The sequence below is a fragment of the Eubalaena glacialis genome, chromosome 17, assembly GCF_028564815.1.
Source record: "Eubalaena glacialis isolate mEubGla1 chromosome 17, mEubGla1.1.hap2.+ XY, whole genome shotgun sequence".
NCBI classification, from domain to species: Eukaryota; Metazoa; Chordata; class Mammalia; order Artiodactyla; family Balaenidae; genus Eubalaena; species Eubalaena glacialis.
This window is the reverse complement of record NC_083732.1, coordinates 60,605,563-60,741,311: the sequence shown is the minus strand read 5'-3', so window position 1 is coordinate 60,741,311 and position 135,749 is coordinate 60,605,563. Positions and strand designations below refer to the sequence as shown.

The 135,749-nt window shown below is 36.3% G+C and overlaps 2 protein-coding genes across 4 annotated transcripts; one reads left to right on the top strand and one right to left on the bottom strand.

Annotated features, from left to right (window-relative positions):
* Positions 1-14,140: 14,140 nt before the first annotated feature.
* ENY2 (ENY2 transcription and export complex 2 subunit) lies at positions 14,141-23,598 on the bottom strand. 2 transcript variants are annotated; one of them, XM_061171790.1, is made up of 5 exons: positions 23,513-23,598; positions 21,947-22,023; positions 18,326-18,396; positions 16,947-17,021; positions 14,141-14,390 (listed from the first exon to the last, which is right to left on the bottom strand). In XM_061171790.1, the coding sequence occupies exons 2-5, from the start codon at positions 22,012-22,014 to the stop codon at positions 14,314-14,316; spliced, it is 291 nt and encodes a 96-aa protein (XP_061027773.1). In that variant the 5' UTR covers positions 22,015-22,023; positions 23,513-23,598; the 3' UTR covers positions 14,141-14,313. The 2 variants fall into 2 exon arrangements, with proteins under 2 accessions (XP_061027773.1, XP_061027772.1); XM_061171789.1 differs by having other exon boundaries at positions 14,143-14,390; positions 23,441-23,598.
* A 210-nt stretch (positions 23,599-23,808) lies between these two features.
* Positions 23,809-104,144, top strand: NUDCD1 (NudC domain containing 1). Of its 2 annotated transcripts, XM_061171459.1 has the most exons (10): positions 23,809-24,022; positions 35,148-35,302; positions 51,255-51,440; positions 55,084-55,264; positions 57,445-57,627; positions 61,300-61,504; positions 64,656-64,800; positions 69,255-69,380; positions 101,319-101,478; positions 103,493-104,144. In XM_061171459.1, exons 1-10 carry the CDS (start codon positions 23,905-23,907, stop codon positions 103,783-103,785), a joined length of 1,752 nt encoding a protein of 583 aa, XP_061027442.1. In that variant the 5' UTR covers positions 23,809-23,904; the 3' UTR covers positions 103,786-104,144. The 2 variants fall into 2 exon arrangements, with proteins under 2 accessions (XP_061027442.1, XP_061027443.1); XM_061171460.1 differs by lacking the exon at positions 69,255-69,380.
* Positions 104,145-135,749: the final 31,605 nt, after the last annotated feature.

The window sequence follows — 135,749 nt, the reverse complement described above, 5'->3', positions numbered from 1 at the left end:
TGGACATCTGGGAGAAGAGCATTCTAGGCAACTGGGAGAACAAATGCCAATGAGTGACGAGGGAGTGTGTCTGGTGTGTAAGGGGCAGGAAAACCAGAGTGGCCGGAGTGGCCAGAACAAGCTAGGTGCTATAAGATGTGAGGTCAGAGAAGTAATGAGAAGAGGGGCAGGTCATGGAGGATCACGGATTTGACTCTGAGTGAGATGGGAATTCACTGTAGAATACTGAGCTGAAATGTGACATGCTTTAACTTACGGTTTCAAAGAAACACCAACTGCTATTTTGTTGCACTGGGGCAAGGGCAAATGCAGCAAGATCAATTAAATGGCTAGTGCAAATAATCTAGGCAAGAATAATGGTCACTTGGACCAGGATGGGAACAGTGTTGGTAGTGGGAAGTGGTCAGGTTATGGATATATTTGAGAGCTGAGTTAACAGGATTTGCTGACAAGGAGTATGGAGGGTAAGAGGAAAAAAAGGAGTCAAACATGACTGCAAGAGTTTGGGCCTCAACACACAGAAGTACAGGGGCTGTTAACTGCAGGGGAAGAATGTTGAAGGGGTGGGTTTGGGTGAGTGTATCAAGAGCTCATTTTGGACATATCAAGTTTAAGACCTATTAGACATCAAGTGAGATGTAAAATAGCAAGTTTGGTTTTGAATTTGAAGTTCAGGGGGAAATCCAGGTTGGAGATGTCAATTTGAGAATGATGAGCACACATTTTTAAAACAGTGAGACCAAATGCTATCCCCTAGAGAGTAGAATATAGATGGAAACATGAAAACATCAGAAGCCTGAGCCTTGGGAAACTCCAATATTTAATAATGGGAAAGATGAGGAAAAACAAGCAAAGCTGACTGAGGAGGAGTGATCAAAGAGGCAGCAGAAAAATCACGTGAGAGTATTGTGGGAAGCCAAGTAGAGAAGTATTTTAAGGAGGAAGAAGTAATAACCATCAATTGTTCCTGCCATGTCAAGCAAGAAGAGCACGGAGGATACCTTTGGATTGAACAATGTGGAGCTTATTGGAAACTGATAAGAGTGGTTTTAGTAAAGTGGTGGGGGTGAAATCCTGATTGGAGTGGATTCCTGAAAGAATAGGGATAATTGGGGATTGTTTTAGAGTCTGCCTGCCAAGATAAGCTAGAAGAGTTGGAGAATCAATAGCCCAGGGAAAAATAAAGTCACTGCAGGGAGCCAAGGGTGGTGGTCTTGAATTGAAGTGCTATCAATGAGAATGGTAGCATTTTTCTCCCAGCTACTTGAAATGTGCAGGCACAAGCAAGTGAGTAGGCAGCTTTGGGAAAGCTAGTGGCTTTACTCACTAGACTTTAAAATCGCTTTCCTATACTAAGATGACACTGTCAGCAGCAGCATTCTCAGATAAAAAGTCAGGAAACTAGAAAGATGTTAAGGGGTAAAGAGGCTCTAAAACCTATTGATAGAATAAACCTTTGTTCTCGAGCAAGCCTGTGGGTTTGGGTTTGGTTTTTGCTGCCTTGGGAATTTTTGTGTCCATTGTTTGAAGTAGGCAGTTGTTACTTGGGGGTGGGGGGGGCACTCTTATTTCTCCCTTTTTTATATCATCCCAATTTCTCCTTTGTGGAATGATCTCTTCCCCATTAGATATAGTCTGTTGAGTCAAGGTGTGTGTGTGTGGTGTTGGGGGAGGTGACCCAGAGTAGGCCAATCAGATTCTCCCTGGAACTTGAATCTCAAGCAGAGGAACAGGGAGAGCGTGAATGCTGGAGTTTGTTTATTGCCTTGGAAGTGACCTGACCAGATTGGTCACACAAGCACTGTTTCAGAGGTTCTTTCCTTGCAGTCCTAGAAAATGCCTTAGTTCCTGCCTGTTTTCCACATTTTGATTTGCCAGGTTTCCCAGTGATAATGTAAGTTTTAGATATTCTTCCTATAAATTTCCATAGTTCTATAGTTTGCCAGTCAGTTACGGTTGTTTGCAACCCCCCAAAATTCTAATTAAGAAAACATTTTTATCAGTAAATCATGCTTTTAGAGGGAGGGAGGGGAGGTTTTGTATTCTCTTCTCTTTATTTCTCTTATTTTCATATTTCGTTATTTGGCAGGATGGAAAAGATCTGACATTATAACCACTATGCAATATTTGATTAAAAGGCATGTAAAAGAAGAACTCTAGATGGTTGTAGCAAGCAGTACAAGTACCTTTTTCTTGAACAAATTTTGGAAAAATATAGCATTAGTAATCGTGAATGAGCCACATTGGTACCTAGCTACATGGACTGATAGTAGAAATTAGCCCTGTATCGTGGCTCAAAAGTTTCTTGTGCATGCTTATTATTTTTTATTATATATGAGTTGAAAGAAACAAATAACCTTTTTACAAGTATAACTTGTTTAAAAGCCCTGGAAAATGAGACAGACCATTTTGAAAAATGTAACACTGGGTAAAATGACTTAATAAGGTAGCAATGTTCTCAGAGGGCTGAATCACTTGGTAATTCTTCTTTTTTCCAAAACCCTACATAAATTTACATATGGAAGCTATATTGACCCCCAGTTTTTTTTAGGCACAAAGTTATTAAGCCTCCCTTCCTCAAATAACTATCTACATGGTAGGATAATCCTAGCTGAGAAAACTTTTTCTAGTAGAGAACTGAGAACAAGTCAACCTCCTTTGAGCCTTTGCCAAAGGGTAATAAACAAATGCTTCAAAGTAGACAAAAAGCTGTTAATCTTGACTTTATATTATGAAACATTACACAGTATTTCCTGATCAAGTAAGTGCTGATGGTTTGTAATTTGTCGCTATTGCCCTCTTTCCTCTCTTTTAAAATAAATGGCAAATAAGGTTGAGTGAGAAAAAAAACACTGGGAAGGAACAAAAATCCAGTGTAACTGGTGATAGCAAATTGGGGGGAAGGTAGCGCGAGATGAGTTTGGAGAGAGAGGCAGGGGCAAATCAGAAAAGCTTTTAGGACTCAAGTAAGGAGTTGTCCAACTTTAAGTGGAGGTGGGTGACTTGATTGATTCATGTTTCAGAAAATGCACTGTAGCTGCTACATGTTAAGGGATTAAATTAGAGACAAGAATGGAAATAAGATCAGTTTAGGATGCTATTGTGGTGGTCTAGACTAGAGATAGTGAAGATGGAACTAGAATGGCAGTGTTGGAATTGTTAAAAAATGGGCAGATTCCTGGATATGGGTTGGAGATAGCACTGCTATTAACTTTTGGAATGGATCCACAGGGTAAGGGAAGCCTGGGATGCTCTAGGTTTTGGGTGTTAATGCCTGGTGGATGGTGGAAAGGCTGGAGGAGGTTCTGTTTTGGGGTAGAAGGTCCATACTCCTGATTTGCCCAACTTGAGCTCAAGGTGCCAATGAGGAGAAGGGTTGCTTAGAGGCTAAGCGCACGGGTTTGGGAGGCAGAGTGCCTGGGCTCCATTCTTCACTCTGCCACTCAGTAGCCGGGAAGCCTTGGACAAGCTATTGAACATCTCTATGCCTCAGGGTTTTTTATGTAAAATGAGAATAACAGAACTTACCTGATAGTGTTGTTTTGAGAAGTAAATGACTTCGTAAGTGTAAAATGTTTAGAATAGTCCCTAGCATATGGTAAGCTCTCAACAAATGCTAACTATTCTTACAAACCAAGTGTAAATGTCAAGTAAGTGAACAAATGTGGGAGTTATTCATCAGCATATAGATGGAATTTAAAAACACAAAAATGGCTGAGATCCCTGAGGGCAGATGTTCATGAACTTAGATGGGAAAAAACTACAGCTGTATTTTCACTTTCCTCTAAGTGAAAATTTCCATTCCCTTTAATTATTAAGGTAGACGACAAACCACAGTATTGTTATTCAGTGTCTGCAACATCAGTATCACCCAAGGAAAGCATAGATATTTCCATATGATATTACAGTTGTTGGAGGTATCTTAAAACATCATTTATGCTCATCGCTACTTAAGGGAATTATTAGACCCACAATAAGACCACACATGACTACACTCTTCCTGTCTCAGACACTTGTGCATTAGTTAATGTGATGGTACACAAAGGCTACAGTGGTGTTATTTTTTAATAGACTATTTTTAGAGTAGTTTTAAGTTCACAAAATAAAATGAAAGGTACAGAAATTTCCCATATACCCACTGCCCCTCCATATGCAAAGCCTCCCCCGTTATCAACATTCCCCATCAGAGTGGTACATTTGTTACAATTGATGAATCTACATTGATACATTATCACCTGAAGTCCATAGTTCAGGGTTCACTCTTGTACATTCTATGGGTTTGGACAAATTTATAATGACATGTATACACCACTAAAGTTTCATACAGAGTAGTTTCACTGCTCTAAAAGTCCTCTGTACTCCTATTCATCCCTCCCTCCCCCAAATCCGTGACAACCACTGATCTTTTTACTGTCTCTATAGTTTTGCCGTTTCCAGAGTATCATTTAGTTTGAATCATACAGTATTCAGTCTTTTCAGATTGGTTTCTCTCACTTAGTAATATGGATTTAAGTTTCTTCTATGTCTTTTCATGGCTTGATAGCTCATTTCTTTTGAGCACCGAATAATCTTCTGTTGTCTGGATGTACCATGGTTTATTTATCCATTCACCTACTGAAGGACATCATGGTTGCTTCCAAGTTTTGGCAGTTATGAATAAAGTTGCTGTAAACATTGTGTGCAGATTTTTAAAAATAAATAAATAAATTAATTAACTTATTTATTTATTTTTGACTGTGTTGGGTCTTCGTTGCTGTGCGTGGGCTTTCTCTAGTTGCGGCGAGCGGGGGCTACTCTTCGTTGCGGTGCGCGGGCTTCTCATTGCGGTGGCTTCTCTTGTTGCGGAGCACGGGCTCTAGGCGTGCGGGTTTCAGTAGTTGTGGCTCATGGGCTCTAGAGCACAGGCTCAGTAGTTGTGGCGCACGGGCTTAGTTGCTCCGCGGCATGTGGGATCTTCCCCGACCAGGGATCGAACCCGTGTTCCCTGCATCGGCAGGCGGATTCTTAACCACTGCACCACCAGGGAAGACCTTGTGTGCAGATTTTTATGAGAATATAATTTTCTTCTCCTTGGGTAAATACCAAGGAGTGTGATTGCTGGATCATGTGGTAAGAGTATGTTTAGTTTTGTAAGAAACCATCAAACTATCTTCCAAAGTGGCTGTACCATTTTGCATTCCTACCAGGAATGAGTGAAGGTTCCTGTTGCTCCACACCTTCCCCAGCATTTGGTATTGTCAGTGTTCTGGATTTTGGCTATTCTAATAGGTATGTAATGGTATGTCATTATTGTCTTAATCTGCATTTCCCTGATGACACATGATGTAGAACATCTTTTCATATGTTATTTGCCATCTATAGATCTTCTCTGGTGGGGTGTCTGTTAAGGTTTTTGGCCATTTTAAAATCAGGTTGTTTGTTTTCTTATTGCAGAATTTTAGGGGTTCCCTGTATATTTTGGATTATAATCCTTTATTGGAAATATTTTTTGCAAATATTTTCTCCCAGTCTGTGGCTTAACTTTTCATTCTCTTGACCCTGTCTTTTGCAGGGCAGAAATTTTAAATTTGAATGAAGTCCAGTTTATCGATTAGTTCTTTTATGGTTTGTGCCAACACAGTGTTCTTATTTTTAAAAATTCTTGCAAACAGCAGGCTTTTTCATGCAAGAAAATCTCAAGACAAAGAGCTAGGATACTCCCAAAACTTGGATTTGCCATTTAACAAACTTCTTTTCTCTAACATCCTATAAACTAAAGAGAGACTTTAGTTCAACCATGTGCACTGAAAATGTTCAAGTTGGTTTTTGGACTGGAACAGAAGAGAAATTGTTGGAAGAGGTCAATGAATCAAGAATATGACCATTGGTTGACCCTCAAGATGGACCCAAGCAATCAGAGGCTCCTCACCCCTACCCCTGTCCTTGGAATATATATTCTGCCCACTGTTCCCACAGTGGGAGCCGTTTTCAAGGATGCAGCCTTGAGAAGTAAGGTGTTGTGGAGACCATCTGGACTGAATATGTGACTGAACCCCGTAAAGGCCTCCATATACACTTAAAAAAAGGGGGTGGGGGGAGGCAGGTGCAGAAATCTACTTGTCTTGAAGCCGCCCAAGATAAGGCTCACATGTAAGTTCCCTTATTTATTAAACCTTCCACCTACCAATTTGGAGTCATCTGCCTCTTTCTTCAGTCTCTCCTTGCCCTCCGTGTATGGGGGCCAGTTTCAAATTTCACCTGGTTAGCTCCCAAGGTTTCAAACCAACAGAAATCTAGGAAAGGTTCTAATGTCAAATGTTTTGATACATTGTAGAATTATGGAACTATCCTAACATTTTGAAACAAGCAATGGAGGAATTAACAGCCTCACCATTCCCCTTGAGTATGCACCTGGAAGAAGAATTCTTATTTTGTGGGTTTCTTTGGAAACTATCAAGGCTGTTGACATGTTGGAAATGGTGAAAAGTTGTTTTATTGCTCTATTTTTTAAAAATTATTTTTCCAAACAAAACTTCAACTGGAAAAAAAGCATTATACTCCTTACATGACTGGTCCCAGCAATGCTTGGTAATATATCTGGTATTGCTACCTTAATGGAATAGGAAGCACCTCATGATGTCATCACTTCTTGTTTTTTTACACAGACATGCACCAGGAATTAAGACTTTTCTTCTAATCTTGGGAGAAGCTTTGCCAACCATCATAGAAGTCATCAACATTATCCTCTGATAATTCCTCTGAATCATTGCATTTTTAAAAGTGTCAATAAGAGGACCGGGTTAGGAAGTCCATCTTTACCAAATAGTTCACTGGCTTTCCCAGAGAACGAGACCTAAGTGCTTGTTTGAATGAAAGACAGTTGCTTTAGTTTTTCTGAAAGAAAAGAAATTCCACACTCAATACCTTGAAAAGAATGATCTATCCTTGTGCTGACTCACCTGGCAGTTATTTTTTCATCATATGAATGAGATAAAGCATTCATTTCAAGCCCATTATGGTTTCTACTTTAAAATAAAAAATTGTAAGCTCTCTAGGATTAGCAGCTGATTGGGAAGACCCGAACAGAGACTGACATCCTTTCCAAACTTTGAAGTGCTGGAGAAGGTGCTTTACCCTGAGATGGCTATCAATTTTTCTAAAAAAAGAAATCTATGGACACCTAGGAACTACTGAGGACTCCTTCAGAAGTTACTTCTATCTTGATGGTATTAAAGCTGAACCACAGATCTATAACCCTTTTCTTCCTGATATAAACTCTATCAAAGATTTTGTCCTAGCTTATGACCTTTGATCTTAGAACCAAGTCTTTAGAGTTAAACACAAAAAGCCTTTGAGAATTCTGGTGTTCTTTGAGACAAGATTTTTGGCCTTGTAAAGTAAGGTAAAGAAGCTTTAACTCCATTTGCAAAAAAATATATATCTTAACCAATCAAGAGTTTCAATACTTGCAACCATTAAAAGAAAAAATTGAAATTGATGGAATGTCCCACATACCATGTATAGATGATGTATATATGTTGTCCTGTTGAATACCATCTCACAATTTAATGTTCTTATACAAGTTAATAAATAACTTGAAGAAGCCTTTACACTGATATTTTAAAATAATAAGACATGAAGCTTACCTGTTTGAAATACATTGCCTTATTTTTGCATTAATAAAGAGGAATATCATGCATTTATTTGGAAATATAATTATATTTTAGTATAGTTTTCCTGCATAATTCTAAGAATTTTACTTTGTGCATTTAAATATATTAGTCTGGGAGAGGATTCATAGGCTTCACTTTACTGCTAAAGTAACACAAAAACAGCTAAGAATCCTTGATTTAGGGAGAGAGTGCAGGTAGAGAAAAAACTAAATCACGTGATTAGGATTTGAGGCACTCTAACAATTAGAGGTCTAGCCGAAGTCAGCAAACAAGACAGAAGGCAGCTGTGAGTTAGGTGGAAAGTCAGATAGTTTTGTAGCCCAGAAATCAAGGAAAGAATGTGTCTGAGGAAGGAGAGTGGTCACTTGTTACAGTGCTGCCAAGAGGTTGATTAAGGTAGTAAGTCTCTCTTGACCTTGACATGAATAGTTTCACTGGAATGTAATTTCCATGAGTGAATGAGTGGCAGGTGAAGAAGTGGAGACAGTACCTAGAGACAACTCAGTGATGCCGCCTTCCTTGCTTTGAATGGGAGCAGAGAAATGGGGCGGTTCCTTGAGGGAGATCTGTGATCAAGACATGGTTTTTATGAAAGAGGGACACTACTGCGCTAAGTGTGCTGCTAGAGAGAAACTTCTGATGGAAGAGGGGGACAACCACAGGAGGGCAATCATTGAGAGAGAGAAGCACAGAGCACAGGCAGAGGAAAGGCTGGATGTGTGGGTACAGATTCAGGAAGGCTGGTAGTTTTGGTGATGGCGTGATGCTGGGTTCTTGTCTGATTGCAGCTGTCCCTTGATAAAGCATAAGGCAGTGTTGCTAGTACAGGGGAGGAGTGTGAAATAAGCATTTCAGGGGAGTGGGAAAATGTATATATTCAATTCTAGAAAAGCGTAGGAGAGTTCTTAAGCAGTGAAAAGTGTTCATTGAGATTTGTGATCATTTCTTCTTTTCAAAATTTTACTTTGAAAAATTTCAAACCTATCTGAAATAAGCATTTACATCCTCTTCTGTTAGATTGACATGTTCTTTCTCTCTCTCCATATTATATATATATACATTTCTGTTGTTGAACCATTGGAGAGTTAGTTACAATGTGACACTTCACCCCTAAATGCTTCACCATGGAACAAGGTCATTCTACTTGAATACAAATGTAACATTCAGGAATTTTAACAGTGCCACAGTTCATGTTTAAAATTCTCCAATTGCCCTAATAATGTTCTTAATAGTTGTTTTATTTATTTATTTACACATTGCTTTAAATACTAATGTATCTTCATTCTCCTTTAACATAGAATGGTTCCTGACCTTTGTGTCTTTTTTTTTTTTTTTTTTAGTCTTTCATTCTTTCTTGACATTAATGTTTTCGAAAAGTTCATGCCAGTTGTTTTTGAGAATGTTGTTATTTTAGAGTGGAACTTACAGAAGGGTTGTGTGATTTTCCTCAACAGAGTTCAGGTGATCAGGTGCATGGCAGTGAGGAAGCGCTCAGGGTAACTTTAAGCACGACTGTGTGTGCGATTAGAAAAAAAGAGAGAAGTTCAGGGTAATTGTATAGGAGTTCTAATGATAAACCATCAAATCTAAGCGGGTAAGGAGGGAAGAGAGAACATGAAGGGAGTGATGGATAATAATGATAAAGGGGTCATTAACTGATGAGGTCTCTACAAAGTCTCTGTAAAGTGAAAGAATTGTATCAGAAACATAGGAAATGCAGCTGATCAGTGAAAGCCTCAGTGCTTTTTCATGAAATACGTCTGCTGAAAGCCCGATGTTTATGGATGGGGTAAAATATGGGAGATAGATTCCATACACAAAACTGTTTTATGAGCACCATTACAAGGAGAAAAGTACAGCATATATATAAGGACTTAAAAGTCCTTTACCATAACTTTGACTTTATGTCACACCTCCGAAGAGGAGTGCCCATAATTCCCATACTTTATTATACTCCCAGCATCCCTAGCGGAAAGATTTTATTGATAGGCAACTGCACGTAGAACATTTAAGTGACTAATGAAGTCTTTAAGCACAATAGTGGTAGAACTGAGAAGACCAGAGCACTCACTTACATACTGTACTAGCCACACTGAACACTCCCCAAATCACACGATGTGTATCACTACCTAAATCACCCACAGTCACACAGGCTGTGGTTTAATGGACATCTCTATTTCAATTACTCTATTTAGTGCCTCTTACCCTGCCAAAGCCCAACTTTGATATAACTAGCTGCCTAGGAAGGATAAATTCTCAAAGTTGTGCCCTCCACAAATAATTTTAGAATACGAAGGTATAAAGTAAATGAAAGGCATTTATTATCACTTAATTCTGGTGATCCCAGGCACAAAGCCAAAGCATTTATAGATGTGGTAAGTACCAGCTGCTGTACTCAAAACTATTTTATGAGCAACATTGCACCATGAGTGCAGATTCTGTCTGCCTTCATTTGTTGGCTTTCTTCACCACTGTCATCATAAGCCAACGTTCATTGAATGTCCACAGGGTTTGGAACTATATAATGCTCTATTTATGTACATATGTGTATTTTTTAACAAAGTTACATAGTAAGAAAAAGGAAAATATGAATATTATTACCTTTTAAAAGGGCTTTCTGAGAGAGGAGCATAATGACAGGGAAAATATACTGGAAATTATTTTATTTATTAAGAATGTACATACTGTGCTTCTTTTTTGATAAAATAGCTGAAATAGAATCATTTCAGTTGTGGTGTATGCTATTTAAATCAATTTGCTGCCTGAATTACTAAATTGGCTTCAGAAAATGATCCCAGTAAAATAATATCTACATTATTATTATTCTTATCCCAGTAAAATAATGTCTCAGTGTAGCTTCATCTTAATTTATACCAGAAGCACATTCTGAGGTCCTCATATTAAGCCTTAATTCAATTACACTTTCATCTTGAAAAAGCTGACTGGCCTGGATTTGGGCCTGTTGAAATGAGAACACATTTCAGTGAGCCCCAGAGAGGATCAAAATACAGGCTTCAAATGCCCCCTGGTGGTTGTTAAGCAGAATAACCAAATATAATTCGAAGTCTGGAATAAACAGGTTTTCCCTATTGCCGTTTATTTATTAATTCATTTAAAAGAACATATCAAGAATTTACTCTGTTTCACACCGAAGATCAAAAGATAAGTGGGATACAGTTTGTGTCATAGTAAAACGAGGGTAAAAAGATAATTTCAACTCACCCTGCTAAGTGCCATTATAGTGATTTTTTTTTCTATTCTGATCAAGTTATGCTGGTCTTTATTTTTGTAGGTATTCTCATGGCAATTAATATTATTTATAAATTCCTGAAAAATAAAAGCAGCTATTTTCCATACAAGTGTAATTCATGTATCTAAATAAATCTAGAAGACACATAGTAAATAATTACATATTTCTAGTTTTTCCTAGGAGTAACGTGAATCCATATTGCTTTTTCTGATTACCCAGATTGCTTTTTATAATTATCCTACTAGTAATATTTACAGTTTTAAAAATTATTTTCATTCTTTCCAGGTCAGCATTATCAGATCTATTGAGCAGACGAGGAAACTGAGGCAGAAGAGTCAGCCTTCCCTGATAATTCAGTATAGTAGATAAGACCACAATTCAAATTGTCTGATTGCACCTCTTAGTTTTCTTGGAAGATTCATCCAGTGACTTTTGTGTGGTTTCTAATGGTAAGTATGAGGGGTTTTTATGGAGTCACTGAGTAACATGAGATAGCCATTTACAAGAAGGGTTAAAACACACACGCACACATTGGATCATTTCCAACATCAGCTACTGAGCAGCTGTCACAATTCTCTTGAGTTGGATGGAGTCTTTTTTCAAGTTATGAAATGTCCCATATCCAATTACCAATCCCCAGAAAACCCAGGCCCTGGCTTTGCACTGCGCAACCAAATGATACACTTGTGATGCCAGAGCAAAGCGATTACATAAATAATTTACTTGAGTCTTCTTTAATCCTATACAAGAGAAGCTTATGGTAATCCTAATTAGTATTTTACTCACCCAGCACAGTCATGTAACAGTAATCTTCTATTGAATTTCCAACATTGAGCACAAAAGGGTGCAAGATTTTTAAAGAATGTGTTCCTAGTTTACATAAATCAATGATGTGAGTCAAAATATACACAAAGTTGGTTTATTTGAAAGGCATCAGTGTTCTAGATGCAAACTATAAGATACTTTCTAAGATGTCAAAAAAACCCTAGAGGTGGTAGGGGAGTTCTCAGCATTATCATTTTAAATCTAGGCTCTTTAGTATCTTGAACAGCTATTACATATTTTCGATTCAGCTATTTTTGTTCCATTTCAAAATATTTTCATAACAACTTGTTTTCCATTTTCTCATATTTGCTTTTGAGCTATTAAAAGTTATTTCTATGAGCAATTTTTGATTCGCTTTCAGATACAGTACTATGAAATAAAAACTACTCATTTTTAACATTTATGTACCATTTAAGATTGTTTCCTTTTTGATAATCGGTAGCAGAATGGTGAATATAACTGTCATTACTTTGGATCATTGCTTTATAAGAGATGAGGTGAAACAAAAAATTCTTTGGGGTAGTTTTATGATTTTTGTGTATCTTGGACTCAAAATTTACATAATTAAGTCCAGTTGGTTCAATGACTACACTTAAACTATAAATTCATCAGAAATATAAAGTTGTATCTCTAGAACATGAACCAAAAATTAACATAAAGGCTTTCCTCAGCTACACTCAATTGTTACCTTCTTTGGTGCTCCTATAATGTTCATTCACTAGTCCATTCATATATTAATTCCTTTGTCCATTCATCCACAAATGAGTATCATACAAAGTAAAAATTAAAGTCATGTTTCCTTCCCTCCAGGAGATGCATGCTGAAGTTGGAAAACCAGTGTTGAAGTTAGGCACAGGTGCTTCTTACAGAAAAACAATGGTGGGGAACCTAAACCAGAGCAAGAAACGTCAGAATGTTTCGGCAATGACACAAGCTGAATTTTGAAGGGCAAGTAGGAATGCTGTAAGTAGAAAGGCTTTCCAGGTTGGTGGATTTTCCAATGTATTAGAGATGTAACAACTTGGTACTTTTGGGGACTCTTTAACCAGAGAAATAAGTAAATGGCAGATCAAGAAGGGCCTAGGTGCTACAGTGGAGCTTGAATTTTACCTTGCAAACTAGGAAGTTATTGAGAAATTTCAAGTAGGGGAATAAAATGACCAGGCTTGAATTTTAGTAAGGTCACTTAGGCAATAATGTGGAAGATATATTGGAGGAAACACGGAGCAACTGGAGTGAGGAAATATTAAGAGCCGACTGAAGTAATCTGGGCTTGAACTAAGAGGGCCTAAATTAAGCAGGCAGGGGGACAATTTACAGTCTTGCTACACTCAAAATGGTCTTGATCAGCAGCACGAGCATGTTTGAGAAGCTTGCCTGAAATACAGCATCTTGTGCCATATCCCTTACCTTCAGAATCAGTATTTTAACAAGCTCCTCAGGTAATCTGTATTTCTGGGAGGCACCACACGGTAGGGGCAGTTACTGGAGGAAAAAGAAAATCACTCTTAGGTGTGGTCAGTTTGAGGTGTTTATGGAACATTCAAGGAAGCTGATCCATAGCAGTTGAGTGTATGGATCTGGAGGCTGGGTTGGAGATGCAATTTAACATTTATCAACCTGTTAGTATTTGAAGCCATGGTCCGACCCAACTTTCCTGGTATCTGCCCAGGAAATGATATCATTAGGCAGAGGGCCCGGAGGGAGCACTAAGAAACACCATTATTTAAAGTTCCATACAGCAAAAGGTATCCACAAGAAACAGAAGGAGCTTCCAGTGGTAGGTATAAACAACGTGAGCAGTGGGGAGAGTTCCAAGTGGCCGGATGGTCAACATTCTCATTTTCCAGCAGAGGTCACATAAGAATAGACAAAAGTCCATGGATTTGGCAATCTTGATGTCAGAGTAAAGCTATGGGTGGAGATTATTTCCCATTAAGTTCTTTCTTGACCTTAGTAAGTGGGGATGCAATTTAGTTTCTGCTTTCAAAGTTCAGATGAGTAGAGTATGTGAGAGGAGCTTGGTATGGAGCCAGTTTGCAAATGTTCTCTCTTCCAATAAGATGGCAAATTCTTTGAGGAATAAGGAAGGCACATAGAGATGAGTAAGACCCGGTCCTAACCCTCAGCGTTTATAACAAATAAGAAATAAGATATCTGTAGTACAAGGTGGGACATATATTATAAAATATTATAGGAATTCAAAAGAGGCATACACTACATCCAAACAATCAGAAGAGGCTGCTTACCTCTCCTCAACTGTTATTACAGAGATCTGCTTACTTAACATTTACATACTTAACACTTAAACTATATTCACTGCTTGACTTTTTCTCTTAACAAATCTGATGAATTATTAATAAAGTCCCAGTTATTCCAAAATCCAAGGAAACTTCAAACTCATTCATGAGATATTTATTAAAATAACACATTTAGGGAAAAAAATCAATACAATTGTATACATCATTACTGAAAACTGTATACCATCATACAAAAAAGGATTTTATTTTGGGAAATCAATTCCTAATTTATGGCAAGTTTTACTTTCAGAAATAAAACCACAAAACAACACAATCTAATTCAATCTTAAAGGCTGGCATGCTGAGCAAGGAATGTTCTTATTCTTTGTAGGAGCTCCTTCTTTACACTGTCAGGTACCAGGGCTGAAATATAAAAATAAAAATGTAAGAGTAAAGAAGATCCCAATTAATATATGTCAATTTGAGATTTGGTATTTTATTCAGGACTACCAACAAAATAATATCATAAGTAACCCTTATGCTTCGATAAAAAAATAAAGACATTTGAGAAAATAAAGTATATTTGCAATTCATTATTTGAATGAATTATCCAATACCTAAAAATATATTGCACATGTGAAAATTCTTTAAACTAGGAATAGAAAAGGCCTTTTTAAAACAGAGGCTGTAGAAGATTGATGAATTTGATTCAAATGCAACAACTTAATAAGCTTGGTCAAAATCACCATAAAAACAAAAACTGAGAAAACACTGCTAATCTCTCTACTACACAATTTCTTCAATTTGATATGAAAAAGATCAGCAAGCTTACAGAAAAATGAGCAAAGGAGATGAAGAAAAGGAGAGGCATATAGTTCTTGAATGTAAAAGGAGTTTAACCTCACAACAGAAATGAAAATTAAAACCACATTCAGATAGCATGTTTTACCAATGAGATTGGCTAAAATCCAAAGGTCAATAATGTATGTATTGGCAAGACTGAGGGAAAACTGGCCCTCTCATATTAGCTGGTGGGAGAATAAATTGACAAAACGTTTTGGGGAAGGTAATTTGGCAATACTGTATTGAAATAAATGCATATACTTGAATCAGCAAAGATGCAAAAGCTTTAACAGTACCTGTATTTGTTATAGGTTTATTTTTAAAATTTTGAACCATGTAACTGTATTATCTACTCAGAATATTAAACTAAAAATAGGAAAATGGGAGTTCTCTGGTGGCCTAGTGGCTAGGATCCCAGGCTTTCACTGTTGTGTGGCCCGGGTTCAATCCCTGGTTGGGAAATGGAGATCCTGCAAGCCATGTGGCATGGCAAAAAAAAAAAAAAAAAATAAGGAAAAATGCCCTGCTCTTTGAAATTTAAATTAATATTAAATGTCAATAAATAAATCTACACTATTTTCCCCCTTTTTGGCTACTAAAAATGACAATAGGGAATTAACTATACAGATACTCCTCTTTATAAATTTACTGTAACCCTGCCTAGAAATAAAGACTACATAATTAATTCAAGTCCACTGGAAATGTGATCACTATGTATGTTAAATATACTTTTAATCAAAATTATGGTGATGGAGAACAGATCAGCTGCCTTGGGGTTACAGATGTGGTGTGACTATGAAGGAACAGCTTGAGGGAGTTTTTTAGAGTGAATCTATACATGTGTATAAAGTTCATAGAACTGACACTAAAAAAGGGTCAGTTTTACTGTATGTTAATTTAAAAAATAAAAACAAATACTTCTCTTGACAATAAAAAGAACACTATGAAAATAAAAGAAAAGATTTATTTTTACTTCTCTTTTCTTTTTTGCTCATTCTCTAGCAAGGGAGCTACAAGGGATTGAAATGTCCAACACCCAAGTATTGAAGGAGAAGCAGAGGATAATTTCTACCCTGTTAACAGATTAAGTTCTTAAATGTTAACAGATTAAGCATAAATTACAGAAGAAAAGTAGAAGAAGAAATTATAGAAATTTATTTTAAAACATAAATCCATGGGGAGAACAATAAATACTGCTTTTTCCCCCTCCTTTTTCTGAGACATGATTGACCAAAAAAGTCATGTTTAGCTGTAAACAGCCCTACAAAGATGGCTGGAAAGGACCATGAGATGTTGTAGCTCCTTCCACATGGTAGCAGTTCAGGGGACTAGTATTCCCTAGTAATAATTTTAAAATCATTTACTTTTCACACTTAAATTCTTTTTACTATTTCTGTGTGAGGAAACAACTAACGGGTCATCTAATTTACCTGCTTCCACTTATAATACAACTCTCCCTCCCCCCACTGACTTCCTCAAATGAAATGATGAAAATAATCTCGTTACACTTAATTATATGATGTAATTCCTGACTTAATATTTATTACATATAAATATTTTGTTAATAGTTAATATACTACTTCCTCTCTTTCCTTTGGCTTCTCTAAACAAGGTATTAAAGGGAGAAATCAAGAAGGTAGTTGAAGTGTGAGTCTTAAATATGAATTACCCTGACCATGAAGTTATGGAGCTACCAAATTCTTAATTAGACATTCAAGAAGACATTTTTGCTTATTTTTAATAAGGAAAGAGAGCAATGACTCAGGGGCTGGTGTAAAACTCTGAATTATTAAATATCAGGCTAAAGTTTACAAATCCTAGCTTCAGGTAATATTTGCCTCTACAAAATCCTGTATTTTAAAAATGATCTAACAACCACATCAATTTACATTTGTGTACTGTTTTAACAGTGCAAAAACATTTTACACCTCTTACTTGTTTGTTACTCAAGACCATGCACAAAAGTTGGTGAGGCAACTATAACTCTTCCCAAAGAGGAGATGCAAGTACCCACATAATTTTGGAAAGGGTGCTTTTCCTTGTAAAAAGAAAGAAAAGCTGCACCAGCAAAAAAGAAAAAAAAAAATCATGTCTTAGCCCACATTTCCTTTCACACAATTTGTATTCATTCCTTACCTCTGCCTTTTGGTGTGATTTCAGCCACCAAGTCATCAACAGTAACGTGTTCTAGTCCTTTTTCTTTAATTACCTCTTATGCAAAAGCAAAAAACAAATCATATCATTTAAAATCATTATCTGTAAGAAAGATTTTCATAGAGGAAGGGTTAAGATCATGTTTTTAGAGTACAGACTGGTCTTTTAAAAAAAAAAAAAGGACACTTTTTTTCTTTTCTAATGAAGGTTTTAGTTCAACCTTAAACACAGTATGCATTCACCAGATCGAAAACATAAAACAAATAATTATAACACTTAGAATGAATCTGAACTGTAAATTCAAATCTAATATTTGTAAAAAACTGGAAATTTACAACTGCACAGATCTTATTTCACGATAATCATATCAGCTCTTGAATGTATGGAGGGGAAAAAACTGTAATTTAAGTCTAACTTGTAATTTCACAGCCCCAAATTAAAATACAGAACAACTCCTTTCTCTTCTCTAGGCTGGGCCAAAAGAAGGAGAAAGGAGTTTACACTTATTGGACCCCTATTATGTGCTGGGTGCTTTGCATCATTTAATATTCACGATAATCTGACAGGCTGGGCATTTTTCCCACTTCAGAGGTGAGGCAAGTGAGGCTTAAAGATTAAATAACTCATTCAAACACGACTTGAAATCCAGCTCTAGTCTTACCAGTGAAGGTCTGTATGACCTCAGAGTCTATGCTTTTATTAATTTGGCACATTGCCTTCTTCCGGTTAATGATACAGTTTCTATTATCATTTGTAGAAACCAATACGAGAATTCATTATAAATATCCAGAATTCCAGCATACCAAAAGCTGAGCCAGAAAGGAAGGAGGCTCATCTTAGTGACACGTGTAATTTATCTAATGGCATAATCATCAATACCTAATTGCAATTTAACAAGCTCCCATTTTATAATTTTAAAAATACATGTAATTTTCTAAGAGCTTTTATAGATGATCTTTTCAAAAATAACACTGTTAAAGATAGGAGATATAATTCCTGTAAGTCTGCCAACCATAAAGTGCTCAATGTGTTAAGAAAAACAGACTAGGAATAATTAATGTTTCACTTTGAGTAGGCACAGCAAAAAAAGGTGGGATTCCATATTCCATGCCAGAGGAAATCTTGCCTCACTTGTTTTAAGAGAAACACAAAGAAAATTTCTAAAAATTAAGGAATAGGTCTACATATTATCACTGAGAGGAGGTAATCTATTACCACAAGATTCAATTTTCTATTTGTTTAAAATTATGCTCGAGCACTCAATATATCTTAAAATACTGACTATAATTTTTCTAATGAATTCCAAACCAACACAGTTGACAGCAATGGAATTAGCTTATCTTCTAAATGAAACAGATTACCTTTACAGTGTGCCTTCAACTGATCCTTCCAGCCACATTCAATTAATTTAGCTCTCAGCAACTCTTTGAGGCTGTTGAAAAAGAAGTGTTTCCAAATTAAACTACAACAGTGTACAATATCTTAGATAGGAATGTTTGAAGCAAAGCTTAAGCTGTTCAGTTAAAAATCCCACCTTCCAGTTGTAAAACTTTAACCATGGCCTAATCTTGGTTCTACCACTAAAAAGTTCTTTGATCTTATGCAAGTCATTTAAATGCTGGGCCTCATGTTCGTCATCAGTAAAATTCAATGAAGTGGATGGGGTACAATTCTTCTTAAGAAAACCTACTCTCTGGCCTTCTCACACACTTTCTACTTCCCTCCACCAACAGGAATATTGTGGGTTTTGTACAACTTCAGAAGGGTATTAGTTGAGTTTGAAGCAGCTGTACTTTTGAAATCTTCAAACTCCAAAATCCATTCTTTAACTACAAATTCTTACCCATTAGCTCTCTTACTGCCCCGTTATATCTCTAACCTCATAGACTTGCCCCTCCCTTTTTCTCCTTATCCTTCTAAATTACACATTAACTATGGTATTTCATTAATTCTAAGACTGTGTTTTCCCACATTCTAACAATTCAGTAATTGGCATGCCTATCATAATTTAATTGGCAGTATTTTCTTTATTCTTAAAGGTTAAAAAAATATTGGTGTGTATTACAACTAATGGCATCATGGGTGCAATAAAATATTTTATCCTTTTGCAATACCTAGTCTTATAAAACCTCAATCTTCAACCTAAATCACCTCATTTCTCAGCTTAAACATGTCAAGTCCCAAACCAAACTGCTTCTTTTTCAATATTCCTAACATCCACTATGTGACATTTCCATCTAGATGTTTAAGTCATTTAATCGTAACAGGGACAAAACCCAACTCTTGCTTCTCTTCCATCTCAAGCTGTTCTCCTTGTCAGACTGGCAACTCCATTCTTCCGGATCCTCAGGCTAGAAACCTTGGCAGCATCCTTCACTCAGCAGTTTTGATAACACTAACGTCCAATCCATAAGCACATCCTATTGGTTCCAGTTTTAAAATATATACCTGAAATCCAAATGTTTCTCACCACCTCTGCCATTACTACCTAGTTGAAGCCACCATCTTCTCTTGACTGGACTGTTGCCAAAGCCTCCTAACTCGTCCCCCTACTACTTCCCTTGTACACGTCCTTCTCCTCTCACTGCTCAAAACCCTCCAGTGGCTTCCCAATTTACTCAGAATACAATTTCAAGTCTTTACTACAACCTAAATGACCCTGCATGGTCTGCCCCCTCCGAAGCAATGCCTCTGACTTTACTATTTCTCTCCTTCACCCAGCTGAGTCAGTCTTATTAGTTTCCATGGGTTCCTCAAAATGCCAGGCAAGGGAACTCCCTCGCTGTCCAGTGGTTAGGACTTGGCGCTTTCACTGCTGGAGCCTCGGTTCCATCCCTGGTTGGGGAACTAAGGTCCCACAAGGCACACAAGGAAAAAAAAATGCCAGGAAAGCTCCTGTGTCAGGACCATGGCTCTTAGGAGTCCCCTCACTCCCTCATATCCTTTTGATCTCAGTGAAGCCTACTTTTTTTTTCTTATCCAAAATAACACACCTGATTATTCTCTGCTTTATTTTTCCTCTAGAACTCATCACCATCTGACATATTACACACTTATTTTCTGTCTCCTCCCATTAGAATGTAAGCTGTGTAAAAGAGCAGGCTTCATTTTGTTCACTACTGTATCTCCAGCACCTTAACAGGACATGGCATATGGTAGAAACTCAGTAACTTTAAGCTGCATGAATGAAAACAGATAAAAAAACAGTAATACCTAATACCCTACACCCATTATTGGCAATACTATCCTCTCAGTTTCCCAAGGCACTGTTCTAGAGGCTTTCTTCTTCCTCATTCCTCAAGTCAAGGGTTGTTGATTTTACTTTTAAAAAAAAAACCCTGTAAGTTCTCCTTTCCATTTTTGCTGTTTTCCACTTTTAACCTATTATCTTCTGCAATTTATCTCTAGCCCTTCAAGTCTATCCTCCATACTGCCAAAATAACATTCCTAAAGTGCAAATATGATCTAGTCAGTCCCTTTCTTAGAATTTTTTAATGACTCCCACCACCCAAGGATAAAGTCAACAACAGATGTTTTTGCAAACTACCACCTATTTTCCTGCCATTTCTTTGACAGTAAAAACACTCCACAACTCTCGGTGTAAGAAATTCGGGTAGGGCTCTAGCAATGGAAATGTGACCTAGGCAACGCTGATTATGAATGGCCTATTACCTAAGTAGGATGGTAATCTAGCTAGGTCCTTTGCTGAAACTACTAGGGGAACGGTAGTCTCAGCTGGAGAGATGTAAATTTTGAACTGCTAATTTCTGCCACCTTGTGGGTAGTGCCTTCTTGAGAATGAAGCCAACAGAGAGGAAAGCAGAGATGAGAGACAGAAAGACAGATATATTCTTGGCAACAATTTTTGAGTGCCTGGACCCAGTGGTGCCTGAAGCACCTTCAAGCCCTAGACTTTTAGTTACACGATCTTATATAGAAATTGGCTGAGCCAGTTACTGAGTTCAGTTTCTTATCATTGTTAATGGAAAGATTTCTGATTATACAAAAGCCACATTTCTCCTGTCCACTGTCTTTCACATTTTAACTGCACAGTTCCCCAGAATATTATCATATTGTAACAAATCTCTTTGACTTTGCATATTCGGTTCCATCTGCCTAGACTGTGCTTTCTCCTTTACCGGGATGGGGAACTGCTAATCCTTCTTACCCAGCTGAAGTACCACTTCTACTATTCTGTGAGAGCTTTACTGATTACCTTAATCCCCAGGTAGAACTGAGAGATCCCTCTTGTTCCTTATATATATTTCTCTCATACAATTTATCACCCTGCTCCTGGAAGCCTTTTTTGATTCCTTAGACTCTCCTCTGTACTTCCAAACCTGTTCATTCTTCAAATATTTACTTGGCCAATTATGTGCTAGGCATGATGCTCGGTATACAGTAGTATTTCTGCTGTCAAGGAACTCAGATTCTATTGATACAAACTAGCAAAGGAGGTGATTATAATACAAAATGATTAAATACTATGATAGAACAAGGTATTTGGAAGTTAACAGATTTCTAGAAGAGATGATACTTAAATTAAGATCTGCTAATGAGCTAGAATTAGTTAAAGATGGGGGAAGGAAGAAGAATGTTTCAGAGAGTAGGAATAGCACACATTGCTCTGAGGTTAAGAGAGCTTGGTAACTGAAACTGGTTCCATCATGTTGTCTCCCTGTTAAAAAGTGGGTAACATTTTATCTTCAATTGTAGTTATCTGGGTATGTATTTTTCTTCTCCATTAGATTAGACATTTTTTGAGAGAGAGTCATTTCCTGTTCATCTTTGTACATGATCCACTTCCAAGTCTTGCAATATTGAACAGACCTCAGCATTTTTAACAGATGTTAGGAATTGCTTTTGATAATCTCAATTTTCTGTAATTATTTCCACTGACATCAGTTTTGTTACTTTTTAGATTCTTATAACTGCAATTTAAAGATGTTAAATGTAATTAATTAACACAATCGATTACTTACCGTTCTCTTTCTCCAGTTTCTATCAACTTTTGGTTAATTGCTGCTCTCATCTGTGCATCTTTGTTCATCTTGCTAACCTGAACATCAACATGTATTTTCAGATATAGAACACTTACAAAGCATTTTCTTCTAAATCCTCTCAGGCACCTCAACACATTTAACATTCTGCCTATCAACTGAAGGGGTGATAAATTTCAACAATGTGTTAACAAGGTCCTTACTCTCAATATTATTTACTGCATCCCAAGAAGTCATGATCATGACTTTACAATTTTCTTCCCCCATGTACCCTTTATTAATGAGTCTTTGGATAATGACAATTACTGTAACATTTATTAAACACTTATGTGCCTGGAACTGAGCTAACGCATTGAGTTTTTAATCTCATTTAATTCCCAGATCTTATTCTTTTATGCAAGTACTATTAACATAGTTTGTATTTTACAGATGAGGAAACTGAGGCACCGAGATAGAAAAGTGGTGAAGGCAGGACTTGAACTCAGGTACTGTGACCCCAGAAGCCGCAAAATACTTTAACCGCACATAATAACTGACTGCTAACCATTTCTGCATCTTAATTAACTGTATTCAAAATTTGGGGGAAGCTATATAACCTAAATATCAATAGAAGATTAAGCACAGTTTGTGAAAAATGAAATTCCTGGGTAAGGATCTTAAGTGCTTTACTTTACTTTCCACTAGTATGTACCCAGAATTACAACTGCCAAACTAGCTGTAAGTATGTGTGTGTGTATATGCTCTTTGTCAAAGCTTGCTGGTTGGGTTAAGGAGAAAACAAATCTCAAATTAATTCCTAACTTAGAAAATTCTCAGTTTTCAGTAAAAACAGACAACCAAAACGGTGTAAAAAGGACGGGGAGGATAAGCTGTAAAACTTGGAATAAGCTAACGTTACTCCACTTATCTGTCACCAACTTGAGACTACTTTTGTTGTCCCCCACCTCGCCGCCTCTATGAAAACTCAAGACTGGCAGTGAGTTTTCAGAGTTGATTTTTTTTTTTTTTTTTGTAATGGAACAGGAAAAAGGAGAGGTTGAGAAAGGACTAGGATATGTTTGCTTTTGCAGTCGGAGGCTAACATTTTCAAAATAATACTAAGGTCTAGTCCGTACCATTAGCAGAATACTGAACTTGATCTTGCCTTGGCCCCCAAAATACGGAGAGTGACCTTGGACAAGTCAGTTCTTAAAGGCCTCAGTTTTCTCACTGGTAAAACAAGGGCGCTAGGGGATCCCTCCCAGTTCAGACAGTCTTTGGGAAAACAGAATAGGGCGGAGACAGCGGGAGAGGCGGGAGGGGAGGAGCCAGAAAACAAAGCGAGGACTGGCTTCAGGCCAACTCCGGTAGCACGCCCTGTCGGAGAGCCCTACAGGCCCGCGAGCGCGGGTCGGGGAAGCTAACGAAAGACAGCACATCGAAAGGAGCCTGGGCTGGGCCCGGGTCCCGGCCCTGAGGACCACGGGCATAGCTCACCACCATCACCGCGGGCGAGGGCCGTCCCTTCCCAGCGACGAAATGACCCTTGCGCTGACGACCGTTACCTACCACACTCTTCGGCTGCCCGGACCTAGACCCTCAGTAGCTCGGGCACCTAAGCACACAGAAAGCTAGCACACGCATTTCCGGGGCGGGGTCTCGCCACCCTGCCTATAATGTGAGAATTTAACCAGCGCGGGCCGCCTCCTGGTCGCTCAGCCCTCTGGGTAAGAGAGTCCAGATCCTGCTGTCGCACGGGCATTAAGTTCCCCCAAAACTACATATCCCAGCATGCAACAGAGCCAACTTCCCCGTGGGCACTACATTTCCCAGGAGGCACGCTACGCCGCAGTGTTTTCTGGGATGGGAACCACGCCGCCTCCCAGCCACGGTGATACGCTTGAAGCGCGGACCTTTCAACCCGAACTTTATTAATTCTCACGCTAGGCCCCTGGAAGGCGATGGAGGTGGCCGCTAATTGCTCCCTGCGGGTGAAGAGACCTCTGTTGGATCCCCGCTTCGAGGGTTATAAGCTCTCCCTCGAGCCGCTGCCCTGTTACCAGCTGGAGCTTGACGCAGGTGGGTAGCGGCGGTGCCCCCTAGCACTCTGTTCCTTTCTCCTTTTGGCTTCCGAAACTCGACGCTTCCCGCATTTTCTTCTTTTCTGACTCCGGCTAACCAGGCGACCGTGGCCTTCCTCACGGCCTGCCCGGCAGGGGTGGACCAGAGTGGCTGCCTCTGGAGAATGATGCCCATCCCCGACCCCCGAGGGAGCCGCCTTCGAGTGGCTCTGCCGTAGCGGGACCCTGGGCCGGCCCTAGGCTCCGCTGCCCGTGCTCCGAGGTCCTGCATGCGGGTGCTTTCTGGGCTCCGCCCGCCTGTCGGTCCTGGCCTGGCCCCTGCTGCGGAGAGAGCTCAGGGCAGGCTTTCTTCCTGGAGCATCCTCTGTAAACGTGTGCGTTGAGAAGTCACACCTCTTTGGAGGACCTTCTGCTTCTGTTTCCTCTGGCCGAGACCCAGTTCTTAGAAGAGAAACTCCATTGCAGTTAGGAGCGTTTTCAATTACCTACGGGCCATCAGATTAAGGACTCTATCGTAGATTACATCTCGAGAAAAATTTGAGGAAAAGTTGGTTTAGTACTCACATTTCTACTACTTGTTTATCTCTAGGTGGCGGGAATATTCATCCTTGTTTTTACAAGGTAAAGAATGGCATTTTTGTTAATGATAAAGAGCTCAAAGATTGCATTTTTAATACACAGCCCTGCTGATTCTGATGCATGTTGTCAGTGGATCACACTTTGAGAAATAATCTAGAGTTAATAAGTTTTATGGAATCAAATAAGTTTATTCATTTAATATATAAATTATATAAGTTCAGAAATCTCTATTGAGAGCCTGTTTTATGTTACATGCTGATACAATCAAGATGAATATGACACAGCCAGCAACATAAAAATGCTGTTGTCTAGTTAGGAAAAAAAGTGTAAGATAATTGTAGGACAGTAAGGCAGTGATAGGGATATGTACAAAACATATTGATAATGTTTCAGTATCGTTCCCAAACCAGCCTGGGACATCTGGGAAAGCTTCCAAAAGGAGTTGATATCTAAGTTGAGCTTTAAAGAATAGATAGGAGTTGATCAGGGTAAGAGAAAATGAGCTTGATGTTTCTTTTCATTCCCTTCCTTTCTCTCTCCCACCCAATATAAATGAATGATACCACCATGTTAGTTAGCCTTGCATTAAAAAAACACCCCAAAACTCAGTGGCTCAAAACAGTAACCAGTTGTTATTGCTTACAAGTCTACAGGTCAGCTAGGTGGTTCTAGTCATGACTGTGCTTTCTCATATGTTTGGGGTTTCTCTGGCTGTAGGCTGGTTTAAGATGATTTCAGATGGTCTCTTATCCTTCAGCAGGCTGGCACAGGGTTATTCCAAGAGTCTTGTCTTGAAGAGTTTTTCAAGCTCTGATTGCAGTAAGTGTGCTATTGTCCCGTTGGCCAAAGCAAGTCGTATAATCAAGCTTAGAGTCAATATGGGAAGCTCAAACCAAAGGGCATAATAGATCCAGGGAAGCATAAAAAATTGGGACTCCTAGTGCAGGTTGACATAATTGCTCACGCGAGAGTCATCTTTGGTGTATTTCTTCTCTTTTGTCCCCTATTGTTTCTCAGCAAATCTAGTCAACTCAAAATCTTGACTTCTCCATGCCTCTACCCTTGTCCAATTCCTTGTCTCTTACCTGAACTATAGTACCTTCCTGACTAGGCTTCCTGCCTTCGATTTTGGGCTCCTTCATTCCATTCTTTGGAAGGCAGTACTTAGAATTTTTTATCGATAACTCTACATTTGTTTGATATCTGTTTCCTCCACTAGACTGAGCTCCATGGATACAGTGGTGTTTCTCTTGTGCTTGGCATAGTGGGTACTCAATACATTGAGTGAATGAAGAAGAGAGGTTGTTGTTGAGGTCATTCCATTCATGGGAAGCATGAGCAAAGGGAAAAAATTAGATTGTGTGCAGGGCACTATTGCTGCATTGCCTGAGCAAAAAATCTACTGGGAAAATGAGAGGACTTAGGTGAGGGCACGTTTTGTCTTTTGGACTTTATCCTGTGAGTCAGTGTTTCCCAGGCTTTTCCGTGGGCAATTACAATAAAAATAAAGCTCAGCTGTCATAGATTTACCAACTTTTTAATTTGCTAAGTGCAGGTGTTTCTTAAGAACTATCACGTACTCACCGACCCTTTCATAAACAAAAGGATATTTTGACACCAAAAAAGCAGGAAGCAGAATCTCACAATAAATAGTCCTCTTAATTGAATACATTAACTTTATGAAAAACTAAGTTGTTCTTTTTCGCCCCTCATTTCACCAGTGTTGGTCTTAGATTCTGTTTGCGATGCACAAGTGGAGGTGATGAGGTGCCATTTAGGGTTTTAAGTGTGGAAGGGAAGTGGCCAGTTTGGGGATTGAATAGTTCACTCCTAGGCTCTGTGGAGATTGAGTTTGGAAGATGAGGGGAATGGAGATGGGGAGACCAGTTTGGAGGCTTCGCAATAGTTCATATGAGGAGCTTTCATTAAGAATTAATTACTTGAGGAGGATGATGAAGAAGAGGTTAATTCTTTTAAAAACTGCCACTTCTAGAGATATTGTGAGGTGTGATTGAGCTACTCCTCCTGACAGTTTGATTTCTTTTATAACCAACCTAAGGGGTTCATGTTAATTCAGCAGACGGTTGGCGGGCACCTGTGGAGTGTGAAGCTTCCCAGTTGGGATGTGAGAATGAAGATGTGGTGTCTGGTCTCAAATTGCTTGGAGCTTTGAGTTTTATTCTCTTGTCTTAAATGTTATTAAATTGTTCTGAAACCCCCTATGCTACATAAACAGTAAATGTCACTTTGTCTTTTTCTTTCCAAAGAACTAAGCAAAAAAACCTTTTGTATAAAATTGTAACTGCCCTTTGAGCCAGCAGTTCCACTTCTGGAATTTATCTTATATTTTTTCCCTGGACTCTTCATTAAGTAAATGTATATATCTTCCTCCTATATTTCACCTAGCTAAGTCATACTCTCTTCTTTCATCTTGGTTTACATGTTACTTACTCAGATTTCTTTCTTGACTATCTAGTAAAAATCTATACTATAGAATCTATACAAATTAGAATCTGTACTTTTGCACAGTACCTGATTCTTCATGGACTTTATCACACTTTAGCATCTGGTGTCTGTTTTCTCTGCTAAGACTGCTAGTTCTGTATTGAGGGTCCTGTATCCGTCTTTTTCAGTGTTTCATCTCTGGAGCTGCAGCATGACTGATGAATAGTAGAAGATTTTATGTCACACACAACCTAAACAGCTTTATTGAGCTATAACAATAATCTATACATATTTAAGTGTATAGTTTGATAAGTTTTGACATGTGTTCATATACACTCATGAAGTCATCACCACAATCAAGATATTAAACTTAGCTACCATCCCCAAAAGTTCCCTTGTGCCTTTCTGTAACTGGCCCTCTGTTCCTCCCTCTCCCCTCTCAGTCCCTAAGCAACAACTGCTCTGTCACTGTAGATTCGTTTGTATTTTCTAAAGTTTTATATACATAGAATTACACAGTATGTACTTTTTTGTCTGGCTTCTCTTACTCAGCATAATCACTTTGAATTTATTCTTGTTGCATGAGAGAGAGATTTTGAAATCTCTGGCTATAATTGTGGATTTTTCTCTTCTTCCTTGCAGTTCTGTCAGTTTTTGCTTCATATATTTTATGTTGCATAAACATTATTGATTATTATGTTCTCTTGATAAATTGACCACTTTATCATTATGAAATAACCTTTATATCCTTGGTGATAGTCTGCCCTGAATTCTCCTGTTTGATAGTAAAGTAGTCACTTTGGCTTTCTTCTAATTAATGTTATCATAGTGTGTGTGTATATATATATATAGATATATATATCTATATATATATATCTATATATATATTTTCCATTCTTTTACTTTTAACCTATTTGTGTCTTAGTATTTAACATGCATTTCTTTCTTTTTTTAAAATTTATTTTATTGAAGTATAGTTGATTACAATGTTGTGTTGATAACATACATTTCTTTTTGGCAAAAATAGTTGGGTCTTTTTTATTCAAACTGGTAATCTTTATCTTATGATTAGACTGTTTACATTTAATGTGTTTATTGATTTTGTTAGGTTTGGGTCTTTCATCTTGCTATTGGTAGTCTGTTGGTCCCATTTAGTCTTTGGGAAGATGGAAATTTCCTGCTTTTCTGTCTTCTTCTGGATTGAGTATTTTTAAGAATCCATTTTTATCACATTTGTTGGCTTATTAGCTATAGCTCTTTGTTTTGTTATTTTAGGGTTTATAGTATACATCTTTAAATTATTACATGGTGCATTCAAATGATATTGTACTATTTCATGTGTAGTATAAGAACTTTACAAAAGTATACTTCCGTTTCTCTCCTTTATGCTATTGTTGTCGTGCATTTTACTTTTACATATTACTCTAAACTTGTAATACATTGTTATTTTTGTTTAAATAGGTAATTATCTCTTAAAGAGATGTAAAAAGTAGAGAAAAAATCTTATATATTTACATTTCTGGTGCTCTTCATTCCTTTATGTAGATCCATATTTTTATCTGTATAATTTTCCTCCGCCTGAAGGACTTTTAATATTTCTTACAGTGTGGGTCTTCTGGTGATGAAATATTTCAGCTTTTGTATGTCTGAAAACATTTTTATTTTGCCTTGATTTTCAAAAGATTTTTGCTATGTGCAGAATTCTAGGTTAACAGTTTTTTGCTTTCAGTACTTTAAAGATGTTACCCCTTGTCTTAATACTTGCATTGTTTCTGATGAGAAATTGTATGTTAGCCTATCTTTGTTCTTTTATACATAATATCTTTTTCTTCTCTGGCTGCTTTTAAGACTTTTCTCTTTCATATTGGTTTAGAGCGGTTTGATTATGTTGTGTGTTGATGTGGTTTTCCTCATGATTCTTGTGCTTGGGGTTTGTTGAACTTCCTAGATCCATGGGTTTATAGTTTTCATCAAGTTTGGAAAGTTTTCAGCCATTATTTCTTCCAGTTTTTTTTTTTTTTTTTTTCTTCTCTGTTTTCTCCTTTGAGGAATCTAGTTACCCATTTTTAGATTACTGGAAGTTAACCTCAGCTCATCAATGTTCTTTTTATTTTTATTTTTTTCTGTTTTTTTTTTTTTTTTTTAATCTTTCTTTGGGTTTTTTTGTTTGTTTTTTTGGCCCTGCCTCATGGCATGCAGGATCTTAGTTCCCCAACCAGAGATTGAACCTGTGCCCCCTGCAGTGAAAGCATGGGAGTCTTAACCACTGGACCACCAGGGGAGTCCCTTAAATCTGTTTTATTTTGGATAGTTTCTATTTTCATGCCTTTAATTTCACTAATCTTTTTTTTGCAATGTCTATTCTGTCATTAATCCCATCTAGTGTATTTTTCATCTTAGATATTGTACTTTTCATCTCTAGAAGTTTGATTTAAATGATTTTTAATACCTTTCATGTCTCTGGTTGTCATTTTGAACATTTGGAATGTACTTTAATAAATATTTTAGTTTTTTTAATTTAATGTTTAATTTAATTTTAATGTTTATGTTTTAAAACATTTTAATGTTTTGTTCTGCTAATTACAACTTCTGTGTCAGTTATGTGTTGGCTTCTGTCGATTGGGTATTCTCATTGTGGGTTTTGTTTTCTTTCCTCTTTGCATGCCTGGTAATCTTTGGATGCAAAAAGTTGTGAATTTTACCCTATTGGGTATACGACATTTTTGTATCCTTATAAATCTTCTTGAACTTTGTTCTGTGATGCAGTTGAGTTACTTGGATTAATTAGATTAATTCCACTGGGTCTTGCTTTTATGATTTTTTAGCCTTGTCTGGAGCAATGCTCAGTCTATGGCTGATTATTCCTCAGCACTGAGACAAGACTTTTCTGTGTACTCTGCCTATGAATTCGGAGTTTTCTCTGGTCTGCCTAGTGGGAACAGTGACAGCTCCCAGCCTTGTGTGAGTACCCAACACTGTTCCCTCTAATCCGTTCAGATGGTTCTTTCCCTGGTCTGGGGTAGTTTCCTCAAACATATGCCATTAATTCTCTGCTGAATATTTGAGAGAGACCCTCTGCAGATCTCTGGAGCTCTCTCTCTCTATGGCTCTCTCTTCTCTGGTACTCTGTCCGATGAACTGTAGCTGTCTTGGTCTCCCCAGACTTTCAGCTCAGATTCCTCAACCCAGGGAGTTGGTCAGGTTCTACCTCACTTTCCCCTCTTTGTGCTGTGGGCTGGAAACTCACTCATGGCACAAAGCCGGGGCAGTAGTAGAGCTCACCTCATTTGTTTCTCATCTCTTAACGATCACTGTCCTTTGTTGCCTGTTGTCTTGTGTCTTGAAAATTATTGTTTCATGTAATTTTGTCTGGTTCATTTTATTTTGTCTTACTGGTTGTTTCTGAGGGAGGGATAAATCTGATTACTATTATTCCATCTTGGCTGCTCAATACATATTTTTAAGGGAAAAATAATTTCTATAGAGTAGTAGAGCTAGAAACAAAATTAAAATGGGTTAATGGGGGTAATGAGAAAATGGGAGTGTAGACTGTTTTTTAGAGTAGTTTGAGAAGTACAGGGTAGGAGAGAGCTCTGCTTTGAGTGCAGAGCAAAGAAGAGGAAATCTTTTTCATGTGTTTTGAGAGTGGGGAAGTTTTCAGCATATTTAAGTGGAGGAGAAGGGGCCAGTGGAGAGGAGATAACCTGAGGAAAGGCCTAGAAGAGGCAGGAGAGAATGGAATCATAAACAGCTGTGTGAGAATTAGCCTTGGAAGGGAGAAGAGGAACCGGGAGATTAACACTTACTCTTCTTCTTAGGTGTCACATAGCAAATACTTCACATAATTTAAACTTGTCAATAATTTCATAGGATAAGTATTATTAACTTTTATTACAAGTGAGGAATCAGGGTAGAAAGTTAGGTAACTTAACCTTAGCCATCAGTGGCTAACCTGACCCTAAAGCTCGTGCTTTTTCTAATGCACTTTGTGGTCTCTGGGCTGTTTCTTCAGGGCAGGGAGAATAAAAGCTGGCGAAGGTTTAGGCTATAATTGGAATAAAGGGAGAGAAGAGCCATGTAACTTATTTATGTAAGTTTACTACAAAATTCATGCCTACTCTTCTGGAGGAAAATTTGGGGAAGAGAAGAAGATCAATGTGTTATGGTGCAGAAGCATTGTATAGAAGAGGAGTGGGAGCAATGCTGCTAATTCTAGCCCTGCCTTGTTCTGTACATTTTGCTTCAGAACTAGTTATACAAACCTGTACTCTTGCTTTTTTACATCTTTATATGCAAAGAGCAAACTCAGTAACTAGGTGAACAGAAGACTTAACTGATCATTTTTAGAAGATAAATGGTCTAAGAATTGACCTTTGTGAGTTAACGTTCTTTGCCCCTTCCCCTCCTTTTAAAAAAATACTGTGCTTATGAAAGTATTAGATTGAATCATATTCAGTTGGTGTCAAAAGAGTTGAATATTGACAATTTCATGTGGTTCAACCTAATTGTGTATTTTGAAAGGACAAGAAGCAGTAATTGTGACCATTGTTAGCACCATTAGGACAGGGATCATGTCTGTTTTATTTACCAGTATTTGCCCAATGCCAAGCACCATGTCTGGCACGTAGTAGACATTCAATACATAATTTGTGAATGAAAAACTATAGGTTTTTGAGGTTCCATGCATGTTTTATAAGAAATTTAGGTAAAGATTAAGGGAGATTCCCTTCTTGTTAGGCCCTAAGTTCTTTTTCATAGAATAAGAGAGAAGGCTTTTTCAGCAAAGCTGTTTTATTTCTAATACAAAATAATGTTAACTAATAAAATATTTTACTACAATGGCTTCTTAGCCCTCTGTTAAAGAGGTTCCTCTTCTTCAATCATTTCAAAGATCAAGCTGGATTGGAGACTCCCTGCTGTCCACCCCTCCCTTAGGCTTTACAAAAGAGCCCCATCAGTGGTTAAGCTCTGTCACATTCTGGACATTGCTTTTCTCCTTTCATTTTTCTCTGCCTGCCCTTTTATACTCAAGTTGATTGACATGGTAAATGCAATAACTTTTCCTTTCTCATTTGGGGCCAGAGAGGTGGCCTTTTTCTGAGCACTGTCAGCTTTTGCAAAATAGCAAGTATGTAATGTGCCCTTCATTTGTGTCCTAATAACCTACATAAATTAATCTTGTCAGAATGCAGCACCCTAAGACTTAAGACTATTTCCTGGTTTCCTAATAATGGTTTTCCAGAATCAATACAGTTACAGACGAGGTGTTGTACCAAGACAAAGGGCTAAGAAGTCTCTGGCTTGTTCAGGTTTGCTCAGGGATCTTTGGCACAAATATGAAGAAAATGTATTTGTTGTATCATTGCCTAATATTACTGCTTTGGACCATTCTGTTACCACGTACACTTCCTGCAGTATCGCGTTTAATCCACACAGTGGTGCTAGAAAAACAAGAATTAATGATTGTTTCCTTTCTAATCAGTGAATATGTATTTTTAACTTCCTTATAAAATAAACACTTCCTTGAGTCATGTAATAATTTCCTCAGCCTCTATCAAATCCATCACAAAGTTATAATGATTTAACCTCTGATAGGTCTCCAGATTTCAACCATCCTTTACCTGGATGGCTGCAGTAGCTTCCTGGTGGATCTTCCTGGGTTTACTTTGCTTTGCTCTGGTCTGTTTTCCATAGGTAGTTATAAATAACCTTTTTTTTTTTTTAATATATATATATATATATATTTTTATTTTTGGCTGCATTGGCTCCTCGTTGCTGCACGCGGGCTTTCTTTAGTTGCGGCAAGCGGGGGCTACTCTTCATTGCGGCGTGTGGGCTTCTCATTGCAGTGGCTTCTCTTGTTGCAGATCATGGGCTCTAGGCACGCGGGCTTCAGTAGTTGTGGCACGCAGGCTCAGTAGTTGTGGCTCGCGGACTCTAGAGCACAGGCTCAGTAGTTGTGGCGTGTGGGCTTAGTTGCTCCGCGGCATGTGGGATCTTCCTGGATCAGGGCTCGAACCCGTGTCCCCTGCACTGGCAGGCGGATTCTTAACCACTGCGCCACCAGGGAAGTCCCTATAAGTAACCTTTTATACATTCGAATCTGGACTTTACTCTCCCGCTTAAAAGTTCTTAAATGAGCTCTTATTACATTGAGTTTACCAACAAAGATAAATAAAGGCAAGGCCTTTTGTGGTCCAGCTTCTGCCCAGTTCTCTAACTTTATTCATCTGTTGCCTTTCCTTGTGCAGTTCTCCTTGTTGCTCTGTATTTCAGCCAGTCTGGCTGACTTTTAGTTTTTTGAACACAAGTGTTTCCTTCTACTTCCGCCTGCTCTCATTTTGCCTGTGATAAGTAGTTTGTGTGTGTGTGTGTGTGTGTGTGTGTGTATAGGGATGTTTCTTAAGTTAACTCTACCTTGTCCTTTGTAGCTTGGCTCAAATTTTTTAAAGTCTTCTTTAATCTCCCCAAGTAGATCAGCTTCCAGTGTTATTTGTTCTCACAGTATCCAATAATTTTTCTTTATAACATTTATTACAGTTTAATTATATATTTATTTATTTGACTAACGTCCATTTCTCCACTGGATCATAAGTGTTACGAAGGTAGATTCTGTGCTCTTTTCTCATCATTGTATCATTTGTGCCTATTAAGATATTTGCTGAATAAATGTAAGTCAGCCAGGACTCAAGGCAGGTAATAGAAGTACGAACAGGTGAGCATTTGGGGAAAAAAGATGAAATACTTGCAATCAGAATACAGTAAGGTGAGTTTCATAATTAAGGTAAAATATTGGCCCAGCGTAGTCTACTTATGTATTTCCTGTTGGAGCAGAAATTAATTCTAGGTCACTGGCAGCCCTGAACTATAAGTTTCTCTCTACATAGAAGGGAAGGAGGAGTGGGAGGCAGAGATCACGCTTGGCAGATTTAAAATTACAGAAGCAGGACTTCCCTGGTGGCGCAGTGGTTAAGAATCTGCCGGGGTTCGAGCCCTGGTCTGGGAAGATCCCACATGCCACGGAGCACTAAGCCCGTGCGCCACGACTACTGAGCCCGCGTGCCACAACTACTGAGGCCTGCGTGCCTAGAGCCTGAGCTCTGCAACAAGAGAAGCCACCGCAGTGAGAAGCCCGTGCACCACCACGAAGAGTAGCCCCCGCTCGCCACAACTAGAGAAGGCCCATGCGCAGCAATGAAGACCCAACGCAGCCAAAAAATAAAAAAATAAAAATAAAAAAAGGAAACATAAAATTATGGAAGCAGCTAAGGGAGTAGATCTTAAAAGTTCTTATAACAAGAAGAACAGTTGTAACTATGAGGTGATGGATGTGTTAAGTAAACTTATTTTGATAATCATTTTACAATAAATTCATATATCAAATCATTATGTTGTGTACCTTAAACTTATACAATATCATATGCCAATTACATCTCAATAAAGCTGGAAAAAAGTAAAATAGAGTTATGGAAGCTTCCAATGCCCTAGTGGAAAAAACACTGTTCTTTAAATAGGAAACCTTGTTTCTGTTCCAGATATGATCACTGTTTTATTCGGTACTCTTGGGAGAGGTGTGGTATAGCATTAGAGAAGTCACCATTTGCACTTACATTTATTTCCATAATTATTTTATGGGATAATAAAAACATTCTCTTTATTTCTTAATGTGTGGTAAAAAATGAACGAGGTGATAGAGGTAGAGCATTTTAAAAAGCACACACTTTATAAAGTGTACTTAATATTTGCCCAGAAAACAGGAAATCTTTCAATTTTATGATTTCTCTGTTCTTTTTATTTATAATTACAAGGAAGAGGTACCTAAAAGAAAAGAGTGTGGTATGAAGAGCTCTATCTCCTCTGGCCACTGTATTCTGAGTTCTGTAAGGGCAGGGGCCTTGTCTGTTATACTCACTGTTTATCCTCTGCACACAGTGCCTAGTAGGGGCCCAGAAATTGTTTTTGAAATGAAAAATTTAGTGAATTGTCCTGAAGGCCTTGGTAATTAGTGTTCTGTGATTTTTTTGCCTTGTTGGCATTCTGCAGAAAAGAACAATCTGAGGCAGAACTCTTGATGTTTGTTTATTTTTCTTATATTTCAGCTGTGGCAGAAGTAAAACTTCGAGATGATCAGTATACACTGGAACACATGCATGCTTTTGGAATGTATAATTACCTACACTGTGATTCATGGTATCAAGACAGTGTCTACTACGTTGATAACCTTGGAAGAATTATGAATTTAACAGTGATGCTGGTAAGAAAAAAATTTGTACTACTAGGATTTTCCAATAAGTTTGTTACTTAATTTTCTCTTTTCATCTAATGTCTAGAGAATTGAGGTACACATACCTTTAATATATGGAATCCTATCATCAGTTTATGTAAGGCTTCATTTTGTTTAATTCAATTTTAATTTTTCCCCTTATTCCTGTTACTTAAATTTACTTATTCCCCTCCACTCTTACCAACAGGCAACTACTCTGATGTGTTTTATATCTCAATATTGATGTAACTGCTTTTTCTATGTGAGTAGTTAATCCTGACTATGACAGTGGATTTATCTGTTTTTTCCTTTTAGTTAATTTTTGCTTTATGTATTTTTAAGTATGTTAATTGGGTGCAGACATTTTATCAATAGGATTGTTTTGTCTGCTATGCAACGTCCTTTTAGCATTATAAAATATCCCTCTTTATCTCTGGGCTCTGGAAATAATTTGTCTTGAAGTCTTCTGATATTAATATAGCTGTCCTGGCTTTTTTTTGTTGTTTAATTAGTATTTGTCTTTTTCTTTCCTTTTTCTTTGAGTTTGTCACTGTTGTTATTTTTAAAGTGTGTCTCTTGTAAAGAACATATAGTTGGGTCTTGGTTTTTATCCAGAATGACAATCTTTGTCCTTTAATTGGCTTAGTACATTTATATTTAATGTAATTACTGATATGGTTGGGTTTACGTTACCGTTTGCTAATTCTTTCCATTTTGTCCCATCTGCTCTTTGTTCCTTTGTGTCTCTCTTCCTACCTGTTTTTTTAATTCATCACAGTTTTTCTTTTTAAAAATTTTTTTTCTTAAAATTCCACTTAATTTTCTCTTTTGGCTTTTTATTTAAACCTGTTTGTATTATTATTATTTTTAATGGTTAATGTAGAGATTGTAGTACTCATCCTTAATTTATCCTACTTTGCCTCTAATTAATGTTATTCCACTTTTAAAAAATGTAAAAATCTTATGATATTATAATTCCTTTTACTTCCTTTTCCATCCTCTGAGCTATTGTCATACATTTTATACTTCTTCATATGTTGTAAGCTCCACAATACATTGTTAATGTATTTGCTTTAAGTAATCAGTGGTTTGTCAATAGCTTCCTGACTACTCACTGCTCCTTCCAGCTTTCCTTTGTGTTGCATCTACAGAATAATCTATCCAGTTTCCTTGTTTAGTCTTATCACTTCTCATTTAAATTCCTTAAATATTTCCTTTATGACAAAATCCACACTTTTTCATATGTAATTTTAGAATAGGTAATGCATTCATGTGATTTAAAAAACAAGAAATTTAAAAAGGTGTTTAGTAAAGTCTCTCTGACCCCAGTTTTATCTGTCCTGTGTTCAGTACCCCTTTTCCCTCCGTAACTTCTTTTTATTAGTTTCTTGTATATTCTTCCAGAGGTGGGGTTTTTTGTGTGTGTGTGTTTGTTTGATTTTGATTTTCCTGGCAAGTATAAGCATAAAGTGATATATTTGTTTAAAAAATACAAACTCCTCACCTTGGCAAATGCAGCTTATAACGCCCTTTTCTCCAGCCTTGTCTTTCACCACTTTGTACACTACATTCTAACAATACTAAACTCTTGCAGTTAGTGAAACGTGCCCTGTATCCTTTTCCCTCCAGCCCTTTTCCCACATAATTTACTCTACCTGAAACATTCTCTCTTACTTGTGTGTCGGGCTGCTTCCCAGTCTTAACTTGAGTTTCAGCTAACCATTTCATCTAGGAAGCTTGCCCTGACGTCCTCCCTTTGTTCCCCCAGGGATATTCAAACCATTGGCTCTCAGATCTGCATGGACTTTGAATTCCTGCTAGGCCAGGGGTTGGCAAACTTCTTCTGCACGGGGCCAGATAATAAATGTTATAGGGTTTATGGACCAGACAGTCTTATGTCACAGCTGCTCAGTTTTGCTGTAGTAATGTGAAAACAGCAATTCACAATATGTAAACAATGAGTGTGGCTGTGTTCCAATAAAACTTTATTTGCAAAAACAACATGCTAATTTGGCTCATGGGCTATTGTTTGCCAACACTTGGTCTAGGCTGTGGGTCTTTCTTTTATTTCTATAATCCTAGTAGCCAGCAGAAGGCTTAATCAGTATGTTTATACAATGGATAACAGTTGTTTAAAGCTTGTTCTTAGTCTTTGGAGTTGCCTTTACATTCTTGATAGGATCTTTTTATTCTTCAGGTACAAGTATGAGTCTGGTTTGTTGAGATAATTTTACTGAATGAGAAAGATTTATTTTTCTTCAACAAACATTTATTGAATACTGCTGCATGCTTTGTAGCCACACACACAAATAAATTGATAACGTCACAGCGGAAGTAAGGATAGGATGCAGAAGTAGTATGGAGGAGGAAATAGTTTACTACTATGCATGGCTAGGAGAAGGATGCGGATAGGGTCACATTTTAGAGCCAGATGCTTGGTTTTATCAGTTCACTCATTGATAATCATGATTTGGGATACTAATTCCAACTTAAATCAAAAGATTGGAAATCTAGAATTAAAGTTCATGATTGCATTTGAAATACTGTAGATAAGCAGTGTGGACTGGTCAGTATATTTTTCTTCTATTGCAAAGTTTCCATAGGAAATAAAATAATTTTATTTTATCTTATTTTATTTATTTATTTTTTTTGAGGAGACTATTTACAGCTTTCTTTTTTTTTAATTTTTGAATTTTATTTTATTTATTTTTTTATACAGCAGGTTCTTATTACTCATCAGTTTTATACACATCAGTGTATACATGTCAGTCCCAATCGCCCAATTCATCACACCCCCACCCCCACCCCCCCACGGCTTTCCCCCCTTGGTGTCCATACGTTTGTTCTCTACATCTGTGTCTCAACTTCTGCCCTGCAAACCAGTTCATCTGTACCATTTTTCTAGGTTCCACATATGTGCGTTAATATACGATATTTGTTTTTCTCTTTCTGACTTGCTTCACTCTGTATGACAGTCTCTAGATCCATCCACGTCTCAACAAATGACCCAGTTTTGTTCCTTTTTATGGCTGAGTAATATTCCATTGTATATATATGTACCACATCTTCTTCATCCATTTGTCTGTCGATGGGCATTTAGGTTGCTGGCATTACCTGGCTATTGTAAATAGTGCTGCAGTGAACATTGGGGTGCATGTGTCTTTTTGAATTATGCTTTTCTCAGGGTATATGCCCAGTAGTGGGATTGCTGGATCACATGGTAATTCTATATTTAGTTTTTTAAGGAACCTCCATACTGTTCTCCATAGTGGCTGTATCAATTTACATTCCCACCAGCAGTGCAAGTGGGTTCCCTTTTCTCCACACCCTCTCCAGCATTTGTTGTTTGTAGATTTTCTGATGATGCCCATTCTAACTGGTGTGAGGTGATACCTCATTGTAGTTTTGATTTGCATTTCTCTAATAATTAATGATGTTGAGCAGCTTTTCATGTGCTTCTTGGCCATCTGTATGTCTTCTTTGGAGAAATGTCTATTTAGGTCTTCTGCCCATTTTTGGATTGGGTTGTTTGTTTCTTTAATATTGAGCTGCATGAGCTGTTTATGTATTTTGGAGATTAATCTTTTGTCCGTTGATTCGTTTGCAAATATTTTCTCCCATTCTGAGGGTTGTCTTTTCGTCTTGTTTATGGTTTCCTTTGCTGTGCAAAAGTTTTGAAGTTTCATTAGGTCCCATTTGTTTATTTTTATTTTTATTTCCATTACTCTAGGAGGTGGATCAAAAAAGATCTTGCTGTGAATTATGTCAAAGAGTGTTCTTCCTATGTTTTCCTGTAAGAGTTTTATAGTGTCCGGTCTTATATTTAGGTCTCTGATCGATTTTGAGTTTATTTTTGTGTATGGTGTTAGGGAGTGTCCTAATTTCATTCTTTTACATGTAGCTGTCCAGTTTTCCCAGCACCACTTATTGAAGAGACTGTCTTTTCTCCCTTGTATATCCTTGCCTCCTTTGTCATAGATTAGTTGACCATAGGTGCGTGGGTTTATCTCTGGGCTTTCTATCTTGTTCCATTGATCTACGTTTCTACTTTTGTGCCAGTACCATATTGTCTTGATTACTGTAGCTTTGTAGTATAGTCTGAAGTCAGGGAGTCTGATTCCTCCAGCTCCGTTTTTTTCCCTCAAGACTGCTTTGGCTATTCGGTGTCTTTTGTGTCTCCATACAAATTTTAAGATTATTTGTTCTAGTTCCGTAAAAAATGCCATTGGTAATTTGATAGGGATTGCATTGGATCTGTAGATTGCTTTGGGTAGTATAGTCATTTTCACAATATTGATTCTTCCAATCCAGGAACATGGTATATCTCTCCATCTGTTGGTATCATCTTTAATTTCTTTCATCAGTGTCTTATACTCTTCTGCATACAGGTCTTCTGTCTCCCTAGGTAAGTTTATTCCTAGGTATTTTATTCTTTTTGTTGCAATGGTAAATGGGAGTGTTTCCTTAATTTCTCTTTCAGGTTTTTCATCATTAGTGTATAGGAATGCAAGAGATTTCTGTGCCTTAATTTTGTATCCTTCAACTTTACCAAATTCATTGATTAGCTCTAGTAGTTTTCTGGTGGCATCTTTAGGATTCTCTATATGTAGTATCATGTCATCTGCAAACAGTGACAGTTTTACTTCTTCTTTTCCAATTTTATTCCTTTTATTTCTTTTTCTTCTCTGATTGCCATGGCTAGGACTTCCAAAACTATGTTGAATAATAGAGGTGAGAGTGGACATCCTTGTCTTGTTCTTGATCTTAGAGGAAACGCTTTCAGTTTTTCACCATTGAGAATGATGTTTGCTGTGGGTTTGTCGTATATGGCCTTTATTATGTTGAGGCAGGTTCCCTCTATGCCCACTTTCTGGAGAGTTTTTATCATAAATGGGTATTGAATTTTGTCAAAAGCTTTTTCTGCATCTATTGAGATGATCATATGGTTTTTCTTCTTCAATTTGTTGATATGCTGTATCACATTGATTGATTTGCGTATATTGAAGAATCCTTGCATCCCTGGGATAAATCCCACTTGATCATGGTGTATGATCCTTTTAATGTGTTGTTGCATTCTGTTTGCTAGTCTTTTGTTGAGGATTTTTGCATCTATATTCATCAGTGACATTGGTCTGTAAGTTTCTTTTTTTGTAGTATCTTTGTCTGGTTTTGGTATCAGGGTGATGGTGGCCTCATAGAATGTGTTTGGGAGTGTTCCTTCCTCTGCAATTTTTTGGAAGAGTTTGAGAAGGATGGGTGTTAGCTCTTCTCTAAATGTTTGATAGAATTCACCTGTGAAGCCATTGTTTGTTGGAAGATTTTTAATCACAGTTCCAATTTCATTACTTGTGATTGGTCTGTTCATATTTTCTATTTCTTCCTGGTTCAGTCTTGGAAGGTTATACCTTTCTAAGAATTTGTCCATTTCTTCCAGGTTGTCCATTTTATTGTCATAGAGTTGCTTGTAGTAGTCTCTTAGGATGCTTTGTATTTCTGCGGTGTCTGTTGTAACTTCTCCTTTTTCATTTCTAATCTTATTGATTTGAGTCCTCTCCCTCTTTTTCTTGATGAGTCTGGCTAATGGTTTATCAATTTTGTTTATCGTCTCAAAGAACCAGCTTTTAGTTTTATTGATCTTTGCTATTGTTTTCTTTGTTTCTATTTCATTTATTTCCGCTCTGATCTTTATGATTTCTTTCCTTCTGCTAACTTTGGGTTTTGTTTGTTCGTCTTTCCCTAGTTCCTTTAGGTGTAAGGTTAGATTGTTCATCTGAGATTTTTCTTGTTTCTTGAGGTAGGCTTGTATAGGTATAAACTTCCCTCTTAGAACTGCTTTTGCTGCATCCCATGGGTTTTGGATCGTCGTGTTTTCATTGTCATTTGTCTCTAGGTGTTTTTTGATTTCCTCTTTGATTTCTTCAGTCATCTCTTGGTTATTTAATAACGTATTGTTTAGCCTCCATGTCTTTGTGTTTTTTACCTTTTTTTCACTGTAATTCATTTCTAATCTCATAGTGTTGTTGTCAGAAAAGATGCTTGATATGATTTCAATTTTCTTAAATTTACTGAGGCTTGATTTGTGAACCAAGATGTGATCTATCCTGGAGAATGTTCTGTGCGCCCTTGAGAAGAAAGTGTAATCTGCTGTTTTTGGATGGAATGTCCTATAAATATCAATTAAATCTATGTGGTCTATTGTGTCATTTAAAGCTTCTGTTTCCTTATTTATTTTCATTCTGGATGATCTGTCCATTGGTGTAAGTGAGGTGTTAAAGTCCCCCACTATTATTGTGTTACTGTCGATTTCCTCTTTTATAGCTGTTAGCAGTTGCCTTAGGTATTGAGGTGCTCCTATGTTGGGTGCATGTATATTTATAATTGTTATATCTTCTTCTTGGATTGATCCCTTAATCATTAAGTAGTGTCCTTCCTTGTCTCTTGTAACATTCTTTATTTTAAAGTCTATTTTATCTGATACGAGTATTGCTACTCCAGCTTTCTTTTGATTTCCATTTGCATGGAATATCTTTTTCTATCCCCTCACTTTCAGTCTGTATGTGTCCCTAGGTCTGAAGTGGGTCTCTTGTAGACAGCATATATATGGGTCTTGTTTTTGTATCCATTCAGCAAGCCTGTGTTTTTTGGTTGGAGCATTTAATCCATTCACGTTTAAAGTAATTATCGGTATGTATGTTCCTATGACCATTTTCTTAATTGTTTTGGGTTTGTTTTTGTAGGTCCTTTTCTTCTCTTGTGTTTCCCACTTAGAGAAGTTCCTTTAGCATTTGTTGTAGAGCTGGTTTGGTGGTGCTGAATTCTCTTAGCTTTTGCTTGTCTGTAAAGCTTTTGATTTCTCCATTGAATCTGAATGAGATTCTTGCTGGGTAGAGTAATCTTGGTTGTAGTTTCTTCCCTTTCATCACTTTATCATGCCACTCCCTTCTGGCTTGTAGAGTTTCTGCTGAGAAATCAGCTGTTAACCTTATGGGAGTTCCCTTGTATGTTATTTGTCGTTTTCCCCTTGCTGCTTTCAGTAATTTTTCTTTGCCTTTAATTTTTGCCAATTTGATTACTATGTGTCTTGGCGTGTTTCTCCTTGGGTTTATCCTGTATGGGACTCTCTGCGCTTCCTGGACTTGGGTGGCTATTTCCTTTCCTATGTTAGGGAAGTTTTCGACTATAATCTCTTCAAATATTTTCTGTGGTCCTTTCTCTTTCTCTTCTCCTTCTGGGACCTCTATAATGCGAATGTTATTGCATTTAATGTTGTCCCAGAGGTCTCTTAGGCTGTCTTCATTTCCTTTCATTCTTTTTTCTTTATTCTGTTCTGCAGCAGTGAATTCCACCATTCTGTCTTCCAGGTCACTTATCCGTTCTTCTGCCTCAGTTACTCTGCTATTGATTCCTTCTAGTGTAGTTTTCGTTTCAGTTATTGTATTGTTCATCTCTGTTTGTTTGTTCTTTAATTCTTCTAGGTCTTTGTTAAACATTTCTTGCATGTTCTCTATCTTTGCCTCCATTCCTTTTCCGAGGTCCTGGATCATCTTCACTATCATTATTCTGAATTCTTTTTCTGGAAGGTTGCCTATCTCCACTTCATTTAGTTGTTTTTCTGGGGTTTTATCTTGTTCCTTCATCTGGTACATAGCTCTCTGCCTTTTTATCTTGTCTATCTTTCTGTGAATGTGGTTTTTGTTCCACAGGCTGCAGGATTATAGTTCTTCTTGCTTCTGCTGTCTGCCCTCTGGTGGGTGAGGCTATCTCAAAATAATTTTATTTGATAGCTTACTTGACATGAATCAGAGCAAAGACTAATATGTCTTTGATTCCTTTTCCTGTCCTATTTTCTAGCTTCTGTGGACACCTTAGAATAATTTGTTATAGTTCCTTATTTGGTTTAGTCTCTCTTTGCCTGTCTGTTGACTCATTAAAGACACTATATACACATACACTCTATATACACTATATACTGGATAGTGTATGCACACAGCCAGATGCCCTACAGACATACATGTGTGCTATATTGCCCATACATGATCATACACATCCATACTCTGCATATGCATAGTTAGCATTTTATTGTGTCTTTTAAATTTAAGGGCTTTTACTTTTTTTTTAAGATTCTGTTATATTTTGTTTAGAAAGACAAATCTAAAATCTGGATATTCTTTAAGAATATTGACTTATGGAACCTAACTCAGTCACATAGTCTAATTTAATACTATTCATTCGACATTCAAAATGTTTATTGAATACCTGCTATATGTTATGCATTATTGTAGGCACTGGGAATGCTGCAGTATACAAAGTAAAGTCTCTTCCAGTTTATTAATTTACAGTAGAATATGAACAGCTTCCTCCCTCTCTTCCCCAGTTTGAACTTGACATTGAAATAACAACCTCTTTTGTATGTTTGTACATGTTCAAAACAATGTACATCTTCCTAAATACAGTGTACATTTAAATTTGTTTAGTTTCCTGGTAAAATTGGAAAGTTTTTTTTTTTTTTCCTCTTAGAATGCAATAAGGAAACCATAATTTAGTATGCATGACTTCTGGGAAAGTTTCTACAAGGTGCATTCTTTCCTAGTTCTCAGTTGTCATTCTCATCCCTGAATTCTTTTAGCACTTCACATGTATTCTCTTTTTAGCCATTGGATTACAAAGTCCTTGAATTATTTAGTCGAAAAGACATAATACACACTCTAAAAATAGTTTATTAGATCCTCTATCGAAAAGACCTACCATATACCTATATATACCTTGTTTTTTTCCCCAACTGTTAAGTGACAACTGTATGTTTGAGTGAGAATCCCCTGACCTGAATGTTAGTTTTTGTAAGTTATATCTCCTGGGCTGGCAGGTGTCCTCAGAGAGGAGTCCTCTGGTTTCTTGTCTGAGAAGTATTAAGGCCTGATTGTGGCTTTCTGGGATCCAAAGGAAAGAAAAGAGTTTGTAGTCTCATCTTTTAATATGTGGGCATTTGCTGATTCCTCTGTTTTCTTTCAGTGGTGTCCTTTACCCCTGTACTTAGCTAAGCCTGATGGCCAGTCAGTTTAGTTAAAACTTTCATTAGAGAAATCTCCAGGTTTTTGCTAGAGTGGGTAGTTTTTTTTGTTGGGGAGAATTGGCTTTTTTTTTTTTTTTTTTTTTACCCAAGAACATGGTATGTCCTTTCATTTATTTAGATCTTCTTTTATGTCCTTAAGTAAGATTTTTATAGTTTTCCCTTGATCTTATGCTTATTAAGTTTATTCTTGAATATTTTATGGTTTCTGCCTCTCATTAATAGAATATAGTTTTTTCTGTTTTCTTTCCTAGATGCTTATTGATAAATACTGTTTGTTGTATAAGCAGTCACCTTATTTGACAATTCAGTAATTTTTACCTACTCCCATTTAGGTTTTCAAAGTACATAGACAGTTCCATCCTTAGCAAAAGGAAATGGTTTTATCTCTCCTTTTCTAGTATTTATGAAAGTAGAAATAACATTCCTGTTTCATTTCATTTTTGTCTTATTGATATTAGTAGATAGAACCTCTGAGACAATGCTGAATAATAATGTGGACTGCAAGTATCCCTGTTTAGCTTTTGATTTTAATTGTAATGGCTTTTAAATTTACTTAAGAGAATACTTGTTGTCAGTTTTAGATAAATAGCTTTTATTGTTCTAAAGTTGCTTCTTTGAGTTTCTGTTTCTATTTAATGTTTTTATTATGCCTGCTGAATTTTATTGCATGCCTTTTCAGAACCCACCTATTGTTAATGATTGTGTGCCTTTTATTAATTTATCAGTGTAGTGAATTAAATTGATACATTGTAGTTTTAAAATTCCTTAATTTTGTAATTCCTTAAGTTCCTGGAATAAATTATTTTTGGTTAGAGTGTGTTATTTTGATACATTATTGGTTTCTATTTGCTGACATTTGTAATATTTGTATTTGTTTTCACAAGTTATATTGGTTTTTGATTTTGATTTTGTTGATATCTGTCAGATTTTGATTAAAGTTTTGCTGGCTTCCTTGAATTGGAGAGCTTTCTGGAACTGGAATAGTTTCAGATTGGAATAATCTGTTATTATTTTTCTGATCAGCAACAAAGGAAATTGACTTGCTCTTTGAACTGTGTTGGGGGCAGGTGGAGAGTATTGGCTGCTAGATACTCATTGACTTTTTTAAAAGCAGAAAACAGTTCTAATATACATTTTATTGTCTGATTTTTTTTTTTTTTTTTTGAGTCAAAGGCACACATGCACAAATCCCAGAGAGGTTCTTTTCTTGTGACTGATTTACAAAAATGGCCATCCATGTTAATCTGGGCTAAACACTATTGTGGTCAAGATGAAGGCTATATAGGGCCCAAGAAAGGAAATCCACAAGTTGCTTGACCGTTAGATTTTGTCAGGAGCCAGCAGGTGGCAGCAGTTCAACACACAGGTTTATAGAGGCATTATACTTCTGAGTCAGTCTAACTTGTGGTTTACTATTGTTAATTTTAGAGAAATGTCAATTGGGAGGAAGTACAGTTAGCAAGTAGAATATTCCTTAGGAAAGAAAAAAAATTGTGTTTTAAAATTTGGTTCTTTATTATTTTGTCTTTATGATATTAGGGCTTATTTTAAAGTAATGCATTCTGTTTCTTAATATTTAGGGGATTAATTCTGTCCTAATTTATTTTTCCGTTTATCTGAAAAACTCATGTTTTTGCTACTAAAGAAGAGCGTCATCTTGTGATGCCTCTTTAAATTGCATGTAAAGATCGAGAGGAGAGTTACTGGATTCCATTTGAAGCACGCATTTGTGAGGTTGCTTGTTAGTCCAGCTCAGTTGCATGCCAGTATGTTCTTATCTAGACCTGAATCTAGCTTATTTTCTACAGCTGAATTTATTAATAGGGAGCCAGTAATTTACCTGGTTAAAGAAAAACAAGTGGAGTAAGTTCTTGGAACTGTGTGTGCTTAATGCATTATTGACAGCTTTGTGGTACATAAAGACGTTACTCAGTCAAATTGCAATTAATTTAAAACACCCTTCCTTAAAGCTTTAGTTAAAAAAAAAAAAAAAAGAGTGGGGGCAGAAGAAGGAAAAAGGAAGACTTTTTTTTTTCTTCCAAATAAAGTTAATAGTTATTAGTGATAAAAGCCTTTCTCCAGAAGAAGATCACTCCCTTTTAAAAGGGCAAATTTTTAAATGTCAATGTCTAATAATACTAGTAAATGGCATCCTTATTTAATTTAGCTTGACCAGTTTTTTAAACTTGAGTAGTGTTTTCTGTAAATGTACATGTATTAGAAAAATGCTTTGTTAGTTCAGAGCTTGTCTCCTTGTAGCTGTAACTAAGAGATCCCCAAATGGTTTTGAGACGTTTTCATAAATATGTACAGTTTATGAAAACAGTACTTATTTACTGTTTAGTGTCATTTATATACAATATGTGGACATTGAGATTTTTGTATTATGTTTTGTTGACTCAGGAATCTAATTAAAATACTGCGTAATATATTAGCCTGAAAGAAAAACTGAATATGGTAGTTTCATTCATATTAGGGTTTTTTTTTTTTTGGCAGGGTGGGGAGTTATTCTGTAAGTTGCATTGAGTTCTGGGGTATCATTTGTTTAGAAAAACTTGAGAAGTGGTTTCTTCTCAAGAAAGTGTGGAATATAGGAAAGACCAACTTTCGGAGTGTGGTCAACCAAGATTTGAATATTGGCTCTGCCATTTTCTAGCAGTGGAATTCCAGGCAAATTATTTAATCTTTTTGAACAGAGTTCTTTATCTTCTTAAAGTGGGATAATAATTTCAACTTCATAGGGTTTGGAAATAATTAAATGAGATGGCAAAAAGTCAAAGCACTTATTTAATACAATACTGTACATTGTAGTCATTCAATAAGTGCTCCGTTTATCAATGAAATTTTAATTCTTTTGCAATTCACCTGTGAAATGTTAGAATGATTTTCAACAGCTTTGAACATAGTTACGTTAATTTATTTTTTGACTGGAGGAAGAAAATGATTGGGTGGGACCAGGACATTATAGATGCTAATTACATAAAGCTTTATTATTAGGACACTGTAAAACTGTTAATGAAGGTTATTCAGAAATAATTTAGTACTCTAATTTACACAAGAAAATATTTTATTGGTACAGTCCATTTAAAATTAAAATGTACTCTGATAATTAGGTTTCAAAAATCAGGAACATTTAGGTTCTTTCACATAGACTATCATATAACTTTGAGATACTGTATGTTTTTTTTTGCATTTTAGTTTAATTAATTTTGGCTTCACATTTATAAACTTGAATATCTTAATCATTCTACTAGATATTGTACTCATTTATCTGATAATTAGATGCCTAGCAATCTCAGTTATGTGGAACCTTGTATTTAAAAGAAGATGGCTTAAAACCACCTTTATAATTGAATATGAAATGAAGAATAGTGGCTTCCTAACAATGCTTCCCTAGATTAGACATAGTGAAGAGCATATAGTGGAAGAGACCACTAGAAACTTTTACTTTGAAACAACTATTCTGAGGAAGAAGTTCCATTTTATTTTATCTTATTCACATCCTTTAATTATGTATATCACAGGTAAATTATTCAATATAAAAAAAAAAAAGTCAAGCAATGTATTTGAAGCAGTAATGGAAAGTTCTTCTTTACCCCCAATCTCCCTTACCACCAGTTGCACTTTGATCTCATTTTCCTAATAGTAAATGCTATTAACAGAATAGCACGTGTCTGTCTACAGCTTACTCTGTGCCGTCATATCACAGTGTTTGTTTCAACATACATGGATTTATACATATTCTGCATCTTTTTTCCCAGTTATTATCTTGGTGATCTTTTTGATGTATTGTAAATCTACTTCAGTATATTTAACAGTTATTTGGTATTCCAAAGGATGATTATTCCACAGTTAACCATTCCTCTGCCAATGCTCTCCAGACAAAGATGCCAGGTACACATCTATAGTTGAACATATTGGATTTATTACTTTTTGCAGCAGAGGAGAATGCATACCATGCAGAACCATAGGGTATCTCAGAAGATGTTAGAAAGGACTTATTGTAGGATTGAGCTTATATTAGCTGATTTTGGGGGAGGATTTAAGAAACTGGGGCTTTGCTCTGGATTGGATACTGTTAGGAAACTGGATAATTCCATGATGGATATCTTAGTAAGTCTTATCCAGAAGGAGGGAAGAAGACTGGGCCAAGGCTCAAGCTGTGGTTAGTAATATTGGCATGGATTAGGGTCCTGTTTGTAGCTTTGACAATGTTCCTGTTTTATCTGTGTTCAGATGCCATTACAGGGTGATGCTGTTTTTGTCTTGTTCTGTTATGGTGATAGAGGTCACACAGTGGCCTTGTCTGATGATGATGTTCTGTGGAATTGTTTATGTTCATCAGGAGAACATAGCTGTTAGTGTCACCAGCTCATAGCAAAACCAAGGCCTAGCTGGTACTACCAGGCTAGCACTGGGATGTCAAGGGCTGCTATTTTCTTACTCACTGTTGATAAACAGCTAGGTTGTATCTTAGTTTTTATTGACACAGTTTTTCATTTTCATCGTTAAAATAAACATTCTTGTTATATGGATCTTAGTGTACATGTGCAAGTATTCTTATAATATAAATTCCTAGAAGTGGAATTATATTAAATGGTATATAATGCATCATAAAATTTGATTTATAATCATTGCTGAAAGCCTATACTTATTTCTATTCCCACCAACAGGGCACCTTAGCCAAGAATAGACATTAACAGTCTGAGTTTTTTTTTTTTTCTGGCTAATAGAGATATCTTATTATTTTAATCATATATTTTTTTTACTAGTGAGTTTCAGCATTTTGCTCGTTTTTTTTTTTTAAACCATAGTTTTCCTGTTCGTATTCTTTTCCCATTAAAAAAATTTTTAATAACCTTGTCTTTCTTGTTGAGTTTTAAGGGTACTTTGTATGTTATAGATATTAGTACTGCTTTATATTTGTGGCAAGTATTTCTCTCCCTACCTCCTACATGTCTTTTATTTACATAGGAAGGCTTTCTCCACCTTGAGATTATTAAAACATTATTAATCTTCTAACACAGTTATTTTACTTTTCCCTTAAGACATTTATTTTATTAATCTATCTGGAGTAAGGAATATTTTTGTGTAATTTTTTTCCTAAAGATCCCTAGTGTTCCACTATCATTTGTTGACTAGTCCGTTTCCTTCACAATAATTGGAAATACCGCATGATGTTCTAAATGCCTACGTAGACATCAGCCTGCAGTAAAATTTCTCTTACTTGCCCTTCACTTAACTAACTGGATTAACTGATATTCTCTATTCTCTTTGAATAACATACTGACTGAAGACCACGGTAAGCTTAATGTTTATTGCCAGTAGGCTACTCAGTACTATGCTGTTACAATTCTGTTTCTGTTAGTTGAGCTTTACATCACTAATACCCAGATTTTGTCATTCTAAAAACTTCATGCCAGCTGTGTTTGTCGTTGCATTTTCATTATTTAATGCAATATTATGTAAATCAGTAAAATATGAGTACAAAAAGAAGGAAAGTTGCTGTTTTAAAGAAAATTGCATGCTTTAGAAAGAAACAGTGGGTCACTAAAAAACTTGAGGCTAATAAGGACACAGTTTACTTAAATTTTTTTAATATGTACATATATTGATCTAAACAGTTCTAGGAGCAGGGAATGAAATACATGAATCAAGGATTATTTTTGTACTGCAGGAAAACCTGCTAACTAAAAACTAAAACAACAATAAAAAATTAATTGAGGGCTTCCCTGGTGGCGCAGTGGTTAAGAATCTGCCTGCCAATGCAGGGGACACGGGTTCAAGCCCTGGTGCGAGAAGATCCCACATGCTGCAGAGCAACTAAGCTCGTGCACCACAACTACTGAGCCTGCACTCTAGAACCCGAGAGCCACAACTACTGAAGCCTGTGCACCTAGAGCCCATGCTCCACAACAAGAGAAGCCACCGCAACAAAGAGTGGCTCCCGCTCACCGCAGCTAGAGAAAGCCTGCACGCAGCAACGAAGACCCAACGCAGCCGAAAATAAAATAAATAAAATGAATAAATTTAAAAAAAATTAATTGAATTGAATACAGTTTGGTGTATGAGAGGAAGTTTATTTTCTCAGTTGTAGCCCTTTTTATATGTTTTCTTGTAAAACATTTTAATGATGTGTAATCCATATCTTACAACTTTATATTGTAAGGACATATACACAATAAAAATGTGTCAACAAAAACCCAAGTTGTTATTAGCATAATACAGCATTCTCATACCGCAGGAATGTCTGTGTAGGCGTTTAGAACATGATGCAGTATTTCCAATTAGTTAAAAATACTGATCATTAATTTTAAACTTGCGAAGAATGAAGACTAGATTACTGCATTGTATTAGTTATCTGCCATATTGCTATGTAACAACTTACTTCAGAGCTTAGTGACTTGAAACAAATGTTTGTCATCTCACAGTTTCAGTGAGAAATCAGAGTGGCTTAGCTGGGTGGTTCTGTTCCAGGGTTTCTCAAGAGAATGTAGCCAAGGTGTCAGCCAAGACTGCAGTGATCTGAAGGCTTTACTAGGGCTAAAGTGTACACTCCCAAAATGATTCACTCACAGGGTGCTGGTTTTTGTCAGGAGCCCTCACTTCCTCCTCATGTGTGTCTGCCATGTGCACTCCAAGAGAAAGCAAGATAGAAGATGTAAAGTCTTTTATGACCGAGTCCGAGAAGTCACGTACCGTCACTTTTATTTCTTAGAAGTGAGTCAGTGGGACAGCTCACACTGAAAGGCAGGGGAATTAGGCACCTACTCTTGAAGAGTAGCGTAACCAGTGCACTGAAGATATTTATTCTGTGTGTGTATGGGTCACGGAGAGGGAGGGATTCATTTATAATGTTTGGCTTCTTTTTAGGACACTGCCTTAGGAAAACCACGAGAGGTGTTTCGACTTCCTACAGATTTGATAGCATATGACAATCGCCTTTGCGCATCCATCCATTTCACATCTTCTACTTGGGTTACCTTGTCAGATGGAACTGGAAGATTGTATCTCATTGGAACGGGTGAACGTGGAAATAGTGCTTCTGAAAAATGGGAGGTGAGTTGTTTTTTTGTTTTGTTTAGACTTAGCAAAGTCTGGAAAGTATATGCAAATTAGATCTTAATGATTTTGAAATAACACTTTTTTAGGGATAGTTTACATGTGACCTCTTGATTTTTATAATATATAATGTTTTGGATATCTTTTTAAGTTGAATTATAAAATGTATACCTTTTACGAAACTGATATATTAGCTATTCCTGTTTTGATCTGGGGTGCGTGCAGTTGTCAAGAATTGCATTTGTTTTTCAGCAAATACCTATTGAGTGCTTTATAAGTGTAAAGCACTAAGTACACTAAGCAATGATGTTGCCACCTTCTTCTTCTTGAAGAGTTGGCCAGAAAATTGCATTGTCATGTCTTTTCTCCTCTACTCTTGTTTTATTTGCTAGTATGTTTAAGGGCCCAGCACACTGCTGCACCACTCTGCTAACTGTCTGGTATGTTTAAACTGGTCAAATAGTAACTTTACCAGAGTATTCCCGACTTAGAAAAATATACTGTAGCATAAATAACTATAGTTACGTAGCAGTCTCCAAGATATCATTTTTACTTCAGTTTTTTAAAAACAATGTAACAGACTTAAATCTGAGGGGCAGGTGTTAGGATTTTAATAGTAATAAATATGGAATTATTTTTTCTAGAGCCACAGTTTTTGAAGGTAGAAAAGTATGACACTGAGTTGTGCTAATAAGTATAATGTGATATTGCTACTGTCTAAATCTCAGCAGGTGGCCTTTCGTTCTGGGTAGCTAAAGCGATATGAATTTAATATTTTACAACTTATAAAATATTTTTATCAGACCAACAGATGCCTACAAAGACCAGGCTTTAATTATTTGAGAAAAACCAAGAAGGCCTTAGTGGTTTACCTTTCTTACTAAGTTATACCAAATGCTGTACTACCAAATTGTAGTATGTTCAAAAAACTAAACAAAAAACATAGTAAATTATCAGAAGAACAATAGCCTGTTTATAGGGGGACTTTGTAGTCACAGTTTCAAATAGTTATTGGACATTGTGACGTTTTCTGTTCTGGCGTCCAGTAATAACTTTTTTTTTTTTTTTTTTTTTTTTTGCTGAGGCGATGTGGTATATAGCACAGCTACCTGAAATAGTTGGAAGGAATTTGGAAAATGATGGGCAGGAGAGATATGAATGAGAATTTATCTGTTATCAAGCCATGTGGATTCTGTTGGTTTTCAGTAGTAAGAAGCACACTGACCTTGTTCACCTTCAGATTAAAAATAACACCACATATTCCACCAGAAGGAAATTCATATGGGTTTATATTTCATTTGGTTTCTGCTGTGTATATCTCCTTGGTACATATTAGGCCTTCAATAATATTTTTTAAATGAATTAAAAATTTAAATTTACTCCACATCCTCTTCAGTATTTGTACTGTCATAATGAAATCAGCACTCTCTGGGGAGGTGGGGGGAGTGGGAAAGGGATGGGACTTGGGCATTACTGAGGTGGGAGGAATACTGTGGGATATTGGTCACTTTGAGAGAAATAACTCAGTAGAGTTTCGAGACTTTGGGGGAATTGGTGTAAGAGAGGAGGCTAAAGGTGAGCATGATGGGGGCATGGTAGGGCCTAAGGGGGCCCAGCAAGCGTGGTGGTGATGACTCGCATGTAGAAAGAGAAATAAAAGAAGGCAAGGAAGACTGCCTGTTTCCAAATGTGTGGCCTCTAATGTGTTGGGGGTGCTATACATCAACAATATCACAGTTGATTTGCTAGGTTTGTTCAGAAGACTGGAAACTTCAGCCTAAGAATTTTTAAGAGTCCAGACATCTACTCCTCTGGTCTCATTTCAGTCCCTTTCACTCACATGAGAGAGAAAGAAAAGGAAACAGTAAACTGGCTACTTGTGCTTGGCAAAACTTTCCATTTTTCCTTCCTACGGTTTATTTCTTCTTGTCCCCCAAACAAAAGCAGAACCCAGTCAACCAACTAAAAAACCGTGTCTGTCATCTCTGTTTTGGGTATTTGAGGTTGTTTTTTTTTTTTTCCCCTGCTTATGGAAGACTTTAGAATGGATTTCAGAGCTCTACTATTCGAATAATTTTGGCGGAGTTGCTCAAACACAAAGAGAAAATGATGACATTAAAGCACACTTTTCTTTTTCTTTTATTTTTTATTGAAGTATAGTTAACTTACAATGTTTTGTTAGTTTCTGGTATACAGCAAAGTGATTCAGTTTTACATATATGTATTCCTTTTCGTATTCTTTTCCATTATAGTTTATTACAAGATACTGAATATGTTCCCTATGCTATACAGTAGGATCTTGTGGTTTATCTGTTTTATATATAGTAGTTTGTATCTGCTAATCCCAAACTCCTGATTTATCCCTCTTCCCCTTTGGAAGCCGTAAGTTTGTTTTCTATGTCTGAGTCTGTTTCTGTTTTGTAAGTAAGTTCATTTGTATCATATTTTAGATTCCGCATATAAGTGATATCATAATATTTGTCTTTCTCTGTCTGACTTACTTCACTTAGTATGATATTCTCTAGGTCCATCCATGTTGCTGCAGATGGCATTATTTCATTCTTTTTTATGGCTGAGTAGTATTCCATTGTATATATACCACATCTTCTTTATCCATTCATCTGTCAATAGACATTTAGATTGCTTCCATGTCTTGGCTGTTGTAAACAGTGCTGCTGTGAACATTGGGGTAAAGCACATTTTTCTTTATAAGGCTTTCAGGTAGGAGCTGATATGAGGGGATTCCAGATAATGGGTTTAAAAAGAATAAAAAAGCTAATTTTTGTCTCTCAGTTAGATTAGTATTCAGCTATTTATTTTTTCATTTATTTGAAAAGCTTGTTTAGAAATTAGTCTTAAAACCTCTCCTATTTGGTATTTAATAAAAATATAATTGTCTTTTAGATTATGTGTTTGTCTTATAAAAAGAATTTGATAAGATTTTGTGTGTCTTTGCATAATGTTTTGATTTGCTTTTTAAAAAGAAACTTCAGTATTTAAATAGAGTTGGTGGAATTATACCTTTTAAATGTAAGTGGGCGCTTTTGTTTTTGAAGAATAAAAAAGTTTTTGTGATTTGTTCTCTAATTCCTTTGACTCTTACCTTTGTAAATTTCCAGAAAACAAAGAAAAACAAACCAAACCAAAAACAAAAGGAAAAAAAGCATACACACACGCATTCACAAACACACATGAACAGTATTCAGAAACTAAGAGGAAGAAAGCAGAAATAAATCAGAGATGAGACAGAAAGAGATGCAGTAATGCATATTGACTTGCTCATGTCCTGTACAGAACATTCTTTTCACTTGACAATTCTTTTCTAGAAGATTGCTTTTAATTCCCTTTCTCCTTTAGATGCTGTTTGGATGCCCTGTTGTTTTCTTTGTTTTTAAGCCAAGAGTACTGATCAGTTTTCTCTGTTAAACAATTAGATATTTTCCAAAAGTTCTTTCTTCAAGCAATATGATTTAAACTTGTAAGCTTTATTTAAGGGCACTTTTCATTTTTGTATCCTTGTAGTAAATATGGATAGTATCCGAGTTATTTGTTGGATTGTCAGAATTCTGTGTATTTCCTCTGTGCCATATACATTCATGTAATACATTTTTGTGAGTGTCATCTTTTTTCTTTTTTGTAGATTATGTTTAATGAAGAGCTTGGAAATCCTTTTATCATAATTCACAGTATCTCATTGCTGAAAGCTGAAGAACATTCGATAGCTACCCTGCTTCTTCGAATAGAGAAAGAGGAATTGGATATGAAAGGAAGTGGTTTCTATGTTTCCTTGGAGTGGGTCACTATTAATAAGAAAAATAAAGGTAAAACATAACAAAAATCTGATCTCTCTGTAGTGGTTGCCATAATTTAGTAGGTTTTGAAATACAAAGCAGTTCCTGTAAATGCTATATGCTTTTTCTTAGGCACTGTGTTATGATTCTGGTACCTGCCACCCAGTGGAATGAATATTTATAGATAGTTTCTCCTTAGGTATGGGTTATAAAAAAATAGTAATGTGCTTCCATAGTCAGATGTGCCTTTTTGTGTAAAAGGAGGCACTATTACATACTTTTGGAATAATTTAAGTGTATATTTTTAATATATACAAAAGTATATGTTAATATGTGTGTGTGTATATATATATATACACATATATACACACACACACATATACACACAAGATTTGTTCTTCGAAATATTTAATGTAATTTGTTTTTTCTTCCCAGTGTTGTAGTTTTATCTCTGGAGGAACACAGTAGCTGAAAACTTTAGATTACGTGTTGGAAAGTTTCTGTAAAGGGCTAGATGGTAACCATTTGACTTATATCATAACTACTCAACTATGATGTTGTGGTGCAAGAGCAGCCATAGATGAATGCGTAAATGAATGAGTACGGCTGTATTCTGGTGTTTATGGAAACTGACATTTGAATTTTATATAATTTTTACATGTATTTAAATATTCTTTTGATTTTTTGTGAACGATTTAAAAATATAAAATTCATTCTTTGGCTCACAACTTTCTTTTCTTAATATCTCAGTTCCTCTTGTCCCTGAATTACTAATATAATTGTGTTACTTTTTATTTTCCTTGAACATTACAGAGCAGTGTTATATTTCTAAACTCTTTTGAGTGGAACATTTGATAAGTTATATTTTATGGTCAAGTAAGTTTGAAAATGTGGGCATATGATATCCCCATTTCACATTAAGCATATTCAAGTTTCTAGAAATTTTGAGTAGAAAAAATTTAATTTTGACCCAGCATTTCCCAACCCATTTAGCCATGGAATAATTCACTTGAGACCTACTGTTTTCCATCCCACACATGTTGGGAAAAACCATCCTATAAAATATACAGTGTCTAAGTTTGGGTCTTTAGAGGCAGCTAGAACTCTCTGCTGTGCATGTACCTGTGCAGGAAAAATAGGAGTTTTTATTTCATTCATGAAATGAAAAGTCTATTGCTAAATATGTATGAAGTGAATGTGTGAATGTAGGTGAGGATTTAGAGAAAAAACACTGACAGATGTTTTAGAACAGATTGTATTATTATGTATGTATATGTGTTATTATGTGTAACTCATGACATTGAGTTATGATTTTTGACTACTCATTGTGAAGCACTACCCACTGTAATAAAAATTTGTTACCCACAGTAACAATAAAGTAAAGGTATGGACTCAACTGAAATGTTTGGGTACTTTTTAAAGCAAAAAACAAAAACAAAAACAAAAAACCCTTATTTTCATAGGATAAATTCAGTTAATTTACCAGAAACTTTCAGAATACAGTTAATTGTTCATATCTTAAAAATTCTAAGTATAATTATTTATATTTGATTATAGTAGGCAGATAGATCTATATCTGAATGTGTATAAAAATCATTTCTACCATAAACATATTTCGTTTTAAGAAAACCCCTTATCAGTAGCTAGAATGGGAAGAAAATAGTCCACACCACACTTTTTCTGGTATCATCAGTTTGTAGCTTTTTTCAGAAGACACTTATCATATACTGGCTGAGAAAGTAGACAGGCTGTAGTCGAGGAACGGGTAGATTTTTCAGAGGTTGATGTTTCAGGTAAGTCAGTCACTTTTATGATTTAGAGCACTGCTCTCCAATAGAAATTTTTCCGAAATGGACGTGTTTATATGTGAGCCACTCAGTGTGATAGCAGCTAGCCATGTGTGGCGTTTGAGCACTTGAAGTGTGGCTAGTGTGACTGAGGAATTGAATTTCAAATTTTACTTAATTTTAATTAAATAGCTACTCTGGCCAGTGGCTACCACATTGGACACTACAATCTAGAACATATTTCATCAGACCCAGTATTTTTTTTTATCCTTTTTAAAAAAGGTACCTAATAGTGTGCTTTTTAATAGTACATTTAAAATATTTAGTTTAAATTAGAATTAATATACAAATATATTGAAATATTTTTATTATATAGTTTTTATTTGTAATTTTTTTGTTCTAAAATGCTTTATTTTCTTACAGATAAAAAAAAATATGAAATTACTAAGCGTAATATTCTCCATGGAAAGTCAGTGCCCCATTATGCCGCTATTGAGCCCGATGGGAATGGTCTAATGATTGTCTCTTACAAGTCCTTTACATTTGTTCAAGTTGGTCAAAATCTTGAAGAAAGTAAGGATGAAGACATGTCAGAGAAAATAAAAGGTAATTTTACTTCGAATATCCATAGAGCTCCTGTGTAAAATATATCTGATTTGTCCTCCCAGCTAGGTTATGAGTTTTACCAGGTCAAGATAGGTGCTTAATTTTTCTTTATTTTCCTTTATATTTCCCAGAATGGTCTTTTATAAAATATACCACCTAAGTAGTGTGAACTGTTCAATTTAATACTTTTGTAATTACCAAAAATGTTTTTAAAACCTATATATTATCTTACCTGATTAGATATTTAATAAATACTTATTGAATGAATAAACAAATGCTAATGTCTACTTGTTGGTGTTTGAAAATCCAGCATATTAGTATTGTCAATAATAATTTTTAAAAATAAGCTAACCTCTGTTCATTATAGGTGTCCTAATTACATGTTCTTATCTTTCATACTAAACTGAAAGAAGGTTCCTTGGGGGTAGAATCACTGACTAAGTTTTCTCAGTGTTGAATTCATTCATGAATGCATGAGTGAATGAATGAAGGTAATGTTTTAGAATGAAAAGAGTGAAAAGGTCTTTCAGGAGAAATTTATATTTGTATACAAAGAGTACATATTCTTTAAAAGTATTCAAGAGAACATTTTTCTATAATCATTACTGTTTATATTTCTGGTATTTATAACCAGGGACTAGTATATTTTACTTAACAGAGATTTTCACAATATTTAACAATTATATATATTACTCTTTGAATCTACCCTTTTTATTACTTTAACAACTTAATTATTTAAAATAAAAATTAGTTTCACTATTTTTATAAGTATATATTTATATACTTTTATAGTTTAAAAAATGAATCCTTTGAAAAGTATTTAAAAATACTTATAAATACTTTTCAAATACTTAATTTATGTTATAATATTTGAATATGTAATAAATGTTTGAAAAATATTTTCTCCAGGTTTATAAACATGTACACCTCCAATTATAAGGGTTGTGCTTGGTAGCGTTTTATTTAGCATCTTGTGATGTTTTTATGTAAGATCCCTTTCTGAATAAATTCTACTATTTTGTCTTAATTATAATGTTAAACTCTCCTAAAGCTTAGCCAGAGCAGCTATCCATATCTCTAGACCACATGCCCTTTAGAACTCCTCTGGTGAGCGGTTGTGGAAGAATGAAAGACTGCCTTAATCCTTAGAACCAGTCTGCCTAGTAGCTAGGACCATGTGGTTCCAAGACAGATTTGCAGGCTAGTTGGGACACATCATGTGTTTAAATCACTAGCCACTAGTCCAGTGTTTCTTTTGTTGACATCTCACACTATATTTTGAATTCCTCCTGAATTCGTTTTTCTCTTTTAGTGTAATCCACAAGTCCCTTCCATTTTTCTGTTTCCTTTCTAATAAATAGCCCTTTCTTGTACCCACTTTCTCTTGGGAAATTTCTTCTGTATTTATTTTATCATTGGACTTTCACAATAAGAAAGGAAAATTGTTCTAATTTTTAAAAATTATGCATAGTTTGTTAATTAGTATGCTTTCTTTTAAGCACTCTTTTGAGTATGTATACTGGTTTCATTTTCTATAAACTTCAAGAAGACTGATATTATCTATTACCTATTTGGTATTGTCATGATATTATAAATAATGATATTTTCTTTGAAAGACCTAATACAATCTCTAGAGATATAGAAAGGTACTCAGAACAACCAACAATGGAAAATATTATTTAGGTGTTTGTATAGTTTTGGTGGAGAGGGGAGTAAGAAAATTCTGGCTTTCTCTTTAGTCTATGTCCATGGCCTTAATTTATACTAAAAGCTCATGTGATTTTGCAGGTTCCTCCCATCCCCATATCTGGCAGAAATTATATATTGCATGATTATTATGTATAAACTGCCTTGTTAATGTTTGTGGAAGACGAGGGATGAGTAAAACATTTCTTACCTTAGAGAGCTTGTAGTATGTCTTTTAAGCTATATTTCAAGCTTTTTCAGTACGTTTTTTATTAAAAGTACTTCTAAAGGCAAAATATAGAGGATCTGAGACTTAAAGGAATGTGATGCAAGTTAGATATTACCCCGAAGTAACAATTTTATCCTAAAAATTCATGCTTTTTTTTTTTTAATTTTAATTTATTTTATTTTTGGCTGCGTTGGGTCTTCTGTTGCTGAGCGTGGGCTCTTCTTTAGTTGTGGCGAGCAAGGGCCACTCCTCTTTGCGGTGTGCGGGCTTCTCATTGCGGTGGCTTCTCCCGTTGCGGAGCATGGGCTCCAGGCGCGTGAGCTTCAGCAGTTGTGGCTCGCAGGCTCCAGAGTGCAGGCTCAGCAGTTGTGGTGCATGGGCCCAGTTGCTCTGCGGCATGTGGGATCCTCCCGGACCAGGGCTCGAACTTGTGTCCCCTGCATTGGCAGGGGGATTCTTAACTGCTGTGCCACCAGGGAAGCCCGCATGTTTTATATTTGTTTCTATATTATCATATTTGTTAAAAGAAAAATTTTAATATCAGATAAAAGTGACCCTTCCAGGAGACATACCATGCTTATGCTATATCTTTCAGCATATCAAGTACCCCCCCAAGTTTTAACATAAAACCACACGAAAATAAAAAGAATAATAACCCACATTTAGTGAGAGTTTATAATATATTTAGCTAACGGAATTGATATTAAATGTTTTACATGCATTAACTCATTTAAATGTCACCAGTCGGTCCTAAGAGGAGTGTAATATTCTGTTACACTATTTTACAGATTAGGAAAATGAGGATTAGAGGTATAGTTGTGTATCAGAATTATTAAATGGTTGAACCAGGAGTCAGACCGTGGACTAGCCAACTCTGGAGCACTAGTTCCTAACAGCTCTGTTATATTCCTTTCTGATGAGTGGATAGACAGATTAATGTTTATGGATGCCATTAAGCAAATATTTATTCATTTTGCATTTAAGCCCTATTTTCCTACTTCCGTGGTGATGGTATGATGGGTCTAAAAGTGTTTCTTTAGTAGATAGCTTTTTAGGAGACAAGCTGAGGAGATAGAGAAGGTGATGAAGGGAGGATTCTTTTATTGGGAACTTAGACAAAATATACTGACAGCCCTTGAATTTGCTATGAAATTGCTTTCATGTTGTGAATGAGGTAGAATAGCCAATACCTTTATAAGGAAAATATCTTTTATTTTTGTGTGGACATGTATCCCACCAAATAACAGTAGTCTCCTGTATCACAGAGTTACTATATTGCCCCAGCATTGGCAAATCAAGGCTGTGGTGAAAGTTTCAGACAGGAGTTTATGACATATTTGGTATTCTTTTGAACTCGGAATCCACTGTGTGTGTGTGTGTGTGTGTGTGTGTGTGTGCGCGCGCGTGTGTGCGTGTGCGTGCGTGTGTGCGTGTGCGTGTATAAGAGGAAGAGGGAGAAGTAGGGAAGTAGGGATACTGAGAGGCAGGGAGAGAAGGAATGGGGATGAAAGAGTTGCTATGATTTGTACTTTATGAATGTGTATCTCTTGGAGCATGAGGTAATCCTGGAACAGGAAAATGTCAAGTAAATTGCTACAACTCTTTGAGTGAAAATTCCCCATGGAGATCTCTGTGTGTTTGTTCATAATTATTTTTTTGTGAGACGATCACTAGAAAATATGCTAAGATAGGTGTTCTTTTGTATGATCTAGTCTCAGATTTTTTAATTACATAATGCATTTTTCTTTTCCTAAAAGAACCTCTGTATTACTGGCAACAAACTGAAGATGATTTGACAGTAACAGTATCGCTTCCAGAAGACTGTACTAAGGAAGACATTCAAATACAGTTTTTGCCTGATCATGTCAACGTTGTGCTGAAGGGTCAGAGGTTTTTGGAAGGAAATCTCTATTCATCTATTGATCATGAAAGCAGTACATGGATAATTAAAGAGAATAATAGGTATTTTTATAGTTTTATTTATATTTAAAATTTTATTTTTTATTATTTCACTTTTTTCTTCTTTTCTTTTTATACTTTCTGCAGTGGTTACATCATAGGGGAATACTACAATAGGTCCATCAGTATTGCTGATTATTTTTCTTAAGATAGATTAAAAATGGAATTACTGTAGTTAAGATTAAAGATACTATTATAGTTATTGTTTACATTATACTGCAGTGCTTTTCATTACCAGCTCTGGATACAATAATAATAATAATAACAGAAACAATAGTAATAATAATAGGTGAAAGTGGTCATTTATTTAAATTTGTGGTTTTTAAACTTTTTAATAGAAATAATTTTTTTCTATTAACTTTAATTTGCCAATTAGTGGAATGCTACTCTGCAATAAAAAGCAGTGAACTACTGATAGACGTAACATGAATGAACCTCAAAAACGTTACGTGGACTGAAAGAAGCCAGAGACAAAAAGTATGCCCTGTGCAATTACACATAAGTGAAGTTCTAGAACTGGCAGAACTAATCTATGGTGATACAAATCAGAACCGTGGTTACCTCTAGAGTGCAGGAGGATTGACTGGAAAAATGCACAAGGGAACTTCCTGGATGTTTCAGTATCTTTATTGGGTTATACGGGTGTATGCATTTGTCAAACAATGAATTCTACACTTAAAATCTATGACTTTCATCTGTAAATTACACCTCAGTAAAAAGAATATGTAAATAAAAGGTAAACAAAGGTTGTGCCTTATAAGACTATAATCCTCTGTCCCAACTACCATTCCTCTTTGTAAATCTGTTGTTCCAGATACTTCATTCCCTAATCATTTGGATTAATAAAATTAGTCTCTTTCATTTTAGATCAAGTCTTAGTAATTATTGAATTCAGTGATAGTTAATGAATGGTATTAGGCACTTAATTTTTTAAATGGTCAAATTTTGTCAGAAGTGGGTTAAAATTAGATATTTTTATTAAATATAATTCTTGGTTAGTGGTATTTTACCCATCCATGTGAGTCTTGATGTGACTCTGAATTCTGCGAGTCTAAGAAATACATATCTAGTTCAAAATTGTTTTTAAATTAATCAGATACCCTGAAATCATTTTATTAATGGAGAAATTTGGTGACTTCGTTATACTTTTTAATGTATTATTTTAAAAACTCAATATCTGAAAGGTTCTTTCAAAAATATTTTATATTTCCATGTATTCTATTTAAATATATCTTACTAGTGTGTGTGAGAGATGAGGATAGCATTTTTAAATTGGCAAACCAGCTGGAACATACTGCTAAATATAAGTCATCAAGCAGTAACCCAGCCAAGGTTTAGGAGAAGAGCTGGACCTTATGCAAATAGTTTCAGCATTTAACACATGGATATAGACCAGTATTCTTTTTTCATTAAATTTGAGGTGCTTGATTACTATTTTATGTTACAAAAGATAATTACAGTGCTGTGTAGGTGGTATCATTGGTTTAAAAACACATGATATTTTTGTACTTGATTATATTATTCATCTCATTTTCAGTAGTTAATGTTCCTTCTAGTTTTGGAAGGATTTGTTAACTAATCTGTAGTTCATTATGTATGGGGCTATGTGTTCCTTTTTGCTTGGATGGTAGGATGTGATTCTAGTTTTAAAATGTAGAAATGCATTTGTGCTAAAAGAGTAACATTGACTAGATATGCCAATTTAATGATGGTTCATAAATTCTTTATAACTAAAACTGTTTGAACTCTAACTTCTTTAGGTAGCAACTGACTAAGAACAGTATTTATGCATTCTGGTCACTAGGTACAAGTTCTTTAATAGTTATTTACATATATTTTTTCAGAGAGGCAGAATAGTGCAGTAGTGAAGAACATGGACTTGGAGCCAGACTGCTTTACTAGCTTGTGACCTTGGCAAGTTACTTAACCTCTCAGTGCTTTCTTTTCTTACTTGTAAAATGGAGATGATAATAGTACTTACTTTATTTGTTTGTGATGAGCAATAAATGAGTTAAAACATGTAAAGTGCTTAAGATAGCACCTAGCTTACGGTAAGCATTAGGTAAGTATAAGCTGCTGTCATTATTTTTATTATCATCATTATTATCTTCATCATCATTCAAGATTAGCTTTCTCCTTAGAAAATGTAACTAAATCTGGGCATTATTGACCATGGTGGTAGTTTTTAATGCTAATGATAGGAACTTATTACATAAGAAAGATATTATTTTGTATAGTCTCTTAAAATATAAGAAGTTTTAGAAAATTTTAAGGTACTGTAATTAATTCATGAGATAGTGATAATAGCCTTGAAAAAGAATATCTGATAAGTTTGCATGTTCTATTTGATAATTACGATAATAGTTACTATCGTGTTCTTGCAATTGTTTCCTTGCAATTGTGTTCCAGGGCATGGGTTAGTATGGCCCACGTGTACCAGAGATGGCACATGGAAAAGGTTGCTTTGCTGTGAAACAGCTACCACCAACACCACTTTTCTCTGTATTATAGCAACAGCCAGCTTACCTGGATTTCCTTTCCTATTCAAGAGGCACATGGGCAACTCCCTATCCCATGTCCACAGTCTGCCCTGACTCAGCTCTCTCTCCCTTTTCTGCTGCATCAGTCCTTAATCTTAGTGTTCCCCGATGGGTCCTTTTTTATTGATTTAACTAACCTTCCTGATATTTAGGTTAATAATATATTATGGCTACTAGTTTGTGATAATGAAGGTAATTGTTGGCTCCACACACAAAGAGGTACCTTTAGTTATAGGCCCTTTCCAGTTAACTTTATGTGCCCACCCCCACCCCCATTCCCCAGTGAAATAGCTCATAGATTCATGCTGCTTGCATTTTTCTATTACTGAAGATTGGTAACACACAGCACACCTGAACTGCAGCAGTACTTTCTGAGTGGTCTTACTCTTTCCAATCACTCCGGTGGTACCTTCTTGTCTATTAAATCTATATTGTTTACGCTTGGATGATAGGTTTTCCATCATATGCAGAATGAAAATGAACATGATTTTTGGTAAAACATCCTCTGGACATCAGAGGGGTAATTTCTGTGGAAGATTCTTCTGTTTGGTATTGGTTGTATAATTTGTATAGTTGCTTAATGTAACATTACTTTTCTCATCTTAAACTTCTAGCTTGGAGATTTCCTTGATTAAGAAGAATGAAGGACTGACATGGCCAGAGCTAGTGGTCGGTGATAAACAAGGAGAATTTATTAGAGACTCAGCCCAATGTGCTGCAATAGCTGAACGTTTGATGCATTTGACCTCTGATGAACTGGTAAGCAACTGCAAGAGCAGTGTGACTTCCCAAGGATCCAGAAGTATGTTATGTGAGGATTATACCATGTTTTTCAAACATTATTTTGCTTTTCCTAATGTAAGAGACAGATTAGGTGTTACTGACCAGTGTTTGAATATGGCTTAAAATTCTAATATTTATTCCTTATACTGTGTGATATGTGTGTGGGCATGTTGTACATATAGGGTGGGTGTGCATGTATGGTTATATGTATATATGTCTCTCTCAATATATGTACAGAGAGAGAAAAAAAGAGATACATAGTTGACACTTGAACAGTGCAGTGGTTAGGGGACCAACCCTCGTGCACTTAGAAATCCAAGTGTAACTTTACAGTTGGTCCCCTGTATCTACTGCTCCACATCCTCAGATTCAGCCATTGGGTATTATATATTTCTGTAGTATGTATTTTAAGTGGACCTTTCCAGTTCAAACCCATGTTGTTCAAGTGTCCACTCTATCTCTGTGTATATCTATATTCTCTTTTAGAAGAATTGACTGACCAAAGCTGACAGGGACAAAAATTATGATTTTACCCCCTACCTTGCTAATAATCTATGTGTAGTCATTGAAATTTTCTGGGTGCTCTTAGAATATCACAAGGGGTGTTTGTGTGTGTGTGTGTGTGTGTGTGTGTGTGTGTGTGTGTGTGTACATATAAAACATACAACTATGAGATTTCTGTTGAGTATGTTCCTACTCCGATAACATTTAAGATAATGTTAAGAATTTGAACAAATACAGCAATACACCAGAACTTCAGTTATGTTCCTTTACCAAAACATATCAGCAAATTTAAAATGTCTGATTTATTGCCATCTGGAATTATAGCAATGAGGAAGATTATATAAAGAAGTATTTATACTGTAAGGTTAGTTGCATCCTAAGGTAGAAAGGAAAGATTAGAATATTGAAAGTAAATGTCTCTGACAAAAGAAAACATGACCAAAATGGAGAAACCAAGTTTCACATTTTCTAGCATAATGGAAAATTTCAAGAATCACTGGAATTCGTATGTATGACTATAGAACTTCGATTTCATAGCCCTCTTGTTACAAGCCATGCAGACTGCATTGCTCTATGTTCATTCAATATTCAGCAACTATTTATTGTGATAAGGCTCTGGGGATATAATTATAGTGATAGTAGTGGGGATTTGTTTTGAGATTGTAGATAATTGCTACTAACTGTCTTTTAAACTTGATGATTTCAAATGAATATTCATATATATGAGTAAGTTATTTATGCCTAAACACTAGTGTGTTTGTTACTTTTAAAATAAAAAACAGAATCTTGTCATCTCTAACTGAAGGCAGTTTTGTGTTTTTCAGATCTTTATACTTTTTCTTGCCTTACTGCATTGATTAGAACCTCTAATCCACTGTAAAATAGGAATGGTGAATAGTGAAAGCAAATATTCTTGCCTTATTCATGATCTTGGGGAAAAGACTGAATTTTCACTATTAAGTATGATGGATTCTTTTTATCACTTTGAGGAAATTTCCTTCTATTCCTAGTATGCTAAGAGTATTTATCATGATGGTCATGATGTATTATTCTTTTTTACATATCACTGGTTTGGTTTACTAATATGTTATTGAAGAGTTTTACGTTTATGTTTGTGAGCAATATTGGGGCCTATAGTTTTTGTTTTGTTTTGTCTTTTTACTGTCTTTATCTACTTTTGGTATCTGGGTAATGCTGAGTTCATAAAATGAGTAGGGAAGTGTTGCTATCTTCTATTTCTGGAAGAGATTGTGTAGACTTGGCATTATATCTTCTTTAATGTTTGATAGACGTTGCCAGTGAAACTATCTGGACTGGAGTTTTCTTTTTTGAAGGTTTTAAACCATGAATTTAATTTCTTTAATAGTTACAGGATTATTTGGGGCATCTATTTCTATTGACTTTATTTTTCATTTTTTTTCAGTTTCCAATTTCATTCATTTCTATTATTACATTTATTTCTCTCTTTTGCTTGCTTTAGATTTATTTTGCTCTTTTTTGAAGGTGAAAGCTTAGATGATTGATTTTTGACCTTTCTCCTTTTCTAATGAAAGCATGTAATGCTATACACTTCCTTCTAAATACTACATTAGCTGCATCCCCAAAATTTTCTGCCTGTTTTCTTAATACCATTACTGATTGATTTGATTTGATGCTGGATTTCAGTTTTTTGCATGGCTGGTTTATTCTTTGTTTGTTCTTACTCCTAGGGCGGAACTTTTCATGAATCTCAACTGAAAGTCTGGAATGTTTACCAGGGTTTCTCCTCCTGTGTGGGCCTTGATCTCTAATTTTTGTCTCCCAAGCACTTTGATAATTATCAAAACTCAGCTTTTTAGCCCCTTATCCTCTGCTTCCCACTTGTCTTTTTCAGCTCAGCTTGAAATAGCAGATAACTCTAGGAAAGCAGCATAGTCTTGGGTTCTCCTTGCTATTCCTTTTTCTCTGTAATCTTGTCCTGTTAAGCACTGGCTGCTTTGATAGTCCTTAGCTTTTAATTTTTGCCCTCCCATCTCTAACATATGGATAATTGAAAGGAGAAGGGAGGGAGGAGTGGGGAGGGTGCTTTCTTTTCTGCTGGATGTATATATCTTCTTGAGACACTGTGACAAAATGGCCCCAGCTAATTGCTGGCATTACCTTCTCAGCCAGCCACTGCAACCAGAATTGTTTCATTGATACTTAGAAAGGAGAAGACAACCACAGCTAGCTGGCTCCATATCCCAGCTGGAAAATGGACAGATTTGATAATGTCTGTAACTTCCAGACATTTAGTTTCACAGACTCTCTGGTCCTTTCATTAGGTTCTCAGTAACATGACTGCATTTTGGCAAACTAGTTGTGTGGACATTTTATCAGTTGTTATAGAATTGTATTTCTGTTATATGCATGTGAATGTATAATTTATCATTTAAGTGATCCTTTTTTACTCTTTGAGGGATATAAGACCAAACAGTGATTTTTGCATTCAAACAGTGAACATATTAAAATTACTTTAACGATTCCATTTATCTCTACTTTTGGCATATTTTTAACTATACCTCTGTGTTTTTGTTTGGGTAGATATTTGTGTGTGTGTTTAGTGGTTCTAGAGTTTATAGTATACATCTTCACCTTATCACCATCTATCCTCAAACTATATCACTTAACTCATAACTTAAGAACTTTACAGTATATTTCCATTCCATCCTTTGTATTATTTTTGTCATTTTATTTCTATGTTATAAACTTCATGATATGTTATTATTTTAACTTTAGTCAGTCAGTTTTCTTTTAAAGAGATTAAAAATGCAGGGTGAAAAAGCCTTATATTGATCCAAATATTTGTCATTTCCTCTTTTTTACATTTCTTTGTGTTGATTCAGATTGCCATCTGGTGTCATTTTTTTCCTGGCTGAAGAACTTCTTTTGTCATTTCTTGCAATGTAGTTCTGCTGGATAAATTCTTTCAGCTTTTGTTTGTCTGCAGAAATACATGTCTTCCTCGTCTGCAAAAATACATGTCTTCCTTCTTCTAAAGCTATTTTTGTTAAGGGTGTAAGTCAGTGCTGACAGGGTTTTTTTCCCTTTCAGAACTTCAAATATACTCCATTGTTTTCTGGCTTGTGTAGTTTCTGATGAGAAGTCAGCTGTCGTTTGTAATTTTGTTCCTCTGTCAGTAATGTGATTTTTCCCTCCTGTAACCACTTTTAAGATTTTCTCTTTATTACTTAGAGAATAATTTCATTTTTCTCATTTTCAGCAATTTCATTGTAATGTGACTTGCTGTGTTTTTTTTTTTCTTAATGTTTGCTATGCTTGGGGTTCTTTGACCTTCTTTAATCTGTAGGATTATAGTTTTCATCAAATTTGAAAAAAAATTGCCATTATTTCTGCAAAATTTTTTCCATTCTTCTTGCATTCTTCCAAATACTCATATGTTAGACCATTTGATATTGTTCCACAGGTCACTAGGGTTCTCATCTTTTGTGTGTGTTTTTATTTTTTGTCTTCTCTGTGCTTCCTTTTTAGATAGACTCTATTACTATTTTAGATAGACTGTTACATTTTAGATAGACTCCAACTCACTGGTTGTCTTTTCTTCTGCAATGTCTAATCAGCTGTCAATCCCATCTAATATTGTGTTTTCCATTTCAGATATTGTATTTTCATATCTAGAATTTCAGTTTAATTCTTTTTTATATCTTTCATATTTCTCAATGTGTTTGTTTTTCTTTACATCTCTGAGTATATAGAACAAGTTTATAATACCTGTTTTCATATCTTTTTCTGCTGATTCCATCATTCTATCTTTTTTGTGTCTGTTTTTAAGTTTTTATTGGTCATGAGTCTGAAATTTAATATTTAATTATTGCTGTAATCTTAACATCGTTGAGTATGAAGAAATTCATTCTCTTGTTGTTATTTATTTTCTTTTATGGTCTAAGAATCCAAATCCAGATAAAGGTAAACCTCCTTGTAATGCTCAAGAGTTAGAAGAATGTGATATTTTCTTTGAAGAGAGCTCCAGTTTATGCAGATTTGATGGCAGTACATTAAAAACTACTCATGTGGTAAGTTCTTGATAATGATATTTCTAAAAATTCGTGAATAAATAAAAGTTATTAGATGAGATGATAATTGATTGACTAAATACTATTTTGCAAAGACAGCTTGATTGTCAGTTACTGGCTGTGACGTAAATTTCTTCACTCCCTAAAGTAGCCATCTTTTTATACCATCATCCCTAATTAAACAATGTTGTATGTTTGGCACTACTGCATATTGATATCTTTCTGTGGGCTTTTTTTCTGTGCAGTTTTTCTATGTGTAGTTGTGCCTGTAATATATAACAACTTAATATCTAACTTTCCGCTCACTCACTGTCCTTTCCTAACTTTTTTTGGATACTTAACATTTTTTTAACTAATGGCTGGGTATTACAATACTCAAAGGTGTTATAAAAATGAGCATTTCTTTGATTGTACCTATGTAGACAAATGAGGTGGGATGGCATAAGACCAGTGGGTATAAAGAGGTGTCATTCAAGCTTGTATCAAAATTACTTACTCTTATGATTAATTTCTGCATCTCCTTTGCTCTCCTATAACTAACTAACTCCAATAATTTCTACAAAGCACAGAGATGACATTTTGCTTACCACAGTGTACCTAACACCCACCAAAGGTTCTGATTCTGATAACTGCTTAAAAACATATTTTTAGACTGATCTCTTGGTGACAGTCATAGAAATAAAAATTGTTTCAGGTGCATCTTGGATCTCAAGAAATTTGCATATACTTTTATGTTTCCCTTTGTCAATCACTCCTCTAACTGAAGAGTAAACAAAGTTCTTGGTCATATTATTTTAAGCAATCTGGGCATTGATCCAAAGCCCAGATGATCAAAGTCATTAGATTTTTTTAGGCATTTTGCTTCTTAGATATTGTTTAGTTCTGACATAATCCCACAGATAACTCCCTTAATTGTGAGTGAAGAGCCATTACACAATTACTCTTACCGCCTTGGGTTAGATTTTAGAAAATCATTCTTAAGTGTGTCTGATGAAAGACTCTTCAATCTGACTAACTGTAGATTATTTATTCTTGAAGAATCTGGCCTTTCTTCCTAAAGTTATAGTCTTAGGAGCTATAACTTTTAGGTAGTTTCCTGCCTAACTTTTATAGAGAAGACACCTGATCTTAGATGCCGTAAAATGTTATTGTTTAAGCTTAGCTTCTCTGAGAATTTCAGTTCCTTTTAGTATAGCACTACTAAGTAGTATTGATCAAGTGGTTTAATGTTGGTCACTGAGAGGCGTCTAGTTAATGGTACTTCTCTTTATTTGCTATGTTTAAGCATACTAAAAATTAAAACCAAGGAGTAACAGAAGGGGGCCAAAATAAAACATTTATTATTTACAAATTAGGGTACAAAAGCCCCATCTGCTGACTAAATCCTAGAATTTAGTAAATTTAACCTTAGTCACAGGCAGTGCCAAACCAGATCTGGCTGACCCTGGTGGAGTGGTGGAAACATCTTATTCTCTGAGGCTCCTTAGAGGAAGAAGTTGATACTTCTTATATACTTATATAAATATATACTCTCTTATATTTTTCTAAGCTTTGTTGAAGTTCTCACTTTGTTCATTCTTCTCCCAAGCTCAGTGGGCATCTTTATGACCATTATTTTGAACTCTTTATCAGTTAAATCACTTATCTCTGTTTCATTAACGTCTCTTTCTGAGGTTTTATCTTATTGCTTCCTTTGAAAGATATTCCTCTGTTTCTTCATTTTCCTTGACTTGCTGTGTTGGTTTCTATCCGTTAAATAAAATAGCTATCTCTCCCAGTTAAAGACGTGGTCTTATATAGGAGATGAACCTTATTGTTCAACTCTGCCCCTAGTTCTTAGCTGCCTCTCAGACTTTGTGATTGTCCAAGCAGCTTTTTTTTTTTGGCTGCCAGTAGTTGAGGGTGTGCCAAGACCTGTTAGTGTCCCAAAACGGACGATCTCAGTCAGCACCTGAATTCAGGCTGGTTGGAAGCCAGACCCTCAGGCATCAGGTTTTGAAGTACACAAATATGTACAGTCCCGTGGGATCGCAAACATAAGTCAGTCCCACTGTCCACCAGAGCCAGATGATCTAGAGGTATACCCTGGGTGACAGTCGCAAAAATTGGGGCACCAGATGAGTATGCAAGCTCCTTCCCTGGAGATACCAGTGACTTAGAGTCAGGCAGAGGGAATGTGCAAAGATGGCAATCACTGGCCTCTGTCCACAGAGATCAGCACCTCAGTAGGCCTCTAGGTATGTGTCACACCAGAAGCCTACCACTACTCTGAAGCTTTAGGACAAGCAGAGGGGGTTTTTTCACAGAAAGACTGGGGGTGTGTTTCGGTCTGCCATCTCTGTTGAGCCCTGTAGTGGTAGTCAGCCAGGAACTGTCTCTAATTGCTATAGTCCCATGGCACCAGGAATGCAAGCCCTACTGGCTACCAGAACCAGGCAATCTGTGAGCATCCCCTGGGCAGAAGCCACAAAAACCAGAGCACCAGATGTGAAAACTGGGGCACTAGATGTGTGTACAAGGTTCCCTCTGGGAGATTACTGGTGCTCTGAAGTGAGGCAGAGGAAGAGTGCAAAAGATGGCACGCACTTCCTCTCCCTGAAGTATATTTCAGTAGGCTCCTAGATGTGTGTTGAATTAGATGCTTGCCCCTCCTTCATGGGAGGAGGTGAGTTCGGTATCTTTCTATATTGCTATCTTGAGCCAGTATCTCAACTGAGTTAAATTTGAGGCCAAAGTTTCTTTTTATAATGATAAGCACTTTGATTTTTCTATCATTAGTCATTTTTTATGAATATAGGCAAAGATTCAGTGAAGTAAAAATGCATAAACATTGATGTTTGGGAATAAGTGGAATGGTAATAACTGGAACAACAATTAAGTACTAAGTCCATCTTCTTTCTGAAGACAGATTTGGGGACTTCCCTGGAGGTCCAATGAAGGGGGCGCAGGTTCAATCCCTGGTCGGGGAACTAAGATCCCACATGCTGTGCGGTGCGGCCAAAAAAATAATAATAATTAAAAAAGTAAAAATAAAAAAGACAGATTTGGTAGGTCAGTGTATTGTATGAAAGTCAAGGTCTGTCTGGTCAAATGTAGCTTGTTCAAAAATAGTTTCTTGGTGTACCTAAGAGGATACCAGTTGGCATGTCATTGGGGAAGGGAATGAAGGAGGCTCCAATATTGTGGATATTCAGTGGTACATCCATTTTAGGCATCAGATAGTACTATATGGGTAATTTGTACTCCTTTCTGCAATGTTTACTTCAGATTTATCTTCTTGATTTCATTTGTCATGACTTTGGACAATTGGAAATTACCTGTACATGGAAAGGTCAGTATATGTCCTTAATTTAGAAGAAAAAAAAAAATACTGTAACAAAAAGGTCAGAACTCTATATTGTAAATGACAGATTTTCCAAAATATAAAATTCCCTGAAAGAAATATAAATTAGGGTTAGAATTTGGCATTTGGAAAGTAAAATGTTAAATGAATATATGTAGCAGCAGAATAAAAGAGAAATATTAAATTTCAGAAGCGAAGAAGAAAAGTAATAAGATGTGATCACTGAGGTGTAAAGCTCAAATCAGAATTTAGATACAGTTGAAGATGAATTATTTTTGCTTTTATCTAGAGCTGTGTTATCCAAAATATTAGTCACTAGCCACATAGCTTTTGAGCACTTGAAATGTGGCTAGTTTGTTTGAGATGTGCTGTAAGTGTAAAATACACAACCAGATTTTGAAAACTTAGCATGAAAAAAAGAATGTGAAATATATTATTAATAATGACTTTTATATGAATGTTCATGTTGAAATGATAATTGGTTATGTTTGGTTAAGTAAAATACATTTATTAAAATGAATACATCCCATTTCTCTTTACTTTTTAATGTGGCTGCTAGAAAACTTAAAATTATGTATTTGCCTTGCATTTTATTACTTCCAGACAACACTGATCTATAGAGATCAAATTAAATATAGCCTTGAACAATCAAAAGATGATAGGATGTTTTTAAAAAATTACAGTGAATTTTGCAGATCAGGTGGTATTCGTCATTTACTGCTTAAAACATGAGAATGAAACAGCTGAAAAGAATATTTGGACTTATAAACTCACTGAGACAGTAAGCAGAGGAAGTACAAACAGGAAATAATTCTTTTAGGTTAATGTCACTAAGAAAGGTAGTAGAAATGGCATGTATTCAGTATACTAATTCTTTCAAAAAGATATTAAGAATAGGATCAGAGTTTATAGAGGAAGGAAGTACATTTAGAAAGTATCTAAATCAGTGGTTCTCAAGCTTTTAAGCTCCTTGAGGTACTGAATTTATAATTTACTTGATTATATCAATTTGACTATATTAGAAATGAAGCTATGTAATCATTTCCCTGCCTTCATGCTCAGAGTAGGTACATATCTCTGTAACAGTGCCTGAAAGTGGGAGGAGACAAATCCTAGTGCTAGTTGTTACTATGGGATGGACCTGAGGCTCACCATTAGGTTGGTGAGGAGGTATTCTCTTCTGGAAGAGTTAGAAACAACCAAAGCACCATTCAGGCAGCTGTCTATGAACCATCTTCCCTGGAAGCAGTCTGCACCCCTCTCCCCAAGTCTTCCTAATTACCAGGCAGTAAAATAGAGGACCATTTGTTGCCTGATTGGCCATACAATTTGGTCAGCATATTTGCTACCAGTACCCACAGACTTAACCTCAAATTGTATAAATTGAACCATAAGGCCCTCATATTTTTTCTTTAAGAGAGCCATGTCTCTATCAGCATCCCATCTTTATCTCCAAAATCGCAGTGCGTTTGAGATTTTTAACTTTCCCATAAACTAGCAAGTTAGCCTACCATAGTTTCATAGATGCTGGTAAAAGACATGAGACTCTTGGGTCAGAAACAAAGGACAGTTTATTACTGACAGCAGTAATATTAGCTAGAGTATCAACATTTGGACCAATTCCCAGTGCCCCAATTCCCACAGTGTAATATGGAGATGACCAGAAAGCTTGGCTGACCTTGCTCAGGAGAGAGAGATTATGTTCATGCTACTGGACAGTAAAAAAAGCCTGCCTTTTGCTCTGGAGGGAGACAGTTTACCTTTCACAGTTGTTTGCTCTAAAAACACCTTGAAGTAGTAGTCTAGAACACATTAGTGCCTCTGCTAGAATGATGTGCAGAAATGAAAGAGTCCTTAGGATAATTGTCTCCCTGCAAGTTAATGTTCAGGTATCACAGTAATACTGGTGTCATAATGAGTGTGATTCAACTGAAAGCACTTCAGTTTCTTTCAGGGTTATGAGAATATAATGGATAATGTCAATTATTTGTTGCCACTGGTTATTATTGACATTACCTGTGATGGGCCTATTTGAAGTAGTCTTCAATTCCATTTTTACCTTCTGTTCTCTGAAAGGAAAGATAATTTTATTTGCATATCACATATTTCTTGATTCTTAAAGTTTCTACACAGTTATCAAGCCCTCAATCCACTAGAATTTAGCCTTTCCCTTGAGATATCAATGAGATTGTTACTTGACTGACAGAATTTTTTCTTAGAATATGAGTTCATATATACTGAGCATCTCTACAGGAAGAAACTCTTCCTAGAAGTTTTTGTTTTAGATAGAATATTTAATAAACTTTCATCTAGAATCTTAAAGGACAAGGATATTTTCAGAAACTATCCTAAGTGACAATCCCAGTTGGAAGACCTTTTATCAGACAACCTATGGCTCTTTTCTTTCTTTATTCAGCAGCCTTTTTCCCAGGACGATTGCCCCTCACACACCAGATAAGGGAAATTCCCTTATCTGGGAATTTATAGATACTTGACAGTAATTTATTATTGTCAATTTATAGATACTTGACAATAAATGTAGTTTGTTTGTTATTATGGACAATAAGCCTAACACAGGAATACAATTAGCCTGATTTGTGACAAGGATAATACTACAATATAGTGGGGGAAAAGATGGTCAAAATAAATGGCTCTTAGTCTGTTAGATATCCATAGGAAAAATAATTTATTGACATTTACATCACACCATATGCAAAAATCAATTATAGATGGATTGCATGTCTAAACATGAAACAGTAAATTAATAAAGCATATAGAGGAAAACAGACATTTTTGCGGCATTGGAGCAGGTAGAGATTATTTGAACAGGGCATATAAAACACTAACTGTAAAAAAAAGATGTTCAGTTGGATCAAAATTAAAAACATTAAAAACATCTGTTTATCAAAAGATGCCATTATGAGAGTGAAAAAGGAAACTTGCAGTGAGGAGAAGATATTTGTAATACACGTGTTTGACAAATGGTTCATATCTGGAACAGGGTCAGTAACTGTACTGGTTACCTACAGCCACCTGATTGGTAAAAAAGTTTTATTGGAACACAGCCATAGACATTTATTTGTATATTGTCTGTGGCTTCTTATATACTACATCAAGAGAGTTGAATAGTTTTAACAGAGACCATATGGCCTTTAGGCCTGAAATATTTACCATCTGGCCCTTTGAGTAAAAGTTTGCTGATCCCTTGTTTAGACAGTACTATACTGGCTTGATTCTGTAGCTATGGTAGTGAGTCTTGATTTCAGATAGGGTTAGTCTTGATCTTTGTTTTTATTTTCCTAAATTGGTTTTGTTTTTGTAAAAACTTTACAATCAGCTTTTCAATTTGTACAAAAACATCTGCTGGGATTGTCATTGGGATTGTGTTTAATTTGTAGGTCAACTTGAGGAGAATTGATATCTTAATAATATTGAGTTGTGTCATTCATGAACATTGTATGTCTCTTGTTTATTTAGGTTTCCCTTAATGTTTCCTAGCAATATTTTGAAGCTTTTAGTGTTAAGTTTAACACCAGTATTTCGTATTTTGGAAGCTATTGTAATTAGTATATTTTTTTAAGTTCCAATTTGTTTTGTCTTTTACATAGAAATAAGGTTGAGTGACTTTATATTGTAACTTATAAATTCTCTTTTTCCAGTGCTTTTTTGTAGATACGTCAATATGTTTATGTACAGGATAATGCCTGTGAATTAAGATAGTTAACATTTCTTTTCAGTCAGTACACCTTTTATTTCTTTGTCTTGTCTTATTGTACTAGGTAGGACATCAGATGCAGCGTTGAATTTCATTGATGGGAGCAGAAATCCTTGTCTTATTCCTAGTCTTAGGAAGAAGGATTGAGTGGTTTACCATCAAATATGATGTTAATTCTAGGGTTTACATATGTTAGGTTGAGGAACTCACTTATAGTCTAGTCTGCTGAGATTTTTATCTTTTTAATCATGAATGTGTGTTGAATTTAAGTGCTTTCTTGGGCATTTGCTTGATTATATGGATTTTCTTCTTTATTCTGTTAATATGTTCAGTTTTATCATTTAATTAAAAAATTGTAACATGAGCATTATTTTAAGGATTTTTCTTTCTATATTCATAAGGGATATTAATCTACGGTATTCCTGTAATTTCTTCTTTAGATAACAGTAATGCTGTCCTCATAATATGAATTGAGAGGTTTATTTTCTGAAAGAGTTTGTATAGGGTAGGTATTATTTGCTCCTTAAATGTTTGGTAAAATTTATCACTGAAATTACCTGTGCCTGGAGTTTTTTTGTGGGAAGGGTTTTAATTACGAATTTAGCTTTGTTAGTAGATACAGAGCCATTCCAATTTTCTCTTCTTTAGCTTGTGTTGATTGTTGTTGACCTTCAAGATACTAATCCATTCCATCCAAGTTGTTGAATTATTGCAGAAGTCCTCCAAAATACTCTCTCATTGTCTTTTTAATGTTTGTAGGATTGTAGTAATGGCCCCTCTATTTACTAATTATGGGTTTAATTTACTCCTCTTTTTCTAGTTTCTTAGGTGGAAACATAGGTAATTGATTTGTAGCACCTCTCCTCTGATAAATGCATTTAGAGCTATAAATTTCCATCAAAGTATCACTTAACCTTCATTCCATATATTTCATTTTATTTCAGCTTAACATATTTTCTACTATCCTTTGAGATTTCTTCTTTGACCCATGCTTATTTATAAGGTGGTGTTTTAATTTCCAACTATGTAGGGATTTTTGTGATATGTGTGTGTGTGTGTGTGTATACAGGTTTATTTTTTTTTAAACTGATTTCTCACTTTACTTCATTGTGGTTAGGGATAACCAGTCTTTTAAAATTTATGCAAAATTGTTTATAGCCTAGTACGTACACGGTCTCTGTAGGTATTTTTTCCATATATACTTGAAAATATGTACATGCTGTGGTTGGGTGACCTCAATTTGTGTTAGGTCAAGTTGTATTAGGTTCAATAGCTGAGGTGGTTTTTTTTTTTAATTTTTATTTTATATTGGTGTATAGTTGATTTTCAGTGTTTTGTGTTAGTTTTAGGTGCACAGCAAAATGATTCAGTTACACATATACATGTGTCTATTCTTTTTCAAATTCTTTTCCCATTTAGGTTATTATAGAATATTGAGTAGAGTTCCCTGTGCTATACAGTAGGTCCTTGTTGGTTATCTATTTTAAATATAGTAGTGTGTATATGTTAATCCCAAACTCCCAATTTATCCCTCCCCTCCACCTTTCCCCTTTGGTAACCATAAGTTTGTTTTCTAAGTCTGTGGGTCTGTTTCTGTTTTGTAAATAAGTTCACTTGTATCATTTTTTTTAGATTCCACATATAAGTGATATCATATGATATTTGTCTTTCTGTGTCTGACTTACTTCACTTAGTGTGATAATCCCCAGGTCCATCCATGTTGCTGCAAATGGCATTTCATTCTTTTTAATGGGTGAGTAATATTCCGTTGTGTATACATACCACATTTTCTTTATCCATTCATCTGTCAGTGGACATTTAGGTTGCTTCCATATCTTGGCTATTGTAAACAACACTGCAATGAACATTAGGGTGCATGTATCCTTTCGAACCATGGTTTTCTCTGGATATACCCAGGAAAGTGGGATTGCTGGATCATACGGTAGCTCTATTTTTAGTTTTTTAAGGAACCTCCATACTGTTCTTCATAGTGGCTATACCAACTTACATTCCCACCAACAGTGTAGGAGGGCTCTCTTTTCTCCACACCCTCTACAGCATTTATTATTTGTAGACTTTTTGATGATGGCCATTCTGACTGGTGTGAGGTGGTACCTCATTGTAGTTTGATTTGTATTTCTCTAATAACTAGTGATGTTGAGCGTCTTTTCATGTGCCTCTTAGCCATCTGGATGTCTTCTTTTTTTCTTTTTCTTTTTTGGCTGCACCGCATGGCTTGTGGGATCTTAGTTTCCTGACCACAGATTGAACCCAGGCCCCCAGCAGTGGAAGTGCCAAGTCCTAACCACTGTACCACCAGGGAATTCTCTGTATGTCTTCTTTGGAGAAATGTCTATTTAGATCTTCTGCCCATTTTTTGATTGGGTTGTTTGTTTTTTTGATATTGAGCCACATGAGCTGTTTGTAAATTTTGGAGATTAATCCCTTGTCGGTTGCATCGTTTGCAAATAGTTTCTTCCATTCTCTGGGCTGTCTTTTCGTTTTGTTTATGGTTTCCTTTGCTGTGCAAAAGTTTTTGAGTTTAATTAGGTCCCATTTGTTTATTTTTGTTTTTATTTCCATTACTCTAGGAGATGTATCGAAAAAGATATTGCTGCAGTTTATGTCAAAGAGTGTTCTGCCTATGTTTTCCTCTAAGAGTTTGATAGTATCCAGTCTTACATTTAGGTCTTCAATCCATTTTGAGTTTATTTTTGTGTATGGTGTTAAAGAATGTTCTGATTTCATTCTTTTACATGTAGCTGTCCTGTTTTCCCAGCACCACTTATTGAAGAGACTGTCTTTTCTTCATTGTATATTCTTGTCTCGTTTGTTGTCGATTAATTGACCATAGGTGCGTGTGTTTATTTCTGGGTTTTCTGTCTTGTTCCATTGATCTATATTTCTGTTTTTGTGCCAGTACCATTACTGTTTTGATGACTGTACCTTTGTAGTGTAGTCTGAAGTCAGGGAGCCTGATTCCTCCAGCTCCGTTTTTCTTTCTCAAGATTGCTTTGGCTACTCGGGGTCGTTTGTGTCTCCGTACAAATTTTAAGATTTTTTTTTGTTCTAGTTCTGTGAAAAATGCCATTGGTAATTTGGTAGGATTGCATTGAATCTGTAGATTGCCTTGGGTGATATAGCCATTTTGACAATATTGATTCTTCCAATCCAAGACATGGTATATCTTTCCATCTGTTTGTGTCATCTTCAGTTTCTTTCATCAGTGTCATAGTTTTCTGAGCTGTGGCCTTTTCTTTTCTACCTAGAGAAGTTCCTTTAGCATTTGTTGCAAAGCTGGTCTGGTGGTGCTGACTTCTGTTAGCTTTTGCTTGTTTGTAAAGCTTTTGATGTCTCTATCAAATCTGAATGAGAGCCTTGCTGGGTAGAGTATTCTTGGTTGTATGTTCTTCCCTTTCATCATTTTATTGTGGCACTCCCTTCTGGCCTGCAGAGTTTCTGCTGAGAAATCAGCTGATAACCTTATGGGAGTTCTCTTGTACATTATTTGTTGCTTTTCCCTTGTTGCTTTTAATTTTTTTTCTTTGTCTTTAATTTTTGTCAGTTTATTATGTGTCTCAGTATGTTCCTCCTTGGGTTTATCCTGCCTGGGACTCTCTGTGCTTCCTGGACTTGGGTGACTGTTTCCTTTCCCATGTTAGTGAAGTTTCCAGATATTATGTCTTCAAATATTTTCTCAGGTTCTTTTTCTCTCTTCTCCTTTTGGGACCCCTATAATGCAAATGTTTGTGAGTTTCATGTTGTCCCATAGTTCTGTTAGACTGTCCTCAATTTTTCTTTACTCTGGTCTGTGGCAGTGATTTCCACTGTTCCGTCTTCAAGCTCGCATATCCGTTCTTCTGCCTCATTTATTCTGCTACAGATTACTTCTATTGTATTTTTAATTTCAGTTATTGTATTGTTCATCTCTGTTCTTTATATTTTCTAGCTCTTTGGTAAACATTTCTTGTATCTTCTTGGTCTATGCCTCCATTCTTTTTCTGATATCTTGAATCATCTTTACTGTCATTATTCTGAATTCTTTTTTGGGTAGATTGACTGTCTCCACTTCACTTAGTTGTTCTTCTGGGGTTTTATCTTGTTCCTTTGTCTGGGACATATTCCTCTGCTGTCTCATTTTATCTAACTTCCTGTGATTGTGGTTTCCATTCTTTAGGCTGCAGGGTTATAGTTCTTCTTGCTTCTGCTGTCTGCCCCCATCTCGTTGTGCCTTCTTCTTTGTCTTTGGATGTAGGATATCGTTTTTGGTAGGTTCCAATGGTTTTTTTGTTGATGGTTGTTCAGCAGTTAGTTATCTTGGTGTTTTTGCGAGAGGAGGTGAGCTTACATCCTTCTACTCTGCCATCTTATCTCCACCCAACATTTGACACTCTTGAGCCTCTGAATTCACAGGGGCAGGTGGTCCTCATGGTTGCCGCCGAGTCAGCAGAGTTTGCGGCTGCAGCTCTGCCTCCTCTCAATTAGTTGAATTTTTAATATCCCTTTTGTCTTTCTCTCTACTTATTACAGTTTCCAGGTGAGGAGGGTTACAATCTTCAACTGTAATTGTGAATTTTAAAGTTTCTCCTTTTAATTTTTAGTCTTGTCAGTCTTAATTCAAGTATTTTGAAGCTGTGTAATATTAGGAGCATACACATTTAAGATATTTTTTTGTTCTCTAGATGAACTGACCCTTCTGTCATTATGAAATGCCTGTTTTTATCTCTGGCTAATACTCCTTGTCATGAAACCTACTCTGTTTGATACTAGTGTAACCACAACAGCTTTCTTGTGATTAGTATTTATATTAAATTTTTTCCATCCTTAACCTGCAACATGTGTCTTAATGTTTAAAACATGTTTATTAGTTATCTGTTGCTATATAACCAGTTATCCCAAAACTTAGTGATTTAAAACAGAAACATTTATTATCTCATACTTTTGTGGGTCGGGAATTTGAAAGGCATTTAGCTTGGTGGTTTGGGTTCAGGATATTTCTTAAGGTTGTACTCAAGGTGTTGTCCTGGGCTGTAGTCATCTGAAGCTTGACAGGGGCTTCAGGATCCACTTACAAGCTCACTCACGTGGTTGTTGGGAGGAAACCTCAGCTTCTAACCATGTGAGCCCCTTCATAAGGTTGCTCATGACATGGCAACTGCCTTCCCTTAGAGTGAGTGATCTGAGGAGGGTTGTGGGGAGAACAGAAGTGACCAAGATGGAAATTGTAATGTTTTCTATAACTAGATCTTGGTAGTGATATACTGTTATTTCTGCTATATTCTGTTGGTCACACAGACCCACCCTAGTACATTGTGAGTGGGGAAGACATAAGGCTGTGAATAAAAGAAGGCAGGGATCAACGGGTGCCACTTTGGTAGCTGGCTATCATAGCCACTGATACGGGCACTGGGGACACTGGCATATCCATTGTTCCCAATGATTTGTGGCCTTCTCACATGCAAAATAGGTACCCTGCAAAGGTCTCTTAAAGTCATATTCTAACATAGCATTCACTCAAAGGCAAGTATATCATCACCTAAATCTTGTCCAGGTGTAGATGAGGATCCTTTAAGGACAGCTCCTTGGGTACAGTTGCTCTTGATCTGTAGCCCTGTGAACTAAAAGACTAGTTATCTGCACCAGTATATCCAATATAACATGATGGAATAAGCATAGGATTATCACGGTACACATTTCTGTACAAAAAGGGGGAACATGGAAGGTACACAGGGGTGACAGGTCCAAAGCAATTCCAAAATCTAGCCAGGCAAAATGTTGGAAGTTTCTCAAGTAAGACTCAACCCTACTCTTATTTGGAAGTGTTTCTCCCTGGCTCTTGGTTCTTTCTTCTGCCCTCTGGGCTCTTGATTCCACCCTTTAGGTCATCTTTCCTTATTCCTGAGAGATTACAGGCATACCTCGTTTTATTGTGCTTTACTTTATTGCACTTTGCAGATATTGCAGTTTTTACAAATTGAAGGTTTATGGCAACCCTGTGTTGAGAAGTATCCTCTAGTTGACTCTTGGCTCTTTTTTTCGTAACATGCTTAATTGAGGTGGTATTTTAGAACTGACAACTTAAGATTCAGCATCTGAATTCCTCAGTTTTGATATGCATATGACTCTGGCCAGGGCAGTAACTATTCCTGGGTGAAGATTGGTGGTTGGGAAGAAGATGGTAGCTATAGAAATTGGCACCTGGATTGAGCTTCCAACAGCACTGTACAAGCTACCACTATAGTATAAATCTAACCATGGCTGGTGTTCCAAAAAGCCTATATTTGTCAATACAAGCATACCTCATTTTATTATGCTTTGCTTTGTTGTACTTCTCAGATATTGCATTTTTTTTGTTTTTGTTTTTTACAAATTGTAGGTTTGTCACAACCCTGTGTCAAGCAAGTCTATCAGCAACTTTTTTCCAACAGCATTTGCTCACCTTGTGTTTCTTTGTCACATTTTGGTGATTCTCACAGTATTTCAAATTTTTCATTATTATATTTGTTATGGTGATGTGTGATCAGTGATCTTTAAAGTTAGCATTGTAATTGTTTTGGGGCACCACAAACCATGCCCATATCAGATGGCAAACTTAAGAGATAAAGGTGTGTGTTCTTATTGCTCTACTGATTAGCAGATTAGTGATTACTGTTCCCCCATCTCTCCCTCTGCTTGGGCCTCCCTATTCTCTGAGACACAATAATATTGAAATTAGGCCAATTAATAACCCTACAGTAGCCTCTAAGTGTTCAAGTGAAAGGAAGAATTGCATGTCTATCACTTTAAATCAAAAGCTAGAAATGATTAAGCTAAGTAAGACAGGCATGTCAAAAGCCAGGATAAGCTAAAAGCTAGGCCTCTTGTGCCAGTTAGCCAAGTTGTGAATGCAACGAAAAAGTTCTTGAAGGAAATTAAAAGTACTACTCCAGTGAACACATGAATGGAAGGAAACAGTCTAATTACATGGAGAAAGTTTTAGTGGTCTGGATAGAAGATCATACCAGCGACAGCATTCCCTTAAACCAAAGCCTAATCCAAAGCAAGGCCCTACTTTTCTTCAATTCCATAAAGGCTGAGAAAGACGAGGAAGCTGCAGAAGAAAAGTTTGAAACTAGTAGAGATTAGTTCATTAGGTTTAAGGAAAGAAGCCGTCTCCATAACATAAAAATGCAAGGTGAAGAAGCAAGTGCTGATGTAGAAGCTGCAGCAAGTTATCCAGCTAAACAACATTACACAACAGATTTTCAATGTAGGTGAAACAGCCTTATATGGGAAGAAGATAGCTAGAGAGTAGTCAATGCCTGGCTTCAAAGGATAGGCTGACTCTCTTGTTAGGGCTAATGCAGATGGTGACTTTAAGTTGAAGCCAGTGCTTATTTACCATTCCCAAAATTCTAGGGCCCTTGAGAATTATGCTAGATCTCTTCTGGCTGTAAATGAAGCAACAAAGCCTGGATGACAACACGTCTGTGTACAGCTTGGTTTACTGAATATTTTAAGCCCACTGTTGAGACCTACTGCTCATTGACACTGTACCTGGTCACTTAAGAGCTCCAGTTGAGATGCATGATGAGGTTTATGTTGTTTTCATGCCTGTTAACATAACATCCATTCTGCAGCCTGTGGATCAATGAGTTGTTTCGACTTTCAAGTCTTATTTAAGAAATACACTTTGTAAGGCTGTAGCTGCCATGGATAGTGATTGCTCTGATGGATCTGGGCAAAGTAAATTGAAAACCTTCTAGAAAGAATGCATCATTCTAGATGCCATTAAAAACATCATTATTTATGGGAAGAGATCAAAATATGAACATTAACAGGAGTTTAGAAGAAGTTGATTTCAACCCTCATGGATAACTTTGAGGGGTTTAAGAATTCAGTGGAGGAAGTCACTGCAGATATGGTGGAAACAGCAAGAGAACTGGAATTAGAAGTGGAGCCTGAAGATGTAACTGAATTACTGCAATCTCATGATAAAACTTTTATGGATGACAAGTCACTTACTCCTGGTGAAGATGCTGTCAAGACTGCTGAAATGGCAACAAAGGATGTAGAATATTACTTAAACTTAGTTGATAAAGCAGTGGCAGGGTTTAAGAGGATCGATTCCAATTTTGAAGGAAGTTCTATAGGTAAACTGCTGTCAAACAGCACTACATGCTACAGAGAAATCAGTCGTCCATGAAAGGAAGAGTCAATTTTTGGCCAACCCAATATTTTTTAATGTAGGTACATTTATTTTTTCAGACACAGTGTTACTGTGTGCTTAATAGACTGTAGTATAGTGTAGACATAACTTTTATATTCATTGGGAAACCAAAAAACTCGCTTTATTGTGATATTCACTATATTGCAGTGGTCTGAAACTGAACCTGCAATGTTTTCAAGGTAGGCTTATACGTGTTTGCACTTGAATAGTTTTCTCAGCCTGTGTTATGGGCTGAATTGTATACCCGCCAAATTCATATGTTGGAATCCTAGCCCCTAGTCCTATCCTAACCTTGAGAATGTGACTATATTTGGAGATAAGACCTTTAAAAGATAATTAAGTTAAAATGAGGCCATTATGGTGGGTCCTAATCCAGTACGGTTGGTGTCTTTGTTAGTAGAGGAGATTAGGTCACAGACACACATAGGAAGGACCATGTGAAGATAAAGGGAGAGGAGAGCCATCTATAAGCCAAGGAGAGAAGCTTCAGAAGAAACCAACCATGCTAACACCTTGATCTCAGACTTCTAGCCTCCAGAAGTGTGAAAAAATAAACTTCTGTTGTTTAAGCCACCCAGTCTGTGGTACTTTGTTATGGCAACACTAGCAAAGTAATATAGCCTACATCCTGGAACTTGTAGAAATTGCAAGTGTGGGGGTGGGGGATGGGAATCTGAGGACCACTTTTCATTTTGTGCTGTGTCCATTTCAGTCCAAGCTGTTGTTATTCCTGCTGATTTAATTTTCTTAAAATTTTGTGGATATTCTGTTAATCTTACTAGGATTTACTCTATTATACAAAAGCCACACCCACAATATCTTGTAGATAAGGCCTTTCTCTACCTTGAGTTTCTGTTGAGATTCAGCTGATGAACAATGTCCTTAAGCTATTTAGAAGCCCGTTGTTGGATTAGTGAGGCATACTCTTTAAGTCTTTAGGGAGCCTTTTGTCTGACTGAGTGGTGCTTTCTTTTCACTTTGAGTTCTTTGAGTAAAGAGTTTTACAGTTATACCCTTTCTTTCATCTTTAGATTATGCTTTCCTGAGAGTACCCTGGATGTGATCTTTGCAGAGAAGCCATTTCTTAATTTTAAATTTAATAGGTAGAACAGTATGTGTGTGTGATGACAGAGTCCACAATACATGTGACTTCTTGTAGTCAGCGTTGAATTCTGAGGTTAAACAATGACCAGTAGAAAAAAGACTTACTGGCAAATAATATTTGTTTCATTTTTGTTGTTTGTGTAGGATAGGATTGTCCATGTTACATCTCTGAAGGCAGTGAGTGATGGGCAGCAGAAAGATTTGGTATACATTTAACACATGGAAACATCAATCTTAAACCTTTAACCTTAAATCTTAAACTCTAGAATAGGTGAGATTTCAAATTACTCTGCAAAATAGAGTATGTAACCCAGCCTCTGTCTAGCTACTTTTTCTTAAAGGTGTATCTTAATGTATAACTAACCTATTAATATAAACTGTTCATGTAATGCTTTAGCATTGACACAGCTGCATTTAATCCTTATAATTCAGTCTTGGAAGTTTCCATTTTATTATTGTCCCACTTTACAGAGTGAGTTGGCAATTGATTTTTATAAGCCAATTTTATATTTAGTAGCCACAGTGACCCATTTTATTTTAAAATTTTGACTGTTTTCAAAAAAATTCAAATTTACAGAAAAGTTACGAAAATAACACAACAAACTACTATGTACCTATATTAGTTTTCTGGGACTTGCCGTAACAAAGTACCACAGACTGGATGGCTAAACAACAGAAATTTATTTTCTCACAGCTCTGAAGGCTAGAAGTCTGAGCAGGGTTGGCTTCTGGAGCCTCTCTTCTTGGCTTGTTAGATGGCTGTCTTCTGCATTTGTCTTCACATGGTCTTCCATCTGTGTATCTGTGTCCTAATCTCCTCTTCGGACACCAATCCTATTGGAATTGGACCTACCCCAATGACCTCATTTTAAATACCTTTTTGAAGGTCTTCTTTCCAAGTATAGTCACATTCTGAGGTGCTGAGGATTGGAACTTCAACATATGAATTTGGGAGGGGATACACCTCAGCCCATAACAGTATCCTTCACTTAGATTTTAGTAACTATAATATTAACATTTGCCACATTTTTTCTGTTTCTCCATTTCTTTTTGTTTAAACATTTAGGAGTAAGTTGAAGATGCCATGCCCTTTTATCCCCAATACCTCATAATATATACTAAAAATGAAGACATTTTCTTGTAGAACCACAATACAATTCAGGAAATTTAACATTGGTATATATCAATACTTTCATCTCATATAGAGTCCATATTCAAATTTTACCAGTTGCTCAAATAATGTACTTTACAGCAATTTCTTTTCCTGATTCAGGGTCCAATCCCATGTCTCATATTGCATTGAGTTGTGGTGTCTGTAGTGTCCTTTAATTTGGAACATTCAATTATGCAGCCTTATGACACTGACTTTATTTTCTACCTTTTATAGACTATGTCCAGTATTTCCTCAAGATCAGATTCTGATTTTGCATTTTTGCCAGGAATAATATTACATAAATGATGTTTCCTTTCCAGTGTATCACATTAGGAGGTACTTGGTTGACATCTACTGTTTTCATACTATTGTGGTGTTAAATTTGATTACGTGGTGTCCACCAGATTTCCCTATTTTAAAGTTATCATCTTCCCCTTTGAATTAATAAGTACTTTGTGTGAAGTTCAAAGTAATCCTCGTAAAGGGCTTAGATTTTGTCATTCCCCTGTTTCTTTCCTCCCTTTACTGGCTTCCTGTCACATTTAGAATAATGTCTAGGATCCTCACTGTGGTCTACAAGCAGCCTTATGACTCACTGTATTTTGTATAGTTTAAATTGAGAGATCAGGATACACACATAACGTGAACATATCTGAAGCAAAGATTTCACAAAACAGTACTATCCTTATTGTACAAGACATATTTTAGTACTCTACTCCATACTATTTTTAGTGAAGTAAAATAGAAAATTCTTTTCTTGATCTACTAAATTGATTTTGCTACCAGTGTTGAAACCCATAGTTAAAAATCACTGCCCTCCAGTACTGATTGTCTCTGATTTTTTACCATTTTTTCCCCAGCTTACTTTTCTTAAACCACACTGGCCTTCATGCTATTCCTTGTACTAAACATGCTTCTCCCTGAGGGTGTTTGCATTTGTTATTCTCTGAACCTGAAATGTTCTTCCTTTTCTCATTTGTTCCCATACTTTATTCACACCTCTGTTCACATGTTAGCTTCCATCCTTACTAACCTATAGGAACCACAACCCCATTATCTACTCACCTGTTTGCTCTTTTTTTTTTTTTTTTTCCTCACGGCACTTTCTATTTTCTGGTATGTATTTCTGTTATCTGTTACATACATACATATATATATATATCTCCTCCATTAGAATAGTCAGTGAAATTTGATATTAATTATGATACACACAGCTAAAGATCCAACTTGATAATTTTCAAAATGAAAAAAAAATCAGCCTTTTTTTCTCATTTCTAAGTAATGGTTATTTTCTTTCTACGGCTTTTATTAAAAATGTAAGTGCATTTCCTCCCATTTCATTTTACACCACTTAGCTAAGATTTGACATCTTCCTATGCTACAATCTCTAGTCAGTATTAGAAGGTCTTTAATTATATGGTTACCTTTATGAATGGATATTCAAACAAAATGTAACTCAGGATTTTATAAGACTTTTCTGTAGTTTTCAGACATCAATTTTAGACATATCACACATGTACAACTTATTAACACAACTGACCAGTATATATACATATTATCAGCTTCTTAACCTAAATCTCTTAACCTCTTGAGTGTGAGTTTCTTCTTCCATAAAATGGGAATTCTCAGGTAGTGAAGATTAAATAGGATTAAGTAAGGTAGCTGTGAAAAAGTATGTATTGATCTCTGTCCAGTTCCTGATACAGAGCTCCTAAAACCTTTGTAATTTCCTAAGTGGTAAGAGCACTAGCACTAGGCGCATATTTTGGTTTTTGGTCTTTGATCCCGGTTCCTGACACAGCTCTTAAGTCCCTTGGAATTTCCTGGGTGATAGGAGTGTCTTTTATGCTAATGAGGCAGTACTCTTGGTGAGCTCCTGGATAGCTTCATGATGGGGGCTGGTCACCAGAAAGACCAAGTCATGATTACAAGATTGGAACTTTCCGCAGCAGCCCTCCTCTAACCTCCAGGAAGGGGAGAGGGACTGCAGACTGAGTTAATGATTGATCATGCCTATGTGATGAAATGTCCATAAAAATACAAAAGGACAGAGTTTGTAGAACTTCTGGGTTGCTGAACACATGGAGGTACTAGGAGGGTGGCATGCCTGGCAAGGGAATGGAAGCTCTGTTCCCCTTCTTCAGAAGCTTGCCCTATGCATCTCTTCCATCTGAATGTTCATAGTTATCCTTTATCATATCCTTTTATGGTAAACTGGTAAATATAAGTTAAGTGTTTCCCTGAATTCTGTGAGCCATTTTAGCAAATTATTGAACCCAAGGAGAGTCGTTGGAATTCTTGATTTATAGCAGTCAGTTGGAAGTACAGGTGACAACTTGGGATTTGTGATTGGCATCTGAAGTGGGGTGGTAGGGGGAGCAGGGGAGTGGTACTCAGTCTTGTGGGACTGAGCCCTTAACCTGTGTAATCTGATGCTATCTCCAGGTAGATCGTGTCAGAACTGAATTAACTGTAGGACACCCACCTGGTGTCAGAATTGCTGCATGTGTGGAAAACCTACACATCTGGTGTCAGAAATGTTTTGAGTGTGGTGGTATTGTGAGTAAAGGAGAAACACCAGGGAGTGTTTTTCCTTATACAGTAGTAGATACAGATCAACTCAATACTTCATGCATAGTAAGAATAGAGTAAATTTTAGTAATTTATTCTATGTACAGAATATGAATTTGGAGTTAAAGTTTCATGTCATTAACTTTTCAATCTGACCTCCAACAGACATATTATTTATGAATAGATAAAACCTTTTTCTTAATACTACTTTTCAGTTTAATTTGGTAATAGCGGTGATTAAAGGTTGTTTAAATGTCTTCACTTTGACATATAATCTTCAGAAGTCTTTAATTGCTAAGTGTTCTACAAAGAGAAGAAAAAGACAATCAATTGACTGCTTGAAATTTATGTTCCAAATTTTTCTCTAGAGGATATTTTACTCTAATTGTAATCTTCTCTGGTACTTCAAAGATAAACAAACATGAGAATAGAAGAAATGTGGGGTTACATTTTATTTGTCAAAGGGTTTATGAATTTAAGAGGTTTTTTTTAAGGCAATAGGTTATTTATTTGGCATTAACAAAGAATGAGTTTTCCAAATAAATTGTCTAGTATAAATTAGTTCTTCTCATTTAAGTGCTAAAACTATATTTAGAGCTTTTTTTTTATGGAATCTTACTAAAATTTATTATTTGCCCCAAATCTAATGTAGAGCATTCTGAAGAGAAAGTAACATTTTATAGACTGTCAAATGTCATCAGAGTGGATATTAATTATGAAGAGAAAGTAACATGTTATAGATTGTCAAATGTCATCAGAGTGAATATTAATTACTGTGCTATATATGTCTATAGTAAAGCCATTAGAAGCATTTGAAGTTAAGTTGGGTTCTTTACTCCCACACTAAGTAGTCTCAGTCTACTCCATTTAAAAATTTCTTCTCTGGTTCTGCATGGTTTGTTTTTGTTCTTTCCACTGCTAATAAGCTATTAGGTACTATTCTTACCTTTGACAGTGTGTGCCCCAAACAGTCATCCTTTTCTTTTCCTTCTTTCTTATTTGCTGTTGCATTTTGCTTTTGGCTACCAAGTTGTGAACTCAGTGGGATTTTTGGCATCTGTTTTTATTTTTATTTATTTATTTTTTAAATTGAAGCATAGTTGATTTCCAGTGTTGTGTTAATTTCTGCTGTACAACAAAGTGAATCAGTTATACACATATATATTCTTTTTTATATTCTTTTCTATTGTGGTTTATCCCAGGATGTTGAATATTGTTCCCTGTGCTATACAGTAGGTCCTTGTTGTTTACCCATTCTATATGTAATAGTTTGCATCTACTAATCTCGAATTCCCAGTCCATCCCTCCCCCACCTGCCTTCCCTCTTGGCAACCACAAGTCTGTTCTCTATGTCTGTGAGTCTATTTCTCTTTCATAAATAGGATTGTTTGTGCCATTTTTTGATTCCACATATAAGTGATATCATATGGTATTTGTCTTTCTTTCTGACTTCACTTAGTATGATAATCTCTAGATGCATCCATGTTGCTGCAAATGGCATTATTTTGTTCTTTTTTATAGCTGAGTAGTATTCCATTGTATATATATACCACATCTTCTTTATCCATTCATCTGTTAATGGACATACAGGTTGTTTCCATGTCTTGGCTATTGTGAATAGTGCTTCTGTGAACATAGGGGTGCATGTATCTTTGAATTACAGTTTTGTCTGGATATGTGCCCAGGAGTGGGATTGCTGGATCATATGGTAATTGTACTTTAGTTTTCTGAGGAATCTCCACACTGTTTCCACAGTGGCTGCACCAACTTACATTCCCACCAACAGTGTAGGAGGGTTCCCTTTTCTCCACACCCTCTCCAGCATTTGTTATTTGTAGACTTTTTAGTGATGGCCATTCTGACTGATGTGAGGTGGTACCTCATTGCAGTTTTGATTTGCATTTCTCTAATAATTAGCGATGTTGTGCATCTTTTCATGTGTCTATTGGCCATCTGTATTTCTTCTTTGGAGAAATGTCTCTTTAGGTCTTCTGCCCATTTTTCAATTGGATTGTTTTCTTGTTGTCGTTGTATGAACTGCTTGTATATTTTGGAAATTAAGCGCTTGTCGGTTGCATCGTTTGCAAATATTTTCTCCCATTCTGTAGGTTGTCTTTTCGTTTTGTTTATGGTTTCCTTTGTTGTGCAAAAGCTTATAAGTTTGATTAGGTCCCATTTGTTTATTTTTGTTCTTATTTCTATTGCCTTGGGAGTCTGACGTAAGAAAACATTGGTACGATTTATGTAGAGAATGTTTTGCCCATGATCTCTTCTAGGAGTTTTACGGTGCCTTGTCTTATATTTAAGTCTTTAAGCCATTTTGAGTTTACTTTTGTGTATGGTGTAAGGGTGTGTTATAACTTCATTGATTTACATGCAACTGTCGAACTTTCGCAGCACCACTTGCTGAAGAGACTTCTTCCCATTTTATATTCTTGCCTCCTTTGTTGAAGATTAATTGACCATAGGTATGTGGGTTTATTTCTGGGCTCTCTATTCTGTTCCATTGATCCATAGGTCTGTTTTTTGTGCCAATACCACACTGTTTTGATTACTGTAGCTTTGTAGTATTGTCTGAAGTCTGGGAGGGTTACGCCTCCTGCTTTGTTCTTTTTCTTCAGGATTGCTTTGGCAATTCTGGGTATTTTATGGTTCCATATAAATTTTAGGATTATTTGTTCTAGTTGTGTGAAAAATGTCATAGGTAATTTGATAGGGATTGCATTAAATCTGTAGATTGCTTTGGGTAGTATGGCCATTTTAACAATATTAATTCTTCCAATCCAAGAGCATGGGGTATCTTTCCATTTCTTTGAATAATCTTCAGTTTCCTTTGTTAATGTTTTATAGTTCTCAGCATGTAAGTCTTTCACCTCCTTGGTGAGGTTTATTCCTAAGTTTTTCATTTTGGGGTTGCTATTTTAAAACATATTTTTTTCTTTTATTTTCCCTTTCTGATATTTCATTGTTGGTGTAAAGAAATGCAACCGATTTCTGTATGTTCATCTTGTATCCTGCTACCTTGCTGTCTTTAGGGTTTTCTATATATAGTATCATGTCATCTACATATGGTGACAATTTTACCTCTTATTTTACCTCCTCTCATGGATACCTTTTATTTTTCTTGTCTGACTGCTGTGGCTAGAACTTCCAATACTATGTAGACTACAAATGGTGAGAGTGGGCATCCTTGTCTTCCATATTTTCACAGAATGCTTTCAGCTTTCACTGTTGGGTGTTATTTTGACTGTGGGTTTGTCATAAATAATTTTTATTATGTTGAGATATATTCCCTCTATACCCACTTTGGTAAGAGTCTTTATCATGAATGGATGTTGAATTTTGTCAAATGCTTTTCCTACATCTATTGAGATGATCATGTGGTTTTTATCTTTTCTTTTGTCCATGTGGTATATCACGCTGATTGATTTACATATGTTGAACATCCTTGTGAACTTGCGATGAATCCCACTTGGTTATGGTGTATGATCTTTTTTATGTGTTGTTGGATTTGGTTTGCTAGTATTTTGTTGAGAATTTTGCATCTATATTCATCAAAGAAATTGGCCTGTAATTTTCTTTTTTGATGGTTTCTTTGCTTTTGGTATCAGAGTGATGGTGGCTTCATAGAATGTCTTTGGGAGTGTTCCCTCCTCTTCAATCTTTTGGAAGAGTTTGAGAAGGATGGGTAAAAGTTCTTCTTTGTATGTTTGGTAGAGTTTGCCTGTGAAGCCATCTGGTCCTAGACTTTTGTTTGTAGGGAACTTTTTTAAATTACAGATTCTATTTCAGTTCTAATGATTGGTCTGTTCAAATTGTCTGTTTCTTCTTGATTCAGTTTTGGTGGGCTGTATGTTTCTAGAAAGTTGTCCATTTCTTCTAGGTTGTCGAATTTGTTGGCATATAATTGTTCATAGTATTCTTTTATGGTTTTTTTGTATTTCTGCGGCATCAGTTGAGATTTCTCCTTTTTCACTTCTTATTTTGTTTACCCTTTCAAAGAACCACCTCTTGGTTTTATTGATTTTTTCCTATTGTTTTTTAATCTCTTATTTATTTCCTCTCTGATCTTTATTGTTTCTTTCCTTCTGCTGACTTTAGGTTTTGTTTGTTCTTTTTCTTTTAGATGGTAGGTTCGGTTGTTTATTTGAGATTTTCCTTGTATTTTGAGAAAGGCCTGTATCACTATGAACTGCTCTAAGAACTGCTTTTGCTGCATCCCATAGATTTTGTATGGTTGTGTTTTCATTGTCATTTGTCTCAAGATATTTTTTAATTTCCTTTTTGATTTCCTCATTGACCCATTTTTTTTTAGTAGTATGTTGTTTGGTCTCCATGTAATCTTTTTTTTCTCATTTCTTTTTCCGTGGTTGATTTCTAGATTCATGCCATTGTCAAAGATGCTTGAAATAATTTTTATACCAAATTTTGTTTTGTGCCCTATTATGTGGTCAATCCTAGAGAATGTTCCATGTCCACTTGAAAAGAATGTGTATTCTGTGTTTTTTGGATGTAATCCTGAAAATATCAATTAACTCTAACTGTTCTGTTGTATCATTTAGGATCTGTTGCCTTATTGATTTTCTGTCTAGAAGATCTGTCCATTGATGTGAGTGGGGTGTTAAAGTCTCCTACTATCATTGTATTCTCATCAGTTTCTCCCTTTATGTCTGTTAGTTTTTGTTTTATGTACTTGGGTGCTTCTATATTAGGTGCATATATGTTGACGAGTGTAAAGAGTGTAAAATCCTCTTCTTGTACTGATCCTTTTATCATTATATAGTGTCCTTCTTTGTCTTTATGGCCTTTGTTTTAAAGTCTGTTTTGTCTGATATGAGTATTGCAACCCCTGCTTTCCTGTCATTTCCATTTGCGTGAAATATCTTTTTCCATCCCCTCACTTTCAATCTATGTGTGTCCTTTGCCCTAAAGTGGATCTTTTGTATGCAGCATAATGTAGGCTCTTGTTTTTTAATCCAGTCTGCCATACTGTGTCTTTTGATTGGCGCATTCAGTCCATTGACATTTAAGATAATTATTGATAACTATGTATTTATTGCCATTTTAAACTTTGTTTTCCAGTTGATTCTGTGTTTCTTCTTTGTTTCTTTTTGTTTTTGTTGTTCTTTTTGTGGTTTGATGATTTCCTTTTATGCTTGTGTCCTTTTTTTGGTTTTTGTGAATCTATTGTGTTTTTGATTTGTGATTACCCTGTTTTTCAAGTATGTTAACACCTTCCAATAGCTGCTTGCTTTAGACTGATAGTCATATAGGCTCAAACAAACACATTCTAAAAAAAAAAAAATCTACACTTTCTTACTCTCCTCCCCCACATTTTATGATTTTGATGTCCTCTTTTACATCTTTATGTTTAGCCTTTTGCTGTCCCTTGTGTTTATCATCACTTTCACAAATAGCTTTTTTTTTTTTCTTTTTGATCTGTATACTGGCTTATTTAAGTGATTTACTTTCCAATTGTGAGCTTCTCTTTCCTATATCTTCTTGCTTCCTTTCTATTTAGAGAAGACCTTTCACTATTTCTTTTAGGATAGGTTTAGTATTGCTGTAGTCTTTTGGTTTTTGCTTGACTGAGAAATTCTTTCTCTCTCTTATTCTAAATGATAATATTGCTGGGTAGAGTATTCTAGGTTGCAGATTTTTCTATTTTAAGACTTTGAATTGAACATCTTGTTCTTGATTCTTACAGGTAATTGCCCATGCCAGATAATGAATAACATCTTATTTCCCTGTTTTGTCTGCTTCAAATTAATGATATGTCTTTGTTGTTCTTCATTTTCTTTTTCTTATATTGATTTTTTTGTTTCTATAGCATCATACAAAAAGTGCACTTAATTTGAATTGTACTTTTTAATTTTTGCACTTTATTTTCATTCACTTAATTAACTTATTAGCAAAACTAGTTTGCTTCAGTTTGTAATCTTAATTCTGATTTTCTTCTCTTTTGGACAAAATCCTTTAGTCTAGACTTTGAAAGGTTGCAAAGAGCAGAGAAGACCTCTCGTTACCTCAAGTCATAGATATTTAGTGTGAACATATGTGGAGACTATAAGGAATAGTGGAAACAATCTCTTTAGATCTCATAGAGAAACAGAAGGTCATTCTGTAAACAAATGCATTTGCAAGTTAGACCTAAAAGAGAAGGGAAACATTGTTTAGAAAATAGCACATAGTTCTGATGACAAGGTAATCTACTTGTCTCTTGAGAATCAAGTGTCCCTTGCTCTCTACTGTAGTGCTGTGCCATTATCATCACATCACCATCTTCTTTATTTGCTTCTGCTGCTCATACCTTGTTGTTCACTTCCTACCTCATGATTTCTGCTTACTGTAGTCTCTCTGGGTATGTCTTTTGCCTCTCTTTCTTATTGGCTGTACGTTTAGTGTTCATTTTTGGCATTTAGACTTCCAAAGAAGAGGATTTACTGTTTTGGGCCAGCCACCATCCCCTATGGGAAGCACCTGTTCAAGAAAACACTTCAGTCTAACCATTTCATAAATCAATGGATAAAATATGTTTGCCTTTAAGTTAGTCATCTACCCTTGATTCTGTTAGTAGAAGCCAGGGTGTGGGGTCCTACAGTTTGCCTACTTGGGTATATGGAAGCTCTTGTGGATACTGAACTATCACCAGTCTGCTCATTATAAGTGGCTTGCTTTTTAGGCAAGTTTGTAAACAGTGAGCAGGGGACTTCTAGTTCAGTCTAGGGTCTAGAAAGCTGGAAAGAGTGTCACTCCCAATGTAACAACAAGAGAAGCCTGGATAATCTGTAGAATCATTACTTTAAAAAAATTTTTCAGAGATCTGAGGTTACAGGGCATTCAACTAGCTTGAAATCCAAGGAAAAACAGGTACCACCAAGGAGAGATTTGATAGGAGAGCTGGTTCATCTGAACATGGGAAGAAGAAAGGATTGCCATATAAGTGGGTAAGAAAAATTCAACAAACTGCTAAAGGCCTAGTGGGGGCTAACAAGAAAGTATAGAACCCATGGGATTTACAGATCCTCTTTATGGACCTTGACCAGAGCCTGATGCGAAAGACTGGGAGCAGGGGAGGAGACAGGAGGAAAGCCACCTTGGTGATGCAGGGTTGGAGGAGGGAAGTATCTTCTGCTGTGAAAGAAGCATGAAGTCCTGCCTAGTTTATTTTCCTTAAGTAGCAAAAGCCTTAAGCTGCTGAGGGAAGAGCATCAGATCTTATCCTAAGGGCTCAGAAGAAGACCCACTGCAGCCAGGGGAAAATAAAAATAATTTTAAAACACCACCACTATGCCTTGGGCAAGGGTAGGTTATTAGAATTCTCCTACCATTGGAGATGAGGTAGTATCACTAAAAAGGCCCAAACCCTGAAACCCAAGGACACAAGGCCCAATACTGAGGCTGAACCAAGAGAACCCTCTGCCTATGTCCTTCCATCCACCATCATCAGGCTGAGAAGCACCAAGTAACAGGCAATAATAATCTACCACTAGGGAAGGAGTAAGAGCATAGAGAGACTCTCTGAAATGCGGATGTATGGTGAAGGCCTAAAGTTAGGGGTGGAACAGTACAGTTGGGGAAAATCCTCCAGCATCTCAGTCCCCACCAGAGTGCAAAGTAACACTGAAGGAATTTGAAGTTGGTGATGCACTGAAGGTAACCATAGCAACAACAGAATTCAAGCTCAGATCAGCCCTTTCTTAGCCCTTTCTCAACCTCCCTCTGTCATGACCACCCACACGAATGGCCTAGCAGAAGAAATGTGTCCATTACCAGGCATAAATACTGCTTACCTCAGTCTCTACTGTTTTTTACATCCAGTATTCAGTCAGAGGTTACAAGACACACAAAAAGAAGTAAAAAAACATCCTGCTGTCAAGAAACAAGGGAAACAAACCAGACTCAGAGATGACCCCTATTTTGGAACTACCAGACAAAGGATTTTAAATAACTGTGGTTAATATGTTAAAGCCTCTAGTAGAAGAGATGAATAAATTAATACAGAATTTTAGCAGAGAGAAACTGTAAAAGAGTCGATTAAAAATGCTAGAAGTTTAAAAAAAAAAAAACCCACAGCAGCAAGAGAAGAATGCCTTCAACAAACTCATCAGTATACTCAATACATCTGAGGGGAAAAAAATCAGTAACCTTGAAGATTGATTTCAGTTCTGCTAATTTTTACTAATCTAAGAGGGTGGAAATGGGGTGGGATTATAAACAAAAAAACAGCGCATCCAAGAGCTGTGGGGCAATATCAGATGGTCTACCATACATCTAGTTGGAATCCCAGAAGGGACGTGGAACATTTGCCAAAATAGACCATATTCCGGGCCATAAAATAAATGTCAATAAATTTAAAAGAATAAGAATCATGAACAGAATGTTCTCTGACCATAACAGAATTAAATTAGAAATTAATAACAGAAAAATCTGGAAAATCCACAAGTATTTGGAAATTAAATACATTTCTGAATAGCCTATGAATCATAGTGGAACTCACAAAGGAAGTAGGAAATATTTTGAATCGAATGAAAATGAAACACAGCACATATGGGATGCAGCTAAAGCAGTGCTTAGAAGGAAATTTATAGCATTACATGTTATATTACAATAGAAAAAATGTCTCAATTTTATAATTTAAGCTTCCACCTTAAACCAGGAAAAGAAGAGCAAACCAAGTCTAAAGCAAGTAGGAGGAAGGAAACTTAACAAAGAGCAGAAATCAGTGAAACTGAAAACTGAAAATAATAAAACCAATGAAAAGATCAAAATTGATAAGTCTCTAGCCAGAGTAACCAAGGAAAAAGACAACACAAATTACCATATCAGAAATAAAAATGGACATGTCAGTACAAGTCCAAAAGACACTAAAGTGTAATAATGGGATGTTATAAACAACTCTATTTTCATATATTTGACAATTTAAGTGAAGCTAATTCCTTGAAAGACAAGCATTACCACAGTTCACTGAAAAAGAAATAGATAACCTTAATAGTCTTATATCTGTTAAAGAGACTGAATTTATTGTTAGGAACCTTCTGACAAATCTCCAGACCTAGGTTGCTTCACTGGTGTGTTCTACCAAATGAACAAACAATACCAATTCTATACATACTTCCAGAAAATAGAAGAGGAAGGAACAACTCCCAACTTGTTTTATGAGGCCAGCATTACCCTGATAGCAAAGACATGACAAGAAAAAACAGGAAAAAAATTAAAAACCACACCAGTATCCCTCATGAATATAGATACAAAAGTCCTCAGTAAAATAGTAAATGAAATCCAGCAGTAAGTAAAAAGGATAATACGTCATGACCAAGTAGTGTTTACCCAGGGAATTCAAGGCTGATTCATCAACATTCAAGTATCAATCAACATAATTCAGTGTATCATCAGACTAAAGAAGCAAAATATTTGACCATTCTAGTAGATGCAGAAAAAGAAGTGACAAAACTTAGTATCTGTTTATGATAAAAATGCTTAGCAAACTAGGAGTTGAAGGTAACTGCCTCCTCGAAAAACCTAGTGTTAACATCGTATTTCATGGTAAAAAAGCTAGAATGCTTTCCCCTAAGATTGGTAACAGGCAAGGGTGTTTGCCCTCATTACTCCTAGTCAACATCATGCTGGAGCTCCTAGCTAGTGCAGTGAGGCAAGAAAAAGTAGTAAAAGGTATAAAGAATTATCAAGACGTTTCAGTAACTACCATGAGAAAGATGAAACCACTTTTTAGGCGTTATCTTAAAAGCAGTGTTTATCTGCAGTTCCTTTGTCTACTCTTAGCCTGCAACCTTTGAATGGAATTATAAGTTTATTTTCCTAACATGGCCACTGACCAACCTAATAAGTATCATACATCTTAAGTGGTGTGATCTTTTTTATTTAGCTGTATGGAATACTTGATTTTATTGAATTTTTTTTTAAATTATTTATTTATTTATTTATTTTTAGCTGTGTTGGGTCTTCGTTTCTGTGCGAGGGCTTTCTCTAGTTGCGGCGAGCAGGGGCCACTCTTCATCGCGGTGCGCGGGCCTTTCACTGTCGCGGCCTCTCGTTGCAGAGCACGGGCTCCAGACGCGCAGGCTCAGCAGCTGTGGCTCACGGGCCTAGTTGCTCCGCGGCATGTGGGATCTTCCCAGCCCAGGGCTCGAACCCGTGTCCCCTGCATTGGCAGGCAGATTCTCAACCACTGCGCCACCAGGGAAGTCCGGAATACTTGATTTTAAAATGAAGAATAGGAAGGCTAGAATTTATTAAATGAATATCACACAGTCTCTTACTACATAAAGAAAAAATTAATCTCATTTAAAGGGAGTGTTTTATCTCCCAGTAAATTATATTTTCAGTTAGTTCCATCAGACTAGTTTATTATAATTTGTTTTTAAAACTTCCAGATAATTAGTTTTGAGTATATTTAAAGCATCCAAATCTTATTTGAGGAATAATTTGTTCACTTTCTGGGGGGCAGATCCACAAACTATTTGCTGAAACATGCATTAATGGAAAGTATAAAACTGAAAGTAATGAGAATATAGTTGAAACAACAGAAAAAACTGAATTTGACAATAAAAACTTACTGTAAAATGTAATATAAAAGGCCAGTTAGTTGGCAGTGATTTTGAAAATAAACCTCACTTAGCCAGTGATTATCAGGAGCAAAGGGAGAGAAGAAATAGTCTGTGAACACTGTGTGCTAGCCTGCTAGCCTGTTCCCCTTCTGCAGAGAACAAGCACTGGCCCCACCCAAAAGCCCTATCGCTTGGCATTGTTGCAGCAACACAAATTAGGTTGCTCTGTCTCTGGATTCTCCTGTGACCAGTAGCCTGTGTTGGAGAGCCACTTCACAGCTTTCCCTATTGAACATAGGTCAGGTCTCCACCTTTAATTTCAACCCAACATTTTATTCTCTAGTCTGCTCTAAAACTCATGGAAGCAATTCAGTGTTTATAAAGTACTATGCATATTTTATGTTTTCTATATTTGATATGATTTTTGTTGGTATTTAGGAATTTTTAACTCTGATAAACAGCATTTGTAATGAAGAATATCACTGCAACCTCTTTCCATTAAAAAAACAGTATTCCTGTAGATGGAATCCAGTTATGAGCCTCAACCTAATGAGTCTGTAGTAAAATGAGTTCCTTTAGCCATCAATATTGCAATAAAATTATTAACATAATGAACATTCTTGACATTTTATTGTAAATAGACAGTACAAAGTCAATAATTTGTAAACAGATCTGCGTTTGAATCCTAGCGTTGTGATTTTTCTGTGTAGCCTAGAATAAGTTACTCAAGCTCTCTCAAGTATATTCTTTCATCTATGAAGATAATAACAGCCTTGTGGGTTATTGATGTTAATATTTATAACATGTCTGGCACATAGATTGTGCTCATAAATCATAGTAGCTATCGTTGTTCTTGGTAGTTATTATTACAAGTTAGCATTTGTAAACTTCATATTTGTATTCTGTGGTTTAAAAAATATTCTGCCTATAAAATTGGTGCTTTATAGCATGTTGTAAATGAGTTACTAACAGTTGACAAATACTATAGTGTAGTGGTTAAGAACATGGACTCCAGATTCAAATCTCAGCTGCACAACTTATTACCAGCCTGACCATGGGCAAGTTACTTAAATCCTTTGTGCATCACTTTCCTCAGCTTTAAGATAGACCTAACAATAGCACATTTCTCCCAGGAGCATTATGAAGAGTTATTAATCAGTTTTAGGTATATAAAAAGTTTAGAACAGTTGTTGACATGTAGTTGTGTGTGTCAGCTGTCATCCGTATTATTAATTTTTTGTTGAGTAAATGATTTTTTGTTACTTTTTATTTTAGGTGAATCTTGGAAGCAACCAGTACCTTTTCTCGGTCATAGTGGATCCTAAAGAAATGCCCTGCTTCTGTTTGCGCCATGATGTTGATGCCCTTCTCTGGCAACCACACTCCAGCAACCAAGACGATATGTGGGAGCATATCGCAACTTTCAATGCTTTAGGTATAAGCAAGCTCTTTGACAACTTTTTCCTTTACATTGAAAATTAGTCATTCTTTTTTTTTTAAGTTTTTGGGTTTGTTTAAATTTGAGTGGTCCTAATTATGCTTGGATTGAGTTGTGCTATAATTTGGTTGCTTGTACATAGTTGATGAATGTTAGTACTTTTGGAACAGTAGGTCTAATTTGTTCTTATGCTTGTGCAGAAGATCAGCACAGAATAGAAATCAAAGTGGTTATCTAACTGCATGAATCATTCTAATCAGTTATTTGCTTATTCCAACTAAGCTATACAATATCAGAATATGAACAAGGGGCTTGACAGTACCCTACATGGAACTTGTATTCAGGTTTCTTCGGAGTAGTCTTCGGTAATCATGGAATTGCTCTAAGGTAAAGCACATTATGAGACATGGAACTTAAGTGAAAAACAGCCATTATAATGAAAATACTTAGGGAAGATGATGATAAGCAGAAATGAAATTTATTCTGTAGGATAAAAGGGAAAATACTGGTTTTAAAACTAGAGCTTGAAACATTTTGAGCTACATAATTGTAGACTTATGCAATAATTGATTTAATGATAAAATACATTAGTATTGTGTGGGAGAAATTTTTAATATGAATTGACCACAGCTATTGCTTTATTGAAAGGTTATTTTAAACTGCCAGCAGGAAGTAAAATTATGCATTGTGATTGCTGTACATGTACAACCCTAATTGTAGAGATTTTTTCAGTTATCCCTTATAATTAATAATATGGGCTGTTAAACTGGTTAATTCAGACTCCAAATGGATTTTTATGACCTGAAATAAAGTCTGATTGAATAATTTAGCCACATAATTTCTAACCTTTCTACTAAAATTCCTGATTTTTTATTCTCCTATTTTTTCAGTAAGAGGAAAGCTTTATCTTAATTTTCAGATATTCCTTTTGTATCCCTAAATCCCCTAGTATAATAGAATTCTATTATGCTTGAGTTTAAGTTAAATCAGCATTACATTAGACGTGTAGTCTTGAGATGTTATATACATTATTTTGTCAAGATTAGCCTGGAGAGCTAAATCTAGGCTCTCAAATAGGTGTCTATGTCCTCTCTATTTTTTCCTCCTCAAGGCCTGCTTAATATTAAAAAACCAGCATTGATCTGCCTGTGCTCAGTGGTTCCTTTGCTCATTCATTGTTTGATGAGGTCTCAATTTACATTAGTGTTATATTTCCTCTCTCACGTTATAATGTTCAGTAATCATGTCCCAATCTGAAAATTCTAATTTTTATTTCAGAACATAAATGCTCTTAAACTATAAAGATAATTTTTAAAAAGATTATTTTTTCGAAGTTTAATTAGTTTTCAAGGGATATCCTAATGGAAATTTTTAAAATAGATACGTGAATTTTCTTTGAGTTTGTAGTGGTCTCAAGGCTCTACTTCTGAGAGGTGAAGTACAAATCCTGTTACAGTGTTGGTATTGGTGTATAAAAATACCACTAACATTATAGAAATAATGGGAATGCATTGTGCATATTAGTACCTTCGGGGATGGGGTCTGCATTATGCACACACTCCTAAAATAACTTTATAATACATCCTATAAACATTTTCCCATTTATTTGATAAGAAAAAAGAAAAGATGCTGTAATGCTACATCTGTGATTGATGTACTCAATTATTATTTAAAGATATTTTGGCATGTTTTTAGTGTGTTAGATTTTTAGTGTTTTACTTATTCATGGAAATTGTATAGGAACTATATTGTGCTTTATTTTGAAGGGATGAAACACTATTTTGTTCCTTAGGAATTAATGCTTTATTTTTGCACCATTTGGGAGAGATTGATTGTGGCTAGTCATTAATGGCTCAGAATTTAACCATTGTTGAGTATCTATGATATATATTTTTATTTAACCCTTTCAATTTGTAATAAAATTTATGAACTATTAAATGTTAAATCACTGTTTTTCCCCTTCTGTTTAATATATAGTTTTTCTTTTTTTTTGTCTCATATTTCTTGGCAGGCTACGTCCAAGCATCAAAGAGAGACAAAAAATTTTTTACCTGTGCTCCAAATTACTCTTATGCAGCCCTTTGCGAGTGCCTTCGACGAGTTTTCATCTATCGTCAGCCCACTCCCATGTCCACTGTACTTTACAATAGGAAGGAAGGCAGGCAAGTAGGGCAGGTTGCTAAGCAGCAAGTAGCAAGCCTAGAAACCAGTGATCCTATTTTAGGCTTTCAAGCAACAAATGAGAGATTATTTGTTCTCACTACCAAAAACCTCTTTTTAATAAAGGTAAATACAGAGAATTAATTACTCCAACATGTTGGCTTCTCTGTACTGGAAAAGTATTCAGTGGTAGCTGGAAGGCTGGGCAGTTGTGCTGTAATCTGTTAAGTTTTATTGTGTTAAAATTATCTTGTATGAATTTATTTTTTAAAGGATATTGGAAATATATTTGAGATTATGAGTCTATAAAAGCTATGGAATGAAGCTGCAAATTTAGAGAAAATTAGCTTCTGTAAAAAATGTAAAGATAGTATTAGCAAGTATAATTAATTTTTTTAAAACAGGCTAGAATCTCATCTTTTATATGAAAGATGTACAATTCATGTTTAAAAATAAAAATATTTATCGTGTATTCTTTGTTCACTGATACAGTTTCTACTTCTTTACCTATAGAATGTATAGGATAATAGTTAAAGTGTTGATTCTTGTAAATACTTTTTAAATGGACTGAATAGCTGGGGTAGAGGGAGAAATATAACAGGTACAGCAGGTCTAGTACTGTTAAAGTTTGCTGAGAGACCTTAAGTGTTTTTTCATATTAAGTATAGCTTTATTTTATTTAACTTTTATCCATTTGGTCTTCCACAGACATAAATAAAGAGAGATGATTGATAAGGTTCTACGAAGTGTAGCTCTTATCCATTGCTATATAACAAACCACCCCAAAACTCAGTGGTTTAAAACAGGATGTTTTATAATTTTTCATGGTTCATTGACTTGACTGTCTCTGTTCTGCATGGCCTTTCCTCCTCCAGTAAGCTAGACCGTGTTTCTTCCCACGACAGAAAAAACATTACAGGAGGGCAAGCCCTAATGTACAAGAGTTTATCAAGCCTGCACTTGCATCATATTTGCTCATCTTCCATTGAACAAAGCAAGTCTAGAGTCAGTGTGAGAGAGAGTGGAGTACACAAGGATACAGATAGATAGCAGGTGGTATGATTCACTGGGAGCCATTTATGTAACAGTCTCCCATACAGATTATAATTTGTCCTGGTAGTTCTCCTTACATTTCTACAGTTAGTTAGTTAAGAAAAAAGTAATCCTGTTTGTTTATATATTAAATATGTTTTATCATGTATTTTAGTTTCTTATATTATTTCCTTGGATTTCTTTTGGTGTGCATTTACCAGGAAAATTGTTTACTTTTATACCATTTTTGTATGCTTCTTATATAAACTTCAAGTTAAATTTTATATTATAATAGGGGAATTGAGACTTTAATATAAGAGGCAGAAAATGAAGAAAAGAATACAAGATAGGAAACATTTGTTCCTAACATATCTCTTGCCTATCTAGGCAAGTGTTTGGCTGAATTAAATTTTAGTGAAAGAAGGAAAAATAAGTTTGAGAGACAGAAAAGGAGGAAAAAGATGGGGATTACATGCATGTTCTAAACACTATGTCAGAAGGCAGTTTCCTGGAGAGAAGTATTGGGATGCTGGATAAAAAGTTGGGAAAACTCCTGAGAACTGGTAGTGACAGTGGAGTCCTAATAGTACTCTGTTTGTTAGTACTAGGAAAGAGGACTAGATAGCTATCAAGCATCAAGAGATAATGAACACAGAAAAAAAAAAAAAAAAAGTATGGCTGAACCAAAAAACAAAACAGTGATATTTGCAGAACTTTTTAGTGTCATTGTAAAATTTAATGAAACAAAAGACTATTTAGACAGTGAACTATTAAAAGCCTTTGTTATGTGACAGTAGATTTAAATTATTTTCTTTAAAATTTACCTCAGAGATCATAAATACCCTCTTAGGGAATTTAAGAAAAATACAGATTAATGTGGTGCTTAATTAACCATATGACAATATATATATGCAAATTTCCATATGGTAATCAATTTTCTTTCCTTTGTATATGTGATTTTTAACATGATTAATGTTTAATTGAAACCTATCAGGATAACTAGTCCTAAATATTTTTGCATATTGATCTATGTTAAGAGAGTAACAGGTCTAGAGCAGTGATTCCAACTCATGTTTTCTTGAAATGTTTCAAGGATTCCACAGATATTTAACTCAGTTTGAATAATGTTCTAAAGAGATATATACAACAAGTGCTATGAATGTAGTACCTTGTGTTTTGTTGATTTTTTTACCATAAATTATAAATGGGAATTTATAAAATATTTATGATAGTAATAAAGTAGTATTTTGTGTTTTTCATATGGAGTCATTTAACGATATTCATTATATCAACATGTTTAGTAAGCATCAGCTATGTACCATAACATATTTTCAGGGCTAAGGATAATACAGTGTTAAGTTAAAGACAAATATTCTAGTGATTTCCAGGTGAAATTTCTCTTTGAATAAAGAAGTAGGTGGGGGGTAGGTGGAGTTGCTCTATTAGAACTAGACATTTAACCAGGGATGGAACCCATATGAGAACAGACAAAAGAGTTGCCAGTGGGAAGGGTCAGGAAGAGGATAATAAAGTTCAAGAAATTAACCAAAGAAAAGCGTCATAAGGAACTACTATGAACAATTATATGCTAACAACTTTGTAACATAGAAAATGGATAAATTCCTAGAAACGTATAACCTATCAAGACTGAATCATGCAGAAATAGAAAATCTTAACAGACCGATTACTAGTAAGGAGCAATCAAAAACCTCCCAACAAACAAAAGACCAGGACCAGACGGCTTCACTGGTGAATTCTACCAAACATTTAAAGAATTAATACCAATTCTTCCCAAACTCTTCCAAAAAAACAGAAGAGGGAACCCATCCAAACTCATTTGAGGTGGCCAGCATTACCCTGATTACAAAATTATACCAGGATGCCACAAGTAAAGAAACTTATAGGCCAATATCCCTGATGAACATAGATATAAAAATTCTCAATAAAATATTAGCAAACCAAATTCACAATACATCAAAAGGATTACACACCATGATCAAGTGGGATTTATTACAGGGATGTAAGGATGATTCAATATTTGCTAATCAACGTGATACATCACATTAATTTAGATACAGAAAAAGCATTTGACAAATTTCAACATCCATTTATGATAAAAAGTCTCAACAAAGTGAGTATAGAGGGAACATACCGCAACATAATAAAGGCCGTATATGACAAGCCTACAGCTAACATCATACTCAATGATGAAAAGTGAAATCTTTTCCTCTAAGGTCGGGAACAAGACAAGGATGCCCACTCTCGGTACTTTTATTCAACATAATATTGGAAGTCCCAGCCATAGCAATTAGATGAAACAAAAGGTGTCCAAGTTGGAAAGGAAGAAGTAAAACTCACTATTCACAGATGACGTGACTATATATATTAAATACTAAAGACTCCACCAAAAAAAACTTAGATCCAATGAATTAGGTAAAGTTGCAGATAAAAATATCAATATACAAAAATCTGTTGAGTTTCTATACACTAATAACAAACCATCAGAGAAATAAAACAATCCCATTTACAATTGCATTAAAAAAGAACAAAATACTTACAAATAAATTTAGTCAAGGAAGTGAAAGAAACTGAAGAAGACAAAATAAATACAAAGGCATCCCATGCTCATGGATTGGAAGTAATTGCTACTCAAAGCTACCTACAGCTTTAATGCAATCCCTGTTAAAATTCTAATGGGATTTTTCACAGAAACCTGAAATGTATATGGAACCACAAAAGACCATAAAAAGCCAAAGCAGTCTCTTAAGAAGAACAATGGTGGAGGCATCATGCTCCCTGATTTCAAACTGTTATTACAAAGCTATGGTAATCAAAACAGTATGGTATTGGCATAAAAACACACAAAGATCATTGAAACAAAATAGCCCAGAAATAAACCCACCCATATATATGGTCAATTAATTTATGACAAAAGAGTCAATAATATACCAAGGGGAAAGGACAATTTCTTCAATAAATGGTTTTGGCAAAACTGGACATCCACACACAAAAGAATGAAAATGGACCACTGTCTTACACTATACACAGTAACTCAAAATGGATTAAAGTCTTGAATGTAAGACCTGAAACCATAAAACTCCTAGAAGAAAACATAGGCAAGTAAGCTCCTTGACATCAGTCTTAGCAATGATTTTTTTTTTTTTGGGATCTGACACCAAAAGCAAAGGCAACAAAAGCAAAAATAAACAAGTGGGATTGCATAAAACTAAAAAGCTTCTGCACGGCAAAAGATACCATCAACACAATGAAAAGGCAACCTACCGAATGGGAGAAAATATTTGCAAATCATATATATGATAAAGGGTCAATATCCAAAATAAATAACTTACACAACTCAAAAGTAAAAAAAAAAAAAATCCAATTAAAAAATGAGCAGAAGATCTGAATATTTTTCAAAAGAAGACATAGAGATGGTCAACAGATACATGAAAAGTAGTGCAACATCACTAATAACAGGGAAATGCAAATCAAGACCACAATGAGATATCACCTCACACCTATCAGAATGGCTATTATCAAAAAGACAGGAAATAACAAGTGTTGGTGAGGAGGCAGAGAAAAGGGAAACTTGTGCACTGTTGGTGGAAATGTAAATTGGTGCAGCCACTATGAAAAACAGTATGGAGGCTCCTCAATGAAAAGAACTACCATATGATCCATCAGTTCTACTTGTGGGCATTTATCTGAAGGAAACAAAAACACTAACTCAAAAAGGTATATGTGCCCCCATGTTCACAATAGCCAAGATATAAAAACAACCTAAGTGCTCACTGATGGGTGAATAATGGCATATATATAAAATTCAGCAATAAAAAAAGGAAATCTTGCCATTTGTGAAAACATGCATGGATTTTGAGGGCATTGTGCTAAGCAATATAAGTCAGACAGAGAAAGACAAATGATCTCACTTCTCTGTGGAATCTTAAAAACACACACATACACACACACAAACCAAAACCGAACTCACAGATAAAGAGAACTGAAGGGTGGTTACCAGCAGTGGGGGTGGGATGGGGTGGGGTGGGGGATTTGAATGGGTGAAGGGGGGTCAAAATGTACAAACTTCCATTTATAAAATACATAAGTCATGGGGATGTAATGTACAGCATGGCAACTATAGTTAATACCACATCGCTCATTTGAAATCTGCTAAGAGAGTAGAACTTAAAAGTTCTCATTTTAAGAAAAAAAAATTGTAACTATGTATAGTAACATGTTAACTATCCTTACTATGGTGATCATTTTGCAATATATATAAATATCAAATCATTATGTACACCTGAAACTAATATAGTGTATGTCAATTTTAAAAAATGAGCGTGAAAAATAATTATGAAAACAATCTGCAGAATATTTAATTGAGTCACAATTCAGTTGCCACATTAAGGGAAAAAAAAAGGGGGGGTGGCTGAGGGATGATCCTAGGGCAGGCAGGGATAATGGCCGCTGGGGCAGGGCTCTCCAAGGGGTCTTTTCCACATGGGATCCAGAGATCCCATTTCTTCCTGGCCCCAGCCCACTAGGAAGACAGGTCAGCAATGTACTGTAGCACAAGTAAGAACTGCACTTGGTGGTGTGAAATAAAGGAAGTTAAAGTGCTTAGGGAGCTACCTGTGGACTGGCAACATTTGGGTCTAGTTCCTGCCTGCCCACCTCCTCATGGTCATATTCCCACCTTTCTTCACAGACTGCTATCTAGTTCTGCCTTGTTCTTCCTGATAACCCCTAAAATTTCAAGTGTTGATTAAGGGAGCCCTTTCACCATTTTATATCCAGGGCCTGATACAGGTCTTAATGTGTAATAAGTATTTAATATATGTGTTAAATAACTGATTTTTTAAAAAGAAATTAAGAATGGTTAACAATATTAAATAATGCTTTGAAATAATATACAACTATCACATTTCTACATAGAATGGAAAGACAGGTTAAATCATCATTGCACAGGTATTTCTAACATTTGTGATTATCGAGATAAGAACAATGGTAAGTTTATGTGTGGCAAATAATAAATAAAATTGGTATTGTACTAGTCATTGATAATAATGAAGAATATTTTAATTGCTTAGTACTAAGTGTGTCTTACTGAAAAAGTGATAGTAGTTGAGCTAGTAAAAATTAGGCCTAATGTTGGGATGTTGGAGTAATAAATGAGTGAGAAGTAAGCCCTTCTAAAATTAGTATGAAAGAAAAATAGGCAAAAACGGCCAAGCCAACTAGATACCAAGATATATTATGAAGCAGTAATTAAATGAGGTGGTATCATTGCATCAGTAAACAAATACACATTTAATTTCTATTTACTTACTAGAAGGAAATGTTTATAATCTCAAGGTTGAGAAGGCTTCTTTAAGACCCAGAAAGCAAAAATAAATTAAGGAAAAGATTAATGAATTTGATCATTACAAAATGTAAAATTTCTTTATGACCTGTTCTACTAACAGTGGTAAAAGATAAGCAACAGACTGTGAGAAGATCTTTGCCAGTGCATAGTATATGAGGGAACTACTATCAAAGAGAACTATTAATAATAAAAAAGGAAACAAATCACACAATAGAAAAGCATGCAAAAGAAAGAAAAGTCAATAGGAAAAGAAATAAAGATGGCCAATACAGTTTTTAAAAAATGCCTAGTCTTCCAGGTAATCAGAGAAATAGGTAAAAAATTTTAAGTTTTATAATAGTAAATATTGGCCAGGATATAGGAAAATGGGAACTCTCCTACCCTGTTGGGGTGGGGGCGAGTATAAATAGGTATATGTGAAGGACACTTGGCAGTATGTTTTTATATTAGAATTCTATGTATTAGTGTTTTTTAGGAGAATGGGTTAAATCCCTCTATGGGCCTGAAAACTTCCTGACACTCATATGTAAGTAATATTTTTTTCCTTTTCTCACTGAAGAAAGATGGAGTTAAATTGTAACATATTGGCAATTTACAACAAGATTTGTGTGCTGTTTTCTAAGAAAATAGATACTCCTGTGAGAAGTTTTGGTTCATAAAAACATGTTTTTCTGCTCCTTAATGCATCTATTAGAAGATAAGAGGGAAACACCCCTTAGTGTCTCAAAGGAAATAAGAAAACTGAGATTGAATATCACCTGGGTTCCAAAGTTTCTGTCATGGGAAGGAAATCAAAGGAGCCACCCTTTCACTTTGCTTTCAGCAAGTATTTTGGGTTTAAAAGTAAGCAAGTCATGTTTCAAGAGAAGCAACTTATGTTGGATCCATTGCTAGCCGCATCCATCCTGAGATTCTTTCCACCTGTCTTTTTCTCCAGCAGACTAGCCCAAACATGTATTATGGCTATGTGTCAGGATGCAAGAGGGCAAGATCAATTGCACAAGCATTTTTCAAGCTTCTGCCTGTGTCACATTTTTTGATATCATATTGGCCAAAGCAAATCACAGAGTTTATCCCAGAGTCAGAGTGGAGTACTCGGCAAAGTTATGTGGTAAAGACATGAATATGGAGGAGGTGAAAAATTGGAACCATCTTTGAAATCTACCACATGTATCCATACTATTTCCCAGCAATATCATAGATTTCTAACCTTCCCCCACCCCGACTTCATGGCACACAGAAAATTATATGGCAGAGTGGGGCAAAAAAATGAGGTTGCCCTTGGCCAGAAGTGACCTTGGCTATCCAAGGGCCTAAATATCTAGGCAGCTGGTAACCTATTTGCAGCACAATTATGTAAAGTCTATAAAGAGGCGTGTGCATACATTGAAAGACTGCCAATTATAGTTAAGTGCTGTACTCAATTCTCAAAAAAAAAAAAAAAAAATCAAAATTATTGAAAAAAATTTAATTTAGAAAAATATACTGGGCCATTTAGATCTAAAATCTATAATTATTAATATTTCAAATGTACATATTATCACTGTATCAGCTTTTAAAATAAATTTTGAGGTATAATTTGCACACAATAAACTGCCCATTTAACATGTACAATTGGATCAGTTTTAATATATTTAATATATATTTTGATTTAAAAGTATTCATCTGTAATAATATGTACATTGTATGTATATTCATATATATGAAACCACCAGTATAAAATTAGTTGGGAGTGGCCATATTAATATCACACAAAGTCAATTTCAGACCAAAGAATAATACCAGGGATAAAGAAGGTTATTTCATGATAATACAGGGATTAGTCATTTAAGAGGACATAATTCTAAATGTTTATACACCTAAAATAACAAAGTTTCAAGTACAAAAAGTAAAGACTGATAAAACTGCAGCAATAAACAGGCAAATCAACAATTATAGTTGGAGATTTGAATACCCTTCTTTCAATTATTGATAAAATAAGTAGAAAGTCAGCAAGGATATAGAAAATTCAAATAACGCTATCAACAAAGTTGACCTGATTGACATTTACAGAAAACATTACTCAATAACAACAGAATAACATTCTTAATATTCTTAATCTTAAGAATAAACATTCTTAAGTGCAAACATTACATTTATCAAGATAGATCATATTCTGGGCCATAAAACAAATCTCAATAAATCAGAAATGTCATACAAAGTATGTCCTCTGAGCAAAATGAAATTAAATTGGAAATTGGTAACAGAAAGAACTTTGGAAAATCCCCAAATATTTAGAAACTACATAACACACTTCTAAATAGCTAAGTCAAAGAAGAAATCAAACAGTAACAGAAAGTATTCAAAATGAATGAAAATAAGAACACATATCAAAATGTGTGATGCTGCTAAAGCAGTATTTAAGGGGAAATTTATAGCACTAAATGCTTTTATTAGAAGAGAGATTTCAAATCAATGACCTTAGCTTTCACTTTAAGAAACTAGAAAAGGAAGAGCAAATTCAACCCAAAGTAAGTGGCAAAAAAAGAAACTAATAAAGATCAGAGTAGAAGTCAATGAAATAAGAAACAAAAAATTTGAGAAAATCAGCAAAACCAAAAGCTGGTTCATTGAAAAGACTGATAAAATTAATAAATGTTTAGCCAAACTGATCAGGAATAAAAGAGGGAAGATAAAAATTACCAATATCAGCAATAAGAGAGGTGAGTGAAATCACTACAAGTTCTACAGATGTTTAAAATATGGGAATATTATGAGCAACTTTATCCCAATAATTTGGACAACTTAGAAAATATGGTCAAATTCTTTAAAAAAGACACAAGTGTCCAGAGCTCAGTCAAGAAGAAATAGATAACTTGAAAAGCTTTATACCTATTTTTTAAATGGAATTTATAGTTAAGAACCTTTCCACAAAGACTCACAGACCCAATGGCATGAAAGGTAAATTCTGCCAAACATTTGAAGAAATAATATCAATTTTACACAAATTCTTCCAGAAAACTGAAGAAGAAGGAATATGCCCAATTTATTCTATGAGGCCAACATTACCCTGATACCAAAACCAGGCAAAGACATTACAATAAAAGAAAACTATAGACCGATATCCTGCATGAACATGAATGCAACAATTCTGAACACAATTTTAGCAAAATTAAAGAATAATATAAAGGAAATAAAAGGGACAATACATCATGACCAGGTGGAGATCTGAGCAGTGCAAGTTTGGTTTAATATCTGAAATACATCTCAATGAAATTTACCATTTCAACAGACAAGAAGAAAGAAATAAACATAAGATCTTTCAGTAAATGTAAAAAAAGCATTGGATAAAGTCCAACATCCTTATTTACAAATCACAGCAAACCAGAAATGAAAGAGAACTTCCTCAACCTGATAAAAGGCATCTACAGAAAACTAGTAGCATCATACTTAATGAGGAGAGACTAAATGTCATCCTCCCCCACCCCTGCCGTAAGGTTGAGGACAAGGCCAGAATGTCTGCTCTCACCACTTCTATTCAACATTGTACTAGAGATTTTAACTAGTGCTGTCTGGCAAGAAAAAATAAACAAAAAGAATCCAGATTCGAAAATAAGTAAAACTGTCTTTATCCACAGGCAACATGACCATTTATGAAGAAAATCATTTGGAATTTATTTAAAATAAAAACTACTAGAACTATAAGTGAGTTTACCAAATTTGCAGGAAATAAAATCAATATACAAAATTCAATTGTATTTCTATATACTGCCAATATTCAGAAACTGATATTATAAAAAAATAGCATTTATAATAGCACAATGTTCATAAATCAGAAAGTCGGTATTGAAAAGATGTCTCCCCAAGTTCCTACGTTTATCTATAGATTCAATGTGATCAGTCAATCCTAGCAGGGACCAAAAACAACAAACAGGTCTTACATCACCTGACTTTAGGGCTTATTATAAAGCTACAGTAATCAAGTCAATGGACAATGTGGTATTGGCATCAAGATAGACAAATTGATGATCCACAGAACAGAATAGAGAGTCGAGATACAGATGCATATATGGACGTACACGGTCAATTAATTTTAGACAAAAAAGTGAAGACAATTCAGTGGAGAAAGGATATCCATTTTTGCCTTTGGGGTAGACTGAATAATGGTTACCCAAAGATATTAAGTTCTAATCCCTATAACCTGTAAATGTTAACTTATAAAGAAAAAGGGTCTTTGCAGAAGTGATTATGTTAAGGATCTTTAGCTACATTGAGAGATTATTCTGGATTATCTAGGTAGACCCTAAATCCAATTACAGTATCTTTATAAGTGAGAAAGAGATTATAAACACACAGAAGAAGCCATGTGAAGACGGAGGCAGAGACTGGAGTGATAGGTCCACAACCCAATATGCTGACAGCCATCGGAAGTGAGAAGAAGCAGGGAATGGATCTCTCCTAGAACATGGAGAGAGAGGATGGCCCCACTGACACCTTGATTTTAGATTTTTGTCCTCAGAACTATGAGATAATATATTTCTGTTGTTTTAAGTCACAGATTTCATGGTAATTTGTTAGAGTAGCCATATGAAACTAATAGCCTTATACCTAAAGTAACTCAAAATGGGTCATAGATCTAAATGTAAAGCCTGAAACTCTGACACTTCTAGAACATAAAAGGGAATCTTTGTAAAGATTTCCTTGCAAAGATTTCCTGCATGTAACACCAAATGTGAGATCCATTAAAGAGAAAATTGATAAATTGAACTTTGTCAAAATTAAGAAATTATGTTCTTGGAAAGACAGTCTTAAGGAAATGAGAAACAAGCCACAGGCTGGGAGAAACTTTTGCACACATGTATCTAATAAAGGACTAGTATCCAGAATAAAGAACCCTCAAAACTCATAATAAGAAAATAATCAAATGAATACACTTTTTAAAATGGGCCAAGGTATTATACCCGACACCACATTAAAGAAGATATATGAACTGTAAGTAAGCCCATGAAAATATGCTCATCATTATTAGTTATTAGGAAACTGCAAAATGGAAGCACGAGATATCACTACACTTCTATTGAAATGCCTCAAATTTAAGACTGACCATACCAAGCTTTGGCAAGGATGTGGAGCATCTGAAATCTCATACACTGCTAGTGGGAGTGTAAAATGGTAGAACCACTTTGGAAAATAGCAAATAGCATTTTCTAAAATGTTAAACATACATCTACCATATGACCCAGACTTTCAAATTACCCATATTGCTCCCTCATCTGCCATCTTTATTTTTTTCCAGGAAAAATGTAGTTCAGCATGCAACATTAATTCAGTCACTGGAATCACAAAATGAAGAACTTTCAAGGAAACTATATTCTCAGGTCCTTTACTAAATAGAAAATATGTATTCAGTGTTTTTCTCTGTCTGCAAATATATACCTTACAAGAGGAAAAAAGAGAAGGGTGAGGCTATCTTAGTGGAGGAACAGGGTAATAAAAGTATGAAGCATATTATTCTACAATGTTGGTAATAGTATGTTCTGCTGGGAGGTTAATTACTGGTGCTTCAGGAACCCAGTTAGAATCAGGTGTGAGAAAAAATAATTGAGAAATCAAGAGCTATGAACAACAACGCAAGCTGCTTTGGAAAACAGTCTGACAGTTCTTCAAAAGGTTAAACATAGAGTTACCATATGACCCAGCAATCCCATGCCTATGTATATACCCGAAAGAAATAAAAACTTGTACACTAATGTTCATGGTAGCAACATTCATAATAGCCAAAAAGCATAAACAACCCAGATGGATGGATGGATAAATAATACGCAATATATCCACACAACAGAATATTATTCAGCCATAAAAAGAATGAAATTCTTATGCTAAGGGAAAAATACCAGTCGCAATAGGCTATACATTGTATAATTACATTTCTACAAATAGGCAGATCTAGAGAGATAAAGGAGATTAGTGGTTGCCAAGGGCTGGGGGGAAGTAGGGAGTGGCTACTAGTGGGTATACATTTTGGGCAGGGGCGGGGGATGATGAAAATGTTCTAAAATTGATCGGGGTGACTGCACAACTCTGTGAGTACACTAAAAATCACTGACTTATATACTTTAAATAAATGGATTGTGTAGTACATCTCAATAAAAAGCTATTATAGAAACAACATGAGAGAAATGAACTAAAAGAAAGTCTGTAGTCATCTTCCATGCTAAATATGCATGGATTTTTAAAACAGTATTGGTATTTTTGCCTTCAGCTTCTTGAAGTATCTTATTTTTAAAGAAATTTGAAAATTTTTTTGGTAGGGAAATTGTTAAAATCAAATTGTTCATGTAATTTTATTGGGGGAAACTGGTTAGATACAGTGGTGATTCCCTCTTGCCAAAAGCTCTCAGCTGGAATACTTTTACTGTAATATTATGAGGAGTTATTTGGATGAAAGCACCCTCTTTATTTTAGTGTTTTTGTTATATTCTACTGATATTTATATTTTATCTAAAACTAGTGGATCTATAAGAAGTGATTTAAACCTATTAGCATTTTTGTTCTTGATAACGTATAGAGTCTATGAAAAACCACAAAGAATACTACATTTCTGGTTTAGGATCAGAGTCTCCAAAATTACAAGTATTTAACCCTTTATCCTAGAAACAAAACCTATCTCCTGACTTCAAGACCACAAAAATACATGGGCCATCTAAGTGGTTTTGTCCTTAGAGCAAACTTTGATATGTAAAGTTTTTCTGAACATGTTATAGTTTAAAAATAATATTTCCATTTACTTTGAGTTTATCATTTATACATTTTTGGTAATGAATGACTTAGACCAATAATGAAAACAATCATTGCTTACATGTCCAGAGTCTAGTTGAAAATCATTGCAGGGGGCCTAGAAGAAATATCACAAATTATATGTAAGGGTATGAGACCTATTAAGGCCCTTTGGATAAGGGAAAAGCATTAGTGAGAATATCCACGCACTCCATCCATGCACATGGAGTTTCTCATGATCTAGAACTTCTGGTTTTCTTTCTCTTTTCTTCCTCCCCCTCTTTCTCTACCTACCTTCCTCCTTCCTTCTGCTCCTCCTCTTCCTTCTCATGTCTGTCTCTGTCTCTCTGTCTCTCCCCAGCCTTCACCCCCCAATGGCAGCCACAGCCTCAGCAAAGTTTCCTCCCTTCTTCATTCACGTACTCATCTGCTGTACACCTGCCAGGAGAGACCCAATATCTAATAGACAAATCTATCAGCACTAACACAAAAAAATTAAGAGGATGCATTTGACTGCTGGTGTATTAAGTTGATCTCCTTAATACATAAAGACTTACCAGTTTATACCTCTGTTAACAAAGACACTTCTTTTTTATCAAAACATCCTATGTCAAAACCACTGTAAAAAACTAACACTCCTATAGCAGAGGGTGAAGGTCTTAGACAATGAGAGGTGCTTGACATCTGAGCAGAGTACCTGGAAAACTGTTTGAAAGAAGAGGTTGGTGACAAAAGGGCCTGGTGTCATAATTACCTAGTCAGCTTTATTTTACACTATGTGTGGGAGGAAACTGCTTTCAGATGATTTTTGTTGTGCATAATTATGAAGATATCTATATCCATCTGTTAGTGGTAATGGCTAGAACCTGGCTGTGTTCAGTATCATAGCTATTATATGTGGGAAATAATTAAATATTCTCCAAAGAGAGAGCTATTTCCCAAGTGTGAGCAAGCTTCAGGTACATTAGTTCATTGTTCAAATATTTCTTGTGTTGCAATTATATGTTTTCGGGTAATTTAGCTAGGTGCTGAGGATGATCAAAATGTAAACACAGATCTTCAAGGAGTTTTGTTTAGTAAAATGAACATGATTTAGAGAGTCAGATTTCCCCCAATACCTACTATGCAAAATGGAGACAATACTACATTCCCCAGAGAGTTGTGGTGAGGGTTATATGTTATGTAGAGTGTCTAGTTTTCAATGTGTGCTAGTTTCCTCAAAAGGTTTTATATCTTAAAGAATATACAAGAGATAAGAAATGATTTTGACAGCTTGATATTTGATGTTTAATGAGATTTTTTTTCCTGTAATTGACTACTGGAGGAGCTCCCAGAAAGAAAACAAAGGTTGCTTTGCTAAGCACCCTACCTGATAGGCCTGGGGAAGCACCTGCTATGAGAGTAGGAGGGCTTGCTGACGGGTCAGTGTTCAGCAGAACCTCTGTTACCACCATGCACTTCTACTGTCTTCAGGGAATTGTAGAGGGAACTATAGGAAGTTTGGGGCTGGAGAGTAGTGAGATTCAAGTAGTGCTTAAAAGTATGTCTACATACTTCATCTGTAAAAGTATGTAGACAACGGAGAAACTGGAGGCCTGAGACCAGCATGAGGGCCATTATAACTGCAAGAGCTCATGAGAAACTGATCTGGAGTAATGACAGTGGCAGTCAAGAAGAGAGGACAGAGAGACCATATTAGAGGACAAGAAAAAGGAGGAAGAATAGTACACATTTTCCTTTTATCACACATTCTGGATTAGGAGTAAGTTGTAGAAGGAATACACCATCTTTAATTTGGGACATGTTAAAAGTCCAACCTTTTGGAACCCTCCTACACTGTTGGTGGGAATGTAAATTGGTGCAGCCACTATGGAAAACAGTATGGAGGTTCCTCAGAAAACTAAAAATAGAGTTGCCACATGATCCTGCAATCTCACTCCTGGGCATATATCCAGAGAAAACTCTAATTTGAAAAGATACATGCACCCTAGTGTTCACTGAAGCACTATTCACAATAGCCAAGACATGGAAACAATTTAAATGTCCAATGACAGATGAATGGATAAAGAAGATGTGTTACATATATATATATACACAATGGAATACTACTCGGCCATAAAAAAGAATGAAATAATGCCATCTGCAGAGCAACATGGATGGGCCTAGAGATTATCATACTAAGTGAAATAAGTCAGAAAGAGACAAATACCATATGATATCACTTATATGTGTACTCTAAAATACAACACAAATGAACATATCTACAAAACAGAAACAGACTCACAGACATAGAGAACAGACTTGTGGTTGCCAAGGAGGTGGGGGGGCAGGGGAGGGACAGATTGGGAGTGTGGGATTAGCAGATGCAAACTATTATATAGAGAATGGATAAACAACAAGGTCCTACTCTATAGCACAGGGAACTGTATTCAATATCCTGTGATAAACCATAATGGAAAAGAATATGAAAAAGAATGTATATATGTGTATAACAATCACTTTGCTGTACAGTAGAAATTAACACAACACTGTCAATCAACTTTACTTCAATAAAATACTTTAAAAAAATTTGTTAAGTTCAACCTTTTAAATTTCTTTGAATTTTTTTGCAAGTTAAGACAGAATTCTCCCTTCAAAAACAAAAATCAAAACTGTGGAATCTTGAAATAGAAGATAGATTAATAATACTCTCTTTAACTTACACATTTATCTAAATGACAGGTTGACATCTTTACCTTAATGTTCATAGGAGCCACAGGCATTTCAAAATCCTATTTCTTAAAGGCAATAACAATTACAACTAGTACATAAATAGCACCTACTATGTACCAGCCACTGTTCTAGCACTTTACATATTAACTCTTTTCTCACAACAACCCTATTATTATTTCACAGAAGAGGAAACTGGGACACAGAAGTTAAGTAGCCTGCCTTAGTTACACATTAGTTCTACAGCCAGTAAGTGGCAGAGACTAGATCTGAAATAAGGAAGTATAAACTCTAGTGAGCTTTTAGCAGCCACTTGTTAAATCTGCTTTGCACACACAGGTAGTGACTTGTCCACATACTTCTTGGTGACTGTGATGGTGGTGATGTCTTAAGTCATATATGTCTTACGTTTCTCAGATTTTAAGCAGATGGAGTTGGGACACAATTGTATTTCTCAATCATTGTTTTTCTTTTGCTTTTTTTCTTGCTGTTGTCAGTATTCAATACCTTCAGAGACAGAGGCTTTGGGAAAGTAATTAAAAATATTCAAATCAATGGGAACATTTAGAAACTCGTGATTTCACCCCATGCTTGGTGGGGTGGGTCTAGAGAATTTCCACTGTGGTTTCCATAGCAGTGCTTTTGAACTCCTTCCAAACGCATGCTCTTTAATGGCTTCCCCAGTGATGATGAGTGACTGACCCCAGCTGTATGATAATTCCAAATTAGGCCTAAAAGGATTATTACAGTTTGGTACAATGAGAAGAAAAACTGCTATCCATTTGAACAACCTTCCTTCAGGCAATACTTTTTTTCATAGTTTTTTGACTTTCTTTTCTCCAAGTTTTGGCTCCTGTTTTTTTTTTTTTTTAATGTCACTTGATGTGTTTTAGTTCTCAAGGTATCACTTCAACCTGTGTTGAATCCTGGGCTAAAAGTACTTGTTTACTTACCCAAAGACTTTGTTTTACAAAGATAGCAGCCAGCTAAGCTCCCCGATCCACCCGGTGTCCATGAGTCATTCTAACAAAGCAGGGAAGCCTGTTGACCTATTTGCCAAGTGTCCGCTCTGGAGCCAGTTGCAGTGACAGATTTTTGAGATGCAAGAACTCCTCTGGTAGGGATTTAACTAGTGGTTTCCACTGCATTCCTAGTTAAGACTCTAGAATGAGTGGACAGGCCATCTGTCCCTCAGCAAATGTTCTCACTTTGGTGATAACAAATATTGATCCCAGGTCTGACAGTAGTATGAAGGCAAGTACGCCAACTTTTCAAACTGATGTGAAATTAGAAACCAAAGTCAGTTCCCGATCATCAAACACCAAATATAATGGGATGAGTAGGAAATGTTGCTTTTAGTAAATAGGAGAATTCAACATTGCCATAAGCACTTTAAGTTGTTTGAAGAGAAGACTTGGCAATTGTATTCCCTAATTTTCTCTAAGAATTGTATTGAAAATCACATTAAAAAGAAAACTATTATGTATTGATACTATTATTCTTTTTTCACCCAGAAGGAAGTAATATGCTAAATGATAGCATTCTCTGACTAGTACTGCCAAGCTGGTTTTACCCATTCTGAACTCCAGAATCTTAATTGCAATAGGAATCCTAAAAAGATTCTTTAACTTGGTATATTTATTGTTGTATTAGGATACTAATTACTAATTAATTATCACTAATTTGGTGGCTTAAAACAATACAAACTTACATTAACAGCTCTGGAGGTCAGAAGTCCCAAATGGGTCTCACTGAGCTAAAATCAAGATGTAGAGGAAGATGTTTCCTTGACTTTTCCAGCCCGTTGAGTCTGCCTGCTTTCCTTGACTCAGACCCTTTCTCATCTTTAGAGCCAGCAGTGGTGGTGCAGATTTTCTCATGCTGCCTTACTCTGACACTGAGTCTTCTTCTGCCTCCCTCTTCCACTTTTTGGTACCCTTTGGATTACATTGGGTCCACCCAGATAATCCAGGATAATCTCCCTATCTTAAAGTCAGCTGATTAAATAACCTTATTTCCATCTGCAGCCATAATGTCTTTGCCTTGTACTGTAACATATTCACAGGTTCTGGAGATTAAGATGTGGACATCTTTGGAGGTGGTAGGGGTGCTAATCTACTGACTACAGCTGTCTACAGTCTCCTCCCTAGAGTATATAGATTTTTACATCAATATTTTTATTTTATTATTTATCTTTGTTATCTACACACAGACACACACACACATATATATATATAAAGCAATCTCTATCTTAAATCCTGTTTGAATGAGGCAATGTATAAACAAAAAAATAAAAATGTAAAACTGGTAAAAATATTTCCTATAATTATGATAAAAACTCATACATAAAATGCTCATACACATGGATAATAAAAACCTAATGATCACCCTCAAATAAATAGGAAGATAGCGGATTAAGCACATTTTGAAACAATTTCTGGAAAACAGAAATTGGAAGTGGGTTGATGATGAAACAGCTAGAGAAGATGATAATTCTAATACACCATGAGAATCCTGCTGAAGATATAGGAGCCAGTTTACCAAAAGAGAACCCCACTGAGGCTGTGGGATCAGATTGGGCAGATTGGGCAGGTGGGACAGTGAACGAGACAAATCTGAGGGATTAATTACATGTCCTTATATGGGTCAACCGTACCTGTAGGTGTCCCTATTCTCTATTCTGCTCATGGAGTAGAAGCAGATGGTATTTTCCAAGGCAAACCATTTGTTGCCTTTTTTTAAGAAGGAAGAAAAAAAAAAAAACTGATTATCTAGAGACAACTAAGACTTCTGGTGAAGATTTTGGAGCTTGCAAGAAAAATATTTCTCACTCTAGAAATTGGGCAGATTTGTAGCCTAACAACTGGTTTTCTGATGGCTCACAATGAGGTGTATCATACTAACTGACATACCCTGAATTTCCTCACTAGAGTTCCAGTCAAAACTTTTACGCAAGAGTGAAGACCTGGTCAGAAAAGGGAAGAAAGACACCCAATATAGAACATCCACAGTAGCAATCTGCCTATCTGTTTTAAAGAAAAATGGACAACTTGCAGTGGCAAAAGTTGTGGTGAGAATCCATAGAACAATTATAGGAAAAATTTTTCCAGAACCGAAGAAGAGTCTTCAGGACAAAGGACCCACCTGTATCCAGGAAAATAAGTGAAGAAAGACCCACACCTACAGTGTATCATGAACTTTCAGAATACCAAGATTAAATGATGATCCTAAAAACTTCAATGACATAAATCCAAATCACTTACAAGGAATTAAAAGTCATACAGATACTTCCTCCCCACCCCCACCCCCGACTATATTAGAGAATAGAAAATAATGGCAAAACATTAAAAATTCTGTTATAAGGTTATTTTCAATCTAGAAATTTGTATCCAACAAATTATCAATTCAGTGTGAGGGCTGAATATACATATACTTTCTTGCATGTAAGTTCTCAGAAAGTTGAATATTTGCTTAGTACAAATGTAGTCCCACAAGATGACAGAATAAACCAAGAGAGGGAAGCATATGAAATACTGAAAACAGTGGGCCCAACAAATAAAGCAATAAGAAGGGTCTCATGAGGTCAGTGTCCCGCAGAGTAAGAGCAAATAGTCCATTTAGGGAAAGAAAGACAGAGGGCACTGAGAGAAAGAGCTTCGTAAAATAAAATCAGTTTGAACTTAGAAAAGGCTCAGAGTCACAGTATGCTAAATACAAATAATGCAAGAGAAAAAATTACGAATAGAATTCCTGAGCAAAATAAAAATTTGGAGAAGAAAGTCAGGGCTCATATGTGATGGTAAGTGATACATGGTAGGAAGTTAAGCATGTTAACTTTAATTTTCTCTTCAAGTGGCTTAGGTCAAGCTATTGTACTCATGATGGAGGAAACACAATCCAAACACATTACTTGAGTTTTTAATGACAAGGTTTGTATAGAAATGTTGTTTATTGGGTCTCAATTTTTAGAGTCAGTCTAAAGACAAAGAAGGCTTGACTGTGGTTGCCAGATACACGTAAATATTAACAACCTTGTTAAGGTGTAGCTGAAAGAGGGTGGGATAGAGAAAGAGAGAGGAAAAAGTAGAGAAATGGCTGAGCGGGGCATGGGTGCTAATCTCCTTATCTCACAAAGCAGGGAGTCCATAAGAGATAATGTCAAAAGTATCTGGAGTGTCTATTTTAAATTATCAAGGTAACCAACAGAACAATTAAAAAATAATTGAAGCATGAATATCATACTTTAGGAGGAAGAATGTAACAGATGCTGTGGGTGCCCTACCCAAATCCCTGTAGCCTACCCTGGAGGCCACCACAGCCAGGTCCTGCACACACTGACCTGGTGGCCTCCTGTGTCTCTCCCTCTCTTCTGGGATGGGATTGGCCTGCAAGCTGGGCAGGCCAGAAGTGCAGGGAAGATGGCACAGGAATAACCCTCAACCAATGAGGATGAGAATCTGTTTTCAATGAGACACCTTCGAGTGGTCCATTTTTAGAGGGTCCCCTGAGATACTGAGCCCAGTTGCCCAGGTAACTCATCAATCCACCTTTCATTGGTTTTTCTCCCTTCTGGGTTACACTTCTCACTCCTTCACTGTGCTTCCCAGAATTGCCTTCCCAAATAAACTACTTGTACATAAATTCTTGTCTCAGGGTCTGTTTTTAGTGGGAACAAAACTAAACTCTAAAATGTGATTCAAATCCTTTTTTTCATACTCAGGAGCTGATATATATTGTCTACAAGAAATGGCAGTTTCAGCATATTACACAGTTATGGTGAAAACCACCAGAACAAATTCAAACAGTAACATTAAAAGAGTTTTTCTCGGGCTTCCCTGGTGGCGCAGTGGTTAAGAATCCCCCTGCCAATGCAGGAGACACGGGTTTGAGCCCTGGTCCAGGAAGATCCCGCATGCCGCAGAGCAACTAAGCCCATGTGCCACAACTACTGAAGCCTGTGCTCTAGAGCCCACGAGCCACAGCTACTGAGCCCATGTGCCACAACTACTGAAGCCTGCGCTCTAGAGCCCGTGAGCCACAACTACTGAGCCCGTGTGTCACAACTACTGAGCCCGTGTGTCACAACTACTGAAGCCCGCGTGCCTAGAGCCTGTGCTCTGCAACAAGAGAAGCCACCACAATGAGAAGCCTGCACACTGCAACAAAGAGTAGCCCCCGGTTGCCGCAACTAGAGAAAGCCCACGTGCAGCAACGGAGACCCAACACAGCCAAAAATAAATAAATAAAAAATAAATACATTTTTTTAAAAAAGAGTTTTTCTCTGATGGATGGAGAGGTGGGATGGGAGACTGCTTTTTATTATGTAAGTGGCAAAGGACATGAACAGACCATTTACAAAAGAAGAAAAAGCTAAAATGTGTATAAAAATTTCTCAACTTCCCTAGTAATCAAAGAAATATAATGATGAATTATTTCTCACTTATCAATTAGAAAATCTTTAAACACTTGGTAACCAAGTTTACACAGATAACAAGGGTGAAGCGAAAGGAGCACATTTTTTATACAAGATGAAGTGAAACAAACACAAGGTAACAGGGATGAAGTGAAACAAGCACTTTTCATACACTGCCAGAGAGATTTTAAACTTACATAATCTTCCTGAAAAAGCAACTGAGTGATTTGGTTAAGAGCTTTAATATTTTTCATAACCTCTAACTCTGTAATTTCATTTCTTGGGAACAATTCCAGAAGATGAATAAAAAATACAAACATTCATGCATAAAGATGAATTGTCATTTACAGTAGTGAAAACTAAAGTTATCTAAATACTCAAAATTTAGGGGAATTATAAGTAAATTATCATATATTTATACAATAAAATACTATGAAGACATTAAATATGGTTTTGAAGAGTTTTTATTCACATAGGAAAATACATCTGGTCTAAAGTGAGGTGAAGAAGGCAGAATATAAAATTAGATATACTGATAATTTACTATCTCAAATATCTAAAACTGTATCTACTTTTTACAAAGATAAGAAAAAATGTTATGTAACATGGTGAAATTCTAGCTGGAATCAGACTTTAAAAGAGGACTTTATGAGGAAATTATCTTAAGACATTTGGGGTTGAATTGAAATATCAAGATGTGTAGGTAACAGATGATGGTTAGTAAATTTCTACGTATGAGAAAAATGGACTAAAAATTTTTTTTGTATTGCTGAGAAGAGGCAAAGAGAAATGAGACCATGAGGTATATGACATGGCTGTGCCTCAGGACACAGTCTCCACCAAACCTTTAGTACAGTTTCCTAAACTCACACAATATGATTTTTGTGAAGGCCGTCATGTTGTGTGCTTTGTTCACGGTGTGGTACAGGTAATACGCAAGGATGCTAGGTCCCAATCACTGGTGTGGTGGGGATAATGTAAACTTCCCAGGAATTAGCTAATGTCTTTGGAAGGGTCATGTGCAGCTGTGGTTTCCACAGGTGATGGGTTTGAAGGGGGGGTTTAGGAAATTTCACTTATATGGGAATCACCAGAATTACACCTGCATTACAAACCATATCAAGCAAGGACTTTGGCTGTAAGCGACAGAAGCACTTGTTGGAAGGGTCTGAGCTACAGGAACCAGGGCCTGACTGGGCCTTGGAGTTTGAACTAGAACTTAAACACCATTTACATACACACCCTCTTGGTCCTCTCTCCTCCTTAGTGTATTAGCTTCATTCTCCTCCTGCTCATTGGATTTCTCCATTTGCTGTAATGTGATTGGCAACAGTATTACATCCTAACAGCTTCGTGATTAGCTTACATTGGAAGAATCCCAGCGATGGCCTCAGATGGGCTTGACTTGGTTCGTGTGCCCATCTCTTTGCAATCATTGTGGCTAAAAGAGCAAGTTTCTCCAATGGCTCAGCTGTGGAGTGGGAATTAGGCCTGATGCTAGATTACAGGAGGTCAAACAAAGCCCATGGGAGAATTCTGAACCCAGCTTTGTCTTCACAACCCAAACAAGCAAGCAATAATAAATCCAAAGTTAACACAAAGAGTACAAAAAAATTGTAAATCAGGAATTTAAAGAACTTTCAGTTGGCTCCAGGAAAGACAGTTCAAACTATGGACTGAGACCTATTAACCCATGGGGTTATGGAGATCAGGATACGTGAACACCTGTTCTACAAGCATCCAAGAAGAAGAGTTGCCCACATTACTTAACCTTATAAACCCATACAAGGTAACTTTCTAATATAGACTGACAACCAGAGGATCATGCAATACACATTAATCAGTACATAGGAAATCTGCTAAACAAACCCAATAAACTTCCCTAGCAATTCCATTATTCTTTTTATTTTGTTAGTTTCTGCTTTATAACAAAGTGAATCAGTTATACATATACATATATCCCCATATCTCCTCCCTCTTGCGTCTCCCTCCCTCCCACCCTCCGCCTTTATCTCCCTGTAAGAGAGCTCATCTTCCCTCCTCTCTCCCTTACCTCTTGTCATCCTCCATAAAAACCCCTTCTCCTGTGCCCTTCCACCTGTCTTCAGGTTCTGCTCTTTGCTGGCAGCAGCTTATCGCATAAACTCATCTGTGTTAATGTGTTAACGTCACCCAGGTAACAGAACCTATTGTTGACTACCAAGGATAAATCTCCCTGTATCTAAACTCTGTCCCCCTGGGCTGAATTAGTTTCCTCTAAAAGCCAATGTATTTTTCATTAAAATGCTTGCAAATCCTTCAGGTTATTAGGTTTACGGCAGCCCCATTAAGCAGAACAATAATGATTTATGTAAGAAGTTAGGCCAGGATCTTCGTTTTTTTCAATAAGAAGGTTCATGGTCTACAGCTGCTCTTTTGGGTCCTGTAGTCTTGCATTACAGGAGTGTTTCTCTGTGACTTAAATCGTTTCCCTATTTTGTTTTCCAGGAGGATATCAGTCCTCCTTGGAACTGTTCAAGATTTACAGCCTGGAAAGTCCAGCTATGATGTTCAACCCTCTGCTGAGAGAGCAGCGGGGGCTTTAGATCAGGACAGACTTTGGTAAAACCTCCAGATTTGCCCCTGATGGGCCTTATGACTTTGGCAAGTCACTTAATGAGTTAAGTTTCCTTGACTGTAAAAGTGGGTAATAATAGCTTACTGAGAGTGTTGTCCAGATTAAATAAGTACTGAGTGAACTACCCTGCCCGGCTGTAGGGGCCATTCCTTGCCTTTCCCCTGCTGTGCATCACAAGTGGGTTGACCCCTAAAGACTGCATTTCCCAGGTTCCCAGCTGGAGTCAGTCAAGGGGTTGGGGATTATTCAAAGTGTCTGGGAACCAAGAGATAATAACCAGGTGAGCAGAAACAGCATAAATAGTATTAATTTAAATATATATTGGTGGTATTAAATATCACCTCCGTGAATGGAACATTTAAGAGTATTTCATTCAGCCATATGATGATCGGTATTCCACGGGCTCACGAACACCTCATACAACTCAACAACAAAAAACCAAACCCAACTGAAAAATGGGCAGAAGACCTAAAGAGACATTTCTCCAAAGAAATACAGATGGCCAACAGGCACATGAAAAGATGCTCAACATCACTAATTATCAGAGAAATGCAAATCAAAACTACAATGAGGTAACACTTCACATTGGTCAGAATTGCCATCATTAAAAAGTCTACAAATAACAAATGCTGGAGAGGGTGTGGAGAAAAGGGAACCCTCCTACACTGTTGGTGGGAATGTAAGTTGGTACAGCCACTGTGGAAAACAGTATGGAGGTTCCTCAGAAAACTAAAAATAGAACTACCATATGATCCAGCAATCCCACTCCTGGGCATATATCCAGACAAAACTACAATTCATATAGATACATGTACCCCTATATTCATAGCAGCACTATTTACAATAGCCACTAAATTGTAAATAGCACTATTTACAATGGAAGCAGCCTAAATGTCCATTGACAAATGAATGGATAAAGAAGATGTGGTGTGTGTATGTACACACACACACACACACACACACACACACACACACACACAATGGAATACTACTAAGCCATAAAAAAGAATGAAATAATGCCATTTGCAGCAACATGGATGTGACTAGAGATTATCAAACTAAGTGAAGTAAACCAGAAAGAGAAAGACAAATACCATATGATATTGCTTATGTGTGGAATCTAAAAGATGACACAAATGAACCTATCTATGAAACAGAATCAGGGACATAGAGAATAGACTGGTGGTTGCCAAGGGGGAGGGAATGGGAGAGGGTTGGAGTGGGAGTTTGGGATTAGCAGATGCAAACTGGTATACACAGAATGGATAAACAACAAGGTCCTATTGTGTAGCACAGGGAACTATATTCAATACCCTGTGATAAACTATAATGGAAAAGAATATGAAAAAGAATGTATACATATGTATAACTGAGTCACTTTGCTATACAGCAGTAATTAACACAGCATTGTAGTTCAACTATACTTCAATAAAAAATAAATTAAAAAAACATTATGTGGGCTTCATTCACTACTATTATTCTGATGTAGAGGTTGAAGAACTAACAGAGTTTCTGTTTCCCTACATGACTGTAGCAAGAGATGATATATAATCAAATAGCATGCAATTTCCCCTTTGGCTGATTATTTATCTTCACTTTGTTGGCAGGTGCATCATAGCAATGGGACATGTGGACAAAGAATGTCACCTGCCATTTCATAAGCAAAGAATGCTGACCCTAAAGCCATCAGCCATTGCAGCCTTGGGACAGTGCACCAAGGGGAATTCAGGATGGAGAAAAACAGGATACTGGCCCTAGTTAAGGTGCATATCAAAGGAATAATTTCAAAAAGCCCCAACTCTTGCATTTTCCCATACACAGAAAAACACTAAAATCATTAACTTGAAATGTCTGGTTTTTCTGTGATTAGCAGTAATTTTTGATGTTCAACTACATGTTTGTTTGTTTGTTTTTTCAAGCAAAAACTCCTGTATATTCTGGGTTTTCTCTTGCCTCTTTGGAACAGTTCCTCAGAGCTACCTGAAAGGCTGTATTCTGGGCTATAGTCCTCAGTAAGTCCACCAAATAAAACATTTATTCTCAACTTTTAGGTTGTGGGGTTTTTTTCAGTTGACAGACAAGAACCTATCCGAATGCGTCATTAGCATCTCCACAAAGCCCTGCTTCACTTGTTCTCAGTTAACTGCTTCAATAGCCACCTAAGGTCCTGGGACAGCTACCTCAGAGTCACGGTGGACCCTTCTCATTGTGTTACTCCTACATCCGACTCACTTTGAAAGCATCTTTACAAACGCCTTACAGTCCCCCAGCCACGATCTCAGTACAGGGGTGTCTCAATCTCAGCACTACTGAAATTTTGGACTGGATAATTCTTCCTTGTGGCAGCTTCCTTGTGCATTGTAGGACGTTTAGCAGCACCCCTGGCGTAGTGCCACTAACACTCCCCAAGTAATGTAATACAAAACATCTCCAGATACAGCCAAATGTCTTCTTGGGGGACACAACTGCCCCCAGCTAAGAATCACAGTCTTAGACTAGAATCTGGAGACTATTGAGAGAGCCTTTTATCTGAAACCTCTTTTATCTCCCTGCTGTTTGTAGACTGAGTTTAATCTCTAATACAGCATATGAGGGTCTTGACAGCACATAAAACCTTTTGAAAACTAGCCTCCAACCTCTCTGCACCATAATTTCAGGCAACCTATGCTCTGATCATATTGAAAACAACTCTGTGGATACTCCAGACCCTTCTAGGCCTCAGCACTTTTGCAGAGGTGGTTCCTTCAGCCAGGATGCTTAGTGTGCCTTTCTTTTGGCAAACTCCTGCTCATCCCTAAATGCTTGGGTGAAATGTACCTTTGTTACCATTTCCTGATGTCTTTAGGCATAATTACTGACTGTCCCTATTAGCTGAGCTCTATAATTATTCTTAAATGACCCCATCTCCTGGTGACACCTGATGAGTCACAAGCTGGTTTAAAACCTGAGATTCTTCCCTCATAGTTTTGAACTTGGGAACAGAACACATCAGTGTCTTTCTGGTGGCTGAAGCTGGACACTATAAAACTTGGAAGTTTTTGTTAGAAAAAAACAAGGAGAGAAAAAAAAATGACATTGAAATGTAGGAAAGAGAAAATATTGGGTCCTAAAGAAATTCAAGACCCTGGTTCCAATATTCCTGAAACCCAATGTGTTGGTGAGATCCCAACATTCTTATCATACATCCTCCTTTTTGCTTTCGTTAGCTTGAGTTCGGCTGCTGGCACTTGATAGCAAGTGTCCTACATGTGGCCTCAGCAGGGCCACTCCCTGACAGATGGAAAAAAAAGAAGACGCCATTAGTTACTGGTCTCAAAACAAACAAGATCAGAATTTAAGACAGTGACTAAATAAGGTCCTTTCCTTGTCTCACCACACATATTCAGGCAGAGGAGAAAATTTGGAATTTTACTTCAAACACTCACTCTTATTAAACCAGGAGACTTTAAAAAAATTTTGCAAATTCTCCACTATTTAACCTATGAAGTCTCAAGTCAATTGTAAAGGATTTTGTGAAAATTTAAACATTTATCATGACTGGTTTCTAGCTTCTAGCTTACCCTCACTCTCCATCCTTTTTTTATATATAAATCTTGGCTTATTTCCCCAAGTTGTAACAAAGATGTTTGAACAAAGAACAAGGACATATATTTTCTAACCTCTTTCCACTTTCGCCAGTGGTTTGGCAATTATAAAATATTTTAATTACTTCTGTTTTGGTAAGAATAAAAGAATGTATGTCAACGTGAATATATTTTCAATTTAAAAAACAAACTAAAGAAATAGGACATGTGCCCCAAACAATTAAAACCAGTAAAGAGAAACATAATACAGCGTACCCCTTGACACTGATCTGTGGGTTGCCAAGTGAGACACTGCCTTAAAAAGCAATTTTGCAGGTACTTAACCCATCTACAGTTGGCTCTTGATAGGCCTTTTCTTTATTGCCCAGATAGCAAGGACGGCATATTTCTTAGCTTTTATTCTCAAAGCTGAATACGGGGCCTGTCTATTCATAGATGTTCAATACATGTCTGCTGAATGATGAAAAGCATCCCCGGCTTCTGCCAGCTGTGTTGCTTGGTCTATGCCAAGGTTATAGTCATTATCACTCTATTAGCCAAAGGCCAGTTCAGAAAACAGAAACTGTGTTAGATATTTCAAACAGAGGAGATTTAATACAATAAGGGGATTCTGACCTAAGCCAGAGGTAATGTCTCCAGGAAGAAGCCCTTCCACCATTGCCTCCTGGAGCCAGGGAAAAAATGGGTCCAGTTGGCGTTAGCTTGCAGCTCAGAGCAGAGACCATGAGGAGGTGATCAGACCTTTGAAGAGGGGCACCACCAGTGTGGCAGCCACTAGTATCTCTGAGGGGCCACGACGGGGTTGATTCTGGTAGTGCCAAAGGAAGCCAGAAACAAGAGCAACTGCTACCACTGAAGAAATGCTGAAGGGAATAGGAACGAAGTACAGAAGTCCTTCTCTATTTGTTCCTCCTTCCAATCTCCCTCTAGCTTCATGTTTTCAACTAGGGGTGATTTTGATCTGCAGGAGACATTGGCAATGTCTGGAGACATTTTTGCCTATGGTAGCATCTAGTGTAGAGACCCGGAAACCTGCTAAGCTTTCTACAATCTAGGGGACAGTGGGACTCCCCACCCCAACAAAGAATTATTCAGCCTGGGAGAGTGATGGCACCAAGATGGTGACATAGATGGTCCCTGACTTCACTCCCCATCACAAGGAAAACAACCATCCATGGATAAGACACCACTGAAAAATATCCTAGAACACATGAGTGAGACTGAAACCCTCCCCCTGCCCCACAACATACAATAGAGATGAAGACAGACTGTGTCAGAAGGGCATGAGAAGCTGCTATGTGTTAATCACAAGGCCCCTCCCCCAGGCAGGTTCAGCATCACAGAAGACATGTCCCCTGAACCTATGGTTCCTCTGGTGGGGAAGGAGCACCAAGGGTGGACATCAACTCCCCTGGCATCGTGGGTCACCCCACTCTGGTCTCGCCACACAGGGATTACAGGGGGCTCTTCAGGGCTTGACCATTGGGAATCTAACTCTGATGGAGTAGGGGGGAGCAGGGAGGGTCTCACAACAACCAGCACTCAGATCTTGGCAGACTGAGTTCCTACCTGCATAGCCATGTAGTAGTTCCAACCAGCAGCCTTGTTCATCTGCAGAGTCCAGATGGAAGTTCTGTCTGACCAAGGAACTTGGTGGGGTGCCTGATTTGGGTCCTCAAATGAAGCCCTGATGGCCCTGGAGCTTGGCCTGCTCCCGCCCAGGCAGGGGAGCTGAGTCACAGGCCTAGTTCCACTGCTGAGTATAGCTCCCGGCCCACCTGACCAGAGAGCCTGGTGGGAAACCTGGAAGCTGTGTAGCCTCAAATAGAGAGCGTGGCAGGCAGAGCTGATGGTCCTGAGCAAAGGCAGTGGCACTGTTAGGCCAGGGAACTTGAGGAGTGGGTTGGCTTGACCCCTTGAGGAGCTGGGTTATAGCAAGACCACAAACGCGAGCCTTCCTGAGCTTGAACTCAGTTTCCTGCTGCACCTGGCAGGGGAGCTAATTTATAGCCGGACTCATTGCGGCGGTGCAGTTCCTGCCGCTTCTGACCAGGAAGCTTGATTGGGGTCACTTGGGAGGCTGCTTGGGGCTGGCCCTCCTGCTCTGCCCAGGCAGGGAGCTAGTTCCTAGTCCCGCCCACTGCTGAGTGCAGTTCCTGGCCCCGCCTGGCCAGAAAGCCTGGTGAAAGCCGGGAAATACCTGGAAGCTGTGTGGCCCAGCAACGTTCAGGCAGAGAGGACTGCAGGCAGAGTGAATCATCCCCAGAGCAAAACCAATGGCATCGTTCAGTCAGGGAATTCGAAAAGCAGGTCAGCTTGAGTCAAGACCACAAACAAGAATGTTTCTGAGCTTGGAGTTTGTTCCCCTAATCCACCCAGGCAGGGGGGCTAATTCATAGCCCCTCTCATTGCTGAGTGCAGCTCCCAGGCCCCTCCTGACCAGAAAGCCTGATTGGGAACACCTGGGAGGCTGCGTGGGGCTGGCCCTTCTGCCCCGCCCAGTCAGGGAGCTAATTCACAGCCTTGCTCACTCTTGAGTGTGGCTCCTGGTGCTTCCTGACGGGAAAACCTGGCCTGAACACTTGGAAGGGAAAATAAAAATGTATCTTGAGACAAGCGAAAATGAAAACACAACATACCCAAACTTATGGGATGCAGCAAAATCAGTTCTTTAAGAGGGAAGGTTATAGGGATAAATGCCAAAATTAAGAAACAAGAAAGATCTCAAACAACCTAACTCTATGCCTCAAGGAACTAGAAAAAGAAGAATAACCTGAGCCCAAAACTTGGCAGAAGAAAGAAAATAATAAGGATTAGAGCAAAAATAAATGAAATAGAACAGAAAAACAATAGAAAAGATTTCAAAAATCAAAAGTTAGTGCTTTGAAAAAAAAAAAAGACAAATTTTTACCTAGACTAACCAAGGAAAAAAGAGAGAGGACCCCAATCAATAAAATTGTAAATGAAAAAGGAGACATTACAACTGATACCACAGAAATAGAAAAGATCATAAGAGGTATTATGAACAACTATATTCCATCAAACAGGACAACCTAGAAGACATTGAAAATTCCTAAAAACATACAACTTACCAACACTGAATCAGGAAGATATAGAAAACCTGACCAAACCAGTTACTGGTGAGGAGATTGAATCTGTAATCAAAAATTTCCCAAAGAAGAAAAATCCAGGACCCGATGGCTTCACTGGTGAATTTTATCAAACATTTAAAGATGAACTAATACCATCATTCACAAACTCTTCCAAAATATCAAACATTCCCAAACTCATTTTACAAGGCCAGCATTACCCTGATACCAAAGCTAGAAAAGTACACTACAACAAAGAAAATTACAGGCCAACATCCTTGATGAAAGTAGTTGCAAAAACCTCAATAAAATACTAGCAAACCAAATTCAGCATCACGTTAAAAGGATCGTAAACCATGATCAAATGGGATTTATTTCTGGGATGCAAGGATGATTCAACATATGCAAATGAATACATGTGATACATCATATTAATAGAATGAAAGAAAAAAATATAAAAATTCAACATTGTTGACAATAAAAACTCTTAACAAATTAGGTATAGAAGAAACGTACCTCAATATAATGAAGGACATATATGACAGACCCATAGCTTACATCATACCCTATATCCAAGTTTCCACATATGCAGATTCAACCAACTTTGAATTGTGTAGTACTGTAGTATTTATTGAAAAAAAATCTGCATATAAGTGGACCCACACAGTTCAAACCTGAGTTGTGAAAGGGTCAACTGTATTTGTGTGTGTATATATATAAATACACACACAATGGAATATTACTCAGCCATAAAAAAGAAGGAAATCCTGCCATTAGTTACAATATGGATGGAGCTTGAGGGCATTATGCTAAGTGAAATAAGTCAGACAGAGAAAGACAAATACTGTATGATCTCACTTATATGTGGAACTGAATCAAGAAGCAACAACAAAAAACCAAACTCACAGAAAAAGAGATCAGATTTGGGGCTTCCCCGGTGGCGCAGTGGTTGAGAGTCTGCTTGCCAATGCAAGGGACGCGGGTTCGAGCCCTGGTCTGGGAAGATCCCACATGCCGCGGAGCAACTAGGCCCGTGAGCCACAACTACTGAGCCTGCGCGTCTGGAGCCTGTGCTCCGCAACAACAGAGGCCGCGATAGTGAGAGGCCCGCGCACCGCGATGAAGAGTGGCCCCTGCTTGCCGCAACTAGAGAAAGCCCTTGCACAGAAACGAAGACCAAACACAGCTTAAAATAAATAAATAAATAAATAATAATAGTAACAATAAAATAAAGGAATTCCTTTAAAAAAAAAAAAAGATCAAATTTGTGGTTACCAAGAGGCTGGAGGTGGGGGGGGGGTGGGGGAACTGGAGGAAGGTGTTCAAAAGGTACAAACTTCCAGTTATAAGATAAATAAGTACTAGGGATGTAACGTGACTATAGTTAACACTGCTGTATGATACATTTGAAAATTGTTAAGATAGTAGATCCTAAGAGTTCTCATCACAAGGGAAAACACGTTTTTTCTTTTTCTAAAAATCTATATGAGATGATGTTAACTAATCTTATTGTGAGAATCATTTTATAATATACATAAGTCAA

Excerpts from the sequence above, each read along its gene's own strand:
- ENY2 (XM_061171789.1), bottom strand. Across the intron at positions 18,397-21,946 it reads GAAACTGGAGAAAGAGAACG|CCTCAAAGAGTTGCTGAGAG; the intron begins GTAAGTAATCGA and ends CTTTTTCAACAG. Across the intron at positions 14,391-16,946 it reads AATCACACCAAAAGGCAGAG|CCCTGGTACCTGACAGTGTA; the intron begins GTAAGGAATGAA and ends TTTATATTTCAG.
- NUDCD1 (XM_061171459.1), top strand. The coding sequence starts at position 23,905 with ATGGAGGTGGCCGCTAATTGCTCCCTGCGGGTGAAGAGACCTCTGTTG. Across the intron at positions 24,023-35,147 it reads CCAGCTGGAGCTTGACGCAG|CTGTGGCAGAAGTAAAACTT; the intron begins GTGGGTAGCGGC and ends CTTATATTTCAG. Across the intron at positions 101,479-103,492 it reads CGCAACTTTCAATGCTTTAG|GCTACGTCCAAGCATCAAAG; the intron begins GTATAAGCAAGC and ends ATTTCTTGGCAG.